General features: G+C 40.1%; 13 protein-coding genes across 20 annotated transcripts in view; 6 read left to right on the top strand and 7 right to left on the bottom strand.

The window, feature by feature from the left end:
* The window catches only part of laptm4b (lysosomal protein transmembrane 4 beta), a 14,515-nt gene extending 13,527 nt beyond the window's left edge, over positions 1-988 (top strand). The window contains exon 7 of the mRNA XM_085261919.1: positions 1-988. This exon is cut by the window's left edge and continues 1,798 nt beyond it. The gene's annotated coding sequence lies outside the window, so the exon portion shown is untranslated.
* Positions 989-4,737: 3,749 nt separating this feature from the next.
* Positions 4,738-7,794, bottom strand: rpl30 (ribosomal protein L30). The gene is made up of 5 exons (XM_085262883.1): positions 7,687-7,794; positions 7,522-7,570; positions 6,919-7,064; positions 5,635-5,765; positions 4,738-4,829 (listed from the first exon to the last, which is right to left on the bottom strand). Exons 2-5 carry the CDS (start codon positions 7,540-7,542, stop codon positions 4,777-4,779), a joined length of 351 nt encoding a protein of 116 aa, XP_085119009.1. The 5' UTR covers positions 7,543-7,570; positions 7,687-7,794; the 3' UTR covers positions 4,738-4,776.
* A 1,187-nt stretch (positions 7,795-8,981) lies between these two features.
* On the top strand, positions 8,982-16,689 carry LOC146549275 (uncharacterized). Of its 2 annotated transcripts, XM_085262296.1 has the most exons (5): positions 8,982-9,117; positions 9,245-9,341; positions 12,045-12,323; positions 15,675-15,728; positions 15,827-16,689. In XM_085262296.1, the coding sequence occupies exons 2-5, from the start codon at positions 9,251-9,253 to the stop codon at positions 15,838-15,840; spliced, it is 438 nt and encodes a 145-aa protein (XP_085118422.1). In that variant the 5' UTR covers positions 8,982-9,117; positions 9,245-9,250; the 3' UTR covers positions 15,841-16,689. The 2 variants fall into 2 exon arrangements, with proteins under 2 accessions (XP_085118422.1, XP_085118423.1); XM_085262297.1 differs by lacking the exon at positions 8,982-9,117 and having other exon boundaries at positions 9,239-9,341.
* A 4,440-nt stretch (positions 16,690-21,129) lies between these two features.
* On the bottom strand, positions 21,130-24,900 carry LOC146549274 (uncharacterized). The gene is made up of 4 exons (XM_085263563.1): positions 23,041-24,900; positions 22,782-22,872; positions 22,061-22,148; positions 21,130-21,382 (listed from the first exon to the last, which is right to left on the bottom strand). The coding sequence occupies exons 1-4, from the start codon at positions 23,042-23,044 to the stop codon at positions 21,233-21,235; spliced, it is 333 nt and encodes a 110-aa protein (XP_085119689.1). The 5' UTR covers positions 23,045-24,900; the 3' UTR covers positions 21,130-21,232.
* A 956-nt stretch (positions 24,901-25,856) lies between these two features.
* On the top strand, positions 25,857-27,899 carry LOC146549273 (uncharacterized). Its single transcript, XM_085263558.1, has one exon. The coding sequence runs from the start codon at positions 26,035-26,037 to the stop codon at positions 27,556-27,558; it is 1,524 nt and encodes a 507-aa protein (XP_085119684.1). The 5' UTR covers positions 25,857-26,034; the 3' UTR covers positions 27,559-27,899.
* Positions 27,900-28,875: 976 nt separating this feature from the next.
* Positions 28,876-31,880, bottom strand: LOC146549272 (2-iminobutanoate/2-iminopropanoate deaminase-like). 2 transcript variants are annotated; one of them, XM_085263561.1, is made up of 6 exons: positions 31,700-31,880; positions 30,857-30,962; positions 30,701-30,755; positions 30,545-30,613; positions 29,783-29,838; positions 28,876-29,281 (listed from the first exon to the last, which is right to left on the bottom strand). In XM_085263561.1, the coding sequence occupies exons 1-6, from the start codon at positions 31,762-31,764 to the stop codon at positions 29,225-29,227; spliced, it is 408 nt and encodes a 135-aa protein (XP_085119687.1). In that variant the 5' UTR covers positions 31,765-31,880; the 3' UTR covers positions 28,876-29,224. The 2 variants fall into 2 exon arrangements, with proteins under 2 accessions (XP_085119687.1, XP_085119686.1); XM_085263560.1 differs by lacking the exon at positions 31,700-31,880 and adding an exon at positions 31,474-31,633.
* A 561-nt stretch (positions 31,881-32,441) lies between these two features.
* Positions 32,442-40,481, bottom strand: stk3 (serine/threonine kinase 3 (STE20 homolog, yeast)). The gene is made up of 11 exons (XM_085263559.1): positions 40,305-40,481; positions 37,890-37,970; positions 37,636-37,764; positions 37,082-37,196; positions 36,599-36,763; positions 36,287-36,454; positions 36,054-36,191; positions 35,600-35,725; positions 35,305-35,506; positions 35,011-35,201; positions 32,442-34,882 (listed from the first exon to the last, which is right to left on the bottom strand). Exons 1-11 carry the CDS (start codon positions 40,325-40,327, stop codon positions 34,724-34,726), a joined length of 1,497 nt encoding a protein of 498 aa, XP_085119685.1. The 5' UTR covers positions 40,328-40,481; the 3' UTR covers positions 32,442-34,723.
* A 211-nt stretch (positions 40,482-40,692) lies between these two features.
* On the top strand, positions 40,693-42,778 carry polr2k (RNA polymerase II, I and III subunit K). The gene is made up of 4 exons (XM_085263564.1): positions 40,693-40,781; positions 40,982-41,050; positions 42,303-42,395; positions 42,578-42,778. Exons 2-4 carry the CDS (start codon positions 40,990-40,992, stop codon positions 42,598-42,600), a joined length of 177 nt encoding a protein of 58 aa, XP_085119690.1. The 5' UTR covers positions 40,693-40,781; positions 40,982-40,989; the 3' UTR covers positions 42,601-42,778.
* Positions 42,779-45,423: 2,645 nt separating this feature from the next.
* Positions 45,424-57,036, top strand: spag1a (sperm associated antigen 1a). 2 transcript variants are annotated; one of them, XM_085261496.1, is made up of 8 exons: positions 45,424-45,837; positions 46,936-47,035; positions 48,119-48,271; positions 48,459-48,616; positions 52,508-52,649; positions 53,435-53,561; positions 53,672-53,809; positions 54,944-57,036. In XM_085261496.1, exons 1-8 carry the CDS (start codon positions 45,483-45,485, stop codon positions 54,947-54,949), a joined length of 1,179 nt encoding a protein of 392 aa, XP_085117622.1. In that variant the 5' UTR covers positions 45,424-45,482; the 3' UTR covers positions 54,950-57,036. The 2 variants fall into 2 exon arrangements, with proteins under 2 accessions (XP_085117622.1, XP_085117620.1); XM_085261494.1 differs by lacking the exon at positions 54,944-57,036 and having other exon boundaries at positions 53,672-54,934.
* A 151-nt stretch (positions 57,037-57,187) lies between these two features.
* Positions 57,188-85,223, bottom strand: rnf19a (ring finger protein 19A, RBR E3 ubiquitin protein ligase). Its single transcript, XM_085261493.1, has 10 exons — positions 85,072-85,223; positions 66,903-67,779; positions 63,420-63,628; positions 63,121-63,265; positions 62,830-62,992; positions 62,423-62,537; positions 62,090-62,248; positions 61,107-61,326; positions 60,361-60,504; positions 57,188-60,236 (listed from the first exon to the last, which is right to left on the bottom strand). The coding sequence occupies exons 2-10, from the start codon at positions 67,508-67,510 to the stop codon at positions 59,450-59,452; spliced, it is 2,550 nt and encodes an 849-aa protein (XP_085117619.1). The 5' UTR covers positions 67,511-67,779; positions 85,072-85,223; the 3' UTR covers positions 57,188-59,449.
* Positions 85,224-88,260: 3,037 nt separating this feature from the next.
* ptpn2b (protein tyrosine phosphatase non-receptor type 2b) lies at positions 88,261-106,345 on the top strand. 2 transcript variants are annotated; one of them, XM_085262162.1, is made up of 10 exons: positions 88,261-88,483; positions 89,016-89,106; positions 89,195-89,295; positions 93,921-94,019; positions 95,803-95,940; positions 96,502-96,711; positions 98,432-98,593; positions 100,108-100,304; positions 100,938-101,033; positions 105,403-106,345. In XM_085262162.1, the coding sequence occupies exons 1-10, from the start codon at positions 88,397-88,399 to the stop codon at positions 105,422-105,424; spliced, it is 1,203 nt and encodes a 400-aa protein (XP_085118288.1). In that variant the 5' UTR covers positions 88,261-88,396; the 3' UTR covers positions 105,425-106,345. The 2 variants fall into 2 exon arrangements, with proteins under 2 accessions (XP_085118288.1, XP_085118287.1); XM_085262161.1 differs by having other exon boundaries at positions 100,108-100,313.
* A 1,977-nt stretch (positions 106,346-108,322) lies between these two features.
* On the bottom strand, positions 108,323-111,193 carry psmg2 (proteasome (prosome, macropain) assembly chaperone 2). Its single transcript, XM_085261960.1, has 7 exons — positions 110,973-111,193; positions 110,006-110,177; positions 109,653-109,711; positions 109,431-109,549; positions 109,170-109,349; positions 108,814-108,934; positions 108,323-108,714 (listed from the first exon to the last, which is right to left on the bottom strand). Exons 1-7 carry the CDS (start codon positions 111,027-111,029, stop codon positions 108,634-108,636), a joined length of 789 nt encoding a protein of 262 aa, XP_085118086.1. The 5' UTR covers positions 111,030-111,193; the 3' UTR covers positions 108,323-108,633.
* Positions 111,194-114,560: 3,367 nt separating this feature from the next.
* LOC146549265 (uncharacterized) lies at positions 114,561-134,243 on the bottom strand. 4 transcript variants are annotated; one of them, XM_085261607.1, is made up of 9 exons: positions 129,957-129,973; positions 128,358-128,578; positions 123,475-123,641; positions 122,723-122,808; positions 117,980-118,358; positions 117,714-117,885; positions 116,588-116,766; positions 116,417-116,513; positions 114,561-115,380 (listed from the first exon to the last, which is right to left on the bottom strand). In XM_085261607.1, exons 5-9 carry the CDS (start codon positions 118,353-118,355, stop codon positions 115,224-115,226), a joined length of 981 nt encoding a protein of 326 aa, XP_085117733.1. In that variant the 5' UTR covers positions 118,356-118,358; positions 122,723-122,808; positions 123,475-123,641; positions 128,358-128,578; positions 129,957-129,973; the 3' UTR covers positions 114,561-115,223. The 4 variants fall into 4 exon arrangements, with proteins under 4 accessions (XP_085117733.1, XP_085117734.1, XP_085117732.1 ...); XM_085261608.1 differs by lacking the exons at positions 122,723-122,808; positions 123,475-123,641; positions 128,358-128,578; positions 129,957-129,973 and adding exons at positions 133,804-133,925; positions 134,057-134,243; XM_085261606.1 differs by lacking the exons at positions 122,723-122,808; positions 128,358-128,578; positions 129,957-129,973 and adding an exon at positions 133,810-133,925.
* Positions 134,244-140,302: the final 6,059 nt, after the last annotated feature.

The following is a 140,302-nucleotide window of genomic DNA, read 5'->3' as shown; positions in this document are numbered from 1 at the left end:
TTAGTATTTGGTTAAATGTCTCTTAGCAAGTGGTACCTCAACTAGACGCTTTTGTTAGACAACAGTAAGCCTCTGGCATAATTCTGGCTGGATATTTGACCACTCTTCTTGGCAGGAAAATTAATTTAAATTGGTTGGTTTCCTGGTATGGAACCGACTTTTAAATGTAGTCCATAGATTTCCAATAGGGTTGGGGTCAGAGCTGTGGGAAGGCCATTCCATAAGCTTAAGGTTGTCCTGCTCTATCCATGTGTGTTTAGGGTCATTGCCCTGTTGGAACAACCCAACTGTGTGACAATTTTAACTTTGTTCTTGTTTCTAATGTCTCTGTAAAGCACTTTGAATCACCTTGTTGTTGAATTGTGCTATACAAATAAACTTGCCTTGCCTTGTGCAAATCTACAATTCTCCTTACAGCTTTACGGAGTTAAGCTGTATAATCATTCTTCCCTGGAAAAACAACAGCTCAAATATATCATTATAAAAGCCAAAACTTAACCTAACATTCATGTTCAAGATGAGTGTGTGTAAACGTCTGACCACAGCTGTATGTGCACCATGAAGTAGTTTTGTTCTATTTGATACTAATACTGTAGTCCACAGTGTAGCCATGTGTCAGCCCCTCTGTCCTCATCCTTGTTTGTGTGAATTATGGCCTCTGCTTCTGCAAATCCAACAAAGCTGAACATGAAATTGCACTTTAAACTCAGTGTGCGCTCACTGAAAACTGCTGTATCTGTGGTTGTTTTTGTGTTTTCCATCTTTGTTGTGTGATCTGTCTGCAAAGTTGCAGAGGTGAACATTTTCATGAGTCTGGAGAATTTCTGCTAAGTTTTGCAGGCTTTAATGCTTGGACAGTGTCTGGACCAGTGGATGGCTGATGGCTCTTTTTTATTAGTCACTATGAGACTGTTCTCCTCTGTTTTCTTGTTGGATCTGCATGAGCTCACGTCTTTAATTCTGAATAATAAAAAAGCTAAAACATCTAGTCCGTGCTGAATTTGAGTCTGTTTTCGAGGGGGAAATTATTTATAGAGGAGCTGTTATGCTTTAACTTAATTTCTTCTTTTTCCAGGAAGTGTTGATTGGTTTTCACCTAAAGTAAAAGCACCACAGAAAGCACTTTTACAACCAAAAATGTATAATAATAGAGATATCAGGCTCTAAATAGTTTAAACAGGGTCCCCAGCCTAAGTCAAATAGTACCCTATGCCATCCTCCAATACCCAGCTTATGCTCACTAACCTCTTGTAGTAAGATGCTCTTCCCTTCAGCAAACAGGCTCTTACTTGTTAGTACGTTATTGTTACTCATCTAGCAGGAAACCCTAGAATGAGAAACATTAGTCCATCTCTAGTTTCAAACCTAATATCTTCATTCTGATAATACATCAGACCAATACCTGTGCAGTTTATCATGTGACCTGATACAATGAGTATCATCATACCTACCGGTACATTCAGCCACGTTGGTGAGAGACAGGGATTGAAATTAAATTAAACATCTTAAGATTCTCCTTACTTTCATATTTTCTGTCAGACATACATTTGTAGAAGCTTTTTTCACAGTTGTGCATAATGAGCTCACCCTGTTTGAAAATAATCTCTGCATTGGGTTTTAAACTGTTTCTCTCTCCTCTTGGCTCTGATTGATGTCAGTGGCCATCTGTTTACAGAGAGCAGCCAATCAGAATAAAGTTGGCTTTAATGGGAGGAGCCGAATGGAAGGAGCTCAAACTAGTTTTATATACTGTGATGAATGGGAGCCCAGTGTAACGGGCTTCTTTTTTTTTTTTTTTTTGTGAGGTGGGAGTCCATTTAACATGCTGATACAGAAAATTATCAAACCGGTGCTTTTCCTAAGGCATTTTTTTTGGGAATCACTGCAGCAAGTAATAAACTGAATCATATATCCCAGCTGATTTCTAGCCTCGTGTTTCTATTATTGGATTCCAAAAATAAAAACATGGAGCTGAAACTGAACATAGCCAGCTAATTTAAAGAAATACTGTTATCTAAATAAAGTGTGGAATATGTCTTTTTATGTCTGTGTCTGAGCTTTTTTCAAACTTAGCCAGCATTTTTTCTCCTCATACTTCAGCAGCAGCTCTAAACCTTTAAGCAGCCTTGTTTTGAGACTACTGGGGGGAAAAAGGTCCTCAGAGCAACTGTGTACAAACAAGCTGGCAGATGAGAGCGGATTTAAAATGCTTCATAATGGTGGCCGGCATTACCTTGGGTCTGACGGTGCGATCCCAGACAGACAAGCTCACCTACTTTCTGCCACTGGGACGCTGACAGAAAATAAACTGGGTCACATTCTGTCCCTCTTCTTGCTGAACTGCTTGTCCAGGGCAGGGCTGCAGCACTGACATCTGATTCAAAAGGACTCTTTGAAAAGGGACACAATAGCCAGAAAGGGTTTTTTTTTTTTTTGTGTGTGTGGGGGTTTTTTGTTGTTTTTTTAAAAAATATTTTTCTTCAACATCTGGCAGAAGGATTTGTACAGAATGACTATCCTGAAATTCTTCACCAAAATGTTTTTCAGGATTATTTTAACCAGATAAAACAAGTAAAGATAGATTTACTGAATTAGATACAAAAGAGAGACCTAAAATAGCTCTGTATGTGCAACCAGACAATGAGGGAAGTGTAATGGACAAAGATCCCAGTAATGAATGAACTAACCTTATGAATAAAATAAAGTTCACTATCAGTAACATCATAGCACCCACCCAGCTGAATAGAAACTCTGTCATGCTAGCTAGTACACAGTATGAGTTATTGTAACTAACTGTAAAAAGTTGGCACAATGAAAATAAACTACACCTAAACTTAGACTGCAGGTTATAACTTCTCACCTGAAGTTCAGTTCACCTGACACTCGGACCGGCGGCTGCCTCGGGTCTCTCCTCCTCCTGCCTCCCCTTTCCCTCATCTACCCGCTGGCATCTGTGGAAGCTCCACCATAGCCACCACCAAACAACGGAGTTATTTTTACACATCTGCCAGCATCTGGCCAATCCACCACCTTTCACTGTTTATACCCCCGCCCCCCCAAAAAAAACAAAACCCCAAAACAAGCAAACAACAAAAAAAAGACCATTGGCCATTAAAAATGAAAAATCGCCAGTCCAGCCATGCTGCTTTGTGAACGAGTCCACTAAGATTACAGGTCACAGATTGATCTCCACAACTGTAAAGGTTTTGTCTCCATTAGATGTAGGGATTGATAACAAACCGCGTGCCATTAGAGCCCTCTTGCTCGCTGATGCTCACCATTCAGAGTGCTAGAGGTCAAAACCAGACCTGTGAATTGAATTCTGATTTTAATGGGGAGCCTTGATCAGCAGAGGTGTGATGTCTCAGTCCTCAGTGAAACCCATGGATGTCTCACTTTGAAAGGCATCTTTACTAGTCTGCTGCATTCAAGGCTCGAACCAGAGCCAGTTTTTATTAAGCCCTGGCTGCTGGGGATGTAAGATATGTGTGGGGGTTACCAGCATTTTTAAAATTATTATGATCAATGCTAAACACATATGGTGATGTTAAAGTTTAAAATCACTAAGTTGGTCCATGCACATTTCCATTGTTTTAAGAAAGATTTGGATACTTTGTTAAAATCTCATTTTTAATGTGCCGTTTTCTAAAAATAGGTCTATGGGAGATAAACCCAGTGTGCTCAGAGCCTTAAGATCACATCACATGGTCATCCTCAGATTGTTTTCTCTGCTCCTCAGGCAAACTTTTCTTTATTCTGTCATATGTAAGGCCCCCTGTCTATCTGCCATTGCTCTGAATTGTTCATGTTTCCCTGAGTGGTTCTCTCTCAGATGAAATCCTGAGAGCAGGCTTCTCCTTTTTAATACAACTGATGCAACTGCTACAATTTAGGGCACCAAAAAAATAAAAAAGGCCCGAGTCAGCCTCAGTCTGACGTGCATCAGCAGTTAAACATGAAAGGATTAATCAGCTTTATCCACCCACGCTACCAAACTGCCCTTCAGCAAGGCATCCGCTACAGCAGAGGATTTTTGTGGCCACGCCGTGACCTCTGTAGAAGTAAAAAGCTACACAGAAACTCCACAGCCTCATGGATTGGTTAACACCAGTTATGCGTTTCAGTGACTGCCGGGAGCCCTGCTACATGTGAACTCACAGCATACAAGACTTGTCCAACACACTGACGTTACACAAGCGCTGAGAAATGATGCTGCTCATCACCTACACTTGTTCATGCCGGTTAAAATCTCCAGATGAGTTACATAAAAGATTACATCGACAATATTAATCTGAGGCTTTTAAAGAGTGACTGACAACCAGGAGGCTAAATTTATTAAGTCTGCATTTAGAGAAGGGGTTTATTTTAAAAATCAAGTCAGCTATGTTTACAAGAGACCTGCACCACTTTGTTTTTGGTTCTAGCATTGAAGATCCAGAGGACATCAACTTTATGTGTAACAAATGTAGCCAACACCTTTTAAAGCTTTTAATGCCTGTGACTGAAGTGTCCTTACTCAAATACAGTCACAGTGCAGCACACAGTCATCCCGAAGCTTTATGTAAGTGACGGGGAAACAAAATAAAATGGCATAATTTTGACTGTGTGATAAATGGTCAGATCCTGGTGGTTTATGAGGTGACAATCCTATGAAGAAAGACCTCTTTAAACAGCTTCCTGTAACTGTCTACACAGGAGAGAAAAGGTTACAGCAATCAGAAATGAAAAGACAGCAGCTTCTTTCTGTTAACACCAACTTTATTTATAACAACAGATCTACTGAGCAGGCTGCTGCTGTTCCGGCATGCTCCTGATGATGTCAGAATCGCCTGAAGAGGAAAAGAGGAGCAGAGTCAGAGTCACTGCCACATATACAAAGACGCACACTTATACCGCCTGAAGAAATGCTGCATGTCTTTAAATGCCCCACACAAATAAAACAATAATGACATTGTGAGGATAAATGTTGCCACTGGAAGATCTCTATATAAACTGACTGTAAAGTGCTGGCAGTTCAACTAAAAGCTCTGACTAGCATTCATCTAGCAAACCACTAGTCCTGAGTGGGACTAGTGACAGCATCTGCCTCTAACAGGCTCAAGAGAGGAGGGGGGGGGGGGGGGGGGGGGGGGTCAATCTACTCCCCAGGGAAGTCCACCATATCAGTGTCAGATCTGTCACTTTTGAGATATTTACTGTCATTTTAAAGCTTGTTTTGAATGTTATGTTGATTCATGGATTATGGTCATTTGTCCCAGTGGCTTTTCAAACTAAGAACAGGGTGCTAAAACAAAGACCTAAAGACAATCATTCCCTCCTGGCTACTCTCCATATTATGTGTTAAATGCTGTCCCTCTAGTACTTGTTAACTAAGATAGTTACATCTGGAACGTTTAATATCTCCTAGGGAACTAAAATATTGTTTTGGCTGAAATTCTTTTAGATTTATGTTTGTGAACTCGCCGCCCACAAATCAATTTAACTTGCAGGCAGTGATGCACACCAGCTGGTGCCTCAAACATCCCACTGGGCTTTTTTAACACTTTCTCCCACAGCGTATATAACATCTAATTCCTGTGGAGGTTAAGAAGTGGTTCAGTGAAGATAGGTTTCACAACAAAAATGAGTACTCACCAGGGTCGATGATAGCCAGTGTGCACACCCTGTAGTATTTGCCGCAGGCTGTGCCCAACTCGATGTTGTTTCCACTGTAGTGGTGGACACCAGTCTTGGCCAGCATAGCATAGTATTCAATCTCAGATTTCCTGGACAGGTAATAAAGGTAAATGTGAGCCAAACGCACATGTGGTCAAATACTGCAACAAAGGGTAAAGCTGACACAAGACAATTTAAAATATAAAGAAACAAGTGCAGATAAGTACAGCCATAGATCCTTCTAACACTTGATTATACTGACTGTAGAGAAGTTTCTGCACATTGTTTTTTTGAGTTAACCACTTTATAATCAACATTTAGATGAAATTTGTTAAAATTGTAATGAATATCTCAGCATCTTCTACAAATCAATATTGGAGACAATTAGTGTACAATAAATAGCAGAGATCCCAAACTTTTCTGAATTATGACTGGCATCTGCTAGCTGTATCACATGAGTATGATTACATCAAACATGTAGCTGTCCTTACCTACTGAAAATTAAGTTTACACATGTATACTTTTGTGCCTCTGCACTAAAAGACAGCGCAACAAGTACAACCTTCCAACCTGCACAGAAATTACAAGGATGGGACCAACTATCTGATAGACCACCTGCCTCACGCCTGCATCCAAGCAACGTACGTTAAACCAAACACACACAAACGGAAAACGTATCACCACCTTCACAGGAAGATAATAGATATGAAAATCCAAACAACTGGGGTGTATAACTTCTAAATAACCTCTCCATGTGTGACGATGTTTGTGTAAAATTTTGTTCAGAGTGGCAATGGAGGCAGGGTACATACAGACATATATACATACACTATGATCAATGCAGTAAGATTTAGAGAAAGTGTTGATAATTAGTCATTTACTTTGCAGGTACACAGATTCTTACTATTGAAAATTAGTTGAACTATTTATGTTTTTGCTCATTATTACGCCATCTTTGAACATTTAGCCTGAATAATACTGATGTGAAACAACAAACAATAGAAACATTCACTGGTGAATGTCGTCTTATTCACTAGCACATATGTAGCAGCTCAATAAGGTAATACCAATTTATGTTTGCATCAGTGCCCTCCCATTAATTAACCTCACTTCACTTAATTTTTTTTTTTTTAAATAATAAAGAAATAAAGAATTCCTTTTATTGTTAAACTTGTCATAGTTCTTTGTAGCACACTGAATCCCTTTCAATTCCTTAGCTAAAATAGTGTATAGAAAAATATATTTAGGAAAGTCTTAATATACCTGAGAGCTGGGCAGTTGTTGGCCAGGATAACCAACTTGGCTTTTCCCTGACGGATCATCTTCTGGGACTGTTTGTAGCCCAGGACGTATTTTCCGCTTTTCATCACCAGCTGGAGACGGGAGTTGATGGACTCCATAGACTTTTTCTGAACACAGACACACACATATATCAAAATCTGAAGTCGGTGACAGTACAGGAGCTACACACCTCTCACACTCCACTACATATCGAATATAATAAATATGATAACTATAATAGGACACATAAAAAGCGCACACATTTAAACATGTTTTAACTTTATATTAAAGGGGGAAGGGTCCACGTTGCTGTCGTCATTTTCTATTAGATTTTATGAATTAGCATTAGCTCTACTGCCGGTACAGTTAAACATGAACTAAACGGGCGGCCACTAATAAACACTGTCATAACAATCAAGTATTTCATAAGATTTAAAGCAGCAAAAAATCAACACTAAGTGACACTGAGTAGAAATATCAAGTTTTAAGCGGAGTACTACAGCGCTAGCTAGCAGGCCCCGGCAGTTACACGTCTCCACGTGAAGCCTGGCCGTGCAGTAGCGCGTGCACTCCGGCCTCGCTCACCGTCTTCTTTGCGGCCACCATGTTTGCGGTTTAGTCCGGACCGGCCAACCTGCGGGCAGAAGGAGGATAGCAGAGGACTGTCGTTAAAGAGTGGGTCACAGCAAAATGTGAAAATGTGGCGAAAATCATATTTATTTTATAAATAAAACTCGGAGCTCGTCTTACTGTGAGTTAACTCCAATATGGCCTCGGAGAGAAAGGAAGTCCCATGGTGCACTGCGCTCGTATCACTTCGGCGAGCATGCGCAGAACAGGACTGGGCAGGCGGCTAAGGGTCGTTTTCAGATACTTCTGCAGTGAGATATATAGTGGACAAACGCGTCTATTTGAAACATTTTACTTAGCCTTTTACTAAAAAATTAATTAATTAAACAATATGTTATAGCTAAACTTAAGCAAATCTGTGGTGTTTTACATTAAAAAAATGTGTATTATGGTAGTCTTTAGTATGCCTAAATATTAAAAGCAATACATAAATGGATTCATGCAACTAAATGTCATTTGCATAATATAATAAATAATAACTCAGAAGATTAACTATTTTTAATCAGTGTTAAAAAGCGATGTGTTGTTTAAAGATTGTACTTTACCACTTCCGAACGGTTGTGCTTTTATTTTGAAATTCGCTGCAGCGATCTAACTGAGTCCTCTTCACCCAGTGTCCTACTTTTAATGTAATTAGGCTGCTTTAAGTCGATTTTTAGTATCAAATCAATCATCGATTATTAGTTTGGTTTGTTATGAATATTTTCTATACTTCTGACAATCAAATGGTGAATGGAATCTTTTCAACTCCGTAATTTGCCTCGAGTTCATTGAGTTCAGTGCCATCTTCATGTTTAAAAACTAAATGCTGACATTGCTCCCCCAACTCTGGAATAGCTTGCCACACCTCATAAGAACTTCAACAATTTAAAAAATTAAATCGGCTCTTAAGACCAACATATTTTCAGTTGCTTTTGGTCAAGTCTGAGGTCCCGCGTGGATTGGTCACACAAATGTTTTCTATTATTTTGACTGTTTTTATATATATATGTTTTTTGTTATTATTTTTTAATTATCCATTTTATTATGTTGTCTGTTTATGCAAATGTAATTATACAATTAGGCTCTTGAGACCTGAATTACAGATGTGTGCGCCTGTTAAGCATTTTGGGTCAAAGACCGTCTGCTATATAATTAAAATGATCATGACTTAAATTCTAATATTACAGTTAAGCAAGCTAATTAATATAAAAAATGACAAACTCAAGGCTAAATTAAATATTTTGTAAGCTATACCAGCATTAGGGCTATTTACTATTGATGTTTGCTCAGTGGCACGTCGGCAGTAGAGCTATTTGTTGGTGTGGCGAGAGCGTCGCGCTTCACTTTCCCCGCCCCAAGAGGTGGCCTTTGCGCTCTGACTGAATAATGTATTTTCGTCCCTGAGCCAGCCTCAGGGAAACAGCCTAAGTTACAGTACACAACAAAAGCCAACATTTCACCTGCGTGCCCAACTGGAGACCTGCAACCACAACACAACAACCTGAAGTCGTTTACTGCAGGAAATGTGCGTAATTACGCACGGAACTGAAGGAATTTAGCGACCAGACGGTGCGTTTAGGCTGTCCTCCGAGGGTTTCTCATTTTACAGAAGCGATATATATGCACGACGTCATCAGTGCAGGCACAGTCAGTCCTCACCTCTTAACTTTGAGCTCACAGTCCTCTGTGTGCACAGGGCAGGATGGGATGCTCCACCAGTACCCAAACTTCAGCGGTAGATACGACTCGACCAAGCGCTAAGCTCGAGGAGAGCAACGGAGCCAGCACTACAGGTGAGACAAAGAAAGAAAAAAACAAAAAGAACAAAAAACATTTATACTTGTAAAGTATATGATATTAAATAAAGGTAGTGAGATTTCTGAAAACATAAACATCTGTCCAGTCGGGAGATATGTGCCATTCACTGCAAGTATCTTGCAAGTGGACAAATTTGATATTGTTTTATTTTGTCACAGTAAATATGTGAGAGTTTGACTGGAAACAAAGCTCTCATCCAAAAAAAACGACATCATATAGTTAAAAAATAACTTTGCATCTGTTTCTAAACTTAATTTCTATTGAATTCAGATTTGTTATTCAAAAAGGGTTTGATTAACAAATTTATATGGTTATTTTCATTCAGTCAACACAGTAAATAACTTTCTAACATGCTGGTAGGAATGTTGCATCATCCCTTTAATTATACTGAAGTGAGCACTGTTCTGATAAGGACTTGGTCTAAATGCAAATGTACAGCATCTGATGTCTTTATTTTTAATGAGGCAGAGCTCCACTGTGACAGGATGGGAAAGTTTATTGTCATTATTTAACGGTGGTTCCTGGCTCTGTCCTCTCTTCGAGAGAGACGGGGGCACGAAAGCAGATTTAGTGACAGTCTACAGTTTCATTAGGAAATGGAGAAGCCACTCTGGACGCTCCTTTGTTGTAGTAGGTCAGCGATGGCCCCAGCTGTGGTGCGTTTCAAGATTAAAAAAAATATGTTCAATTTTTTTTAAGTGTCATTTTTTACAAAACTTTTGATGCATTTGAATGGTGGAAATGTGAGTGTGCAGTTCTGCAGGCTTAAGCATTGTTTGACATAAGTGAAAGAAAAACTGGTAAAAGATTCACTAAGTGAGACCACCTCTGAGCAAGTGTCTCTTTGCACTCATTACAGGCTGCTTACTGCCCTGAAAGCATAGAGACACATACACAGAAGTCAGTACTTTCATGGACTTAGCTGATAAACCACTGACCCTGTTAAAGTGACAAGGAGAAATTTGCTTAATAAGTATGTGAGTAAATTTCCCAGCAGCATGGAATTAAACAGCTCATTCCTGTTTGTGACTCCCGCCTGTGCTCTGGAAATAGTGTCTTAGAGGTCACATGGAAATCCATCAGGATGTTTTCTTAAGTTTGCATGTGCCTGACTCGTTTCACTGAAAGTCACTTGTCACTCCCAACAGAGGAGGAGGAGGAAAAGTTTGTTGATTTAAAGACAAGTTATTTCAGTGCAGACAGACATGGCAAAAAATGAACAGAGGATCTAGTCTAGAATTAGGCTTGATCAGTTTATCCATCTACATCCAGGATATATTTGTATTGTTACTTGTTACAGTTATTTGATATCTCTCTTGCTGCATTGAGCATGTGTATGACAAAAGAATTTCCCTCGGGATAAATAAAGTTCTTTTTATCTTATCTTATCTTATCTTATCTTATCTTTTACATGCAGTCTATGTGGGCTTTATTGGTCCCCTTAAATCAGCAGCCTTCATTCAACTTTTCCAATTATGACCCAAAATCACAAAGACAGCATGTAGAATAATGTTTTCTGAAGTTTTATGTTGTCGTCACTGCTCCTTCGTGACACCTGTTTCAAGAAGTAATTTGCTTCTTCGCCAAGCTTCGAGGAGCTTTGAGAATATTAAAAGTTGAGAGTTAAGACTTTTGTGATCCATGCAAATACCTGCAATGCAAATTCTTCCGAAAAAAGTCAACAGGGAAGTGATGCACCCTGTCACGCAGCAACCTGTTTATAGAACTGTGCTGTTTGAGTATTTAAGTGTTTATTAACCTCAGTAATAGAAACATTAACTTCCTGTCAGGCTCCTTTTATGTGTGAGCATTGGTTCTTCGTGCTGTGTTTTGTTTTTTTTGCTTTTTATACTTTAGCCCTGTGTTTTAGAAGCAGTGCATGGATTCTCAGCTCTTCCTGCTTCCATGGTTTGCATTCAAACATTCACAGTCAAAAATAAATAGAATTAGTTATCCACTGTTGGATGATGTTAATAGAATATTTGTGGCCTAACATGGGCCGGTCACAGATGAACTCTTCCCTCTGGTTTTGGATAAGTGACCTGTGATGCCATCATGGAGGGAAAACAAGCAAAAAATAAACTGAGGCAAAGGAAACACAATATTGATCCTACCAGAGTATCACTCAGGAATGCTTGTTCTTAGCAGATATGCTTCGTTTTTTAGATCTCTATATTCCACCGTGTCCTCAAATGACTTCTTTTGAATTGGTAAATTAAACTTAACTCAAGGTCCACTGATTTCAACGATCTGTGAGGTGAAACAGAAAGCTTTATAGAAAAATACTATGAGTGTTTAAAATCAATTTCAGCTAAAGGAGCACTGAAAATTATCCGCAGAACCTGATCACCATTGGTAACCAAAAGTGAAAATGACCCTGGTGTCAAACTGTGCTATACGAGGCTGTGGCTCACAGTCACTGCTCGGGACTTTCACTCTTATTGTACATATATGATATAAACAGAGTTTTTTGTCAACATTGTATCATATTTTCACTAATATTGATAATATAAATACCTTATAATATGTCTGGCTTTAAGTGAAAGCCATTATTACTGTGTTTAAACTATATATCTACTGTAATCTATATTGCAGCTGTAATCTATAAAACTAGCTGTTCATATTATCCAAATAAACGGCCTGAATGAATGTTTGCTCATGCTTTTTTCTGCTAACAGGAGCGGCCAATGAAAATGGGAATGTAGCTGAGGACAGTGAAACTATTCCAGACCAGACACCTGCTGAGGGAAGCGATGCCAAGCCTGGAGATGAGCCTGCTGAAGAGCCTGCCGTGACAGCCGCGTCTGCAGACACCACAGCTGCAACTCCACCAGCAGCAGAAGAGTCTCAGGATGCAGCCAGCAGCCCGCCCGCTGAGACTTCAGCAGCAGCAGGAGACAGCACCGCTGAGACAGCAGCAAGCTCCTCAGAGGCTGAAGCTCCTGCCCCAGAGCCAGGTAGGCGGGAGTCACAAACAGGAATGAGGTTAAATACTCACAAAAGGCCTTTTACTACATATATTCTTAGAATCTGTAATGTTTTAATGTTTTATTTTGAATTCTTCTGCACATGACAACACCACTGTATCTTCAGTCTGAGCTTATAAACATGCACATTATAAATGCTCGTTGTAATTCATGCAAAGGTGAACATTTATGGGAATCGCTGCTCACATCCTCGTGAAACGTATCAGGCAGACAAGGACAAGAACCTGTGTGTGCGTGCATAAGTTGGGTTACTTAAAATGACACTTCAGAACATTTGGAGTGGAAGATTTTCTCTCTTGACACCTCTTGAACAAGTTACCACAGTAGTCGCATAATTAATGTGTCCAAACAAGTGATGGATAAAATGTACAACAGTAACCTGAGTGGTGCTATTCCACCTCAACATGGGATGCCGCAGTACAAAGGTACGTAATGTCTCTTCCGCTTTTAGTTCCTCCGCAACTGTAGTAACTACGCAGTATCCAACAACACACTGGCATGACTTTGGCCTCTAATGAACACACCGGGGTGGCCACAAGAATGCGTTTCCAGGTCACACCTATGATCAGTACCTATTAAAGGATCTGTCTGCATATTGCACAAGCTTAACTGATCAGGTTAAATTTTCGTATGAATTCTTTTAATTACACGCTTTTGTGTAGTCGTGGATTAGACTACTTGTTGAAGTTTCACTGACTGAAACACACACAAAGCGTGATGTTGTTGAGGGTTTACCTTGTAAAATGTAACATTTATTAAAACCTGGCAGCTGTCATTAAGGGATTTGACATTTTGATAGAGGATAAAAATAGCTGATAGCTTTTGTTTGGCCAAAAGCATTGAGGATATTTGTGTGATTTAAACTTGGAAATAAAGCATTTGTTGTGTTTGCTTTGCCTCCCAGCCCTCTGCTGTGAGTAGGACTCTAAATTAGAAATTTCTGCTGTAACTTCCAAGACAGCACCTCAGCAGGCTCTTCAGACCTGCATTGTGATAATAGCTCTGCATGCCTGTCCGCCAGCGATCATCTATACATGGAAGTGCTCTGTAGGAAGCTGCATGACAAGAGCAGCATTGCACTCACTGCTATCACAAAGTTACTTAGTGATGCAAATGACGAGCAGGTAGCAAATGATGATGAGGTCAACTTCATTTTCCTCTTTGTCTGATGCAAAGTGTTCATTGCAGTAAAGCGGGCCGAGCAGGGTGGCAGGTTAAACATCAAACACCAAACTTTTTAGAGGTTTTAGCTTCTATGAGACTCGATGCTGCTGTAGTGGGCGAAATTAAGTGAATGTTGCTTATTTATAAAAATGTATTCTTGTGTCTTCAGTCTAAGATCTGTGATGATTCTTGGAGTAATTTTTAGCCACAAAATAGAAGCATGAATGCCCATGTCTCAGAGCAATGCTGAAAAACTGTTTTATGCATGTGCTACTTTCAGACTTGACTATTGGATTTCCTTTTCCTTATCAGGTTTTCCTAAAATTTCCCTGAAAAGCCTCCAGTTGATCCAAAACACTGCAGTGAGAGCGCTAACAGGGACTAGAAAGAGAGAGCATGTTTTTCCCATATTGGCTTTTTTTCACTGGCTCCCTTTTTAATCCAGACTTGAATTTAAAACCTGTCTCCTCACATGCAAAATCATGAATAATCAGGCCCCATCAAATGTTAAAGACCTCACTTTGTTCTCTGCTGGCTTACTTGTGTTTAATAGAGTTTCCTAGAGCTGTCAGGGTTTAGGAGACAGATAGTCGCTCTACTTTTAAAATTAATTTTAAAAATTTCCCTTGTGATAAAGTTTATTCTTAGACTTACATTCATAGTCCTAGACTATAGTGATATTTTTACAATTCAGATTGTCTAAACACTCTGACGGTAACTGGAAAGAGAGACAATATTAGCGTCTCCAGATCCAAAGCACTGATTGCTTAGTCCCCATCATGACTATAGACCTCATACAGCCATATTATCCCAACAGAGCACTTTGCTCTCAGACTGTAGGCTTCCTAGAGTTTCCAAAAGTGGAATAAAAATTGTACAAAAAATATTCATGAAGTAATGCTACCATAAAATCTTCATGGATGTGTCTCACAGATTAACTGTTCATCATTTAATCATTATAGTTAGAAAATCATGATCTTCACCCCCTGCGCCATCCAACTTCACTCACTTTGAGTTCAAATATGGCCACAGCCCTGTGTAGAGATGCTGGATGGAGCATGTGTTTGTGTTGCCAACACTTTGTTGTCACTGTGGTATCATTAAGATGCAATCTGAGTCCACATAGAAACTAGAGCGTTCCAACACATATAGGGCTTCCACCAGCGACGAGCGATGTCGGGACGGCTGAGCCTCCACGCCTCCATTTCACAGCCAGTGGAGAGAGAGGATCGAGTGTCACATAAGCAGAGCTGACAGAGCGGCTCGTCCACCTCTGACGCAGCTACAGGTTGTTTTTAAGGAACGACTTGCTGGAAATCTGCTATTCCTAGTTCTGCAATATAAGTTTTAACACCTTCAGATTAAAGGTGTTTGCATGGAGATTAATTTCCTTTTCTGTTTGGGAGGGAGGCTTTAGTTCAAGTTCATGCAAAATCTGCACTTCAGACTACAACAATACTTTGGGAGTGTGCTGTAACACAGTCAGATGTTTTGTTTGTTTGCATGCAAACATGCTAACACTTCAACTCAGTTCTGGTTATTGTGTTCATTATGCTGCAAGCTGGAAATCTGACAGGATTAGAGTGCTAAAACATTTGAAAGGGGGTGATTTATGTTCACAGTTTTTCTAGCTCTATGTTTATATTTTTAACTCTAAACTACAATAGCTTAGCACGTCTTAGTCTGTCGCAAGGTCAGTTCTTCTTTCCACTGTCCAGTCAAAATATGGGCTTTAAATAAATATATTTTAAAAATGTAATCATAAGGCAACCGAGAATGCTGGCAGCAAGTATCCTAACAGTCCATCGAGCTGTTTCACATTTCTGACTTGGTGAAAGAGACAAAATACCTCAAACCTGGAAAAATACACTCATCTTTGTTCTTCTGCTTGAGCCCACCACACCTGGACAGGTGGCCAGTCTGTCATAGGGCTAATAAACCTCACATAACATAACCTGATACCTTAAACAAACTGATCTAAAATGTGTGTGTGTGGTGCAGTAACACTGGGGACAAGTGTTTTCAGGAGAGTTTGTACCAGCTGTGTGGACAGAGGAGGACAGTAGTGTTTGGTCAGCACCTAAAGGCCAAAATAAGAAGAACACAGCTTAAATATGACGGCTTGTTCGTGTCTTAATTTGCTGTCTTTCTAAACAGAAAAAGGGGATGCCGGAGCGACTGACTCAGAGCCCAAAACAGACGAGACACCTGGTGAGCATCCCGGCAGCTTCCTCTTTATGTCACATGATCCACAAATTGGTATTTGAACTCTTCCAATATGCGTCCTCCTCTCTGCGTTTCTTTTCCAGCTCCCAGTGAGTGACGTGCGACATGACCGACTGCACAGAGGAGTTTATCTGCACGCATGAGTGAAAGTATGTCCGTGTGTGTGTGTGTGTGTATGAGAAAGAAAGACATTGTCTTGTTGCCAAGATCCAGACCCCGTGGAAACCACTTTGAGTCCGGGTGCTCAGTCACCACTGTGCCTTCTTCCTCCTCCTGGATGTCTGCAGTCTCTCCTCTTTGACTGTGAATAGAGTTCAACAGCACTTAGGTTTCTTTATCTGTAACAGGTAGTAAACAGCTGAGAGAAGCTTAGATTACTATTTATTATCTGTAATGAAATAGCACCATAAACTGTATGTCCTTAACTTATTCTTGAAACCTAAGAGTTTGTTTCTGTGAAAACGAAAGCCAAAGTATATTAGATATTAGAAGATATTATATTTCTTTTTTGGGGGGTGAGGGGTAGCTAGCTTTGATTTTATTATCATATTTAAAGTAGGCGTAAATCTAAGAGGGTTTTTTCCTGATGTGTCATGATTTTTAGTATTCCCAAAAATCTGTAATTAGCAATAAGCTGTTGAAAAATTAAAAAGATCTTAAAATAAAACCCAGTACACATATTCTCTGTGTTTTAATTCGATGCAGGATGAAAGCAAACATGTCACACTGTGATACAGCATTTTTTTTTTTTTAATGAGTGAAATTATCAAACCAGAAGCCAAGAGGAGGTTCAGATGATGTTGGGGCTTTTCCATCTGAGTGTCCAGTCCCACTGGATCCCTACTCTTTGTTTAATGAGCAGCCTCTGAGGTGTTAACAACTGAATGTGTGGACATCTATGAATGTCCACACAGTCTCCAACATTTCTGTGGACTTTGTTTACTTATAATTTTGGGTGTAATGAAAAAAACGCGTCAAATTTTTCCAGCAAAATTCCCTCCGCAACGGCGAATTCGTTGTACTGTGTTGTATTTCACACATACTAACCCATCCCTTCTCTGTTATGGTCAGTTCAGCTTCCCATTTCTTTTTAAGGTAAAAGGTTGTATCCTGTCTATCTTCTTCTAATGATCTGTAGAAGATGGAAATTGCTTTGAATTGTTCATAGCAATTGTTTACTAGTTACAACTCAATGTTGCTCTGTTGTAAATTTAAATATTGAAAGACTGAAAAAGACTTTGGTGAAATTCAGCGTGGCTCTTCAGGTGTTCTCTGGAAATACAATCAGGCTTCCACACTGAATCTATAATGACACTTGGTGGCGCTACAGCTTGTTAATGATGCGGCCGGCTAGTCTGGAGTCAGAGAGAGGACCGAGAACAACAATTGCCTCAATTTCCACCAGCCCACCCTGAGGAGAAAAGGAGGAGACGCAGATTGAGGCAAAATATGAAATGATAATATTGTCCAAAGATGAACACACACAGTCATTCAAAATCCCCCGCAAAAGGTTTTTGTACAAATCTCTGTAGTCCTATGAAAAACCAAGTGATCCCCATGACTCTGTAATTGTAGATCCACCTTTAGCAGCAATAACTTGAATTTGGCCTTGTTCTTTTTTCCAGCATTGCTTCAGTTCATTGAAGTTTGCAGGTATTTGTTTATATACAGCTCTCTTAAAGTCAGACTGATAGGCAGCATTATTTGCTTCTATAAGATCATTACAAATGTCCCTGCTTGGCATTTTGATAACACACAGCTGAATGATCCAAACCAGCAAACCGCCAAAACTTCTGCTTTTACAAAGGTGTTCACACTTGCTGATCATCAGATAATCCAGTGCATTTGATGATCAGCACCTGTCTGCTATTTACCCTCTGCATTCTCTGAATTCAGCTTCTCTGAAACTGTGAGGATGTGCTTTTTCCCCGCACAGCTGTTTCCCTGGCGTTTAATGTAAATTTAACCCAAACTGAACAAACAGTGGAAAAACAGGACTGAACATGAGGAAAATACGAGTTTAGCTTATACAATTTGACCGAATCCAAAAACGGCATTTGCAGTACATTTACTCATTTGTCCAAATAGCAGCAGAGTCTCCGCTGTGTGACAGTGTAAGCAAATTAAGTCCGGAAAACATGATTAATAGTTTAATTTGTGGTTTAAAATAAAATGCAAATCCCTCCTTTTTCAACCTTTCTGTTTCCGATCAGCATAAAAATGAAATTCATGACATCATCCATATGTGCACAGTAGCAGTGACTTTAAAGTGGGTGTGTCATAATGTAATACAATGCTAAAGGTGTGTAAAGCTGTGGTTAACACTCACTCTGGGGAGAGCAGCGACTTGGTAGGCAGCTCTGGCAGGAAAGTTACTGCTGAAAACTGGGGAGGGAAAACATTTTCATTAGATTTGCATGCATTTGCAGAACCACGGTGAAGTTATTCACTTCCATCAGTGAACCCATCTATGAATCTCAATTTGAATGGTTCATTTCAGCTTCTAATAATATGAAAGGCTTTATTTATGAGTGGTTAGATTATTTACCCATGTATTATAGATAAGCAATAAAACAACAAGCACAGGTGCTTTGCAGCTGCTGGGAAGAAAGTTCCTTTGGCTGGTGTATAGCAGCAGCTGAGGATGGCTAACACACACACACACACACACACACACACACACACACACACACAACCTGGAAAGGCACATTTTTTTCTTAACTTAAGATTTATTACTCATTATTAAAGCTTAAATGCAATTTACAATAAGCAAAACCAGCATCTACGGCTTAAGACATTTTAAAACAAGGTAATAATGCGCTGCCAGTATTGCAGCTGCATTTAGTGGGGGGTCAGCCATTATTCATTTATACACCAGCTTTCACTTATAGAAGGAGTTATAGTTGTGTGAAGGTTCACTCTGTACACGTGCTCTTAACCGGATGTCCTTTAAACCAGTGTTTATAAAGCCTGACTTTAGAGGATCAAAGTTTTAGTGAAACGTCTCCTCACCAGGGTCAGGGAAAGTAACCTGCCTGTGGTTTAGGTGGCAGTGCGAGAGAGAAAGGTGGGCGTTAACATCCATTGCAGCAATGCCTGCTGGGAGAGGTTCGGTTACACTTGTGTGCCTGCACAGTGGTGTCTATTTACAGCTCTCTGGGTGCCGGAGCTTCCATTACACCTGACTGTTATGATCGGCGAGGAGGATGTCATCAGGAAGAATTACACACTTTTAAAATTTTATTTAAAATATGCACTCACTGGCCACTTTATTAGGCACATCTTTTCAACCGCTTGTTAATGCAAATATCAAAATCAGCCCATCAGCAACTGAACTTAGGGATGTAGACACGATCGAGACGACCTGCTGAAGTTCACACTGAGCTTTCACAAACTGCTTTTCCACCAAGGTATGCTGAAGAGGATCTCTGAACCTGGGCTACAGCAGCAGAAGACCACACTCTGGGTGTCAGTCAGTCAAAAACAGGAAACTAAAGCTAGGACTTGCACCAGCTCACGAACATCCTGCCTTATATGATTAAGGCTTCTGCTGCTAGTGTTGGTGTAATGGTTTGGGGGGAAATGTCTGTGAAGGTTCTCAGTCATCCGGGTCATCGTAGTCAAAGGAGCTTGCAAAGAAAAGCGTCTGGACTTCTTTAAGTTGCTTGAAGACGTTTCACCTCTCATCCAAGAAGCTTCTTCAGTTCGGTTTGGGGGGAATTTTCTTGGCTTGCTTTGGGCCTTTTTAGTGCAAAGTGGCCACAGGATATTGTTTTTTTCCTCCATTAGATCACTGATAGGCTCCAGATAATTTTATTATATGTATTAGGGACAGTAACAGCATATTAGTATTCCTGTAACACACGCCGGGCTTCATAAATAGGAATGTGTAAACACATGTCCACAAATAAAAACAATTTGAGGTGAGTTTCAGTTTATTCCTCTGATCATTTTCACAATAAAAGTCCTCTGAAAGAATCATTCATCATCTGTTTTACTTCCTCATTCCACAAACTCTGGGAGACATTAACTGACTTCCTCAAAGGTCCTTAAGCAGGCCACACACACACAGAGGAGGGAATTCACTTCCTCACTTTTAAGAGCAGCCTCCTTAATCATAGCCTCATTACCATAGTAACGCACCAGGACGCAGAACAACCCACCGATCTATCTAAAACACTCAGCACTCTGTAATTCAGCAGAAAGTCTCACACTGACCTGAAAATGGACCACAATGAGCTCTTATATAATTTAAATAGAATAACTGGCCACTGATTTGAGGAAAGCTCTGACCATCTTGGCTCAAAGCTGCCCCCTTGTGGCTACTTTCATGAAGAAGTGCATGCAGCGCAGTTTTTTAAGGCTTCATTAAGACTCCAAATTAATAAAGAGGCTTTTTTAACTACCACGTGACAGCATGAAATAAAGGGAAATCCTGCCATGTGTGTGAGACCTGTATGCAAGGCCAGCTGTCATAAGAAAGCAGACCACAAATCTACTACACATGTTCATTCATAAATTCCTATAACATCTCTATTTTTCTGGCTTGGATCCTCAACCCGTTGATAGGCAGCTCTGAACACCACATCCAGAACACCTTGGATTTTGTTGAGAAGGTGAGAGATGTCATTATGGAGGCAGATGAAACAATGGTCTTGTACAATGTTACATCTCTCTTCACTTGCATCCCAGTCATGGAGGCGTTGGAGGTAGTTCGTAAGAGATTACAGGATGATTCCAACCTCAACAACAGGAACACTCTCAGCATCGACCAAGTGTGTTTGCTTTTGGAACAATGGGTCAGTTCCACAGGCAGAAACATGGGTGTGCCATGGGTTCCCCAGTTTCACTCATTGTGGCCAATTTGTACATGGAAAAGGTGGAAAAGAGGGCTTTGTTTTCCTACCATGGAAACACCACCAAGTCATTGGTTCAGGTATGTGGATGACACCTGGGTGAAAATCAAATCTCAGGACGTACATCAATTCACGCCATCACATTAACTCAGGAGTCACACAGAAAATGTATGCTTGACGACTCACTGCCAGTCCCTGTAGAACTCCCGGTCTCCAAACTGCAGCAGCTCTGCCACAAAGTTCAGAGAGGAATGTCAAAACCAACAGAAGAATATATTAGATGGATAGAAACCTGGGAGGAGGCAGCCAGGGGGAGGATTAGAAAAGGAGAGAGGAAAAGGTGTCTAGGTTGGTAAGGTTGAACTACTGTTGCTTAACAAATGTAACTCTTGAGACAGTATAAATCTCACTTCAAAAATGTTAAAACAATACAAAAAACAACAGGCAACAACACCAGAATCAAGGGATTAAGTCAAGTATTTAATTTAGAACAAGTCTGACGTATAAATGAAAAAGTCTCTGATGTGCAGTCTTGATACTCACAGCTTTCAGCAGCTGCTCCACCATCCTAGAAAGATCAATTTCCTTTAAGAAGTAACAAATAAAAGGATACCTTTTCTTTATAAGCCAAATCTAAATATGTTTGAAGGCCGCTCCAGTTTCAGGCAAATATTTCTTGACTCTTGCTTTATTCCTGGAGCCACTGTGAGTGATGCAGTTAGTGTCTCTGTGTTTACACACCTGGAACAGTTTCATTGAGTTCTGAACACTTGGGATCCTCCACTGGAAGACACAGACTTAGGTCAATTTTTTTTGCTGAGTATATTTTTCACAATATACTCAAAGAAGTAAAATGTTCTAACTCGGCATATCACAATTTCAGATTTTCACTAAAGAATCTTAGAGAATGACAGATACACAATATTCAACTACAAAAAACAAACTATAAGTCAAATCTAAATATATTTATTGCAGGCAGCATTTTGAGGCTCAAAGGTTTCAGCATGTGGTAATGAAGCAGAATGGCAACGGCTATACGGGGCATATAGGAGACATTGGTGTTAACTGCTGACCCGTTGGACTGTGCCACAATTGCACCTCAAAAAACACAGGCAGAGGAATAAGGACAACAATTTAAATTTCAAGTATCATTTAATTTTAATTTGTTCATTATGGTGTATTAAAATGAATCCACAGTGATATAACTACAGATCCAACTTTGATCCATGATCAATTGAAATAGCTCCAGCTTACAAACACAAGGAGTTGTACATGTTAGTATGCCACCACTAGATGGCAGTACAGTGAGTATTGAGGCAGAAGGAAAGACTAACAAGGACTGTCCAGACCTGTAAGATTTAGCTGAATGAGGGTCTTACTTTCTAAATCTTATGCAGTTTTGGAAGCCACGCTGGTGTACATTTTCATTTCTGCGTGGACATGTACTGAGGTTTAACTCACCAGCATGACAACACACCAGTTGAGGATCCCTATGTAGTTGCTGTAGCCGCTGGCTGAGCTCAAGAGAGACTCCTGTAGATCTTGACATCTGCAGAGAAGCACACAGTCGGAACGTTCACCGATGAATTTTAGAATATAATCAAACGATATCCACTCTTTCCTGTCTCACTCTTTTACAGTATCCTATCTCTGGTTTTGCCTTCTTTCTGTTTCTGGTGTTTATTTTCCTTCTCCTGAGCCTGCAGCCGATCTCTTTCACCTGTTCATTCTTTTTATACATTCAAACACTAATACAGACACAGTCGGGGCTTTAAGTCCATGGTTTAAAACAGATGTGAAAGAAAAATCATGATTATTGCATAAATGTCTTTTTGCCTTTACAGAACATTAACAGAAAAGTTTGTATTTCTTTCTAACTTAAAGTCTTAGAAGACAGGAGCAGCCAGACAATTTTCACACGTTTGTATCTTGTTTAAACACCCTCAAAGTTCAAACCTTCCTAGAAAAATAGGTGCAGTATTATAGAATGAAAACAAAGATCAAACCCTGTTTTCAGGTCCAGAACATGGGAATAGAACAGCTGCGAGATAATTCAACATCAATGGTAGCTTACGGAAGTAGAGGAAGCAAGAAGAATGAATTGAGTAAAGTTTGATTTGTCTGACTGTTTTCTTTCACTTAGTGTGCCTTATAATGGTCCGAAAAATACGGTAACTTCTACCTTCTTTTAGTATGTCCAGAAGTCCAACTTTTTGTGCTATGGTTACCATCTTCCTCTGCCTTTTGGGTTGTTGTGTTTGCTGGGGAGAAAACTTACAAACATACAGTACAGCACTTCAGAGTCACACTGGTAACAATCAAAGATTTATGTAAATTTGACAAGCTGAACGTATTCTGTACTGTATCACAAAATCATGAGGATGTGTGCTAGTCTTCCAGCACCACACAGTATTGAGGAGCAAATATCAGTCAGTGTATACCCATGATAGAGCGCAGTCCTGTCTCAGCCACATTAAACCAGTCAAAATACCAAACGAGGCCAACAGTGGCTCAATAAAGCCATTCTCCACAAGGACTTTCCATGAAGTTCGTCTTGGATCGCCAAGCGAAGAAGAATCAAACCAGCCAAGAGCAGATGAAGTGGATGAAGGTGAAGCAGGGCAGCACGGAGGCGAAAAGAGCGAGGGCAGTGAGGCGAAAAGAGATGAGAACAAGGTTCTCAAAAAGTAGATGACTGATGAGGTTATGTTCTGGTTTTCTTTGTCAGGCAGGAAGGAGCCCAGCGGGCGATGGTAGGTCATCACAGTGAAGGCGATAGCCAAGGCCGAGCCGACGGCTTTTAGAACTGAGGGAGAACGAGAGGCAGAGTTAGAACAAGAAAAGAGAAATGTTGTGAAGTGTGACACTCCACATAAAGCCAAACCAGCAGACTTTTAATGTATCATAACTTTGGCATATTTACAGAAATTTTAGGTTCATGTTGTGAATATATTGACCATTGAAGTACAAAAAACATAAAGAGAAAATGATCTAAATAACCTAGCCTAATGGTTGTGTGATGTATCAGTGAATAAAAATATCAACTGTAAACATAATTAACTGGCACATAGGTGTGGAAACTGACTGAAATTGTCTGTGGAGATTAACAGTAATTTTAAAAAAGAGCTAAATTTGTGCTGGGCTAAGATATTTAGATCATTTTCTCCTTCTTTGTGTTGGTAAAATGATCAGGGGAGCTACTGGAATTTTGCTTGACCACGTTTTTAAGAGAAGCTATAGTTACCTGTTCTTTCATAATATAGTCTGTTTCAGTTTAAGCGTTGTTTTCAATAAATTGTATGCTCAAAAAAAGCTTTATCTCAATCCCATTGCTTCTTGTTGCATGTTGAAGCTCTACTTGGAATCTTGTTAAGATAAAACCATGTTAAATATATATTGCTTTGCCAAGTGATCTTAAACGTTTGATAGGGGCTGTACACTGGCATTCAATTCTCTGTATAGAGAACACCGGTTAGCTAATGGTGTCGTCCAGTAGCCTAGCACTAGCAAAAAAACAGGAAGCCAAAAGATAAATTCATGTATGAAATCCAAATAAAATATGTATAATGCTTACCGTCTATTAAAAAAATGTAATATAAGATTAGAATAGTGTTTATTTGTCTGCTTATTTATAAGGAACTCCATTAGCTTCCACAACAGTGGTTGCTAGTCTTCCTGGGGACTAAACCATCAAATACAATCAATTAAAATATTACACAATAAAGTGGATGCAAAATATCCACAATTTGGCTCTTACATCCACAGTGAGAGTTTACAGTTTTTTAAAATAGAAGCATATAAATATCAATAACACTGAGGCAAAACACACCAATAATGTTGTTTAGATATTCTACTTTCCATGTTCCAGATCCCCAGAATTGATATTTTCACCGAATGGTCTTTTCTGTCTGCCAGTGTGTCATGCAGATTTCAAGATTAATAAGCTCTGACACTCAACCTGACAAAGTGTGAATTTGCCAAGGCCACTGTAACATACTTGAGCAGGGAAGTGGGACGTGGTCAGGTGCGGCCCCTTAGCGCCAAAGTGGTGGCGATTAATGAATATCCCACACCTAAATAAAGGACTTGAACTGTGCAGATTCCTGGTAGGTTATTACAGGAACTTCTGCAAAAACTTCTCCTCCATAGTCCAGCCATTAACTGATCTACTTAGTCCAAAAGTGGATTTTATATGAAAGTGCAAAATTCCTCCTCTGCCACACTCCTGGCTGTAATCTAAAGCACAGCGTTAACATAACTTTATGGCAGTTCAGGTACTACCATAAACAAGGTATAGCGTCACATCAGCAGTGACAACATCAGTGACATCGCTTCACGTCCTTTATAAGATTTTTTTTCCTGATGTGTCATGATTTTTAGTATTCCCCAAAATCCGTAATTAGTAATAAGCTGTTGAAAAATAAAAAGATCACCTTAAAAAAAACCTAGTACACATATTCTCTGTGTTTTAATTTGATGCAGGATGAAAGCAAACATGTCACACTGATGTGTTACAGCATTTTTCTTTTTTTAAATGAGTGAAGTTATCAAACCAGAAGCCAAGAGGCTTGATGTTGTGTCCACTCCTACTGGATCCCTACTGTCTGTTTAACGAGCAGGCTGTGAAGTGTTAACAACTCAATGTTGCTCTTTTTTTTTGGCACCTGTTAGATGTTTAGTAATGATGCTGGATTCGTGATTCCTTGCAAGCTTTGTTTACTATGTAACTGAGAGACATTAGATGCAAGCAGCTTGACTCCCGGGGGCGGGTCTAGCGTTAGACGTTTTCTCACTGGCTGCGTGCGCAGAGTATTACTTTGAACAGGAATAGGAAACAAGCATTAATGAACAATACTAATCAGATGTTCTACAGCACCTGAAACATTTGAACAAGCTAAACAAACACTGGATGACTGAATAAAATTAGCACTAAATCTGGTACTTGAACACAGTGAAATCTCTTCATTTCTAACATATTTATGGCTGTGATGAACACGCAGCGCTCTGAAAATGGGCTTAGGTTAAATTTAGAAGAGGGATGAATTAAAATTTAAAAAAAAAAACAAAAACATATTTCAAATTAATGTATGAATTTAACTGACAAATTCTGAGAGCCTGTGGGCGGGACCTATTTTCAATGGGCGGGACCTATTTTCAAACATCAAAGCAAAGAGAATCAGGCCATGACATCACAGTCACCAAAATTCTATAAATAGGGGTGAAACAGCACACTGGTCAAGCACGTTTCTTACTTACAGTCACGAGCGATTCACCAGACGAACTTTTGTTCTGCTACAGCCAACTTCAAACCCTGATTGACATCTGAATATCGAATTCACATCTGAATATCGAATTCACATCTGAATATCGAATTCACATTTGAATATCTTATTTAGTGTAACACGCTAAATTTGTTTCAAAGTTAAATATCAAAAATGAGCAATCAGGAAGGAAAACCAGAATTTGTCTTCACTCTGCCAAAGAGTGCACTCGACAACCTCATGCGGGTTAGGAAAGCCTTGCAAAACTCTCTGACTGAAAACAAACTTTTAAAAGAGGGTGAAAGTAGAGCCAGACAGCAAATCAAACAGATGATGACTCAAATTTCAAACATGCGCACCAAGCTGGAGCTGTATGAGAACCAAGCTGCAGGAGTCACTGACGAATCAGTGTCGCGCAAACCGCAGGTGAGCAGCGCCACCAAAGAAAAAGAGCAACAGACGTGTTCAGATCAGGAAAAGGTCAGCAACCTTGACCTTGAGATGAACCGTCTGAAAGAGCAGCTTCAGCAGAGGGACAACGAAATCCTGATGCTGAAACAGGAGAAGGACACTCTGTCTGCCAAGTTCACGCAGCTCCAGAAACATGAAAGAAATCTGAAAGAAACTATGCGGAATGCTCTGTGGAAAGAACAAACACTGAGAGAGAATCTGGAGCAGGAGAAAAAAGTCCTGGAGGAACAAATTAAGAAACTCCTGGAAGAACAGAAAGTGGTGAATGACACAAAAGAAGAAGTCAAAGAGGCCATCACAAAATGTCAGGATGCAGAGAAAGAACAGAAAGAACTGGAGGAGGACAAGAAAGCTCTGCAGCCACAGAGTGAGGACTCCAGCGAGATTAAAGAAAGTCAGGCAGAGACAAACATACCAGAAATGCAGACAAAACTGGACACGCAGAGAATAGAATTAGTAGAGTCTCAGACTGAAACACAGGAGACGGCAACCCCACAGTCGTCCTCATCTGATTGTCTGAGTGGGGAAAAGTTGTGTGTCAACAAAGTGATTGAGTTGGTGGTTTCACAGGCCATAGAACAAGTCTCCACTAAATACAAGCTCTTCACAGAGCGCCTCACTGCTGACTGCATCAGCGATCGCCTGATGGAAAAAATTTGGCCTGAAATTGAGCTGAAACATTTGGATCTATCCCCCAAATGTCTGAAAAACATAGACAAGGCCATTCTCAAGGATCTTTGCAAAACACACAACTGCAAGGAAAAATATCTGATTTTTAATCTGAGGGAACAGCTTGATAGTATTACTGTCCCAACCTTCACCAAACACCTGTTGGCATTACCAACAAGAGTACTTAGTGTCTCTAAAAACAGGGAAGAGTACCAGGAGGCTGTGAAAAATGTCACCAAAGATCTGGTAATGCACGCTATGAAGGGAGAAAATGAGGCAGCTACATGGAATGCAGGAACATCAGAGTTTATTGTACAGAGGCTTTCCCACAAGATCTGGAACAAAATTTTGTCCAAAAGCTACAAAATGTCCATGGAAAACATTGAACAACTCGGCCTGAAAGTATCCAATGATCTCCGTGAAAAGTGGCCTTCTCCAATACTGTTAATGAGGTCAAGCAACCCAGTGGTTGACGAAGCGGTCGTCAGCATATTCAAAAAACATGCCAAGCTGAGGAGCCAAAATGTCATCTTGAGGGTTTTCTCATGTGCACGTTAAAACTGAACTGAAACGTGCACGTGATTATGTTACAAAACTCTTAAACTGGCGTCAAATATTCTTTTAATTCAGCAACCTAAATTACATTTTAAAACCCCAACTTCCTTCCCTCATCACTAACTGGCCGAGGCAGATGGCCACCCCCATCTCAGAGCCTGGTTCTGCCGGAGGTTTCTCTCTTTTAAAAGTGAGTTTTTCCTTCCCACTGTCGCCAATGTGCTTGCTCTAGGGGGTTAGTTTTTGTGCATTATTGTAGGGTCTTCACCTTACAATAAAAAGCACCATGAGGGAAGTGTTGTTGGGGCTTGGCGCTGTTTCTTATCTCAAAATGTCCAATTACAACAGGACATTTTACGTTAAGAAACAGCGTCAAACCACAAATTAAAATAAAAAAATAAAATAAAAAAAAACAACTGTGACTTTGTGCTTTGTTTCATTTGCTGTAAATTTGCTAAGAATGTAATATAAGATTAGAATAGTGTTTATCTGTCTGCTTATTTATAAGGAACTCCATTAGCTTCCACAACAGTGGTTGCTAGTCTTCCTGGGGCCTAAGCCATCAAATACAATCAATTAAAATATTACACAATAAAGTGGATGCAAAATATCCACAATTTGGCTCTTATATCCACAGTGAGAGTTTACAGTTTTTAAAATAGAAGCATATAAATATCAATAACACTGAGGCAAAACACACCAATAATGTTGTTTAGATATTCTACTTTCCATGTTCCAGATCCCCAGAATTGATATTTTCACCGAATGGTCTTTTCTGTCTGCCAGTGTGTCATGCAGATTTCAAGATTAATAAGCTCTGACACTCAACCTGACAAAGTGTGAATTTGCCAAGGCCACTGTAACATACTTGAGCAGGGAAGTGGGACGTGGTCAGGTGCGGCCCCTTAGCGCCAAAGTGGTGGCGATTAATGAATATCCCACACCTAAATAAAGGACTTGAACTGTGCAGATTCCTGGTAGGTTATTACAGGAACTTCTGCAAAAACTTCTCCTCCATAGTCCAGCCATTAACTGATCTACTTAGTCCAAAAGTGGATTGTATATGAAAGTGCAAAATTCCTCCTCTGCCACACTCCTGGCTGTAATCTAAAGCACAGCGTTAACATAACTTTATGGCAGTTCAGGTACTACCATAAACAAGGTATAGCGTCACATCAGCAGTGACAACATCAGTGACATCGCTTCACGTCCTTTATAAGATTTTTTTTCCTGATGTGTCATGATTTTTAGTATTCCCCAAAATCCGTAATTAGTAATAAGCTGTTGAAAAATAAAAAGATCACCTTAAAAAAAACCTAGTACACATATTCTCTGTGTTTTAATTTGATGCAGGATGAAAGCAAACATGTCACACTGATGTGTTACAGCATTTTTCTTTTTTTAAATGAGTGAAGTTATCAAACCAGAAGCCAAGAGGCTTGATGTTGTGTCCACTCCTACTGGATCCCTACTGTCTGTTTAACGAGCAGGCTGTGAAGTGTTAACAACTCAATGTTGCTCTGAATTTAAATCTTGAAAGACTGAAAAAGACTTTGGTGAAATTCGTGGCTCTTCAGGTGTTCTCTGGAAATACAATCAAGCTTCCACAGTGAATCTATAATGATAATAATTGGTGGCGCTACAGCTTGTTAGTAATGCAGCCGGGTAGTCAGGAGTCGGAGAGAGGACCGAGAACAGCGATCGCCTCAATTTCCACCAGCCCACCCTGAGGAGAAAAGGAGGAGACGCAGGTTGAAGAAATGACTGCAGAGGCGAAATATTAAATTATAATAGTGTCCAAAAATGAACACACGCACACAGTCATTCAAAAACCCCTGCAAAAAGCTTTTATACACATCTCTGCAGTCCCATGAAAAACCAAGTGATCCCCATAATTCTGTAGCTTGTAGATCCAACTTTAGCAGCAATAACTTGAATTTGGCCAAAAGCAGCATTTACACTACATTTACTCATTTGTCCAAATATCAGCAGAGTCTCCGCTGTGTGACAGTGTAAGCAAATTAAGTCCGGAAAACATGATTAATAGTTTAATTTGTGGTTTAAAATAAAATGCAAATCCCTCCTTTTTCAACCTTTCTGTTTCCAGTCAGCATAAAAATGAAATTCATGACATCATCCATATGTGCACAGTAGCAGTGACTTTAAAGTGGGTGTGACATAATGTAATACAATGCTAAAGGTGTGTAAAGCTGTGGTTAACACTCACTCTGGGGAGAGCAGCGACTTGGTAGGCAGCTCTGGCAGGAAAGTTACTGCTGAAAACTGGGGAGGGAAAACATTTTCATTAGATTTGCATGCATTTGCAGAACCACGGTGAAGTTATTCACTTCCATCAGTGAACCCAACTATGAATCTCAATTTGAATGGTTCATTTCAGCTTCTAATAATATGAAAGGCTTTATTTATGAGTGGTTAGATTATTTACATAGATAAGCAATAAAACAACAAGCACAGGTGCTTTGCAGCTGCTGGGTAGAAAGTTCCTTTGTCTGGTGTATAGCAGCGGCTGAGGATGGTAACACACACAGACAACCTGGAAAGGCACATTTTTGCCTTAACTTAAGTTTTAAACCAATTTTTATAAACCAGTAATGGCTGAGTTTAAAGGATCAAAACAGAGTTTTAATGAAACATCTTCCTTCCTTCCTTTCACCACGGTCAGGGAAAGTAACCTGCCTGTGGTTTCGGTGGCAGTGCGAGGGAGAAAGATGGGAGTAAATGCCTAGTGCAGCACTGCCTGCTGGGAAAGGTTGGGTTACAGTTGTGTGCCTGCACTGTGGTGTCTATTTACAACTCTCTGGGTGCTGGAGCTTCCATTACACCTGACTGTTATGATCAGCGAGGAGGATGTGAGCAGCAGAGAAAAAGCTAAGTGAGCGCATCGGTCAGGTGACTCCTAAACTTGTCACACTGTCATTTTCCCTGCTAGTGTGGTCAAAATGAAAGGAACAATATAGTGCTGGCTTACATGTCTTGTAGACCTCATTGACGTTGTTGAAGTCATTTATATCTGCGAGTAACACAGTAGTCTTCACCACTGAAATGAAAGGGTTTATGTGCTCTGAAAGCTCGTGTTTAAATTTCAGAACATGTGAAACATACGAGGAGAAGCTCAGTTTCTCACCGTTGCTGTAGTCGCAGCCGGCAGCTTTAAGGATCTCCCCAATATTGATGAGTGCCTGAAGGACACGATGGGAAAGATTTGTTCGTATTTTAGGAATCTGTTGTGGATGCAACTTCTGCTGTAGCTGATCTAAACACTGGCAGAAGTGAGTTTCACCTGTTTGGCCTGAGCCTGCACTCCTCCATCTACCAGCTTCCCGGAGGCGACGTCCATCCCCAGCTGACCGGAGATGTACATGGTTCTGTCCACGATCACCGCCTGGCTGAGGACGACACACACACACGTTTCTTTCTCAGGATGATGTTTCAGCAGGAGAAAGTGAAACAAAAGGCCAACAGTTCCAAGAAAATATTTCCTCACACCATTGCACCACCAGGCTGAATCACCGATACAAGGCACTTCCACTTTCCACACTTTCATGTTGTTTTTGCCGAATTTTTTTTCTTTCTTTATTCAAATCAGGCAACAAAGTATATATCTCATTTACATTGACATAGTTTTTTTTTTCTTTTTTCCCCTTTTCCCCTCCCCTCCCCTCTTTTCCCCCTTCCCTTTTGCCGAATTTTGATCGAATGTTAAAGCATAAATCAAGACCAGGATACATTTTTCCAATCTTCTGTCCGGTTTGGTGAGCCTGTGTAAACTAGAGCCTCAGTTTCCTGTTGCTGGTTGACAGGAGTGACATCCACCAAATAAATGATAAACCACGTGAACTTCGATCGAGTTATGATGGATTTAGAACAAGTCCCAGCACTTTCTTCGAGACACCTTACCTGTATATTCCCTGCCTCACAGGAGCTTTTGGTGTGTAGATGATTTGGCGACGAATTGAAGCCATTATAAGCCAGCTGCTTGTCGACCTTACTCGGTTTCCTGCTATGCTGGGGCCCCTTTGCCCCACTGAGAAACTTTTAACTTTGGTTCTCTCTGTGAGTTCACTGAACTGTAAGACCAGGCCCTGATCAAACATCGGACTGTCCTTGTGCTCCCACGTCTCACCTGTATGGGCCGATGGCAGCCGGGGCCGACGCAGTGTTAACAATCCTTCTGTTGAGCGCAGACATGCTTCCCAGATTTCTTCAACTTGCTGCCAACCTTTCCGAAGAGCTGTGATTAATGCAACTGTGCAAGAAAAGCTGCAGAAAAAGAAGGAACACTGTTTCCGTAAAGTCTACCGTACCGCACTGAATAGAGGAGCAGCAGGCGCGCTTATAGCTATAAAAAGGCGTTAAATATAAAATGAAATGCGCCCTTGGCAGAAGAGTTACGGTGAAGGGCGTCAAAGCTGCCTTTATGAAGGCAAAGATCAGCGGTACTGCCCGAAGTTTTGATATCGATCCGAAACCAAGTAAATACAGGGTCGATAACGAGAGCCAGTGGGTCATGATTTATGCAATTAATCAGATTTAATTCACCACTAAATCACAGCGATTTTTATTTTCCACATTAGTTAACACAAAACATACTATTCAGCTTTTCATGGGAATTTTTTTCATATTTTTTGGCATCCAGGAATGTAAATGTACCTGTCTCTCTGTGCTAGAGGCTAAGAATAAAGCAGATGTGACAGTCAACACAAAAACTTTCATGCACTTTTCATAGTGTGTGTTTGTTGTATTTTTTTTTTCAATTCCAAAAAAAGTAACACAAGTCTACATAATGAAATCAGAGTATCTAATCATGTCATGTTGGTATTAATCCATCCACATCTAAAGATTAGACCAAAGCCAGCTCTGGTTAACTATAAGTGACTTTTATTACTTTTTCAACATTTTTGAAACTTTATTAAAGTATTACAAACAGAACATAATAAATTAAATGCTTACATTCCACTCTACACCCTTCAATCTTTACATAAACCGAATAAGTGAAGTAAATGAAGACAAAAATCATAATGATATAGCAAAAGGTGGCTTTAGGTAACTGTACATATTACAGCCAGTTCTAAAGAAACAAAACAAAATCATAAAAAACCCCAAAACAAACTATTGGACTCTTCAGTGTTCAATAGTTTTTAATTAAAGCAAAATTAAAGGAAGCCCACATTTTCTTCTTAAACATTACTCTTTCCTTATACAACAGCATTCTACTACAGAGCAAAATTAAGTATAAACATGCATAGTCCAACCACATTTACATGACCAAGGGCCAAAATATTAACAGCCAAATCAGCCACAATATTTAAACCAGTGTCACGAAAAGAAAAGAAAGCAGAGCGGTTAATAAATAAAGTGAATGCTTGTGTGAACTGCAGGCTTAATTCATGAAGGGTTTCCATCTGCTTCACCTACAAAACACATTCATATGTAACAGCAACCAGCAGATTCACTGCACGTTTTTAACATTAAGACAGGATGAATTCATTCATTCACAGGGTCATTATTAGCGCTTAAAAAGTAACACATACTTTAGCAGAAGAGCTGAATTAGAGCCAGAAGCCAGATACATAGACAAAAACAAAAAATGTAGTAACCATTCAACAAGCTTAATGATTTTTGGGAGTAAAAACCTACAAATTCTTTCCTTCTTTTCATTTTTTGATTAAATTCCTTTGAATTTGGTTATTAAAGTGGTCCAACAAGCATATGCAGCGTGTGGGAAATTTTACAGCTGACTTCATTTATGATAAGAAAGGAAAACATTCCTCACTTATTAAAAATACAGGGGAAAAAGCCTTCATGTTCACATAAAAGAAGCCAAAGCTTGTGTCCCAAAACCCACAAAGCACATTTTTTGTCTTTTTCTCCCCTTCAAATATCAGGAAACAGAAAGCACTCTCACTGATAGCTGAAAAAAGCTGCAGGGTAAAAAAAAGAAAAAAAAGAAAAAGAAAACTTGAACCAATGGAGGAAAAATTATCATCTAAAAATAAAAAGAACAAGTAGAAATCACGTGTGTGGCTGATGTAGCGGCTCTGGTTTTAAGTACAACCGTTACGTCTTTCGAGTCTTTTTTTCTCAACCTGATGTGTTTTTCCTAAATTGGAAAACAGCAATTAAACCATTTATGCAATAATTCAGGGTCTGGCCTCGTCACTCAGCTCTCTTAATGCTGCCTCAAGTCAATCAGTCAAAGTGGAACAATCAAAAGAAATCAAAGTTATCTAAACGTAAACATTTAAAGAATGCTGTGCAGTGTTTAGGAATGACTTTCACCTTTTCCCCCTATTTGGAAATTACGTTTGTTTAACGTTTCAGGGTGTTGAGGATGAAGAGCAGTGAGGGAGTGTCGTGTGTGTTTACGAGGCACTAAAAGATGCTTCAGATCTGCCACTATAGACTGTGCACTGGGTGTATAAGGAAACCCAGAACGTCATACCTGAAAAACACCTAATTTAAATAAAAGATAATGCAGACTAAAGAGAAGCTGGTCCACAAAATAGCTGAAAACATGCGCAATCTGTTCTTTGACATTCACTGGATTTTTCTAAGCTTTCAATAGTCTCTCGTCCAACTCTTCTCCAGCTGAGGAAACAAACGTGACCATCCAAAGACTCGGTCGTTTTACTACATTGCTTATGTTGAAAAATCAGGTTTCAAATATTTTAAGGCAACTTCATCATCAACATCACCTCGATTGTCTTTGGTCATGGATGAACCTCCACAGCTTTTGTCGCAGGTATTTCCAAACTAGGCTCTATGTTTTATTTACAGTGAAGGTAAAAAGTCTCGGGGAGGTGGGGGGTGGGGGTAATGCCATTGACCTCGCTCGCTGCTCCTGCTGAAGAAAAGGCTTTTTGCTGATTAAAGAGGAAATTCTTTGTGTGACTCTCAGATGTGTTACAGCCACAGCTTGGTTCTCCTTTTTCTTTTTTTGGAAGGGTGTGGATTCCCAGAACCAAACAGACATCATCCAGTAAAGGAAGCATCTTACTTCACTTAGAGGTCAGCTAACAGGCGGCCAGAACAGCAGAGGGCATCCAATGAGATTGTTTTGGTTCCCCCGAAATCACTGGACAGAATTTGTTGTTTACCGTGGCTTAGGGAAATCCAGATTAGAGGAGGACAGGGTCAGAAGGGGCATTTAGAAGTTCTGTTGTCGTCTCTTCTTGGCATCCATTGCATCCAGGATGGGCTGCCTTTTGGCAGTGTAGCGCTGCCTGAGCTCCTCAATCTCCCGCTCCATCATGGGATCCAAGGCAGTCAGGCGTAACTGCAGCTCCTCAAAGTCCAGGTTCTTCAACTGAGAGGCAACACAGACAAACAACAGACGGAAAAAATGAGTCACAACACTCAGAGCTGCTTCTGTTTTGCTGCTGTAAACATTTCCACAATGAATAACACTACAACAGAGTCACGGATGACACTCACAAAGTCAAAGTCTCCGTCCTGAGGCACCTTCCAGTTGTCAGGGAAGACGTTTTTGGACTGGATATGGTAGCCTTGCTGCTCCTGTGCCTGGTTGTGGTTGTAGCTCTCCTGCTGCTGGGCCGCCTTGTTGTCCTGCTTGTCGAAGTAATCCATGAAGGAAGGACGAATCGGCTGCTGGGGGGTGGCATGTCCTGTGGAGGAGGAAATGGGTTAAACTCGAAGGTAACAAAATAAACTTTCTGGACAGAATATTTTGGAGACAGTCTCATTCAGGCAGACATCATATCCGCTCACTTCTCATCGATCCCTGGTCTTCCTCCTCGTCTTCATCGTCACTGTTGATGACCATAGTGCCAAGGTCTGACTCAAGCATAGTGCTGCCGTGCTCAATCATTGTCTGCGCCCCGTCACTCATAGTGCTGGTGGCGCGCATGGTTCCAGCGCCCTCTGAGCCCGACTTAACCATAGTGTGAGAATCCACCTCAGTCTCTTCCTCCTGGATGGAATAAAGAACAGAGTTAAGACATGCAGCATTACATCTGAGGTTTCTTCACCCCAGACCTTTCTGTGAATAAATCACCACACGCACCGAGTTGTCATCCTCCTCTTCCAGCTCTCTCTGCTGCTCCTGCTGCCTCTTGGCTTTCATCTCCATGGCTTCAGTTATCAGGTCTCTCAGGATCGTAACTGGCTTGGCCTGGCTGATGAATGGATGCTGGAGATTCACAAGACCAAAAAGATAAAAGTTATATGAACTATATTTTACATGCAAATGTATTTCCATACGAGTATATCCACCCAGCATCATGTGTTACACCCTCTGATGTTTCTATGTGCCTGAGGCGGCATTAAATTTTCCATATTTACAAATCTCCAGGGTATCTGGGGAAGACTATTTGCTCTCTATTTTATACGTTTGCTTTCATCTTGTATCAGTTATTTGAACAGGGAAGGACACTAAGAGCAACTTAGTGTCCTTCCCTGTTCAAATAACATAATAATAGTAGTAATCCATGTATGTGGTGGCGAGGTCATCTTCTTACCTGTAGCAGCTGTGTGGCCGTCGCTCTCTGCTCCGGGTTCTTCACTAAACACTTCTTGACAAAGTCTGTAAACTCGTCTGACCAGAGCTCCGGCTTCCTGAATGTTGGAGGAGGGTTGGTCGGGATCATAAAGATTGCCTGCAGAAACACGATAACAGGATTAGGGTGGATTAAAAAAGAGGATAAAAGTTTTTCACAACACATTTAAAACAAGAACAAATGTTTCCACTCACTCTCATTGGATGAATGTCTGCATAAGGAGGTTTACCCTCTGCCATCTCTATGGATGTGATGCCCAGGGACCAGATGTCAGCTACACAGTTGTAGCCGATCTCCTGAATTACCTCGGGTGCCATCCAGAATGGAGTACCGATCACAGTGTTTCTCTTTGCCATGGTGTCCTACAGAGTGGGAATATATATTACCCCCAGACTTTTAGAGCATGACAGGACCAAGCGAGAACTCCTCAGAAGCAAATTACAAACAGTATCATGCTGGCAAACATTACTTCATCTTATCACTACTGACATATGCTGCAATTTTACCGTCAGCTGTCCAGCAACTCCAAAGTCTGCCAGTTTGGCGTGTCCCTCTGTGTTAAGAAGGATGTTTCCTGCTTTGATGTCCCGATGGATCTTCCTCATGAAGTGAAGATACTCGAGTCCCTTCAGCGTCGACTTAAGGATGGTTGCAATTTCATCTTCTGTCAGCTGAGAGATTGAAGATTAAAAACCAAACATGAACAAACAGACCATTAACTGCTGCACTTGTCTGTAGTTTCTTTTTTTAATCATTAGTTCGCTGAGTTCAGTTAAAGACAAGGTCAACCTGGAGATCTTTTCACTTTTAAGTCGTAATAAATACTGCACTTTGAATTGAAACTTTATCAAAAAATATTTTCTTCCTGACACAAAAACTAGTGAATTAAAGCCACCATTGTAGTCGTTACTGACAACAGGTCAAAGGCACTTTTAAATAAAGTTTTAGCGCAGTTGCACACGTCGCTGCGGCTCAGCGTAGACACCCACCGTCTTGTTGCGCAGTCTGATGATGTCAGAGACAGAGCCAGCGCCGCAGTACTCCATCACAATCCACAGGTCTGTGTTCTTGAAGTAGCTGCCATAGTATTTCACCACATAGGGGCTGGGGAGGAAACGCAACATGGAGTGGTTATCAAAGGAGAAGATATAGAGCAGAAGTGAGAAAAAAAATCTCATGGATCCAGACACGAGAGAGCTACATGGGCTATGATGATGATGTCATACTTCCTCCTTTATTATCTCTGTAAAATGTCTTTTGAGGCTTTTCCTGGCTCAGAATGGACCTTTGAGAGAAGGCTGGCTAAGTGCAACTGGTCTGCGTACAGTTAACACTAACAGGCTCTTATCTAATTAAACAGAACAACTGTGCAATTCCCTGTTATTTAGGGCAGATGATAAGCAAAAATGTATTCTGAGTCTGCAAATAAACAATGATTTTCTCTCAAACCACTTTACTGGATGCCACATTTTTTATATTGAGGAAAAACCTTGCTTTCAAGGGCAAAAATGGGCGTATGGTATGAGACATACTGCTGTCCCACCTGTCACACTGCTGCATGATGGAGATCTCTTTGATGATTTCCTGCAGATCTGACTCCACAGGCACCTGCTTGATTGCCACCACCTGGCCGGACTCCTTATGAATGGCTTTAAACACGCTGCCATAGGAACTAAAAACACACACAAAGCTTAAAGTCACATGTATGGCTGCAGTACTTTATTACAACTGACAGCGCTTAAAAAACGATTTATTATGCAATGGTCAGCTGTAAAAATGGAAGTTAAGACTTCTTACCCTTCACCGAGTTTCTCGAGAACATCAAACACTTCCTCTGGCTGTTTCGTCAAACTATCTTCACTCAGCTTTTTCAGCTTACTGTAAAAAGGGAATAAGACAGCAATATAAAAGTGAAAGCAATGATAAGTGGAAAAGGCAAATCTAAACATTACAAAACAGGAGACACGGCATCGTTTCAGCATCTGTAAATAAATGAACGGCTGTGGGTGATTTTTAGTCTGGACATAAATGTCAAACACACTGAGACTGCAACCTGTTATTATTTCTGTTTGCTGTCATTTAAAGATATTTTTAGGCTTGTGTATCGGTGCTTTCAAACACCAGAATATGAGGTAATACTTCTTCACAGATAAAAAAAAAAAAAAAATCAGCACCGCAGCCAAACAGGAATAAGTCATTATTAGTTAAGTTCAAAGTGATCGACAAAAAAAGTTATTGTGAAAGTGAAAACACAACCCAGCATGCACTGTTCACTATTTTCTGACTTGATCAAAAATATTATCACGTGCAATACGAGACTAAAGGAGGTTGTTTCCCCCTGAGCAACGCAAGCTTCAATAAGGTTCCTCAGTCTGGCTCTAGTGAATAAATCAAACACAATGAATCAATGATTCAGTCATTTAAAAATGATCCTACATGAGCTCTGACTAAGACAACAAACAGATTGTGTGTGTTTTTCCTTTAAAAGGGTATTTCTATACTACCCCTTAGAAAAGTTTGCACTATATGAAGCTGGAAAGGCCCTCACATCCTGCTGTTCCTGTTAATTTCCACTAAGCAGAACAGAAACGTTCAAGTATGGTGTCCTCAAAGTCTTTCAGAGAAGCTTTTTACTGAAGGTGAGAGGAGCTGAAAACATTGCCGTTTTTTCTTGAATCCAAAATAAAAAAAACTTATTCAGTCTGAATTTCACATAGTGTTTTATAACTATTTCAATACCTATTATTATATTTATTATAATAATTATTAATATTATCATCATCATCACTTATTTTGCTCAAATATTTATTTTTGTAGACTCATTCTTTAATTTCATTGTACATTTATGAATGTTATAGTAAACTTTTAAGCACTATTTACTTTATATTTGTATTGTCTTTATATTACGCACACTTAATTTTATTTTTGTCAATGATTTCCAAAGCAGTTCTAATTTCTTTTGATTTTGTTATCATTCATTTAAAAATTTTTACTATTCTATTATAATCATGTTATTTAAGATAAAATGTTTTTATTGCTAGTTAGTATCTCTGATTATGTTAACTACACACACATAGCTTAAATAGGAAATCTTTCCTACCAAACTCTGTCAACCTAAATGTTTAATAATATTACTTTATTATTATTATTGTTATTATTCATCCTTTATAGTGTTGTAACAAAAGGGTTGCTCATGGAATGGAATAAATAAATATTTCTCATCTGCACATCTGAACATGTGTGATCTCATAATTTAAAAATAGTACAGCAATCATACAAAGACTTCAGATCTGTCGCCTTGTGGTTAAAAAGCTATTCAGTAAAATTAACTTGCATTGTCTTTTTTTGAGCCTGTGAACTCATGAACCACCACAGAACAGAAACCAACTAAGTAATCAGTAACGTGTAATACTGGTTTGTCTTCAGGAATCGTGCCAAAAAAATACCGTGTTCGACATTTAAACAGTTCTAAATGATGGCCTGTGATCTATCAAGCATATATCTCTTATAAAGGATTTCAAGTCACTCTGAGCAAGCAGTAGAAGCTGCAATCAGTATTTGGCAAAGTGGCTTTTATATATCTTTTATTTATTTGGATAAAATTTTTTACTGACATTCAAAATGTATTTTTTTTTAATAGAGATCACGCAAAGAGGCAAGCCAAAACATGGAGGACCTTTAACTTTTACAAGGACATTTTACGTGTCCAAGAAAGTCAATAACAATAACGCAGACTCATAAAGAGAGATCACGTCTTTACTATATATATATGTCTAACCCCTTCATAAAGCCTAATAACTAAAGCCTGTTTACAAATACAGGCAACAATATTAGACATAAAAAGACACAGTAATTCAATTTTTGCAGGACACTCGGGAAGCTAGAGACTGATTCAGTGCGATCATTCATGCGATTGAATGATATTTCAAGTGCAAATCTAACCACTGAACAAAACACTCTTACAGAGACTTGGGAACATAAAACGACCACATCATTAGCCAAATCTATTAGACACTCAATTGAGGGCTCAGGAAAGAGCGCCTCTGTGTGAGGAACGGTCTGTACATTCGTGAACAGAACTGAAAGTTTGAGAGAAGACTGGCAACGATAAGTTAGCTTAGCATCAGCTAGCTCGGCGACATCCACCGAGCGTTAGCTGTTCGGCTAGCTCGTTAATAATAGCATTTTTAGCGTAGTCAAATTAACACAAACCTTTTGGGCGCAGACGTCTCCATGATGTACGACTTCAAAACTAAAAAGAAAACACACTAATAGGGACTCGTGGCACTTTTGGGACCAGCAGTCAGGACGAGAACATTGTCGACTGAATCGTTGTTGTCAAAAACTAAAGCAGCGCCAGCTGAGGGATCGTCAGATGACGGTGTTACGGCCTCAACGCAGCGCCCCCTGCTGGAGCGGAGTACAAACAAAACGGCTTAAAATACTCTCCTTAGAAACATTGAATAATTTGTATCAATTAAACAACTGAAACTTGTGAATAAAATGTTACTGATAATAGAGCTGTTCACAAAAATACAATTGCTTTCTCTGGTCTCTTTCAAAGACATCGTCCGACCAATCACAAGCGACTTTGCTGTGAGGTGCACGACTGTTCTACGCATGTGCAGGCAGGAGCCTTGTGGAGTATGAAAAGAGAGGTAAACAGCTAACAGCTAACGTGTTTAAACGGTGAGAAACCTTGTTATTATCTTTCCATCCTGTGTACTCCGTATCTGTTAGGTTTATGCAGCGTTTTTAGATACTTTAAAGATATTTGTTGTTTGCTCTAAATACCGGTTGGGTTGTTTTAGTCTGTTTCGGGCAGTACCATGCTGTTTCTGGTAGCATGTTGTTAACAGTTATCTCTCTGTCTCTATTTTTTTGTTAAGAATCAGAAATGGATACGCAGAAAGATCTACAGCCGCCCAAGCAGCAGCCTATGATCTACATATGTGGAGGTATGTTACAACGTTTACTTTAGTAATACCACCGCTGGTAATGCAAACAGTACGATTTTACCTGCTCTAATGCAAACCTTTCATCACTGCCATCACGGCTGCTTCTCCTCTGGATGTTTTTCTTACATTACACCGCATAGACCTTACATATTGTTCATAATGTGTTCCTTCATAGTAACAATTCTCTCATAATAAGTTGACAAATAATAAATTACAGCTCAATTTAGAGTGTATAACTAGCCTCTCCGACATTAATAAATTAAGGATTAATCCGTAGTTAATGCTTCAGAGATCGCTAAGAGTGTATTTTTCCAGGTATTACAACACTAGTTTTTAGAGAAAACCGTCTAGCACACTATATCATGTCCTGTTTTACCTAATACATGAAAATTCGCATAACTACCGTCTGTAATTATAAATATGAGTTCAGTATTGGTACTAATTAACACTTGGAGCCCAAAACTTGCCTATTGTAAACCGGTCTGTGCATTCAAAGCTGTGATACCTGGCATGTGTGGAATTTCCGTTCACTGAAATTACATCTCAGGTGCCTTTATAGCCTCATGACCCCTACTCCTTTTCTAATCTCTGTTTTAATCATAGTTAGCTTGGGATAAGTTGATTGTATTGTTCTGTATGTATGTATGATGATTTTCTTTTTCTTTTTTTTACCTTGTGGGTATTTGTGCTTCCAGGTGCAAAATACAAGTACTAACTGAGAGTTACATGATGTTCTTGTGTTTGAATAGTGTCTTTACTACTTAATCCACTGTGGTGGAGACATCTGGAGGACATAACATACACATTAGGCTCACTAGATGTTTACAGTGGGAAATATTAAACCTCCTTTACAGTCTGATACAATGTTACTATTTTGGAACCAATAAAAATTTATTTCACCATGATTACGTAATGTTGGTCATCTTGCATCTGGAAAAAGAACCACCCTGATTTTAGTTCTAATAAGTTTTTTGGCAAGGTGTAAAAACTCAGTAACAATCTGAATGAACTGAAATGAATACATCTTACACATTATGGACTAAATGTTGGGCCACACCTCTTTGAATTCAGAGGCGTGCGCTAAGTGAATAAAAGTTACCAACACTCTGCTGACTCAGTAGCTGCATAGGTCCAAACTTTCTCTGTCATTAACATCAGCAGAAAAACTATGTGAGGGGGTGTTGCCCGCTGCTCTGCTCTGCTCAAACTGAACTTGACCACATAACACCATGTTTTCTCTCGTCACTTGCAGAATGTCACACCGAGAACGAAATCAAAGCCCGCGATCCGATCAGATGCAGAGAGTGTGGCTACAGGATCATGTACAAGAAGAGAACAAAGAGATGTATCCTTTTGACTTTGTGTGCATGAAGACAACTTGTGAAAACATTAAAAATGACCAGTTGACTTGTTTATTTCAGATGTGAGTCTTTTTGCTAAAGAGTGTTCAGATATTTTGATTTTGATTGATATTTTATGAATTGGTTGCTACGTTTGCTGTGGATTTCCTTGACTCTCTGATTTCAGTGGTTGTATTCGATGCCCGATGAAGAAGAGGAGAGGAGCAGTTTTGACTCTGTTTACTGTTTGTAGTGTGGGATCATGTAAATAAATAGACCTGGCTTCAGATTTGTGAACTACTCATTTTATTCTCGGTCTAAACAATACATTTGCTTGTCAAAAATGTATGAAAGTTTGTTTTGGTTTATTAAATAATAACTATTTTAACTGGTCAAGACTGTTTTTTCCCAGTTTTTCTAACTGATGAACTGATTTAATTACCGGTAGTAGCATCTCCATGACGACAGGAAAATTTGTGTTTCAGCTCTTGTAGACTTTTCTATATTCATGTAGTCACGTGTAATTGGTCTGTTGCTATGAGATGTTTGCAGCTTTTCGACCCCTGAAATGGACTCTGCCTTTCAGAATAACAAAATGCAGCAGGGGGAAGTAACCTGATTTTGTGTAATGCAAACTGTTTTTTTGGCCTTTTTCATAGTAATAAAGATTAAATGAGACTGCGATGTTTTCTTCCCCTCACCCCCAAAGGTTTTTTTTTTATTGACTTTGACTGTAGGATGGTTATTGGTACCAGACAGGCTGATCTACCAGGATTTTCCCACAGCCATCTCCCAAAGAGAAAAAATATCCAGTGAGTGGCAGTTCTCTAGGTGAAATTGCATCATTGACGCCAGAGAGGATTGGACAGAGTTTTGAGACGATTAAAAAAACAAAAGAAAGAAAAAAGCAACAGTAACTCAAATGACAACTGCTTACAAGCGACTTATTCGGAAGAGCATATCTGAATGCACAACGTAAAACCCTGAAGGAGACCGGCTACAGCTACAGAAGACCGCATTGGGTCCCTCAGTTTCCTGTCCACAAAGAACAGGAAACATACTGGCTCACCAAAATTGCACAATAGAAGAAGAATTAAAGAGTTAAGGTAACTGATTGCAAAAGGGGGACCAACCTGTCACGATCCTGGGTCTTATGACCCAGTGTTTTGAGTTTTAGTTCATTTTGATGTTTATAGTATGTTTAAGCTCATTAGGTCTCCTATGTTCATTTGCTTATTAATTCCCCCTCGTGTTTCCAACCCATGTTAAGTCTCCCCTGCTCTTCATGTGTTTCATGTCTGTGTCTTACGTTGTCAAGTTCTGGTTGTCATGTCTGCGTCTCATTATGTTTCCTATTTTATTTTGAAGAGATCTTGTGTTTTTATATTATGGTTTATGTTTTGAGTCCTTTGTTGTACTGTTTCTTGTTTCCATAGGTCTGTTATGGTTATCATAGGTTTAGTTCTTTGGCTTTGTCATATGGCTTCCCTGTGTTCCATGTTATGTCCACTGTGATGTTTTGTACCATGTTTCAGGTTCCTATGTTCTGTCTCCCCAGTTGCTGTTAAGTTTGCATGTTTAGAATTCAGTCAGTGTGTTTCCTGTTTTACTTTGAAGGTCCATGTCTCATGTGAGTATTTCTAGTTTTGCTTCCCTTGTCTCGTCCAGCCTGATTACTCCCAGCTGTGCTCTCCTTCTGTCTCATTCCCTCGTTATCCCTCTGTGTATTTAAGCCCTGTGTTTCTCTTTGTCAGTGTCGTAGTCTCCCTCATGCTGTGTGTGATTCTCCCCGAGTCTCCTGGTATACTTTATGATTAGCTTTCCCAGTTTAGTTTTGTATTGCCTGTGTTCTATTTTTCCAGCAATTAAAGCTGTGCTTTTGAGTTCAAGTTCTGTCCCCGTGAGTTTGCGTTTGGGTCCTCTCCTGCCTGCCACACAGCCGAAACATGACACAACCCAGTACAAGCAAGGTGTACTTAAGTGTCCATTGAGTGTATTTTTGATCTAAAGCAGCACTATGATAGCTTTAACTTCTTTAAATTACACTGTTTCCCCAAGTTTAGCTTTTAAGTTGATTTCAATCTAAATCTGTTTTTTTTTGTTCATTTAGTCCCTTAATATCTGCATGGCAACTTTTTAGTTTGGCTTACCACAAAGATTTCAAACTGTTGCGCTCTCTCTACTCAAAGGTGCAAAAAGGTGCATATTACACAAATAAGACACAACAAATAATAGATAATAACAAAAAACTAAAATGATGTGTTTCATTAAGATGAGATACCAAATCAAATAGCAAACAAAGCCTTCACTGGGATCATTACTTGCACTTGGGTTTAGCAGCTATTTCATTTCAAACTTCCATCTTTAAAAGATTCTAATAAAACATTTGTGTGAACCTGTGATTTGATGTAATTACATGCCAAAATGTTGACCAATAGAAAATAAGCCTGATTTAATTTCCCGGTGCTGGACAGAGAGCTGCTTCCAGCTAAGATGCTGCTGAGAGAGTTATGAACAACGTGTTCTCATCAACAAAGTAATTACTTTGCTGAACTACCCTTTAGGTGACAAACAGGACTGGATTCAATGATTGTTTTCATTACTGGACTGGGTTTTCCATCAACAAAATGTAATTTTACATGATTAATATTCTGTTTGTTTGCTGTTGATCAGATTTGCAGCTCACTCCAATTATCCTAAGAGTAATTAAACATTTATATCTTTCCACTGTGTCAAAATGTTGCCTGTCAGTTACTTCTTCTCCAGTAATACAGCGTAAATCATGTATAATCGAAATTATAATGGGTTTTTTTTCTTACAATTTGATGAATTAAAGCATCAAAGTGTCTCGCATGTGTGTGTCTGGTCCAGGTTTCCTCTGCTCTGAAGTCTAAACTGAGGCTCTCCCTTCAGAGCTGTCCTACTGCAGCACTGCATCGCTGTGGCACTCCCCCCTCCCCCTCGCTGACATCACATCTGACGCCTCATGTCGGGGGTGTGTCCAGCAGAAATCCCCATCCAGGCTCAGATGTAGCTGCGGCTCTGAGAGAGGTAGAGGCAGAGTTTGAGCACACTGCAGAGGGATTGCAGCTATGGGGAACGCGCAGGAGAAACCTCCGGGCGGCGGAGGAGGGGCAGCGAGCGCGGATCAGGCCACAGCAGGGAGTGGGACACGAAGCGGGGGTGGAAGCAGCGGGGGAAAGCCTCACATGGCTCCACAGAAGGGGGCGGTCAATGGCACTCAGAGAGAAAACAGCCCTGCTGGTGGGCAAGAGAAGAAGGAGGACAGCCCTGCAGTGGACACAAGTTACCTGGATGCTCCCGCCGGGGCCCTACCTCCTCACCTGGCCCGGCTCAAGAATGAAGGGAACCATCTCTTCAAACACGGACAGTTTGGAGACGCCTTGGAGAAGTACACCCAGGCCATTGAGGGATGTGCTGAAGCAGGTGGGGGGTGACATGAGCGGTTTCTTTTCTCTTACACAGCATGTGATCCTGGGATAAACAAATCTGATTATAGCCACGATACTATAGCATAGTTAGAGGAGCTTTATCTAACTGCTAATTTCTTGATTCATTGATTAAACCATGTATAGTTTTAGAAAATAACAGTAATTTTGCTACCAGAAAGTTATTTCTTGTTTATTTTCATCCTTGGATTCCTTGGAGTAGCTTTTCCACCTCTGTGACTCAGTGTAGAGTCGCCAAAAACAGCAGATGGGTGTCACAGAGCCTGAGAGACACCCTCTCGTAGCATCTGTGACTTAGCCCTGGTAAGGGTATCACAAACAAGTTGACTCAGTGTCACCTGGTTCCACAATCCAACGTATCCCGTGTCAGTTTTGAATGCATTATACCACTGTTTTTCCAGTCAGCCTGCAGGATGACTTCAGGTCACTTCACTTTTTAGCATGAAGCAGAGACACAAGGCGTCTCTGCACCGGTGATTTGTGATTGCAGTGGAGTGTTGGCACAAGACAAGTTGCTGTCGATGGAAGTCGTGTGCTGATGCATGGGGCTTTTACGTGAGGCTCAATGCCACGCTGCACAGAGAGCACTCAGCTGACTTTTACTCTTGTAGCTGGCAAGTGTGAAGGCTTTTTCTGCACTTGCACTGTAGCCAGATTCCAAACGTTTAGACTTGATTAATCATAGACTTCAATCAGAAAGCTGGTGAGAACAGTGTATGATAATGATGATGCGCTGTGGGTTGTGGAAGCTGTACATAAGACTGATGCTCTCCCAGCGGTTATGAAACTGCACTAGAGTGGAAAGGACAGTGGAGAAAATGACTCTACCGAGGGATCTCTTAACACAGCCTTTTATCTGTCTGCCTTTCACCCCTTCAGCGTTTCTGGACACTTGCAATTGAACTGCTTCACTTCTCTTGATTTCGCTTCTCTCTCGAGCACTTTAGGCCACAAAGTCTAAAGAACTGCTGGTAATATGGATGTGTAGCATGGCCTTACACCTGCTTTTCAGATCACAAGATGACGTAAATGAATCTGGTCTTTCAGAAATGTGATTATGGTTGTCCCCTTGCAGGCATTGATAGTCCAGAGGACCTGTGTATTCTCTACTCCAACAGAGCAGCCTGTTACCTGAAGGAGGGAAACAGCACAGACTGCATACAGGACTGCAACAAGTACGTGACTAGTGTCGGTTTTATTACTGGTTATAACTTCCAGGTTTGAGAGATGAATCCACAGATCTGACATCACACCCCAAAACACTGTCAGATCACAGACTGTATTTAAAAGATGGCCAGAACCAGAACCGTTCTGGTGTCATGGTCGTAACCATCTTGTGGAGTGCTAAGTTTATGTGTGATTTTATTTGAGAGATAGCTGGTTTGAAAAGGCTCTGAATGCCACAAACAATTGTTGCCACTTTAATTTTCCCAAAGTGGCAACAATTACAGCCTGATTGGAACATCTACTCTTACCAGTACCAGCTTATAAAGAGAGAAACGCATAGATAGAGATTGGGCTAAAGAGATCAGCCAAGAAAACTTATGAATAACTTATTAAAGGGGGACTTTTTGTGCTTTTTTGTCTTATACTCACTATTTTAACAGAGTCAAAAGTGGGAGACACAGCAGGAACAAATCAGGGATAATGAGACAAGAGAATATGAATTAGATACAAAGCACAAAAGACAAAAGACCACCAAAACGAAGCAGGAAATAAGATACTGACAAAGGCTCGAACATGTGAAGTTAACAGTGAAAGATAAGAGACAGAGACAAGACTGGAGGGACACAGTGGGATTAACAAAAGGGAACCAATAAACCTTAAGTCATCTACAAGCAAGCAAAGAACTATAGGGACAAATAAAAAAGCTCATATTAAATAAACCATTAACAGAAGACCGTGAAGAATACTGAACTAGAACAAAATCATTTCTCAAAACTAGAGGAAGTCATGAACCTGCAAAACTCAAAAGCTGACATTACCCAGTTGGGGACACGTGGGCTGTGTTTTATTTAAATTCAATATTATTTACATGAAAACTGAATGACAAGCTGCTTTTCCACACCCTGATTGTAACTGTTTTCTCTGTAACTGTGGAACACAGCATGTAGATCATCCACAGTGATGCAGTTTTGGATCCAGCAGCTTCCTGCTTTTTGTTTCTTTGCTCTAAAGGCTACGACAGCCTGTCGGTCAAATATTCATTCACATGTTCAGATCCCTCGGTCTCCGCCTCTCCTCTCTGATCCTCTTAGGGCTTTGGAGCTGCAGCCCTATTCCTTGAAGCCTCTGTTGCGTCGAGCCATGGCCTATGAGTCACTGGAGCGCTACAGAAAGGCCTACGTGGATTATAAGACCGTCCTGCAGTTAGACACAGGGATACAGGCGGCTCACGACAGCATCCACAGGTCAGCTGAACACAAAAATCCAAACACGGGAAACTTCAGCCGCTTCATGTGCTGGTGCATGTTTAGTCAGATTTTACGTAACACCAAGTCGTCTCAGTCATTTCAGTTTCCCTTTGGGTCCCTGCGCGAGTCTTGCTAATGCGAAACACTTTGCGATACTAGTTTCAGTCTCTTTGTTCTCTGACAGGCTCACAAAGATGCTGATTGAGCAGGATGGGCCCGAGTGGAGACAGAAGCTTCCAGAGATTCCCGTCGTCCCCCTGTCTGTGCAGTTGCAACACCGAGAGAAACCAATCAGCATCGAGCAGGCCCAGGCCAGGGCCGCCAGAGCAGCCCAGGAGGAAGGTGAGGAACAACCATTCCTGTGGGTTTAAGTGGTTAAATGTGATGAGCACATCTGATGCAAACAAAGAAGCCTTTTAAAGAAATCCAGATTTTCTTGACTAAAGACAGTTCTTTGGGTGATTTCATTCACGTAGCATTTTTAAAAGAAACAGTAAATAATTGAACAATAAAGCAGCAGCAGAAGTCAGTGAGCAGAATCAGCGTGCAAATGCTGAGTAGTGGTGAAGGTGCTCCAGCTGAGAGACTCTGTGTGTGTGTGTGTGTGTTTGTCTGGGTGTACTATCAATAATGCAAAGTAAAGACGATCCACACAGACTATAGTGCTGCTGTAATGGAACAATCCAGGTCAAGTTTCCTCTGCGCTCGAACTGCTCACAAGAACCAGGAGACTCCAAATGTGCCATAAATGCAAATATATGTAAATAGTTTTGGAGCAGTATAAGGCTGTAAAACTCACAACAACACTAACAGATAAATCTGTTTACTTGTACTTGTCTAATGAAAAACTCCAAACACATGATCTAACACATACAAAGCTGAATGAATATGAAGCCAGAAACAGAAGGAGACAGGAAGTGATCGAAGTTGTAAGTGTTAAAAGCAACATGTGTGCTGCTTAAATTTGTCACAGCAAATACGCAGCACTGTTAATCACTACCTCCTACAGTAATGCATTTTGTTCCATCATACTGAGGAGGAATGACGCCATGCCAACAATAAGAAATGTAAGACAGCATCTTAAGTTATTATAAACTGTGGTAAAATAAAGTTGTGGCCAGAAGTTCACATCTGCTCATTATGAGCAAGAATGTGGTGGTAACTTTGAGGTTTTAATGAGTTCATTGAACGTTTCTTTTTCCAGGGTGGAATGATTGTACTGCACATATCATAATGTCTTTAAAAGATAAGGATTGGGTGATTGGATTGGTTTGAATTTATTTTGAATTTTCTCTGATCCAAACAAGGTCAGCAGTATATATACATACAGCCCCATTAATATGTGGTTACATGTCCTTTAGCAAGTTGCACCTTGACAAGATGTCTTTGGTAGCCATCAGCAAGCTTCTGGAATAATTCTGGGTAGATATTTGAGTGATTGTAATGGCAGAAAACTTAATTTAAATTAGTTGGTTTTCTGGCTCAGAACCAGCTTTGACGTGTATTACACAAAGTTTCAGCGGGGTTGAAGTTTAATGTTAGCCTGCTTTATCCATTCATAATGGGAACGGGATCATTGTCCTGTTGGAACATGCAAATGTGTTCAGGTTTCAAACATCCAACTGTTGTGGTGAAGTTGAAGAATTTGGAGGTAGTCCTCCTTCTTCATTTTTCCATCCAACAATACCATTGGCAGCAAAACAGCCTCATAGCATGATGCTACCACCACCATGCTTGACAGCTAGTGCAGTCTTCTTAGGCTTGAAAGCCTCACCTTTACTCCTCCAAACATACTTCTTACCATTGAGGCCAAATAGTTTAATATTTGTCTCATCTGACCATTAAACTTTTCTCCAGAAGGAGTTTGCAAATTTGAAGGTGTCGATTTTGGAGCAGAGGCTTCTTTTGTGATCAGCACCATCTCAGTGTGTGGTGTAAAACTGACTTCACTGGACAGTGATGCTGGTGTCCCAGTAGCTTCCAGTTCATGGCTTGAGCCTTGTTGGTTCCTGAACATTCAAATCAATTTCCTCTCATATGAGGGTGACAGTTTGGGTCTTCTTCCGGACATTAGCAAAGTTGTGACACATCTGAATAACTTGTACTTATGTAAAATTGGACTGATGATCTTAGAATCTGCAGTTGTTTGTGTACATCTACAATTCTCTAATACAACAAGTCAATCTGAGTGTCTCAAATGTTCAATTCATTCATTCATAAACTCACGTTTGTGTTGTTTCTGTCTTCATGTTGATTTCCCCAAAACAGGAAATAAAACCGCAAACACGCAACACAAAACAACACCAAACTGTGCTCCTTAATAAAAGAGTTAAAATGAATTAAAATTCTGACAATTATAATTTTATCCGTTAAAACAATTAGACTTAATGAAGCCTCGAGTTCATTAATATGTTAATATGCCTTTAATTGCAACAACACAAGTTAAATGAGCATTGCATTTATTAGTTGAGCTAGCGTTAGTGGCGATGATTAAAGCTATTGCTCTCTCGGCATTTGCAAACACAGCTGTGTTATCCGCCAGAGGAAATTACATATCTATTGATGCTTGGATTGAAAAGAATTAAACACAACCTCTACAGCAAGCTAGCATCAAAATAACCCTGTAATCAAAGATTGCACAAGCTTGTGTTATTATTCTCCCACAGCCCCGAAACCTCCTAACCTGCCACTACGCTTCAGCGCCGGTGCCAGCGCGTCTGTTTTGACTGTGTTATTGGTAATGTTATTAGATTGTATCTGTTAAATTATCTCCTTACAGCTTGACTCCCAGCTTGTATCAGCTTCAGAGGTGATTGATCTCAAATACTCATGCTCCACATATCAATTTAGTTTCCCAGCAACAGAGCACTGAGTGGTTTGTGGTATCGACGGACGTCTCAGCTAAAGGAAAAAAATAAGCTTTCAGCACCGAGCTGCTTCAGAAAGCATGCAGGCCTTTTCACTTTGTGCTTTGGTTCAATTGTAAATGGATGAAAGTAGAATTTTCTTGGTAGAGAAAAATGAAAAAGAGTTTCAAAAGCTGGTTCAGGCTTTTTAATTCAGTAGTTTTATAGTGCTTTGGGCCTGAATGCTTTCTAAAGTAACTCTGTCTGAACACTTTATTAGTTATACTTTGTTATTACTGGGTTGGACCTCCTGAACTGTTGATATAAGGTGGGATTGATTCAATGCTTTCATGTATTTTTGCCAAATTCTGACCCTGACATGTGAATGTTGCAGCAATAATCATTACTCATCAGACCAGACAGCATTTCTCCAGTCTGTCGTCCAATTTAGGTGAGCCAGTATGAACTGTAGCTTCAGTTTCCTGTTTTTAGCTGACAGGAGGTGTGCTCTTCTGTTTCTGAGGCCCGTCTGCTTCAGGTTCCTCATTTGTTGTGCATTTAGAGATGCTCGTCTGCATGACTTGGTTGAGACAAGTGGTTATCTGAGTTACTGTTCCCTTCCTTTCAGCCTGAAGCATTCTCCTCTGACTTCTGACATCAACAGGCATTTTCTCCAGAGAACTTTGGCTCAGTAGATGTTTTCTCTGTTTTCTTTGACCATTGTCCAAAAACTCTAGAGATGTTTGTGGGGGGAAATCCCAGCTGGCCAACAGTTTCAGAAATACTCAGACAGAAAATCACTCACATCACCTTTGTTTTCTGTATCGAATCTTAATTTGAATTTCAGCAGGCCGTCTTGACCACATCTAAATACCTAAATGCACTGAGTTGCTGCCATGTGATTGGCTGATTAGATAATTTTGTTAAAGAGAAGTTGAACAGGTGTACCTAATCCAGAGGCTAGTGAGTGTATATTACTTTTAATGCCTGCTGAGCTCGTTTTTTCAAGAGTTGGCATTAGTAGCTGTGTCATTTGATTAATGTTATCTTTTTGTGTACCTGTGAGTCTGTGTTTATGTTTAAGTACCGCTGCGTGTGTCTTTTCCACAACTCATTAGCCGCATTGGCTTTTTCAGCACAGCCGATCGCTAACTAAGGAGGAGTTGACTCATCTCCGCTGGTCCACAGAGACTGCTGCCGACAGGCTGGATTTATTAAGGCCTGAAACGGTGTGAAGAAATTGTAGAAGAGGCTTGTTGAAAGACAAACCATTCAGTACAGTCTGCCCCAGATCTGTCTAACCAATCAATAACTTGCACTGAAGAAAATGAACTCTTTATGAAGTTATCTTTTTCAGTTGGAAAAAAAAACATTTTTCTGCCAACAGCCAGAAGAAAAGAAGCCCACTTCACTTTGCTTAAACAGGAAGGCAACAGTCTGGTCAAGAAAGGCCACTTCCAGGAGGCCCTGGAGAAGTACAGTGAATGTCTCGCCATAAAACCTGACGAATGTGCGCTCCACACAAACAGGTATAAAAAAACAACCCAAACAGACGCTAGAATTGACTGGTCTTTGCAACAAGAGCGCCTGAATTACTTTACAAAAGAAACACTGTTTGAAAGGTGGGTAGTTTGATCGCCACCCCCCAAAAAATAACAGAATAGCTGCCTACATCAAGTAAGAAGCTTCAGCTCAAATATTGTGTAAAAATCCGCTGAAATAATGCCAGTTTCTCTACTCTTGCAGCAAAGGCTTAAATGAGAGTCGTTCTTCACCTTCACATTCCCCCAGTTGCTCGTCAGTGTCACAAGTTTTCAATGAAATTGCATGTTTTGATCTTACTTTGTCAGCACAGAAAAATGGCCTCTCGCGGTAGGGAGCGATGCAGAGCTCAGAGCTAATTCTCCATTTACAGGTAGACAGGGGGAACAGTAGAGGGCACCATATGACCACCTGGCATGTCAAATCTGATGCACTGCCAGTTGTTGCTCTGGATAAAGCCCCATGAAGGTGTATCGGTATATTTGAAAGGAATTTCAGATGAAATATTGTGTTGCAAACATGAAAGCCTAAACTGCTGGACACATGTGGATTCCCTGTAAATATTACATCCTGCAAAAATCTCTATATTAACAAGATATTGTGCGAAATGTTGGGGAAAATGCATCTGTCCCTACTCTTCTACAGTGCATATTTTGAAGATTTTTCATTTGTATTTGAAACAGTGTGGAGTAATCTAACCATGCGTAGCCTGATCCTCATACTGATCATCACTGACAGAGACCGTCTGACAAATCCTTTACTTCTCCTCCAGAGCCATCTGTCTCCTGAAACTGAATCGGTTCGAAGAGGCCCGGCAGGACTGCGATTCGGCGCTGCAGCTGGAGCCGAACAACAAGAAAGCCTTCTACAGACGAGCCCTGGCTTTTAAAGGTTTACAGGTGCCGGCACGCCCCCTCATAAACCTCTTCCTTGTCATTTTAAGATAATGCGTTGGATTTTTCTTCCCCCTCCCATTCCTGATTTCTCTGTATGAATGACTATCCTCTAGGACTACCTTTCAGCTAGCAGTGACCTCCAGGAAGTCCTCCGACTGGACCCAAACGTCCGGGAGGCGGAGCAGGAGCTCGAGGTGGTGACGGGCTTGCTGAGACAGAGCCTGATGGACAACACCGTGCACACACCAAGGGTAAAACAAGTTCATCATGTCGCCTTAAGCCCCTCAATTACTAGATTTAATTTTCATTGTAGTTGTCATTATGCAACACAAGGTTATAAAACTATACTGGAAGTTCAGTCCCTTTATGCAAGGAGGAGAGGTAGTGAAGGTGGGTGAGATTAAATACCTGGGGTGAACTGTCCAAAGCAAGGCTGCAGGCAGAGTGGAGCGGGTGGAGATGAGTGTCAGAGGGTGGTGTTTTGGGAGATTTAACCTTTTTAACTTGCTTTCTTATGCTTCTTTTCCTTTAAAGGTGATAGCGGCACATTTGCCTCTTTCATTTTACTTGTTAATAAAAACCTTTGCTTTATTCGTTTGCCTACTTGTCTCAGTTTTTCAATCTGGAAATGCTTCGTTATTTTCCTCACATCCCTCGGACTGTTAGGGAACGTGACAAGGAGCAACAGCAAAAGGGAGGTTTAGATGATTTGGAGACAGTGGCAATGGCAGGAAGTGGAGCTCAAGGTGATGATAAGCTATTCATTGCGAGTGACCACAATGAACAGGATTAGAAAGAGTAGAGTGCATCAGAGGGACAGCTCAGGCTGAGCGGGTTGGAGACAAAGTTTGAATGGTGAGGCTGAGATGTTTTGGACATCTCCAGAGGAGGGATAGTGGATATATTGGATAAAAGATGTTGAATATGGAGCTTTCAGGCAGGATGAAAAGAGAAAGACCACAAAGGAGGTTCAAGGATGTAGCGAAGCAGGACGTCCAGAGGGCTGGTAGGACAGAGGAGGATGCTAGAGACAGGGTGAGATGGAGGCAGGTGATCTGCTGTGGTGAACCCTGAAGGAAACAAACTAAAGAAGAAGAAGAGTGTGGAGGATTAATTTGACGGTTTTGAAACCTGAAGAAAGAAACTGTTCTGCTGGTACGGCAGCTGATACTTGGTAAACAAGTATGGGATGCTTTAATCACTGTAGTTGACAAGCCTCCAGGTCTGGATCCAGACATATCCCATATGTGTTTGTAACGTCTCCAATTAGTTAGGAACATGGCTTTACCACTTTATTATCTCCAGATAAGGCTTCAAGTATGTTACAAACTATTAAGACAAACAAAACCTCATAGAAAAGGCTAACCTTTGATGATTTCCTGCAGGTTTGATGTCTCCTGCTGGTTCACATGTGGAGACAGGTGTGGACACTTACCATACTGCTGCAGGACTTTTAAAGCAATCGGCTACAGCAAATAAGCAGCGTAGAAATGCAAATGACTATTTTTGAACTCCTGGGACGAGAACCGTGGACGACCAGCTTTTCAGCTCTGCTTCATCTGCAATGTGTGCGAACCACACGTAACTCCTGAGTACACAAGCTTACATAACGGTAAGCTTTATTTAAAGATGCTAATGTCAAGGTACTTGTGACCCGCTCGCACTATAAATCATTCACGTTATGATGTAATGTCCAGTTTCATGTAACAGGCTCCAGAGCACTCTTACTTGTTAAAGAGTGTTGAGAGAGGGGAAAGAGAGTGCGTATCAAGCGTGCCTTACTGAGATTTTTACCACAGTTAGGATGAAATGCGCCAAGATTAAATGTTTAATTTTGATTGCGTTTTTTTTAATCTGCTTTGAAAGGAATGGATCAGTGCAGTGCAGGCAGTGTGTGTTTGTGTGTTGCACAGCAAGATATGAAAGCTTCAGCTATTTTATTCCAAAGCGTTTGTTATTGTTTACATGTAGTGTGATAAGAGCTGCTATTAATTTAAATAAGAAGCCAACAACATCACATAAACTATCATCACTATTAGTGTTGGGAAGTGCCCTAAAAGGCACTAACGTGAATTTAAGCTTCACCGGTTAGATTAGCTAAAAAAAAAGTCTGAGGTCAGCACTTTAGAGTGGACCCATGATGCTTTTCTTTATTTCATGCCTGATAAATGCTGCTGGAATTTCATATTACCACTGTTTCAAAAAATTACATCATCTTTTATAAAGTAATCATTGTGTTGTGTTTAACACTAGCGCTGAGCTGATGTCAGCTCGGAATACCCTTCCTTATATGGTCAATCAGCTCTAGCTATGTCTGAATAAGGAGGCGGAGCTAACAAGCACTGGGTTCTGTTTAGAAGCAAGTCGAAGGGCAGCCAATCAGAATTTGGGCTTATAGTGAGGGGGAGGGGGGGCCTTAAAGAAACAGAAACTAAAAAGACTTGTTTCAGACAGACGATAAAAGACCAATAAGATACATAACGGTCACTTAACTGCAAATCAAATAATGTTGAATAAAAATTTTGAGTGAGTGGGACATGAACTAAAAGTCCCTTTTAAGCGACTTTTAGTTCACGTACCTCTCTGGGTTTAAATATCGCCCTGCTTAGGTTAGTGTTACAGTTTACAGAACAATGCACTGTACTGTAGCTCAGTAATTAATGTAATTAATGACTGTTTTGTTTTTGTGTAGGTATATAGTAGTTAAATTAAAGCTAATGTCCGCATGTCTGTGCCCTTATTGCTGCAACAAGACCCCCGATAAGGCTCTGATTAGACACCCAGATATATTTATCAAAAACTGTCATATTACAAGAAAATTATTTATTACAGTGATACAAATGTACTTTATTTAAGTAAAAACATCAATAACTCGTTTGTTTGAGTTGGGAGCCTAGCCTATAAGAGAAAGCAGCAATGCTTGCAAATTGAAAGCTTGTTTCCACCAATTTTTTGGGGGGGGGGGCGAGAAGCTCTGAATAAAAAAAAAAAAAAAAAAAACTTCATATATCTCAATTATTTACCTGTTATCTCACCCCCCCCCCCCTCCCCTCCCCAGTTTCAAGTAATTAATTGAGTTAATAGGACTTAAACGAAAATTTTGACTAATGTACCGTAAATTTTCTTTGGCAGAAAAGGCTTCCATGGAAAGTCATTTTTCAGCTTCCACCCTCAGGCTTGTCATTCTCCCACATTTCAGCCTGCGTTTGTGTGCAGGCTGAAATGTACTTTTACACACGTTTGAAAAGGACAAATTAGATGCTTACCAAGCTTTGCAAACATAATTTATCACCTCTGTCAACTCTCCACAGGAGCAGAAGCTTTTGAAATCACCCACATCCGCTATGTATTTCTTTAAAATGTAGCAAACTGTGCCACAGTTTATTTTGCAAGTATAAAAATATTAGGTTAGTTTTTTCCAGTCTTGTTTTCCTTTGTGTTGTAAAAATAAAAGGCTTATCTTAAAAAAAAAAAAAAATCTTGATGTAAAGCTTCATTCATGAATGTAAAAGCATGTACTGTATGTAAATAGACTGAATGCAAATGTAAATAAACTGCTACAAGAATGCATTAATGTGCCTGTGTTTTTTCAAATTGAAACACGAATAAATGAACACAAAACGATCACAGCAAGCTTGATTGTGAAGTTTATTAAACGATATGCATTTGCATGCACATTATAAAGCAAATAATTAGGTAATACATACTTTTTAAAATATCATAAGCTTATCTGACCCAATTAGAAAACACACCTGCCACTCGTCTCCAAATAATAAAACCTCGGAGGATCTATTTGACTCTGAAGTTGTATCATTTTCAGCAGCAGGTAGGTTACAAAACGGAGGGAATAACCTGCAGCTAGAGGCTTGTGAGGTTTACCAAAACATTTTATTTATTTATTTATTTTTAGCAGATAGCCAGCTCACCACGAGCTGCCTGACATCACAGAGGAGCAATCTGTGGTCGGGCTGAAAATGTGCTCCAGCTGCTGAAAGCTACCGTAGCCTGTAGTGTCACTGTGCTCACGATACTCATGATGCCGACTGCTTTGGATTAAAGGGATCTTATTGCCAACTTGTGCATGACATAAACTTTAAAAACTTTGGCTACTTCAGGGGAATATTAAAAACAAATAATCCTAACAACGATTTAAATTCAGATAAACATTTTGGTTGTGAGTACTGGGTTTAATCCAATATTTTATTGCTCTGATTTTCAATTTCTACGCACTAAAGTAGATTGCTTAAAAAATTATTCTGTCACTGTTGACGTGTCCACTGCAGCGGCCTGAGAGCGGCTCTTTGGTAGTTAACACCAGCTACTGCGACAGTCCGCATTAGCATTCTGGGAATGGTGTTTATCAAGTTTTGGTGCATTTTATGTGGCAAATATAATAACTATCAAATTGTTTTTACATTTATCATTTGATGAAACACACAGAGAACAAAAACAAAACACAATAAAACCCCTCCCCCTCCCCCGAAAGGCACTGTAGGTTCAATAATTATAAAATTATCTGCATTAATCATTTGCAAGGTCTTCAGAAACATCACAAGAACATGTTGTAGTTAAAATACACCCAAAGCTCTGAATAAAAAATAGCTTTTTGATTTATATGAGGGGAAAACAATTTAACATTACTACTGTACATTCGCTACTGAATACTGATTAAGATTTATGTGCTCGGATAAACTTCTGACTGCAACTTGCTGCGGTGTGCCTGACACGCTTGTTCTTACTGCGTGGGTACTTCTAGTAGTTCTAGTTTTAAAACAAGTCTGAAATGCTTGTTGAAATGTTGGGATCTGCTTTGTTTTGTTTACAAGGAACAGCTTAAAAATCCCTTTTCTTAAATACGCCGCACGATTCAATTCAAAGCTTGCAGTGAAGGTTTTTATATCTGCACAGGTGCAACCAAAACAACAACAAATAAAAAGGAGAGCTCAAGGGATGAGTATTTGAGTATTTCTGATATCACAGTTCCCACCCGCTTATAATAAACAGTTGGACCCAACACAGGGCTTCAACATTAAAACCAACTTTCCCAAAATGGAAAATAAAATAAGCAAACACATGACAGGAATCACGTTTTAAACAAAAAGCAAAGATAATATTTTTCTTATATATGATTGCAGACCATAAAATCTGCGGGTGAATAGCTGGTCCCTCTAAAGTGTAAATGCTTGGCAGACGCCTCCACGCTCCTCTCCGACTCCTCTCCGGCGTTTCTCGCTGCCATTTAAAGAATTCACAGAAAGAGCTGGTGGTGGACCACAGCGGGGACACATCCCTCTGGTTTTTGCTCGTTTTTTTTTTTTCTTTTTTGCTAATGTGCTCAAGGAGAAGTTGGTGTGGATTTTTTTTCTTTATAGCAGCTCAGTTTTGTCAAGACATTTTATTTGCTCTTATCCGGCTTTTTCAGTTCTGCTTCTTTTCTTATTTGGGGAGGGAAAGGGTCAAATCTGGTTTGTGGGATTTGGAAAACCCACCAGGACTGAAAAGAGTTTGCAGATCATCATGAAAGCTGGACCTTCTGCACCACCTGATAACTTGCTTTACACACCTGTCCCCGTACATGCAACTCTACTTACTATAGGCCTTGAAGCACTGCTGGGTGCTTTAACATCTCGCTTAGATGTCACACATCTGGTCATGTTCTTGTTGCTCCTGAAATCCATCCCTCTCTCTCCATCTCTGACTTAAACCTCAACCCTGACATTCAGATATTTCTAAAAATATATATATATAATTAATTTATAGCCTTAATCTTGATCACCAGCTTCCCAAGATGCATGGAGGGTAGGGACGGTGCCTGCGTTTAACAGTGGCACTGGGTGATAAGGCTAACTGAGCTTGCTGTGTTTGTGCAGTATCATGCCTGAAGAGCTCCTTTAGATGTCCGTTTGTATACAGCGTTTTCTCGTTTGGTTTACAGGCTGCACAGCGCTGCAAATGGTCTCCTTCAAGCGCTCATCCTTCTCTGGCTCTGTGTCACCAACACTCTCCTCGCTGATGTACAGAAACGTCCCGCTACTTCCCTCTTTTGGCGAAGCAGGTGGAGATGAAGACAGCAGGCGGCAGGTGAAGGCTGAGTGGCTAATCTGAGGCGGGAAGTGCTCCAGGCGGTCGTGTTCCACCTCTGGCATGGGCGTGATGGTGACGTCACTGAAGGCGCTGATGGGATTATGAGGGTGGGCGTCCATCGGGGGAGAGCAGGGTGCAGGAGCCGGTCTCGAGGTCTCGGGGTCTGAGCAGCTGAGCTCAGATGAGAAGTGGCTACAGTGCGACTCAGCCACAGAAGGAAGGCTGCCGCTCAGGGACGGAGAATCGAACTCTGAGGAATTAGTGCTGCGCTGCTCCAGAAGCTGAGTGTCCATGTCTGTTTGGATCTCGTTAACTTTTGCCTCTCCTTTGCTGATGCTGCTGGCTTTTTTCCAACGCTTGCCCTTGCTCGTTTTGACCCCAGAGGTGGAGGCATCCTTTGACCACGGCGGGCAGGGGCAGGAGTGGTTGGCTTGCTGAGCACAGCGACAGGTGGAGGGACACGAGCACGTAGCTCCTTTCAGGCCAGCAGAGCTGCTACTACAGCTGGCTTCATCCAGGCTGCTGCTGGCGCTTCCGTGTCTCACCTTCTCCTGCTTAGACTCCACGTCTGCCTGCACCTCCAGACTGTTGTCTCTGCAAAATCAAATCACCTACATTTAACTTATTGGATCATAGGGCAGCTGCCTACAAGTCTAACAAATCTAGGTCACCAAATTCCTACTAGAACAAGGAGGATGTGTATAATCTGAGTGCTGACCTTTCCAGAGACATGTAGGCGTTGAGGATGGACCCCGCCATGGCTTTTGTGCTTGCGTTGTCGCTCATTGTCCCCAGACTGACTGTGGCAGACTCCCCACTAAGGCTGCAGCGTTCCTTCTGGACGTCGGCCTGGACTTCCATCCTGGAAAAGTAAAAGCAGTCAAAACAACTAGAAAGTCCAGTTGACAAGTGAACAACAAGCCCATCGATGTAGTTTCAGTCCTAAAACATTTAACACTGATAAAATGGTCTAAGGAGCTTGGAAAGCTCTAAGCTACACAGACACTGATAACATTGTGCGACTGCACCATTTGCCACTCACATAGAAGTGCAAAATTTCTACGATGAAGAGAAAATAATACAAAGAAAAAGAAAAAAAAAGACTAACATGCTTTTTTCTTTTAAGTGATGAAAGTAAAGAATGACGTCTCATAGCTTTTATTTTGAGTGCACTGCTGAGTTAAAGAAAGGAGTTAAGGAAATTTAGGAAGTTAAGGGTTAATTTTAATTCATCTGTCTGTTTTCTTAACCCCTTATATTCAATTTAGGGTCACGAGAAGGGGAGCTGAACCCTATCACAGCTTTCATCAGCTGTCAGCGAGAAGTGGAGTCCATTAACAGGGCCAACAGACACCCATTCACAAGTACGACCAATTTAGAATAGCTATTGGATTTTCCCTCAGACAGTGTTCTGTTTGGGCTCATCTGGGCGTGCTTATCACACAATCAGTCCAGTCCATTTACCGGTTGTAGCAGCTGCCCGAGAGGCTTCCGGTGATGCTGGTCCCAGCGAGGGCTGTGGTGCTGGCATTGTCACTCATGTTATCCCGCTGGGTGGAACTTACGCCGCAGCGCTCCATGTTGCTTCCGCTCACACTGAGGCTCAGGCCCGTCAGACCACCAACACTCGCACCATCGCCGAGGCTGGCGTTGTTGAGGCGAGTCTCCGCTACTGAGGTTGTGTCTGACCAGAGAAAAGGGGGACACAGTGTGAGCTTTTATTAGGCTACAGAATAGTTTGATGGACAAAACTAAAGCAACAATGTGGCTTTCTGATATAGTATTATTGTATCCTGTGACTATAAATGCCCAAAGAAGTGAAACTAATACAAATGGAGCATGGTCAGTAACGTCAAAGTGGACACACATAAGTAATAAACTCAGGAGTGAACTTGGTATGACTTTACCATGCATCCTGGAACAACACATCATTAAATTCTCATTGGAATCAAAAGGACATCATCACGTCTCACACCTTATGTTTCTGAAAAGGTCAAAGTCTTCGCTGTCATCTGTACTAATAATTATGACTTTCATTGATGACAGAAGCTGCGAGAAAACAACACGTCTCGCCGTCACGCAGAGCCCCGAGTTCATCACAATTGCTGATATCGTGCCAGTCATTTCACACAGTCACACGCCCTGAATACTTTTCTGCATCTTCCATCAACAGCCCTTTGAGTAATGAATGTCATGCGCATAAAAACAAAGGCATGGCCAGATGTAAGAGTAATGACTGGTATGCATTCCTAACCGTGAGAACAAACTCATACAGTAATCTTTTCTATCAACCCTGTTAAATATTTAACCTGAAAATTGACCTAAGCTAAATGCAGAGCACCATGGTGCTTAAAACAACATTTTTAATTATTCATTAACGGATCATTATTGTCTGAACTGTGACTTTAAGTTCTTCCCATAGCCTGTGTACAGTATAAGACTCTCACCTGTGGCTGCAGCACCGTTGCCTATGTTGTCATTTTCATCGTCAAACTCAATTCGCACTCCTTTCCCATTGCCGGCAGAGACTCCACAACCTCCGCTCCGGCACAGGGAGATCGGGACAACACCGTAGACGTACGCAAGCATGATGGGAACGCCAATTCCTAAATAACACAACATGAACAAAAATTATTATGACTGACACTTAGGTAAGGTAAGCAGATTAACTAAGAAAATACTGGTGGGCGAAACATGTTTAAACTCAGTGTGTTGGTACAAGCAAGGCACAATATGAAGGCACAGATGGTGAAACAAAACAAAAAGACATTTTTCCTCACCAACAGTGACCGCGGCAACCACAGGAGACACGATCACAGACAACGTCACGCCGCCAGCTATCACCAGGTTCCTCTTGTGTTTGGAGATGTCTTTGCCTTCATAGCGAGTATGAATCTGATGGGAATAATTGTTCAGTATGATTTAACTTCACACGCTTTGCAGTAAAGCCACAAATGATGAACACACACCTCCTTTTGTCCCCACATCTCAAGGCTGACATTTGACAAACTTGTTACATGCAAGATACTGTACTAGGAACACAAAACTGGTACAAAAAAAACAAAAAACAAAACAAAAAAAACAGGCATAACACAACCTCTCTGTACTAATCTGCAAGATCTTCACTACTTCTCACTTCTCTGAATACACACATTTTGTACCCCTGTTGCCTGCTGGGAGCTCTCACCTTTCTGCCCACATAGACAGGGATGCCAATGATCATTGCAGGGATGGCGATGCCAGCAATAAGGGCGATACCCACAGGAGCACCCACCAATGTGCCAAGCTGCCACAGGATCTTCTTCTTTCTGCTCCACGGCTTCTTCCCCCAGAAGGTGCAGCCCGATGGACTGGGAGGAGACAAGAGAGATAAAATAGTTTCACAGGGCTAAGACAAAAAGAGAGCTGTAAATATTAAGCTGTAAATATTAAAGGAAACCTAAAAAATAAGAAAAGCATAGGGCGGAGGAAGTCTTACCTTAAATAGTGCAGATCAGAGATCTCCTTCATGCAAAGCCAACAGAACTCACAGCCGCAGACGGCGCAGGTCATGTGATTGCAGCTTCCATCGTTCATCTTGATGATGTAGGCTGCACAGCGAGGGCATGGTTTGATGTCATCACCTGGTGCAGAATAAAACAGACTGAATATTGTGCTTAAAATGATAAAGCTTCTGTGCACTGTGAATTTATCACAAGTGTCCTTTAATGTGTAATGCCAAAGAACAGGTCAGGTTAATCTGAGAGCTTTGTATGGTAGCACCTATCTGTGGGCTACCTGCAGCGCCGCTCTCCTGGCTGTAGCTGAGTGAGGATGACCTGAAACTCCTCAGCCGGAAGTGTTGGGCCCTTTGCTGCCGTGCGGTGTCGCACGTCTGGTTGGGATGCCACAGCTGTTTGCAGTGGTAGCAGAACTCTGTCCCGCAGCCCTCACGCCCGCAGGTGATCTTTGGGCAGCTGGCACATCCAAATGCAATGACTGCATAACTAAAAAGAGAAATGATGGTAAATAAAATTTGGTGAGACAGAATGGACTTGCCGCTACAGGTATAATCAAATCTGGAGGATGGCATATCACCATAGCAACCTACATCAGTCATCACAGTGGCTTATTAGAGGGCTTTTTTTGTGGCAGGAATGTTTCTTTTTATAAATGAGCACATAAAACTTGACAAAGTGACACCATAAAAGCCCGTTGCTGCAGCAGTCATTTATATCCCATCACAACTGCTGCTTTAAATAACCTGCTTTTATATCAGTGACAAGAATATTATGAATGGTAGTGACTGTTTCCCCCGAGCTTGCTGACTCAAAGCCCCCCTCGTGTCCCTCCAGGGGTGAGACATGGGGGATGGTTTCTGTGTTAGATACCGCAGCAGATATGACAGCTTCATTTAAACTCAGAGGCATTCAGGATCCTGCATGATGGTTATCACGGGGACGTGAGGAAAAGCAAAAACAGTGCGACAGCAAGCAGCTTGTAAGGAACTCTTAGTTGCTCCACTCAAACCCTGATCATCTTCCACATTTCTAAATGTGATTGTGTGAGGAGAACATGGAGGACGAGCCTCTTGCTCAGTTTAGGATGAATTCCCAAGAAAAAAAGACAAAAAAAAACAAACTCAAATTAAACAGACGCTGCAGCACCGTCTGACGTACACAGCTGTGAGTCAAGATCTTTGTTAACATGAGATGAGCATTTAATCTAATATAGCCGTTAACATCAGCTGACAGCAAGGGAGCAACAGCAACTGCAGCTGGAAACTTAAAGAGGCACGCTATTTGGTGGGAATCAATGGGATTTATAAGTTAGCGAATGAAGCAAAATGATAAGTTTGGAAGACAAGTTAGTCATACTAAACCCTTAAGGCTAACCTTACAAAAGGTAGATTAGAGTTATCTTAAATGCAAAGTTATATAATTACATCTAACATTTCTTCAAGGTCAGTGGAGGAAGGAGGAAGTTAAAAAAGAAATACAAAAAAATAGAAGCAGTAGAGTAAATATATAAAACTATTCATCACATGTCAAGTTTCTGATGAAAGAAATGAAAGTGAATGTAAGCATTAACAGATAAACTCTGTTATCCTCTTATTGACACATTTGATAAGCAGCAGTAGAGGCTGAATGTGAACATGTACTTAAACAAAACAGCCAGTCTGCACAGTTTCTAGACAGTCTACACTAACACCTTGGTGAGGTGAACCGATGGCACGTTGTAAAAAGTGGTAAAATATTGCCAAATGGCCTTTTGGTATTATCCCCATCTTGTTTTCCTCACATACATTTTACTGTCAGACCATAATTCAACCAGTTTTAACTGGTAGTGTAACACCTACAGTGATATACTTGGGCTCAACTTTTAAAAGAAACCCCAAGCTTGCCCAAAATAGAAAAACTGTTTCGGTTATGCTTGCATGTAACTAAATAGGACACCATCCGAAACTGAGCAAAACTTCACTGCATAAAGATGATTCAGCTGTTTATTTAAGGAATAATGAGGACTCAAATTTGACAAACTTCACAGTTGAGCTGACCAACAGAGCCCAGTAATTTGCACAATTATACAACAATAAAGACTGAGAGCATTAACCAGCGAGGAGAGTGGCAGCAAGCCAGAGTCGAGCTGTTTGTAGCTGAGTTGCAACAAACTCATGAAAGAGCCATTATTCCAGCAGACAAGGGTCAGCACTGTTGATGCAAGACGATCATGAGAGTGAGTGAAGGGTGAAACCATTTCTGAAGCAGACAACAACAGAGCTGAACTGATCATGGCTGACTGGAGCAAAAATATAAAAAAACAAAGCAAAAAACAACAAAATAGTGCAGCCAGCACCTGGAGCAAAACCAAATGCACACTGATGTAAGGGTACATTAGCAGTACACGTATGCTGTGTGCATGGAGGCAGTCACGGCCTAATGGTGCAATGAGAAGCAAGAGACGTATGGAGGTCAGTTCAGGACCCTGTGAGCAAACTATTGAGTCCCTCCCGGCTCGAAACATACAAGACCCTGAACTGACCTTAACCCAGTACTGCCTCTGACATATAAGAGAGAGAGAGAAAAAGAAAGATTTCCAACTGCAAGAAACAGCAGTTTATTAACATTTTTAGGAGGTTTGCAGAGCTCGTTTTTACCCCAAACCAGCAACTTGCAATACTTGCAAATTTTTTCCAACTTTAATAATTGAAATAGGGTTTTTGTTTTGTCTTTTTTCATTCAGCTTATAACTTATTTTAGGTTAAATAACTTTTCGCCTTATTTTAAGATTATTATCACTGAAGGGTGTGTTATGCTTTCCTTTATTTTCTGTCACATGATGCTGAATGTTTATACTAAAACACTGCCATAATTTCAGATAATCTGGTCCGCGTATATAAAAACCTTTATACTACTCAAAATGCTTGTTGTGTGGTGGGTCTTCTAGTCTGATGTCAGCTGATCATGAATTTCCTTATATGGTCATTTAAGGCACAGCTACACTGATGGGAGGCGGTGCTTAGAAGCACAAGGTTACAAGCTAGCCAAGTACAGCCAATCAGGAGAAAGAAGGACTTAATTGTACAGAAGCTAAAACGGCGTGTTATTGGCCAGTAGAGGACATACAGTGCACAGGCCAGTGAAGAACAAGTAAAATACACCTGATCCAACCATAAATTAGTTCATGTATTGTTCAGACTGTTATACATGCTCCTTCATTTGTGGCTATATACTGAATATTTGCTCATTTACAACCTATTTGCAGTCTGAACACAGCGGGCATCATCATAAACTGACTGCTCGCTGCTTTTGACTGACAGAATAAATGCGGCTATTATTGCTACGAGTTATTTTTAGCCGAGACATCAATGCAGAAGCTGGAGTAAACTTCACAGGGTCAGATTACAGTCTTGAAATTTCCTTGATCTTCTGCCTTAGTGTGTTATTTTAGGAGTTGGGCACTGGTTTAATCAAAGTTACAGAAGATCAGGCACATCTCAGGTAATTAAAACTAAGATTTTGGCCCATATGAATTTGCAGGTTTTTCAGGATAATATCACAGGCTTAAAATTTTGGAAGCTGTCTGAAATTTACACGTGCCTTGTTGTAATTAGTGCTGCAAATCTCAACTTTCCTTCCTACTCTTCAGTTACATTTGAATGTAAATCTAAAAGCCTTCATTTCCCAAGTTTTTGCCTTGTGTATTATGTTTGAACTACACCAACTAGTCCTGTGTGTTATTCACTCAGGGGCCATCTAATCCCTCAGCTGTGGTTCTTACCCGCAGTCAGGGGCTGGGCACCAGCGGCAGTCAGGTTCAGCCACCAGCCACCTCCTCAGCATGAACTCCTCGTACTTGTCCATGAGGGCTCGGTCTCCCAGGATCATCCTGATGTCGTGGGGGTTGAAGCGCTCAGCACACTCGGGGCAGCTGATGTTGACTCGTGACTCTGAGATCTCGATGCGCAGATACTGTCGCAAGCAGTCTGCGCAGGAGCGGTGGTGGCAGGTCATGATGTCTGGGAAGTGATCGCGTGCGTGGCGCAGTAGGCACAAAGGGCACTCCAGCAGCTCTGACGAAGACCCTGGCACTGAAGAAGTTGACGCTACATCTAATGGAGAGTTGGTTGCAGTTTTATCCTGCAAAGTCTCTACCTGTGCAGTTTCGAGGCTGACGACACCATCCACCCCAACTTCAGCTTGCAGAGCCTTCGCCTTGCGCTTGGGGTCACGTTCGGGCCGGCGTCGGCGCCCAAAGATTGCATGGAGAGAAAGACGGCGCTTCTTGGGAGTCTTTCTAACTGTGGGGAGGCTAACAGAGGAGCCAGCAGAGTGAAGATCTCGCTCTGAGCCTGTGCTGCCATGATGCTGCTGGTGCAGGCTGCTCATCACGCCAAACTGGGCGCCACTGGTGCTGTGACCAGCAATTACCACATTGGGATCGGGGATTAGAGATGGTACGGAGAAGGAAGACGGAAAGAGGGACTAGGGTTTAAGGAAGATGCTCAGGAAATAGACTGCTATCTAGGACATGGTGGCAGGAACCTGATTTAGGAGGTGTGCAGGTGTGTGAGATGATCTGCCCTTGTTTTAAGTCACACCAGTTTAAGGGGTTCCTTTATGGCCAAGATGAACAAGTTCAGATGTAGGCCACAAACCTGAGGAAAAAAGAGAGAGAGGAAAATATCAGGTGCTGTGCTGAAGTCAAATGCATTAATTTTTAATTATCTGCTGCAAAAACAGAACCACTTGGCTGCAAAACGAGGCAACACTATTTCAAGATGCAAAACAACCATCCAACTAAAGAGAATCTTAAAAGCAAGACAGCCATCCGTGAGGCTGTTCACTGGCCTCTGTGTTAAAGCGTAACCACTTCTTTGACGTTTAAGAGTTTTCTGGCAGACTGCAGGCATTTTCTCAGGCGTGTCTTCTGTGCCTCTGAGTGTGTGCATGCTATTATTCTCACATAGCTGCATGCTTTCCCTCGAGTGTGTATTAGTCAAGTGTAGGCAAAACAAGACAAATCCTGCGTTTCCACCATAGATCTCAAAAGCAGCCACAGCTGTGCCTGTAGTTCTCTGCAGCCTCACCTAGCCTTAAGTACTTTCACTGCTTGTTTGCACAACTTAAGCATAAGCTCTTCACCTGTAAAAGCAGCGTGAAAACACACTTGTGGTGGATGTGAAGGGTTTAAGGGTCAAAATAACAGGCATAACAGAGGCGAGTCTTAAATTTCATTGACTAATCCAATCTAGCAAATGAGATCAAAAATGCTTCATGAAGTTCTTTTAATCCTAACCACCTTCCACCTGACCTGGCCTATTTTTATCCAATCCATCCAACACAAAATTTACCATGATTGTTTTGCTTTCAGCAAAATATGCATGCTCTTCTAAACACAATTTTGTTTCCACACCTTTATCTTCTCGCAGTATTTAAAAAAAAAATACATGAATAAATAAATAAATAAATAAATAAACAGAATTACAGAAATCAACGCTTTCCAAGTTTGCCCTCACTTGACATGTCCTATATAACTGTGCTCATGTTTGTATAACTGTGCTCATGTTTGTATCATGAATTGCAAAGTATTTTAAAAACCCTAAAGCAATATAAAGGACAAAAGGGATTTCTACTGGCTGCTGCAGGCTGCAAACTTGTGTTTGCCATTAGGGACTAATTTCAGGAAAATTCCAGCGGGAGCCAAAAGGTGACTAATTAACAAGCCTGTTGCAAATCTAAACTGGGACAAAGCAACCATATGCACTCTCGTAACCTACAAACCTCAGTCTGACTGGCTGCTGTTTTTCCACCTTTAAGTACCATGGCATGTAGGCCGAAGTCAGCATCAACTACTTTAATGTTGGGGAAGGCTAAAAAGAAAAAAGTCTTTAGTTGCAGAGCCTGAAACCAGATTCAGTTCGGCACCTAATAATAATATACACTCAACTAAATTAATGTAACATTTTAACACTTTCAGTGAATCTGGTTAGTGGTTTGATCACGAGCTTGAAGCATTTTAAAAAGGCCATTAAAAGATTATAAATGCAATAAAATTCAGAAATGCGGTCTTTCAGGTGCTCACACTCAGCTCTGACTGACAACACCCAATAAAATCTGCAAACATCCAAAAAAAAAAAAAAAAAAAAAAAGATGCTTGGATCAAATGACTCTTGATCCCAAACTGCCATTTTTATCTCCCAGTTTAGCAGCAGGCAGGTTCAAAAAGAAAAACAAAAAACAAAAAAACAACTCAAATGCATCCCAGTAGCCTTTTGATGCTGACTGAAACTAAATTCGGCTGACTTTTTGCACATCTACAAGCTCTAAATACAGCCAGTAGTCTGCAGACAGTGTCACGGCATAAGAGTCCCATCTCTTCAGAGACAAATATCCTGAAACGCACGTATGAACATGACAGATGTATGCAATACACTGGCAAACGCACATCTGACAACACATAATGTATTAAACCAGATGCAGGACTGTATCTTTATTACTGTTGGGACAAAACTGATAAGTACCTACCATTAGCATATGCCCTCATACCTAATGGCTACAATGCAAATGTTATTATAATATAAAAGACTTTAATTATGGTTAATAGCTGCCAGTTTTATTTACACAGCCCTTCACCTGCAGTTAGATGCTCCTTGCACATTCCCAGTTGTGTCATTAACATAATGAATAATGTAAATAAGGATAACCCTTAGTGCATAAACGTTCATATATATTAATGATAAGCTGCTCCTTCTCACACACACAGCAAGGGGGAAGTTACTTTGATGTTTCCGTTGTTGGGAAGCTTTTACTGCATTACTGTAATATAAAGTGTTGCCATCAACTCAATGAATAGTATTTTATTTCACTTATCTCTTGGCAGCTCTACATATGTGTGTGTGCGTGTGTGTGTGTGCGTGTGTGTGTGTGCATGCGTGTGTGTGCATGCGTGTGTGTTGAAGAGGAGAAACTATGACCGTAAATGACAGCAGTATGCCGCAGTCTAAAGACATAAAAATCTAACAGATAAACACCAATAAATATTTAACTGTTCATTGTTTTTATCTGAAGTCTGTTGCCATTTGTTAGTTTAATAAGTAGAGTTATATATGTTTATCTGATGTACAAGTTTATTACACCAATCAAGAGACTGGCTGGCAACCCTTTGGCAACCTCCGGTCATTAGGGAAAAATGTGTAGTGGTTGCTGGAGCTTGCTGGGTGAAATTGGCTGCAAAGAGGGTGCTGCCTCTGGTTATTGCTTTGGTTGCTCGCACATTGCTGTGGTCACCTGCAGTTTGCATGAAAGATGTCAACTTATCTGCAGACACCCACAAGCTAAACAAGGTGTGGTAGTGAGACAAAACGTTTACTTTCAAAGTAAAAGTTGTGCCCTCCCACTGAAACCAACATGTATCAAAAACAGTGCAACTTTTACTTTAAGTTTAACTGTAGCCTTTACTGGTTTGCAATGCACTCTTCAGAGTTTCACTATTGCTTGGTGAATATTTCCCAGATGGGACTGCTCTCCAGGCCTACATAAATGGGGCTTTAGTAACTTAGTATTTACTTACTAATAATTACTAACTTTTGACTCATGACTGGTGGTTGCCAACTGGTCTCTAGACCTGTGTGACTGAAGCCTTCAGTTTACGTGCACATCAGCTGTACTGATGTGTGAAATCCCCCACAAACGATAGTTTTCTCAGCACTAAAATCCACACAACAATATTTGTGTAATGGTGGGCTCAATCTTTTCACTGAAATCCATGTGGAATCATCAAGATTTGGTATAAAATAACCGGTCTCAACAAATTCATCACTGGAGCCTTTAGAAATAGAAATGTTGAATTGGTCCAGCCTTAAATGTTAACAACTGTTGTCATCATATGACACAAAATATAGAAGTATTTCTTTCTGTTTTAACCACTTGGTTGAGGTCAATAATTAAACTTTATATTTGTTAAGTACAGCACTTCAGGTTGCTAGGAAGAAATTACAACAAACAGACAGTGTGCAGAAGACTAGACGTTTCCAGCAGACATTTTTTCTTGACCTTACCTCATAAGTATTTTTAATGTTACGCTAAGCTGTGCATTTAACTGTCACATAAAGATAAAGGAGAAAAAGCGTGCCAACCATAATTGCATCTCATTAGGCTGTAGCATTGCAGCCAAAGAATGAAAGTTGTAAAGAAGAATACACCTTAACTGGTGACTCCATTTTTTTTTTTTTACTTTCTTTAAATAAGAGATTCTGCATTTGAAATTTAAACTATGAAAAGCTGCTGTGTGCAAGGTGACACATGCACAGTGTGTCACTGACTAACAAAAGCAGTAAATCTTCCATATATAGGGCTTTGGAGCGTGATGTCACGGGGGTGGGCGTGGAAAGGATTTTGGCCCGATCCGCCATTTTGGGGGTCTAGCGCAAGTGAAAAGGGAGCGAAGGCACACACAACAGCCATGGTTCGTATTTGCTGTGTGGTCGGCTGCAATGTTCGATCGCACGACCAGCAAGAAAATAAGCTTGAAAAGGGTTTATCTTTTCATTCTTTCCCAACCTGGAAGCAACATGAGGCAGCTCGTGTATCGATGTTAGCAAACGAAGGCGTCCAGCCTGGATAGCAGCTGTGAGACGAGCTCCAGTTCTCTTCCATCTCCAAATATCTGTTGGTGCTCCAGACAGTTTCATTCCGGTAAGTTCTAAATATGTTCATATCACTCTTTATAGCCTATTAGTTTCATTTTCAATGCACTCTGAGCTCATAGCAAATTAGAACAAACATCCTACTGAGTGATTTTGCAGAACTACCGTCTATTTATAGAGTTGCTAATTATTTGGCATTATTGCAGCAAACCAGCCTATGAAATGGATGAAACATCGTGACTGGGTCTCAGCGCTACACGAGGGACCTGCTTCAAACAAACCACCATGCCAATCAGATTACTTCTTCCATGTGAGGGTGAAGAGGTGACCCTCCTGGATAAGATGGTGAAGGTTTGCTGCGTTTGGTGAACAGTGTGATAATAAAACCAGGGAAGAATGAAACCTGCTCCTGTTAAATGTTCTTAAGTCTTGTGCTGTTATTTTTTCAAAAGATACAGTAAATAAAGTAATGTTAGTAGTGGGTGATATCATGTAAACACTCATGATTTTGTGTAAACATTTTGTCATTTGTAAACTATAAATGACATGGATTCTACACTGTTACTGATGTGATGCTCTATAAGGTGGTTTTAATAAAATAAAATAAAAAGAGGCAAAAATTAGTTTGTTTCTTTATTCAACTTTTGAACAGTGGGACTCAGTCAGTACATATTCAGTAAATGCAAATTATTTACACGGCAGTGCACTACAGGCATACATCTAGACTCCTCCACAGTAGCAGGTGGGATTTTCCTTTTTTGAGGACGGCTTCTTTTACCTGTCACTACGGATGGTCTGTTTATGTTTTGATCAAGAGCCTTTTTTTGGGCAGCTGAAGAGGAGAAGTCTATCTTATGGCCAACCTCTGGCTGTATCTTGGTCACATTACCCAGCAAAACCCAGTAAGCAGGTTAATCTGTAACAGTCCTTGTGCCACGATCAAGACTGTTGCTTCTACTTTAAACAGAAGAGCAGCGACATGGCTGCAGTTCTCTGCGACTCCGGCCATACAGCTGCAGTGGGCGACTTCAACCTTCCCTGTGATGCTCACAGTGACCCATGGCTGCAATGCTGGTTCATTCAGTCTTTGAGAGTGCAGCACCTGAAACACACACAGACAAAGTTCATTTAAAGACAAGAACTATGAGCCATGGCCGACATAAATGTGTTTTATCTACTTTATCATAAATGTAACAAAGTGTTTAGAAAGTTAGCACATACATGTGATTTTTCATTTCTTTATGTGTCCATCGCTGCATGTTAGTGTAAATCTGTCTGTTCTCTGTCAGAAACCTGCCTGCAGAGAATGAACCTAAAGTATGTAATGCAAGGATGTCATCACTTTAGAGATGGGGAAAGCATAAAGTGACAATTATGAATCACTTAATATGATAAGGAGATTCTGCAGGTCATTAATCAATGTATAAAACTAAAATAAAATGTATTTTTAGTGACACAGGATACAAACATGGAAGCAAGATGTATAATTAGGATTATTTATAATAAATATGAATAAATTAGTGCAATTTCTTTAACCATAAAGAATAACTAAATCCTTCAGGACAATGTCACATCAATGCACTGAACTCACTGTTATCCCTCTAACAGCCTCCACATGTTCTCACTGTAATTTCCCCTCATGAATGAATTTATGCTGCACTAATGTGAATGTTTGCAGGGAAATCAAACGCATTTCACACGCAGTACTCGAGCTGACTTACCTTTGTTTGAATGACGACTTGTACGCGCTGACTCCACAGACAAGGTACGAAAATATGTCAGGCTACGTCAGTAGCGCTAGGTGTTCGGGGTTTCTACTCCACGGCTGTATTTCATACGGGTCCACATTTCCAATGCACGCTATTTTCTGCAAGTACCGCTGCTTCGCCTCTGGACGCAATCGGTCTCTATACAGTTCACTCTCTTTTGAGCTGCTTTTAAGCATCTTTCTTGTAGTCGTCGTTCCAACACAGTGTGTTTTTTTGATTCGTAGACCCCGAAAATGGCGCTGCGCTCCCACAATGCATTGCGGCGTGACGTCAACTCCAAAGCCCTATTAGACTAGGGACCCTGAAGGCAAGTTATCATACAGCAGGCGAACCGCAACATGGGAAGCACAAGTGTAGGTGATGCCTGAATCCTGCAGTCCTACATTATAACACAATGTAATGACACACCAGGCGAAGTAACCAAGACATGGAGCAAGAGGAAATTTTTACCAAGACAGAAGAGCAATTTCAAGCAAACCACAAGTCAACGTGAAATTACACCCTCAGGCATAATTAAACTGGAAAATCCTTCCTCTTCTATGTGCCAAGCCTGAGCGGGACTTTCCATGTGACTTAGGTCAGTATGCACGATTGTGCGAGCACACGCACATGCATGTATTCAGGTTTTGTGGCTCAGGGGCAATCACATGCAAGCGAGGCTTACACACTGGGATGGTGTCCCAGTTCTTGAGACAACCTCAGGGTAAAAATCCTATTGAGATAGAATAAATGCTTTCAGTCTTCAGTCAACTCTTAAAGGAAATCGCCAAGTTCGCATCAGCTCATGCAGTGTTATGACTACCATCGTGAGATGATTTAATCCCATGGTTTTCAAATGAAGATGCAGGTCAGTGTAAGGCCACATAGTTGCCTTTCATTTGGAGCCACACTATAATTTGTGTGTCAAAATGAAGAAGGGGAAATAGCAGTAAAAAGTGTCACTTGGCGTTACCGCGGTAATGGTTTTAACACGTAAAGCTCTTGAGACCAGAGCAATAACATGTTGGCTGCTGAGCTGCAATAAAGGAAATAAATCCAGGTTTCTCTTGCCTGTAATTTTGCAAAGAGACAATTAGGTGCACAGCCAAACTGCAATGGAACATTTTACGCTGTTGCCCTGTGAGTGCATGCTGGCACATCAAGCCTCAATTTCATAAATACTTTTGGTCATTTTTGAACTATTGATAAGTTATAAACAGAACCCCTGGCCCTCGCCCAAACAAACATCCTTTTCCAACCATTTCCAGTACCATCATTACAAAGTGTTTCTTCCACTTCCAAAGGTAAACAAGTCCATCAGCTTAAAAAAAAAGCATCTAACAGTCAACATGTCGCTGATGATGATTCCATTCATTTAATACCATGTGCTGACCCGAAAAATCACCCTGATCTATTCAGCGGTAAGGTCACACCAGTGGAACGCTTCATCCCCTCGAATCCAATCAAAATGTCACCACTGGTTTTACAGACATGTGGACAAGCTCTAATCTAATGTACATATTAACTGATATTAAATGTTTTCCATATGATATAATATTTTTATTCCAAAAGTAGCTCTTAAACTCAGATAAAGTGAAAACAACAGGACACATATCAACCTCACCAGAGACCCAATGATACAATATTATCACATTTAACACACAGCAGAATATGAATTTTAGACTGAATTTTGATATTAGCATTGGAATAATATTTTCATGTATTGCAAGTTATCACCTTTTATCAACTTCAATTCATGTCCTTGGAGTTAAAGTTTGTCATTATCTGTGTTATGTAATAAGAAAGTCCAGCGTCTCTTGTGTCTCTTTCTTCAGTAGCTCTTATTGCTGTAATATTGCTTTGTGAAAAAGACAGAATGACAAACGGCTTCACTAATAACAGTCATAAGCATTGCCTGCGCCTGACAAACCGAAGTGTTTGTATTACAGTCTGGACTACTGTAGTACTGCAGGTATTTTGAATGTGACACACTTGACTTATAGATTTTGGGTCATAAGCTGCTTATACAGACTTGGACTGCACTGATTCAATATTTGAATCCAATATCAGACTCACGAAACTAGATCAGATATCAGTGACAATGAAACAATCCACAGGACAACCCTTTCTAGGTAGTTAGTACGACACTTTCTCTGCATTTCAGTATAAGCCTTGCTCAGAACCCATATGGAAAAGATATATATAAATCTTATAAAGTTTGTATCTGTCTTGTATGAAATTTGTATGAAAAGCATACAAGAGTGAAAACAGATATAAGATCCCTTGAAAAATTATATAATGAAACTTGTATGTTTTGTATACTTACTAAAAAAATATATGAAAGTAATGAGAAAGTGCCACTTTCATGAGTAATCACATATAAGTTTTTACTATTTCTTTTCCATATGGGAAGTTTTTACTGCACTTACAGTAACATAACTTATTGCTGTCAACTTGATTTATTTATTATTCCACTTGGTCACATGAGTGCCGCTCAACAAGCTGTATACTACATACAAGAAGAGCCATAATGCTTTATTTATGACACCATGATCTGTTTGTGTAGATAACAAAAGAAAAGGGAAAAAAAAACCCATGAGATGTGGACTGGTACATATATAGCACGGTTCTACTCAATTTGGGCACTCAAAGAGCTTTCTGCTACAAGCCTCATTCACCAAATCTCACACACATTCATACTATACTAGGGCTGCTCAATTAATCGAATTTTAATCACGATTACGATCTGGGCTTTCAACGATCATTAAAAATGACTGAGCCGATTATTAGCCCCTCCCTCATTTATCCGCGACACCTTAAAGGCCGGTCCGTGAAAATATTGTCGGGCATAAACCGGTCCGTGGCGCAAAAAAGGTTGGAGACCGCTGATTAAGAGGACCCGAGGGAAGCTCGGAAAGCTAAGCAGAAGTTATTTGGAGAGGAGAGTGACTGCCGTTGGTTGAAAAGAGAGGTAAAAAAAAAAAAAAAAAAAAACTTCAGTGGTGTTGCACACTATTTTATATTATTTTTTAAAGTCATTGTTAACCCTTTAAATCCGGTCAGAGCAGCACGCTCCGTTTTGTGTAACTACTTTTAAATCCCTGTAGAATCTGAACCACGTAAGCTAGCGCAATAATTTGTTTTGCATATGAAACCGGGGGAGTTGTACTTACAACTTATGCCATCAGCTTGTCCTCGGTCACGGTTTCCTTCCACATATAGCTTTGCAAAAATTGCATAAAAAGCGCTTGCAGGAACAAAAACATAATATTCCAGAAACACGCTTTGCCGATCCGATCAGCTGTTCATAACACTTCCCACAGTGAAACAGATGTCAGCGCGAACTGTCTCATGTCCGCCATTTCCTGGCCGAAACCGGAAGTGACGTCATTTTCGCGGAAATTTAGTTTTTTACTTGTAGACCTTAAAAACCTCTACTGGTCATGTTTGACTTTTCTGAATAGTTTCTGGGATGCTTAGAACTCGAATTGCACTGCTGGAAATAGTTTATTTTGATGCACCTGCTGTTTTCTTTGCAAATTTGCATCATAGGATTGTTTTTTTTGTTTTACCTGCAGTGTATATAAAAATTGGTGTATCTCCAAAATAAAACTATGAAGACACTCAAAATAAATTTCCTGTTGTTGTAAACTATTTTTTGCAACTTTTTTGTATTTAAAGTTTTGAGGGATAAACCTCTTAAATTTCTCCAAGTAGAAATATATGTAAAAAAACAAAACAAAAACGATTTTCAATTTTTTTGTAGTTTATTGCACTTTTTTGCAATTAATGTAGTTACTATGGACTTAATGCATACATATTATTAAAATATGGGCTATAACAGTTATTTAGCAACTTGAAATGCTCCCACAAATGGCACTACAACATGTAAAAAAATAATATAAGCTCTGGCGGACTTGGTTCTATAGTAGGTCTTAAAGGGTTAAATAAATATCGTCAAATAATCGCGATCTCAATTTCAGTGAAAATAATCGTGATTATCATTTTTGCCATAATCGAGCAGCCCTATACTATACTACACTATACTCTACTGTATCTAAGCACTTATACCCAACATTCGGATACACTCACACACCAACATTTTGCTCAAGGGTAAATGGGCAGGATGTGCCAGGGATCGATGCACCGATCTTCCAATTGGTAGAGGACGCGCTCTACGACCTGCGTAACAGCCCCCACCTCAAAGATTTAAAAATAAATAAATACATACAGCATGAAAAGCGCAGACAGTGGACAATGCTGATGGACCAACAACTGGACAAGCGACAGACCGGTTGTACCACATAGTTTTGACACACTGCAGGTGAATGGGCAGTTCAAAGCTGCCCACAAACTGCCTGCTCACTGCCATCGTTGAACCATAATTACCCCAAACGAGGTGCACTCAGACTCAGAGAGGAATTTTGTCACTTATTTTACTAATAAATAACAATTTAGCTAATATTTGGGGCACATAAATCTGTAATGTTTGCTGATGGACAGCACACTAGACACTCTAATAGAAATACTGTGTTGATTAAACTGGCATTTATATATCTGTTTCACTGAGTGCCTAGCTGAATTCTCTCACCTCCCAACCCAGAGTCACACACCCTTCATAATGAACCAGAAAACATTTGTTTTGTGCCTTGGGAATCTAGGCTAACATAATTACGGTCCTGTACTTTAAACAGCTAAGCTGTCAACCCAGATGTGGCATTTCCTGTATCATGAATTGGCCAGTTTTTGTTTTTATAATCTACTTTTTCTATTTTTGAACCGAACCCAGTCCGTCACATTTCGGCTCTCATCATCTGACGCCCGTCTCATGTTGATTTAAAATAGTTTGCACTTGACTATGGGTGCTTTTTTGGTAATGTGATAGCATTATGAGGAAAACCTTTGGCGGTGAGTTTGGTGAGTCTATATTTAGGTAAAGATGATGCAAGCTCCCTGGGATATTGATAAAAATACTTTTACCATCCCAGACTGGAAATAAGTGGCTCTGAATGTTCCTCAGAAAAGTGTTTATCACGTACGCCAACTTCTGGTTACATTCCAGCTTGAGGACAGATTTCCTGATCATGACAATGCATTCAAAGTTCATGGCGTGGGGCCAGGGGACAGCCCAGAGACTAGATGACAAACGCTATAGAAAATCTATTTTTTGTTTTACATAGCTGTGTTTACATATCACACCAAGAAGAAATAATTTAACTTTTGTACAGCTGTCACTGCTTCTATCCACGGGATCAGACGCATGGAAGCAAATTCAAACTGGTTATTGTTCAATTTCCCCGCACTCATAAGGTGTAGGCCAACTTTCTCTCAGCTGGACATCGAAATAAACCTGAAGGGTAATGACTCTATTGAGCCCATTATTTGCCAGACAAATATAATAATAATAATGTCTGACATTAAACAGAGAGTGGGGACAGGCTGTACATGAGCGAATGCCTCTGATGCTGCACTATTTACTAAACAGAGTCACAGGCAACAGGGCGAGGTACTTTTCCACTGTATCTGCTACACAGTGATGAGACAACAGCTTCTTTTGAAGTGCAATGATTGCGTAGCAAAACTCTATCATGTCATTATGACATTCATCTTCATGTATCACCATGGAGACAGCAGGGAAATATGACTTTCTACCACCTAGGACAGGAAGTGCTGATATCATTTTCCTATTTCACAAAGGGATATCTATTCATCTCTGTGAGCTTCAAACAAAGATAAACGAGAAAAATGAACCATTTAAATTTCACAAGTCAAGACACAAAACAAAAGACATAACTATTTGCAAAGCTACATTATAAACAAACTTTTCTTTAAGCTCTACATGCCAACACATTGTAATATAAACACAGTAAATAATAAGGCTGTGTTATAAAGAATGGACATTAGACACTCTGAGTGAGCTCTGCTTCATCCAACCATAAACGGGAAATAATGAACCCAACCACGGAGCTGTTGTGCATCGAGCTTTGCGTCAGCACGGTTAATGCCATATACCGACTGAAATCTTAAGCATTTCCAAACAGAGCTGAGAGCAAATTTCTCTCTGCAGCACAGCAGGGTTGTGAACTCTGCCATCATAACCACAGGGTTGTTGAAGAACTTTCCAGGCCTAAACTCCCCTCTGATCAGGCTTATGGTTAATTTACAGTGCTATGGTTGTGTCTCTTTGTGGAGGTATTGGTCTACAGTGGGCCTCTGGAGAGGGGTTTTCACCCTTAGCAAGCATGCCCTCGTCCAGTCCTCCATTAAGCATCAGGGAAATATGTATTTTAAAGACGTTAAAAGGTTTGTGTTAAAAGCCTGAACGAACAGAACCAAATAAAGTTTTAAAAGTAATAAAATAAAGAAATAACCAAGTAAATCTTGTAACCTAACAACATTTACTTTAGTTGGATGTTGACAATGCCCATCTTTGGCTTTATGCCGCTGCTTTTCATTTCACACAAACAAAACTGAAATTATGCCTGCCAGAGCCTGCCATGTAGCCAACGCCGCTGTCAGCATTTATACTTATGCATGGTTTGCCCGCACTGCCGCCAAAACACTGGTTAGCAGTGGGATATCTCTACTCGAGGTGATCCTTTCTCTTCCAGTCAATTAGAAAAATGGCAGAAGAAGAAACAATGCAATCAATCAAAAGGATATAAATACCATCACGAATGCCAAGTTGCTTGGTGATTTCTATCCAGATGCTCTGAAAATTCAAGTGTTAACTTCCAATAACGTTTGTGAAATTTGTGGTTACTTTCACAACTGACTGGCTATGGCAATGCACGTCTGTGTCACTGGATGCTGTGTACACTTCAGTTTCCAACATGACATATACTCCAAAGTAGGGCTGCCACGATTAGTCAACTAGTTCCGATTACGTCGACTATTAAAATCGTCGACGACTAATTTAATAGTCGACGCGTCGTTTGAAGCTTTGTAAGATCCCAAAAGACGCAGGAATCAGTAGTAGAATTTAAGAGTGTAATAACGGACTGAAACAGAAGATGGCAGCACTGCATGTACAAGGATGCAAGCTGCCATTAAACCCCGAAGAAGAAGAAGCTGTGTCCCAGAATTCATAGCGCGGCCCAACGCATTTGTCAACAATGGTGGCAGCTAGTTAGTTTTAATATTACTCTTATTATTCTTTCTGGGTCACAAAATAAACATTTAACATGTTTTCAGGCGAGAATGTAGCTGTGTAAACCTCAAATATCTGCTCAGTTTATCAGGACACCACATATTTTCAAAAGCGCTCCGACGTTTTCTGAGACGTCTGTTACCCACCAGCTCGATAGCTAGCCGGGGTTCAAGGCTCACTCGAGCCTGTGAGAACACCGGACTCCCGGCAAATCGTTTTCAAACCCACCGCCGTCTTTCGCTACTCAGGTTAAACATTTAATATAAGTCACTTAGATAACTTAAAAATGTTATTGTTTGGCTTTTTTTTTTATATATTTTATTTGTTCCTGAGTAAATCGGTTTGGCTGAGAAATAAAGTTATAGTTTTTACACAGCTGAATAAACGTCAAGCAGACAACTGATTATCAGAAGTATGAGATACTCGAGAGTATACTCCGGTGTCCTGTTATATTTTAGATAGCAAGGAGCAGACGGCTGAGTTTATTAAACTCCACCGAAACAATCTGGAGATGTCATTAAAATTTAATAAACTATCATCTTGTCTTTATTTTTAGTTAGCGCATACCTTAAACACTTCAAGCTGTAAGCTAATGATAGTTATATAAGAGCAGATGCATGCTGGTGCAATAAACTGTATGTTTTACGTCCAATGGATGCATGATCTGATTATTCGACTAATCGTAGAAATAATCGGTGACTAGTCGACTGTCAAAATAATCGTTTGTGGCAGCCCTACTCCAAAGTAACCACATTATCAGATAGATACAGACACATATGAGCTACGACAGACGCGAAATGTTCAGCGAGCAGATTTTTCAAGAGATCACTGTAACAAACGTGATACTTGCATTCAGTTTTAGTCTCCAGTTAACAAAGAAACCAATTCGCGTTTTGTACCTCACTCCTTAGCTGGTGTTTGAGGGCTAGTGGACATTTGATGCTCTGACTGCCTAAGTAACTCTCTAATCTATCAGCCTGTCACATGTCAATCAATTATATCCATACCATCTCTTAGTTTGGACGGGGACACACCACCTTTACGTGGCCAGCTGTTATTTCACTGGTTGTCACCTGAAATCGCTGAATATCATTATCCGCGTCATTTCTGGTTGCTGCTAGTCACATCCTGTGTCGCCGCCCCTTTAATTCTCAAATATGAAACCGCAGTTAAATATCACCCAGGTCTTTATTTTAGAAAGTACCTAAAATATTTTACAGTGCTCAAAACTGACACAGTGGTGTTTGACTTATGCAAATATTTAACAAGAAAACAGCTGTTATACTTAGCAACCAGAGAGGAAAAAGAAATACAAACTTTAAAATAAACCTACTTCAAATGAATGGCAGTGTTCTTCTATAGTTGAGTCACACTCTCTTAGGAAATACAGCATATTTACTAGATGCAAGTCATGTTCTTCCCTTTCTTTGCTGATGCATTACCATCATTACGGGTCAGTGGATTTGTATAAAGCCATTGGCAGGACATGTATTGTGCCACAATGTGACCATGATTGGAAGCAGAAAGGAAACTTTTCAAGGGAAAAATAATAACTATATAAATAAGAGAAAAAAAAAACCTCCTTGTGCTGAATTCACTAGACCGGTGATGCTTTCCTAAAGTGTTTGGCATACGTAGGTCGATATTTAGGATTCCAATTTTTGGTCCACTGTTAGTTACTAATTTATAGTTCAATAATGACTTGTTGTCTGAAATCGAGTTATTCATTCAGTCTTAACTGTCCTGCTCTTCTTCCTCCAAGAATACCACAGAAGCTCATGTACCCTCTAAATCATCTGAGTTAACAGCAAAGTTGGTGATGAAGACATAATGCCAGCCTGATGTAAACATTACAAAGCCAAAGTCTTACAGCAAGTGAAAGGGCAAACACAGATGTCATGAATGATGTCAAGAGATTCCCAGGAACGAAAGTCATATTTTTTGGGGGCCAACACTCATTACTTTAGGGCAGAACAGGAGACATTAGGGGAATCCACTCCTTCAGTTCTCCACATTGTGCATCTCATCATCAATACATAACATAACAGTCCCTCCACTGTCCGCTAAAGACTTTTCACTATAAACAGCAGGAAGCAGATTGGTGAATTTATGGGGGACGGGGGACAGCACTAGCTATTTCTGTTCTACAATGAAGGAGGAAAGAAACCCCCATAAACAACGACTCACAATTCACCAGCAGAGATGAGGCTCACTGTGCAATATATGCCATGGACACACTGATTTCACAGCCTCTAAATTTATTTGGCTGAAATTCTACTGCCAAAGTCTACTAAAGCTACAGTAGAAGGGATATAACAGAACTAAGCTGAAGATTAAAATATGTCCTGCTTTAAGACCAGGATGAGTTTTATGCACATTTACTACGATATTCTTCAGAAGTCTATTTTATGTTATCTGGATTCCTGGTTACATAATCATAAACACAAAGATAAAGCTGTAATATAACCTATTACTGTTCCCACATAACAAAAGACTCACATTTTAATCATTTGTCACAAGCAGAAAACCCTAAAAACCCTATTAACCCTATTTGACAGTAAAAAAAAAAAAAGATGTTTAAATATTCTCTGTCAGTTCCCAGCACATACTTATTTGCTAGTTCATTCAACAAGCCACAGAAAAAGTCAACATACGTGTATCATTCTAATAAGATAAGAGGGAATACTGCAATAGAGCAAATGTTGCTTCAGCTCAAGGGTCTTCTGTGGCTCGGCCACAGGTTACTAATAAAATAAAATAAAACCAAGAAGCTTTGAAGGAGTTTCATTTCAGCAGATTTGACAATTTGAGACTAGTCATCAGCTGAAACCAGTTCTTGTTTTCTGTCCCCAAACTTGGTTAGCTGCAAATAAAAGTTAAATGTATTATATCATAAAAGTACAAGAAGAACATTTTAACCTACTTTTTAGAAACCACCAATACACCTGTCAAGGGTTTTACCTAGCTAAGAATGTACTTTTTATTAAAGGCAAGGCAGGCGAGGACACAATGAGTCGGTGTTACCTTACCTGACAGAAACCTAAGGTGTTCTGATCATGTAATAAGGAAAAATGCAAATCATGCTTGAGTAAATAAAGTTCTCTGATGAATTTCCACGAGGGGCTGACCTCTATTAGTCATCTCTTTATTTATTTATACATTTTTTAAAAACAGATTTTCTCATCCGAAAATAGCAGGTGCATAAGATATGTGTAATATTTCTTTTAAAACAAATTCCTAGTTTCAAGAGATGTAAACAATAACATATATTTATGTGTAACATGGCAGTAGTACTACAGCAACAAAAAAGCTGACTAACCAAGTCACTTGTGCCGCTGAAAGAATAGTAAAGTTTGAGTTTCTACATTAAAACACCGAACTGACCAAGTTTTCCTAAAGCTACAGCACAAATGGTTTGGTTCTGTGTACAAATCCCAAATCTGGAATTAATTCTGTTCAAGTGAAATGCTACAGGGGATCAAGAGCAAGCAAAAGCACCGTGACTCACTGACGGAAAGCCCCAGTGAAGATGCCCTGAATTTATTTAACATGCATGCTTTAAAAGTCAGCACAGCCATCGAGGAAGGACTGAGCAACTGATATGCTACTACTAATTAAAACAGTGATACAAAGCGACAGCAGTAAACAATGTACAGAAGTATCTGTATTGAGATCATAATGTAATAGTTAAATTGATTTTACATGCAGGTTACTTAGTGTAAAATCATTAACCTTCCCCCACAACCCCCAAAACAGAGAAGTAAACCGTCTTCACTTATAGATATATATACATACATACACACATACATACATGTATACTATATATGTATACATATATATTAGCCTAAATGTCTAACAAAACACAAAAGCAGAAGAACTTTGGCTAAAGTTGCATATTTTCCGAAAGTTCAACTGTGGCCACGGCTTTTAGAGCCCTAAACTAAAAGCTGGAAAGACCCAGCTCTGTCAACTTATTTTAAAAGTAGTAAAAACGTTCATGCATGAGATACCTTACTCGTCGTGTGGAGCTCAGCGCAGAAACGATCTAATATTGTTTACAATTTCCACTTGGCTAACCAGGGTTAGCCTGCTAGCTACGGGTGGCTAGTGACTTAACTTTAATCGCCCAAAGAGTTGCTGAGCAGCTGAGCCGAAGCCAAATGCTCACTCACTAACAAATACTTCAAGTGGGTGGTTTATATAAGCACCCCTTCGCGCTCGTAAACCTTTATTTGGTGTCGGATAAAGGTTTCTGTCGACCACCACTTTAACAAGGAAATTTTACAAGCTAACAAAGCTAAAAAAAAAGAAAAAAAAATTGCTAGCATCCCAGCAGCCTCGAAGAGAAGGAAGTTCTGATCTTACAAAAGCTCAGCTGGTTCGAGCTACGAGGTGAAAACTTACCGTCGTACAACCTCCCCCTGATTTTCCTTTACTTCACAGCTGAAGTGTACACCGTTGTCTCCATTTCGCAGGAAGCAGTACCTGAAAATGTGTAGCAGCAGAAAAAACCTGGCAGGACAGCCGAGGTACATTCCCCGAGTCTGATTACCGCGGTCAAGTTAAACACCAAAATAAAACAACATTCAAACTTCCGATATGTAATATGATAATTTCACAATAAATGCTTTTCACGATAAAGGCTTTTCTAATAAGCGGTGGAAGAACCGATGTAAAGCAATATATATATATATATATATATATATATATATATATATATATATATATATATACATATATATATATATATATATATATATATATATATATATATATATATATATATATATATATATATATATACATACACACATGCAGCTGCTCCTCTGCACATGTCCAAACTATCTCAGTCTACCGTAAGTGTCTACACCTGTCTCTATATGTGATCCAGCAGGGGATATCAAACCTACAGGGAATGATCAAACGTTAGCCTTTTCTTTGGGGTTTTGTTTGTCTCAATAATTCACTACCTTTACTCCTTGCAGCTTCACTGTCTCACTCTCATTCACACACATAAATGGAAGTGAGAACACTTACATCCTCGTTCAAATCTTTAGCAATTCAGTTTCTTCTTGTTTTCTAAAGTCTACAATTTCTAATAGCTTTTTAATAGGTTGCAGCAGAGTAGGACAAACTGCATTCTGCATTATGTTCGACACACAATACAAAAAAATGCATGACATAAACATTTGTGGCACTATATGTCATACAAAATTATTGATGATTATCTTTCAAATGAAAGTGTTATTTAATTTGGATGAATATTGTATTTGTTTGTTTGGGGTTGTTTTGTTTGTTTGTTTTTGCAGTGTCTGTCTACCATTTAATGTGTGTATCTTATCTCTCCCAAATTGTCTAAAGTTTCTTTAATTTGTAAAACTTACAAATGGCAGAAGATGACACTTTTATCTTCTCAGATGCTTTTTAAATAAGCTGCCATCTAAAAATAAAGAATTTTGTTTAAAAAGGCTAAACATATTAAGAATTTGGATTAATTTGTGCTAAAATGTTATTTTCTGATAAGCTCTTATGAGTAAAATAACATATTATTTGCAAATCCAAATAAAATCACCTGGACAATTTTACCACCTTTAACATTTTACTCTTACTTTTTTACCTACTTTTACTTTTCCCGGACGAAGCTTTTATTTGTGAAATAACTCACTGAGTTAGAAAACTTCTTCCTTGTTGCAGCTGATGACTTGACACGTTGACCATGCCTGTGTTTACGTAGCAGAGGAAACACTGTCCCCCTGCGGACATTGCTGAGTAGTTTTGTAACACACCCACAACTCCAGCATTCAACTTCTTTTTATGAGTCATCCTAATCGAAAAATAACACTGACTGTATTTTTGCCATGACCACTAACAAGTCTTAACCCAAATATTTAGTGGTCGACTACACGGAGAACACTTTTATGTGTCTGGTCTCAACACCAGGACTTTCCTTTACATCTGCTGTACTGTGGGGAAAAAAGAAAGAAAGAAGGGAACGTCACTGTAATAGTAGTTTTTTAAAAATGTTGTCTTAAGAACAACTTTCTTCTTCTCAAAGCAAGCTGATATTTGTTAGTTGTTGATAAGTAACATGTCTTAACATGACCATGACTGCCCAACTTTAAAAAGTTCACTAAAGTTTGTGACGGTGTGCAGACGGTGTACATCACAGTAACTATATAAATTGAAATTCTGTGGTCCTCTATCTGATCCTTCATTCCCTCAGAAACAAACAAACAAAAAGCCAGTTGAACCATTAGCTTTGACAAACCTGCTACAGGTGAAAAGGGAAATGTGAACCTCTGTAACATTAGAAATGCTTCATTTGACCCCTTTGCTTACTTTGACTAACAAGAGTCAGGTTACCCAAGTGTACTTTGTCCTCCTGGGAGTTTTGTTTTATTTAACAGAAACTTGTAATTGTTGTGTTGTTTTTGTTTTCTGTCATTGGTGTAATATATGAAGAAAAATAACTCTGCTGTAATAACTCATTGCTAAAACGCCATTCATTAGTACTCCTTTTGCCTTCAAAATTACCTTCATTTTCTTTGGCCTAGATCCAACAAGGTGCTGAAAACATTCCTCAGAGTGTTTGATCCATATTGACAAAATATTATATTATTAATTCTCCCATTCCAACACTTCCCAAAGGTGCTCTATTGGATTGGGATCTGGTGACTGTGGAGGCCATTTGAGTACAGTGAACTCACTGTGATGTTCAACAAACCAGTTTGAGCTTTGTGACATGGTATGCTATCATGTTGGAAGCAGCAATCAAATGATGGGTACCCTGTGCTCAGATAGGCTGTGGTCTTTAAGCAGTACTTAGTTAGTAGTAAAGGGTCCATAGTGTGCAAAACAATATCCCCACCCCATTACACTATGACCAGTTATAGTCTAAATGCACTAAGTTGCTGCCATGTAATTGTATTATTAGATATTTTCTTTAATTAGCAGTTCAGCCGACATATTTGCTTAAATGAAAATGACTTTATGCTGAAACTTTAAAAATGTATTGCTTTCTAAAAGTGTGAACACTGTTATTTTCCAATTACATAATGTAATAACAATGTATCTATGTCAAAGATACATTTGCTTTTTGAATCATTGTTAAAATGTTTTAGTTTTAAATACTTTAATAAATACCCCCCCCCCCCCTTCCCGGCCCCCCAAGCAATCTTTATTTGCCTGCCAGGCTTTTAATTTATTTGATAGAGGTAATAAAACGGATTATTTGCCATCAGAGCAATAGATACTGAATGAAGCTTTAGTGGCATAGAGATATTCTAATAATTTACAAAATACTAATGTAAAACACACACACACCAACACACACACACGTACACACAACAGACAACTTATAAAAGGGAGCATGGTTAAAAAAAAAAAGCTTAAAAAATGCGCACCAGTGCATTTTTAATATGAAATTAGATAGAACTCCGTGGATGTATACTGTAAACTAGTCCTTCAGACAAAGTTTTCTTGGAGTTTGACATCTTGTTTGTTCGCTAAACATCTTTGATGCATTTGATTCGTTAACCGCTGGAGGGACCTCTGTGGCGCATGCGCACCTTTCTCACTTTTGGATGACAACTGCGGCAGAGAGATAACGGACAAACACTCAGCGAGAGCTCCGCGGCGAGGGCAAGGGTTCACTGTTCGGGTAAAGGTTTCTCTGTCCTAAATAAAGTAATGAGGTAGAAAGTCAAAAAGTTAACCAACCCAACCGGCTATGGAACAGATTGGCACGGCTACGGTGAAGATGGACCAGAAGTTTGAGGAGATAGATTCAGAGGGCCGGTGGCAGAAACTCTACTCAGTAAGTCTGTTAGCATAGCAACCGCAAAGCTAACGCGGATTGTGAGTACTTAAAGCGCGCATTTATTGGAGTAAAACTAACAGTCCGGAATGCATTTACTATAAAGTTATAACCGTCTTTCCTAAATAATTTCCTTTGTAGCTCATTTTCATGATTTGCGTTATTTTTAGAAGTCGCTGACATACTTTACTTTTAATGTTACCGAAAGCTTAGTCAATGTCATAAGCCCGTGCATATGGTTGAAGCGATTAGCTACATTACATAGCTACGGACTTGTTTACACTGTTAAATCCGCTCTCCCCCCCGGGAAGATCCTGCTCTTAGTTCATATGTAATGACTGCCGAAAGTTACCGCGTGTGTTTACGAGTAAACCAACTGGTTTTCTGATTGCTCTCATGTGATAATATATGCCTAGTGAAAATGCTCAGAGAGGGGCGGAACTGAAAATGTAACCGCTTGAATTTGGTACACGTAGTGATTTGTTTCATTACTTTTTCTTTTGTGTCGCTAAACCTTACTCCCGCTGTCCAGGAAATCAGGAACCAGTCCCACGAGTGTTCCTACAAAGTGGCAAAGTATCCGGAGAATCGCAACAGAAACAGATATCGGGATGTCAGTCCATGTAGGTAAACATTTGTATAAAGGCCAGACTGTTTACCTGTCAATTCACAGCCCATGCCAAAATAACATTTCCCTTATCCCACTTGCAGTCGATCACAGTCGGGTGAAGCTGAAGAACACAGAGAATGACTACATCAATGCAAGTCTGGTAGTGAATGAGGAAGCCCAGAGGAGTTACATCCTGACTCAGGCAAGTCCAAGGAGTTCTACACCATGGTTAACCCTCTGAGGTCTAAGTCATTATATGTGCTATCTCCTAACCCTAATCCTGCCCCACAAATGGTGCTTGGAATTGTATCAAACTAAAGCAAATACCTGAATCCCAAATATCTGTTGAGATGTTCAAAATATAACGCTGAATGTGATTCAGAACACGTTTTGCTTTTGTATGTACTATTTTACGTAGTTTAACAGTATCATTAGCGCATCATAAAGTGTTTAATAAGCTTCCACAACATGGGTCCACAAGATAGACAACATAATCATGGTTATTTTGTTGGCTTCAATCTGTTTTTGTGCAGTAGGACTTAGATGCCTCAAACTAAAACATACTTTACTGCTCTGTCATGTTTTTAGTTTGAAGTCTGCGCTTTTGACACAAGTTGAAACCTTAGACTCGGTGAGGATAAGGTTAAGATGCTAGGTCATCTTAAATCGGTCATGTAGTTTGGACACCAGAGTGTTAAGGATCTTGCTTTTAGGTCCATGTAGTCCATTATTTATTAACACTGACTGATTATTTAGGCCCTAAAATATCTCTCTATATACACTTTTAGTTCTGTAATATTTATATGAATGTGGCTTTTCCCCCCAGTTCTTATCAAACTGTGTACATGTGGCTAGTTTGCATAATAGTTTCTGCATATGCCCTTCTTCTCCTCATAATTATTTATTATGTTAACCTGTGTACAATTACCACCCGGTTTGTTATTTAACCTCAGCCTCCAATTTCTAAAAATCCACAAAACCCAAACTAAAAGAGCTCAAAATAAATAAAGCAGGTTGGATGTTTCATTTGCTGTTAGACAGAGTTATTTGCATGTGGAAATAGACATAACACGGCACAGCAAATCCCTGAGCTGAGTAACTCAATCTGTTATCACAAGAAAACGAACTTCCAGGTGAGAATTTGACTAAGGGCGACCTGTTTAGAGATATCGACTCACACTTTTACCCCCATTCTCACATCAAAGAAGAAGCAAAGAGTTAAAGTCTGCATTAAAGTGGGAACATTAGGATTTTTTTTGTAATATTCAGGTTACTGGCTTGACTTGGCAGACGTGAATAGACCTGTTTGTAAGAGGTTATTAATGAGACTTACCTCTGAATGTAACCTAACCCTGTTTGACAAACAGAAACTGAAGTGGTCCTTCTTGCTTCCAGCGCCTCCTGAGACCAAAGCTCTTGTTCAGAATACAATTTTAATTTCTCCTAGTTATTTTGGATTAATTGGACCTGACAGTATAAAAACGAAGCATCACCAAACAAAGTTGTTTTTTCTTCTTATGGGGACACTTGGTTTGTTTTACACCATAAGACAATACAGTTACCAGTGTTTGACCCTTTAATCCCCAATTACTGTGGCTGTAAAACTACAAAATAATTCTGATCTTTGAGCTGGCATTTGAATTTTCTCTCTATCCCAAAATGTTTGATGAGTTATGGTAATGTGAAGCACACATGGTAAAACCTAGGCAGAGCTGATTTCCCTGTCTGTATTCAGACTACAGTACCTTGTAGATACTACTGTGTTGCCATGATACATCAAATATTGCCATAAAGTTGGTTTTCTCTATCTTCCGGATCAGTTTGAATTTTGTCTGTAGGACAAACAGTGACAGAATTACAGTCAGTTAAAGAGTGGCTGTGAAATGGACTGGCCACTGAGCCGATGGTATATAAAGGGTGAACTTTATTGAGCAGAGTGAAGTATAAGGTGCATTATAGCTAAAAAAGTAAACCCCCCCATATGAGGAAAGCTGGTCATAGGAAGTTCCATAATGATCCATATGTGCTTATTCAAATCCTTTACACACATGGCACACCTGTGGCGGCTTCATTTATTATTTTAGCTCAGTTGTTCCTGATATGGAGATTAGCAGTCAGAAGTAGACAGTTAATCAAAATCCACATTGTTGTTACTGAGGCAGCTGAGCTATCATATGTCTGGTTGCACAGGTTCTGAGGTCCATTACACAGATTTAAAAATACTTCTTAGTAATTCTGTTCCTTTTACTAATTCAGACATGTTTTTGTTGTTAGTTTTATTGTTTAGTTTAATTTGCTTTGCTCATCCAGCCAAAGGACCGTGTCTAATGCCACAGCAAGTTCTTGTGAACTGTGGCCGTCTCTAACACAGTTCACAAGAACCACTATTCCTCTGAGTTTTTGTCATATTTTAGTGAAATAAAATATGCGCGTGGTGATTATCTAATAGCTCTTCACTTAAACTGTGCTGAAAGTCAAGGTCACATTTTTTTGTGAGTTGTAAAGGATTGTGACGGATGAGCTACTGTGTCATTGACGTTATGGCCAATTTAAATTCAACGTCATGAAAGTCCAGTAGTGCTTATTGTATCAATATTGTGCTAATAGATGTTTACCAACACTGTCATGACCTCTCTCATCCTTTATATTTAAATTCAGGACTTTGTATTAGCATGGCAGTTTGTATAAGATATTAATATAACACTAAGATATGGTATATATTAATTATACTCGGTGTGGTCAGTATATCTTCTGTGGTTGTGTGTTTGCTAGTAACTCAAAGAACAAGATATGGCAAAAGACATCCTGAAAACTGTGGAAATATATTTAGTTACATCATAAGCTGTGGATATTACACATGAACTGAAGCTTTCGTGTTTAAAAACAATCGCTGAAATACAGAGATGCTTTTGGAAGCAGCACGTCTCATCCAGCTTGCAGGCTGGCTGCCAGGGTTGCTGCTTGTCGGATAATGATGTCTAAATCTCTCTACCACCGGTTGTAATTGCAGTTTTGTTGAAAATATTTCCTTATATCACTAACTCTGTCAGTGATTTTTTTTTAGCCTTTACTAATTAAATCAGAATGACTGCAACAACATATTATATAATGACATTAAGATAAAAGTCATTTGAAACCTAAGAAATACCACAAGTTTGTGAAGCGAGAGAAGAGAGGTAGGCTAGAAGCTGTGAAACACTCACGTTAACAGAGTTTTATTTATCAGAAGGAACACTGATCTTTTATTGCTTCTTGAAAAGAATTAAAGGGTGTTTTCACATAATTAGCCTTTGAAATTCTTTTTATTGCTACGTTATCTGGCGTGACTAATAGTTGTTGACATTTTGAGGACACAGTTATTACAAATATCAGCTGAAATTCTCTCTTTAAGAGTCAGGAATTCATGCCACAAGAGTTGTGGTGATCATGTGACGGGTTTCAGTTGGTGCAAAACGTTGTATGAAACCAAAACCTTTACCATTGGTTCTTAACCAGACGTGCATTCTTCCTACACAGATTTGAATATTTTCAAGTCTTCAGGAAATGAAAGGACAAATGACTTCAACGGTCATCACCACAGTTAAACAGCCCGGGCTGATAAGACTCTTTATTTATGATTCTGCTCACCATGCACTGACTGCTACCTCGCTAATTTAAAGCTACTGAGCGTTTTCACGATTAAACACGACAACCCTGTATCGCGTGTTTCTCACTTCAGTAACAGATTGTAAAGAGTTGGGCCGGAGGATATTTTTGAGATGTTGACTAACAACATTTTTTAGTCTAGTCTTACACACTTGAGTTCTGTCAGTCATCCATAACATCCAGTGGGTTATTTTTTTTCACACTTTTTGTTTTCTTGTATTGCTTCTTTGGAGATGAGTCATCTGTGGTTTGTTAAAATGTTACAGCATCCCACTAGTCTGATCAGAGTCAGCTGAAAGTAGTTACACAAAGCAATCATTACACATTTAAAACTATAACCAAAATTGCAGCAGTTACTTTCCACATCAATAAATGTGATGATGATTTTTTTTTAAAACTTTTAATCCTTTAATTTTCTTTCTTTTTAATCCCGTATGTTATGTTTTCTTGGCTGTGATGATGGGCTTCTCTGTGGCTGACGACTGAAGACCGCGTAAAATGTTCCTCAGCATAACTCCAGAGAAATGGCTCGTGAGGTCAAGTTAATTCCTGTAGCACATTTAAAAACAAAGTGCTGTAAAATTATCAACAGAGTTTGAAAAAAAGGCATCATAAATTGAAACTCATTATGATTGAAATGCTGAAGAATAAAAAAGAGTTTTCAAAGAGTTTTGAATGTGTCTAATGTTGGAGAGGTCCTGATGTGAAGGAGCAGGGTTTTTTTAATATCAAAGAAATGAGCCGGTCATCTTAATGTTTAAGCACTTGTATTTTTTATTTCTGTTTAGCAGGAATGCAGCAGAGACTACTGACTACTGTACCTCTGTCTTATGTATTCTGAACATAAAGGCAGACTTTTAAGAGACTCATGAAAGACCTTTGACATTTTGATGGTTTTCAGCCCACCAATAATTTACTCAGCTCAGCCACATGGTAACCTTTAGCAGTTTTGATCTTTAACTCTTGCTGTCATGCGGCAAATCTCTGCGGCATGCTGACCATAAGATTAGAGACCAACCTCTGTGTGTTGCATGGCTAATATATTGAGTGGATCTGATGTTATTGTTCAAAGCATAGACATCACATGAATTTGTTTTGTGGACCTCCCACTCTTCCAGCTGTGTAACTGATTGAAGCGTTTGTTTGTTTTTCTGTTTATTTATTTATTTATTTTGTCCACAGGGCCCCCTCAGGAACACCTGTGGTCACTTTTGGCTCATGATCTGGGAGCAAAAGACCAAAGCAGTCATCATGCTCAACAGAGTCATAGAGAAAGGCTCGGTGAGTGTAGAGTACAGCAGATACAGATTACACTCTCTGGTATGACTTCTGTTATTCGACTGTGTGCACCCACACACAGAAATTTGCAGAAATATCAAATAGACCACAGAAAAACTTGTCAAGAGATCGACTGTTTTATCTTCAGCCACACACACACACACACGCACACTTACTTGCTTGCTGGTAGTGTGAAATAATTTAAGCACTTTTTAGTGCTCATATTAAACTTTTTAAATGGTCAGATGTCAAGTAACACACCACATTTACATCCACGATGAAATATCCAATAATCATGACTGCATCCATGGATCCAATGACGTTTTCCTAAGAACTTCACAGCGAGGTCTCACAGTGTTTCGGTTTGATGTGTATTTGCAAAGGGTTCAATTTTCCCTCGTCTCATCACAACAGTAGAGAAATTCCCACATCCAAGTCTTGACTTGACTTCAGTTGTTAATTACTTTTAAGCTGGCCCAGGCCCACACTCTCTGGTAAATATTTTCATTCAAATCCTTCACTAAGCTTTAAGTAATCCTGTTAATAAACAGGGAAACAAACAAATGGACAGACCTAAGCATCACGTGACCTCCTTGGCAACAAAAAGCCAACATTTGGTAAAAAGAGGCAGTCGGTGATGGCGATGGATAATCTCAACCCCCCAACTGAGGCCTCACAGACAGCTGTTTACTCAACAGGGTCGGTTCCTTACACATCTTAGTATCGTCCTTTTCTGTAGCGATTTTAAATCTGGCTGAAAATGCAATCTTTTGTTTTTATTTTCCAAACCAGCATTCCTGAGATGTCACAATGTGATATTAAGCCCCTTTTTTTCATAATCACAACATTATCTGATAACAGCTCTACTGTGTTTTTTTTGCCTATACTGGCATGAAACCTGAAGGAATTTGTTTTTCTTACAACACTGGCCGACAGACCTCGCAAGGATGGCTTAAGTTGTCTTTTTCGACACGCTTGTGTTACTCTGCACACACTGAAACAATAACCTGGCATCCTTATATTTACACACTGCAAAAGCCATTTTGGAAAAGCTCCATTTGAGTGGGAGAAATGTGTTTTTGTGTTTTTGTTTGTTTGTTTTTTGTCTGGATGCAGAGCTGCAACATGAAACGTGAAAAAATGTGGGTTTATAAATTTTAGAGGCTTAATCTGTATGTACTCTCGCCCTCCTCCTGTCAGCAGGATTACTGGAATTCAGTGTTTTGACAGTGTGTTCACACACAGATGTATTGAGTGGATCTGGGATGCAGCCAAACCTCTCAACTCCTCTAACTCCAGTGATCCTGCAATGTTCAGATTAAACACGCACACTAAAAGTCTGTCGTGCAGAGCAGCTGTGACCTCTCTGTTTCTCCGTAAAGCAGCTGAAGTGGATCCTGCTGGGTCATGAGAATCACTCTGTGCCGGTTTTCTTTGAAATGAAAGATACAGAGCACCTAATCAACAGATATTTTTAAACTCACAAGGATCTTCTCTGTAGATTGGCAAAGTTGAGTGATAAACTTAGACTTGCTGAATTGGAATTGAACAAGGCTTTACATTTGGCAGGGACTAACTGACATAAACGTCTACAGGAAGGAAGTACACAAATACTTTTTTTTACGCAGAGTTATACATGTTTTGTGTCATGTGACGTTAGCGTCAGTGTCACCGGGTAGAATTAAGAAGATATTTGACTGCAATGTGTGTAAAGTTATTATTCAGCGTCCCTGAATAGCCGCTTCTACTTCTCCTTTTAATGTGTGTGTTTCCTCTCATGTGATAGGAAAAGTGTGCCCAGTACTGGCCCACAGCAGAGGAAAGGGAGATGGCCTTCAGAGACACACGCTTCTTGGTCACACTGCTGTCAGAAGACACCAAGTCTTACTACACCACCAGAAGGCTGGAGCTGCAGAACATTCAAGTAGGCCACAGCATTACTCAGTGTGGGGAATTACCAGCAAAAGGTGGCGAAGGAGAAGTAAAATTTAGAGGTTTCACACCAAAGATTTGCCCTTATTCACTAATGACACATATTATTATTATGTTTTGTTTTTTTATCAGATTTTTACAAAGCTTTTCTCCCACGCAAACAAAGCGCCAAAACTCCTTTTGGCGCTCATTTTAAATATGATGAAACAAGTAGCTGGAGGATTACAGAAACTCAAAATTAAATGATTTGATTTTACGCTGTACTTTGTGCATTTGCCATTTGTTTAAAACGTATCAGACTGCTCTCTTTCTTAATGGAAATTTACAGCCAAGTTTATTTTGCTGGATTGGTGTTTTTTCAGGAGCAGGTTTATTCAACAAAAAGAAACTGAAAGTGTTGTTGCTGACTTGTTTGCCAAGTCCAGTTCTTAAACTGAAGTAACCTCCAGTTACCCCAGTCAGCACTGATAAAGACAACTGAAAGTGTAAATACACATAGAGCAAAGTTTTAGAGTTTAACTGCTAGTGAGCCCTGCTTTATCTCCTTTCACAGACAGGGGAGAAAAGGGAGCTCTACCACTTTCATTACACAACGTGGCCCGATTTTGGTGTCCCCGAGTCCCCGGCTTCCTTCCTAAACTTCCTCTTTAAGGTGCGGGAATCTGGAGCACTGGGCACAGATCAAGGACCAGCTGTGGTGCACTGTAGCGCTGGAATCGGACGCTCAGGGACGTTTTCACTAGTTGACACATGCCTGGTCCTGGTAAGTCCTGGGTCTTTGTTCTACGCAAGCTCCGACTGAATGCGTTTCATGTATTTTTGCTACCTCCACCAAGGAGATTATTTTTGTAGTAGTGTTTGCGTGTGTGTCATTCTGCCTGTAAGCACAATAGCTTGAAAAGCTTTGAATGAATTTTGATAAAACTTTGTAGGGGTGTAGAGTGGGGTCATGTTAATGGTCCATTAAAATTTGGCTTACATCCACCAATGTCTTCAGGGTCAACATATTGATTTAATGGTCGAAAATTACTAAAAAAGCTTTATAACTTAGAAGCTACAAGTCTTAGAAGCTTGCAGTGTATTGTCAACATATAGAAAGTATGGTATATAGAAAGATTTATCATATCATGCCACATTTGACCTCTGATCTTTCCTTCACAGTCAACAGATTGAGCTAAAGGTCAAAGAGATAATAATGCTATATAGAGATATTTTAAAATGTGTTTCTTACTGCCATTGTTTGTATTGACAACATAGAGGCAGTGCTATATGGGGATTCTAAGTATATGGTTACTTTGGACCTCTGTCCTCTTCTTCAAGGTGAAATAAGGTCAAACCGCCATAAAAGATCTTTTGTGTTTAAAACTCTCCTTAAATTCTGCTGCCTTTGTTTGTATTGGCAACATTTAAGAAATGAAACTGATACATGGGGATTTTAAAAATCACTTTATAGTTTGGATCGAAGTTTAATTGTGTCAGGTTTGACTTTTGACCTCACTTTTACATTTCACATATGCCTTTCCTTCGAGTTGACCTCAGAATCTGTTATTTTCAATGTACTACACATTTTCTTATTTACGTTGAAAAAGGACAAAGAAAACAAAAACAAAATATATATACACAAAATACAATACTGTTCTCTTAAATGTAAATACTGCCCAGAGGGTGCGCTGCCCTGGGCGAGGTTTGCCCTCTTTGACCTGTGCTTATTTTAAAGATTAACACACAAGTTATTATTTGACATTTGTATGTGCACTTTATGTTAAGAAATGGCATGAGCTCAGTAACTTTCGTAATGAATCTATTGGCGCTTGAATATGAAAATAATTGTGTTTGAATGTCTGACTGACGCACCTTAAGCACATAGATATAAGAGAAAAAATGCCGAAAAAATAAAAGTGAAGTACATTTACGTTTATCCCACACTCCAAATACAACACAGTTTTGCATTTTGAGAAAACGCAGTGTAAGGGTACAAAAATATTTTTAAAACTTCTACACTGAAATTATGGCTGTCTTTGCTTGCCCTTCCTCCTAAAAGAGCACAGTAAGGTGTAGCTTTAGAGGCAGGTTTTGATAGTTTATATAACATCCTGGAAATAAAGCCTGTCGGGAAATGTCAGAAAGCTCCTTTTTCCTCTAAACCAGCTGGCAAGCTGTCACTGTGTTTGTGTTTCATTGACAGAATCTGGCAGGCTTCCAGAGTGATAATGTTGTACTGTAGTTAACCATTCACTGTCCTTATTTTATGTGAGAGTTTACTCACTATAGCCTTCCAAAACAGACAGTGCTTTGAATAAATACAGGATTAACTTAAAAATACAGACTCAAACATTCAGGTTATTTACAAGTTTATGCTGTAGATGAAAAAATAATGGAGATTAAATTGATTTGGATTTCCCTTTGAAAACATGGGTTAACATAAAGAGATTTGGGATTTCCTTCTGGTTAATGGAAATGTGTATTATTGCTGTATCTTCTAGATGGACAAGAGGAAAGACCCCTCATCAGTAGACATCAAAAGCATCCTGCTGAACATGAGGAAATACCGAATGGGCCTGATTCAGACTCCTGATCAGCTGCGATTCTCATACATGGCTGTCCTTGAAGGGGCAAAGTTTATCATGGGAGACTCATCTGTACAGGTAGCTGTTCCAGACAGGAATAAAAAAATAAAAAACAATTAGGTGACTTTCTTTCTCAATCCGTTGTTCGTGTGTAAAATTGGAGGCCTGTGTGTAGTCCCACTTTTTTAGCAGGAGTTATTTTTTTCTGAAAAAGATTTAGAATCAGCAGACTGCGAAATATTTTCATATTTTACTGGGGGCTTACTTTGTGAATTAGTCAAAGAGAGATGGTGGAATATTTGGGGATTGGAAAGCCAGGCTGACAACTTGAGATCTGAAGGCTCAAACAAAGTATTATAATAAGCCCAGTGTGAATTACAATGCAAGAAAATGATAACTAAAACATTGGTATTCTGTTCTTCCATTTAAACTCAGACTGTGTGTTGAGTCTGAGCTTTTCTAGGACACATAGATAAACACAAGTATAGCAGTAAATATAAATCAAACGCATGGTATCTGTTTACTTTATATGGAAGGAATATTATTTATCTACAAAATCCCCAAGTTGTAAATCAAGGGAACTATATTTGTCAGTAAGGGAGCCACATTATGGCCACACTGATTTGGTTGGTGTGCATCACTATGATCCTGCTGGGTGCAATGTGTTCCCAAGAAAATTATTGCTTTTTGCTTCCTGCGCACTTGTTGAAGTAGTAAACATAAATTTTTTGTTGCGCAAAAGGGCGAGTGTGCAATTGTAAAGCGCAAACTGCGTCCAGGATGGAAACAATTGTATTATACTGCTAATACAATATATGCTAATACAATACAACTTTGACTCTTTGCAAACATCTGCACAGACAGCATGCAAATGCTAAGCTAGGCAAGACTCAGAGTGATGTTAAAGCTGAGTGCATGCAGTCCTCAGCCCAGCACCCAGAGCCTGATCTTCAACACGTAACAAAGGAAGTGTTGAGCAGTCAGACTATACCCTCCATTACTCCCTGTTGATGTTTCTACAGTAGAATCACCATGGCGATTGCCATGTAACGTGTAGTGTAACTAATTACTCCCTCGAGGGAGTAGTTAACTAACAATAAATGTGTAATACATTACCCCAACACTGCTACAAACTGAATACAAAGTCAACTTTTAGTCTTTACTTACAAAATAACTGTTTCCGTCTTTGCTCTCTGTCTTCAGCAATTATTGTGGAGATGAAGACAAGAGCAGACAAGGACACAGCAGTAATGTATTCAGAGCTAATAGGTTCAGAAGACTGCGATACACACTACCAAATTCTTCTTAAAATTTAGGTTTTGTTTTCTTTTGAGAGTCCTAAAAGGTAGACAGATTTTACATTGTATTGTCTTTGAATCCTTATCCTTGAAAAATGCTATCTGAGACAGTCCTTTACATGCAGCACCAGGCGCTCTGCGTTGTATTTACGTATTTAACCTCATAAACCTAACCTGCTCTATATACTTTTGTTGCACAATGTCATTTTACAGAGTGGAAACACACAGAATGTTTTGTCACTGGAAAAAAGTACTGCTGTTCCCATCCTGTTTGCTGTCAATCTTTCCGTGTAGAATCAGTGGCGGGAATTATCCAAGGAAGATCAGGAGCCGCTATCAGAGTCTCCCCCTGCACCTCAGCCACAGGCCAGGTGTCCGACGGAGCGGCACAATGGCAGCCAGCAGGAGGACGGAGGGGACTACAGACAGGACGGCAAAGCGCCTGCACAGTCTCCCTGCAAGGAGCAGGAGCTCGATGGCAGCACAGCACAGTCAGTACAGTGAGTCTGATAAACAAAAAGCGTGTGTAGATTATCAGCCAATAATCAGCTGATTGACCTATTACTGGTTCAACTTCTAACAAAGTATGAATGTCAGAGTGAGGATAGATGTAAAGTGAATCCGATGAAACCCATAAAAAATAGAAGAAAAAATTAAACTGGGATTAAAAAACCAAACAAAACAATGAAATTAACTGAAATGACACTTTGTACTTAAATTTTAAATGGCAAACTTAGAGGAAACATCTTTAGTTTTAGACTTTTTCAGTTTGGTCACATTTGTCAGCACAGCCGATTGTCATTATAAAGTGTGTTTTAAAACTGGTCTGACTTCTTTATTCTATCCCAGGCAATTACTTCCCACATTATAATAACTGAAAATACTGAAACTTACACTGATTCTAATGAGAACCAAACTGAAATGAGAAAATCCACTCTGGAAACAAATCTGAGAAAAACTAGAATCTATAAAACCAGGAGTAAAAACTGATGACAAAATGTTAAACTATACCGTCTCTGTTTGGTGTCATTTGGACTTGGCTACAGGCTACATGTGTAAAAAAAAATTAAAAAATACCGTTGTTACTAAACAACTGTTTACCTGCGTTCCTCCTTTCTACGCAGAAAACGACGCAGGGAAGACAGCATCTCCAAATCGAGCACAGCCAAGACACCCCAAAGCAAGTCCAGGACAAATGACTCTGAGAGGAAGAGAAAAAGGTGATTAAAGTTTTGGTTTAAACCACTTTTTACTCTCTTTTTTGTTTTTTATAGTCAAATCATCAAGTTGGTGTTCTCTGGGATGATTTTTCATGCACCATGTCAGTACCTGCTGAAATTTGGACTGCCAAGCGTTACATATGTGTGTAAAAAATAATCAACGTGGGCAAATTTAGGTAGTCCATTGGGGTTAATTACCCCAATGGAAGTCAGGTACACCACTGTGTTGTATTTAATAAATGGCTTTAGCAGTAAGCGAGGTGTTAAAATGCATAAATTGAGGCATCGAATGATTTTGCACTCTCTTAGGTCTTTATTTTCTTGTAGACAGCGGAGAAGAATTTTTATTTGACCACTGTTACGATGTCAAATACAAGAGGATACAAGTCATTTTTCAGCTACACTTTAATTTACTTTAAGGGATACACAGGCTTTCCCAGTGTGTGACTTAAACCTCTAATAGCAGAAGTTACCCCAAGTCGGTCTTGAAACTTCATTTTTTTTAGCTTTTATAATTTTCTGTTTCTGTTTCTCATAATTCTTATGCATCGACTCCTCTAGCCTAGCCAGCTGACACACAGCTTACGTTCTCATGAAGGCACAGGTTGACACCTTATTTCTGATGACAGTGCACCTCAAGAGAAAAAAAAAAACTGCTTCTCACTGAATCACTTCTGAGAAGGCAGCCTTTGTTGTGTGACATGTCAGCGTTGTTCCAGTAATACAGGCAAAACGGCGCCATTTCTGTGAAGATCTTACACTGTTGTTGTGGTTCTCCTGGACAGTTTGGGCTGCATTTGCTGCACATGACAAGAGCTCGGCTGTCCGGCGGGGGGCGGTGTATCTTTACCCCCCTCTGAGGCAGCAACGACAACCACGGAGAGCGCGTTTAACGGACGAAATTTACCCGCAGCTTTAAAAAAAAAAACAAAAGAAAGAACACCCACTCTTGTACATGGAGGTCTGTGTGTTTGCGTGTGTGCAGGTGTGTGTATGTAAGTGTGTATTGCTGTGTTTTCTCTTGGGGTTTTGTTCTTCCTTTGATGATTTGCTTGGCTCTTGTGGTTTTGGAGTTGTTAATTTTGGCTGCACTCTAGCATGCTGCGCGAGTGTGAGTACATTTGTGGTTGTTGGTTTTCAAAACTCTGAAATGTCAGGTTCGGTTGGAACAATGCAAAATGCTAATTATTATTATGCATCATATATTTGAATTTGCCGTCAGCGTTTTATCTCTGCAGTAAACCCTGTCAAGAAAGTGGGCGTACGAAAGATTAATCAACAACCTCTGCTTTGAAAATAAAAGTCATGCAAGGAAGGAGGCCTGGAAAGAGAAGGCAGAAGCATAGATTGTCCCTTGGCAGTTATAGAAAAATACATCAGTGATTGGACCTTTGATGAAGCCCTCCATCCTGCCGTTCTGACAAATGAGGAGTGGGTCTGACTGAAAACCCAGCTGAGTCTACTGATGGTCAAACGCCCACAGCTTCAGTTTTAAAATCTTGATACCTGTGCTCCAGCGGAAATCCACTCGGTGTTTTGTCAGTCGATGTATTTCTGAAATATTCGGTTGTTGTAAGCAGCTGAAAGTGCGCCTCTATGGATCAAACGCCACATCAAGATGCAGTCAGCGCTAACTTTTGAAAAATCAGCAGTCTTAGCTGCTCACAGCAGTTTGCTTTCTGTTTTCACAAAGCTCATTTTAAGCTATTTGCTGGCTAACACACAAAATAAGCAGCACTGCCAAAGTAGCAGTGAAACACCAGAAAAGCTTTTTTTTTTAAAAAGGCTCTGGTTCCAGATGTGAATTTCCCCATTCATTTTCTCTATTTACTTTTCCTAAAATCCTCATACTGAGAGTTTTAGGCCTTGATCAAAGCCAAACAACCCATGAGGTAAAGCATGACCATAAAAATCTTTGTTTGGGATCACAAAATTAAAGGAAAACAAAAGAAAAAAGGTGCATTACTGGGTACACAATTAATGGTGAAGAAATTACTCGTCCCAATAGTGCAAAACCTAATCAAACTGAATTCTTTTCATTTCTGTATTGCTGTAAAATAATAGTGTTGTGTGTGTGTGTGTGTGTGTGTGTGTGTGTGTGTGTGTGTGTGTGTGTGTGTGTGTGTGTGTGTGTATATATATATGTCTGTGTGTGTGTGTGTGTGTGTGTGTGTGTGTGTGTGTGTGTGTGTGTGTGTGTGTGTGTTTGTGTTTAGTAAAGGATAGTGTAGTTGTGTGTATGGTACAGTTCTTTGTTCCCGATTGCAGTGACAGCTCTTGCAGTTTCTGAACTTTCTTCCCACTAAGCAATCTGCAGATTTAAACATTGCCACGGTAACACCAGCCTCCACCAATCACAGACGTTGCCGATTCAATTTAAGATTGTGGGTAGGCTAGTTTTGTTTTTTTGGTTTTATGGCCCATAATCAAAAATCCTCCTGGAGAACATGAATGGGATTTTTACTTCTGGAACCTCACCTGTGTCATTGTAACATTTGTGAGAGGAAGCAGCCAGAAGTGCATCTCAAACACACAAATCAAAGAGTTCAAAGATATATTGATGTATTTTCAGGATGATAATTAAAAAACAGTCTAAAGAGTACACAGCTGATTGCAGCTGCCTGTGGCTCTGCTAAGGCGTACCCTGATTTGTGATCCTTTTTCTTCTAACTTAATGCAGACAGTAAAATATATTAAAATAATCTTGTTGAATTCGGAAAGCCTCCCTAAACAGTTGCCCCCCACATAGAAAGAATGCAGGTTTAAAGAACATCTGCTTTGGCTTAACTTTTTAAAATAATGAGTGGATATGTCTGGATTTGCTGCATGTTTTTTCTATCTTGAGGACTTTATTGTGTCTGTTTTCCTAGTGGATTTGTGTATTGTGAAGTGCATCAATTGTGTTTTGGACTTTATAAAGTTTGAATATTAAATCAGCAGCTTTTCTTACTTAAACAGGCTGGAAGATCAAAAACACTTCCTGTTGCTCAACTAACAACTAATTTTTAGATCGTTTTCTTTTCTTTTCTTTTTTCTTTGCTTGTGTGTCTGGAAATAGTTGAAGTGCCTGTAAGTTACGTAAAGCGCTTCAGTGTTTACTTCTATCCAACCAACAGTCCCAGACCTCAAAACGGAAGAGGCTGAAACTACACACATGTAGTTTGATGTGTTATTAAAGCAGTCAGAGTTAATGTAAGTGTAATTTCAGGCCCGACTCCAGCTCTACAGCAGTCATCTACGTTCTTCATTTTAGCACTGATCATTAGATCTAATGGAGAGGGCAACTTTTGCTTTACTTTACAAAAATATTGAACATTTCTCTGAGATGTGGGGAAAAGCTTGGCTGTATCCGTAACATACCATTGTTGGTTGTGATTACACTACGTCTTTACCCTTGCACGTTGGAACTGGAGGAGCTGGTTTGGTAGCTCACTTTGACTCTATGACTACATACTACAGTTGTGTGCAGGGCTTTTCCTGCCTAGAGGAATTTCTGGCACCCTCCAGAAAGTGCAATAAAAATCACTGCCATTGTTTGTTGAAATAGAATTTACTCGAGCATGATAGACTTGAATTAACAGACTCCTTACCTTTACTGTACTCTGGGTGCGGCTGGGTACTACACTGTAGCATTTCTGTATACCTGAACTTCAGTAGTGTGTTGGTAACGTTCCCCACAGAAGCACAGATTCATACAGTACCACAGCCAAGTGTACGCATCATCAGCAGCACAGGGCAAACCACACCAGCAGTCGAAACACGAGCAACTTCAGCAGCTGGATACTGTTGGAGGTTGGCCTTTTAAAACAAACACTGGGCACTGAAATATCATATTGGTATCTAAAAGCTAGTCCTAAAAGCAAAGAACGAAACAGGGATGTCTTTGGACGCTTTAAAATAACGAAACATTTTCGTGTTTCAGCTGAAAGCTTCTGAACCACTCGGGGGTTTTCCTGGCTCTCATCGAGCCTTTGGAGGGTACATAAATATGATTGGTTGAGACAAAGACCTCAAGTTACAAAAGGTTACTATGGTATTGCTGGCCATAAACAAATAAACAGTTGTGGTGATCTTTTTCTTTTGGGGGGGATTTTTGTATGCAGGAAACCCCCTGTGAGTGTGACGAGTTTTATTAAGCATAACAGCTGCTTTTGCTGCTCTGATAGTTGGTCTGATGTTGATGTGATCAAAGTGATCTTTAGATTCCTGCTTTCTGCGGTTTCATCACGGCAGCTCGGCCAAGCCTAAGATACTAACGGGATTTTTCGTAGCACGGCTTCCTTTGATCACTCTTAAGCTTCACTGACCGACAGAAAAAAGTTTTTTTGAGTTTGACAGGAACTTATTTTTCTTTATTTTCTTTTCACAGGGCGAAAACCAGCGACTACTAACCACCTCCACCTGTAGCCACAACTCTGGCAGCAAAGCCAACATCGGCAGGGAACTCCAGCTCTCTCCCAATCTTCCTCACCTCCATGTCCTCAGCTAGCGCTCCTTTTCCTTTTCATTGCTTGTGTGTCTTTTTTTTTCCTTGCATACCGGCCTATCATCATTAGTTAGAGCCAACATTTCTGTTTCTTCTACCATCAGGAACACATCACGTCCACCTCCGGCTCACCTTTCCGATCTCTCATCCTCATTGTTTACAGTGGACACTTTGACATTCGTTTAAAGACAAGCACACCAGCGCTTTACCCCTCTGGCCACACCTCAACCTTAAACTGTCAATGCTGCTTCCGGAGTCAAAAGATTTTTTTCTTTCTCTCGCTCTCTTTTTTGGCATTAATAATATTATTTTGCAGCTTTCTCATTCTTTTACGCTCATTTACATTCATGAAATTCAGACTGAAAATAGGGGCTATGCATTGCCAATTTGTAATGCTGTTTATATGTGTATTTTTGGAAAAGGGTAAAAAACATTTTTTCAGAGGCAAAAGTAAAAAATGTTCTATTTTTTATAATAAATTACTTGAAGTTTTTCAGGTGATGTGGGGCCGGCTGAATGAAACACACTGTCTCGCTCCCATGTGAGAAATTCAGTGACATGTAATGTTTCCATGATGTACATAGTGTTCTTCTTTTTTTTTTAAGAGAGATGTGTACAAAATGACATATTTTTGCTTGTAAAGGAAACCCTGAATACCAAAAGAAGAAGAAAAAAGGACGAAAGCTTATGTTACACACCTGGATAAAGTAGAAAGCTGATTTAAAGCTGACTTGTTCTCCTTTTGAAACAAATTGTCTTAAGTTTGTTTTTGTTTTTTAGAGTGTAATCTGTAATTAAAACTGGTATCATCTAGTTTACATACAAACTGTTCTTCTGTGGTTATTTATCTACAAACCTGTTGGTTTGGTGCTATATTAATGAAATATAACAATAATAATAATAATATTAAAACAATAATATATGTCTTCTTTTGGATGAAAAGAAGTTGGATAAATTGGAAGAATTAGTATTTGGTTAGCTAAAATTATCAGTTGTAAGCTAAACGAAGATTACAAAGACACATAACCATCCATAAAATTATATTTAGTCATTTTTTAAATGTAATTTTATGATGATTTGGTGTTCAAGATGTAAAACTAAACATTTTTAGTAGCAGGAGGATAGATTTTTGTCAGTTTTTCCTTTAGTTTTCATACTAAGCTAAACTAGCAGTATGTAGGTTGTTGCCCACAGTGGTTGTAAATGCTGAGACCCAGTAAATATAGTAAGAGCTATACAACAGAAAAAACCCAGTTTAAAATAGTTGTGTTTGTCCATGAACAATTTATTGTGTTCAAATTTTATTCTATGTTGTATTTTGTTGGTTTACTTCCGTGGCATCTTATAATCTTCTATCTAATTTCAGGATGTGAGAGAATCCTAAAATTTAGGATAAGAAATATTATCAGTATTAAAATATTTGAATTAAAAACCTGAATTAAAACTATATAGAAAACAAAATGCAGCTTCTTGCTTAAGAAATGGGACGACTAATAAAAACAAGACTTGGAAGTGGGCGTGGTCAGCACCAGAAGCAGTCTGAACTGCTGATGACAGGACAGTTTTGACTGTCTCATTGTTGCAGCAGATTCATCAGACCAGGAAATATACTTCCAAATTTATTCTATTGTTTAGTTTTGAAGCCTCAGTTTCCTGTTCTTGGCTGACTGGAGTGGCACCCAGCGTGGTTTGCACTTCTGCATATCTCATTTGTAACCAGTAATTCTGAGTTACTACTGATTTCCTGTCAGCTCAAAGCAGTCCTCTGCTTCTCCTCTGACACCAACAAGGTATCCAGAAAATCACTGGATATTTTATCCTTTTCAGACCATTCTCTGGAAACTCTGGAGATGGCTATGTGGGAAACTCCCAGCAGATCAGCAGTTTGTGAAATACTCTGACCAGCACGTCAAACAACCACACCACATTCACCAGTGGCTTAAATGATTTTTCTTCCTCATTCTGAGGCTTGTTTTGAACTTTAGCATGTCATCTCAAGCATGTCTACATGCTTAAATGCACTGAGTTGCTGCCGTGTGATTGATTGATTCGATTATTAGAGCAATTGAAAAGGTATAACTACAGAAACAGGTGAGTATCTTTTGTACCCTAACAAAAAAATAACCAAAACAATATTATTTTTTCCTCTTCTTCAATGTGGTCAATTATGCCTATCAAATAAACATTAAGTGGCTTGTGTGTACATATTTAATAACTTATTTATGCCTAAATGGCACTTAGTAGAGTGCTTTTATTACAAAAAATGCTTTGAACTCCTTAAATCTGCCCCTGATGAATACCCCCATATTAATTTAAAAAGATATAATTAAAAGTAATAACTTGAAAAATCATTAGCAGTAAAAACTGAACTGAAATGAGCAAACAAAAGTGTGAAAATGAAACTGAAAACAAATCCAAGATACAAAACTATACTAGGAATCCTCAACTGCTTATACACCATTTTATTTAATGTCCTCAGTTCAAATTTACTTGTTTCTTTCAAATTATTCAGATCCAGGACTTTATTTTATTGCTCTCCCTTAAAAAAATCTCTGCTGTCAGCAGGACATTCCTTTCCCACAAGTGGTCTACACACAGAAAATGATTCAGACTGAAAGGAAAACCGCAAAATGGCTTGAATCGGAGCGTTGTGCTGTTGTTACCATTATAGGTTGTAGAAAAGAATCAAATTACAGAGAGGTGGGACTGCCAGGAATACAGCATGGAGCCTGGCCAACCACTTTCAGTTAAGTGGGTGGAGGCTTAATCCAGTGATCCACAATCAAGATGAATTCACACCACATTCCTGTAGCAACGTTTTATTAGAAAAACATTTTTTTAAACCAGGAAATAGCAGTCCAGAAGTGAATGTTTGGGTCACATCCTGTATTTGTACATTTTATTTTGTTATGTTTGAGTTATTTAAGATACATTTCCAAGACGGAGGAGATTTATGTGGGCAATTTCCATCTTTCTATATGTCAGCGCTGCCATCAGTCACCGGGTTTGACCCCAGTCGAGAGTTTGCTGAGGTCTGAAAACGACAATATGTGGAGCAAACGTCTTGCATTAAACACAAATTATAGAGGGTAAAAAACTAAAACACTATACATATCAGAACAGTGCAGGCGGGATGCCGTTTCCAAACAGGAGACTCCAGGAAGTCGGGATCTTCCATTTGTTGGGCTGTTTGCTCTGAAAGGAGAATTGGAGAGCAATGATTCTCCTCACAGTGACATTACCACTCCTCTGAAACTTTAGGTTGCTTTAATGCTGCGCCGTGGTGTCACTTACATTATCGTCCAGCAGATGGAGCCAGTCGTTGAGGTGGTTCGCCAGAGCGAAGGCATCGGGGATGTTGTCACCTTCTGAACAGAAGAGCAGCAGCACAGCCAGCGGGAGGTCCTCTTTGCAACTGTGCAGCACACGTGATCACACAAACACAAATAATATTAACAAGGAAGTCTTACTGAGGCGTTTCAACATACTGAAAAAGTGTCTGAACACACCTTTATTGTGATTTATATTGGAATAATTATTAAACTGTAACAGTGACCCATGCTCTTACACACAAAAATAAAAATCATTTTAAAACCAGCTCCCTGTGTTTTTGATGATCTTTTGTCTACCTGCAGGTCTCCTGTCTCTACCTGTCTGTGTAAAGTCCTTTGGTGATGCCTCCTCCGGGGATGCAGAGTCGTGGTTCCGTGTTTCTGTCTGTGAGTCCGGGGAAGGCCGGGACTCGCTCCATTTCCCTCCAGCCCAGCTCCTTCAAAGCGTCCGCGCTCCCTTTCAGCAGGGACGGCGTGACCAGGTACCTCAAAGGAGTGCTAGCAGAGACACGTGTTTGTTGAGCAGACATGATTGAAAAATGCAAAAGTGAAGAAATAAGGCGATGGCGTCGTACTTACCCCTGCAGCTGCTGGTCATCTCTCTGGTAGGCGTGGCTGCTGGAGAGGACGACAGTCCTGGAGAAGCCGCTGGATTTGATCCAGGACACGAGCAGCTGACGAAACTTTTTGGTCTTTGACTGCAGTTTAAACAAAGGTAGAACAAAAGAAAACAACAATAGGCATACAGTATGAAAGGAACTCAGAGAATGAACTGACGTCATACTGATGACTGATTGTTACCTGAAGAATTGGTGCTCTGATCTGAAGGACCGCCAGCTTCAGTTCTGCTGCTGCGTAAACTGTGGATTACAGAGGGTTACTTTTCTTTTGACTTCACAGCAGCTGCAGACAAAACTGCTGATCACCTGACTGATGGTTGACAACAACAGGACTAATGTCAACTAATAAGACAGTGCTGATTAAAAACAACCAGAAGATCACAGTTGGGATAGCGGACATCCCAGCGCACAGCAGTAAAGAGACAGTAGACTTGAAGGGAACATTTCTGAGTCGTTTTGTTTTTGTTTTTAATTTCTGATCAGAAATGTCGACATCTCTGTGTTAGACAGGCACCAGCAGTGACCCAACTGTACCTTCAGCAGGAGTGTGCAGCTCCTCGCCATCTTCTTTGCTGCTGGCATACGGGTTGTTCCCGGCCATCGGGATGAGACAGTCAGTGTGTATGTGGCCCACCCTACTCATGTTCAGAGTGGACACGATGAGATCCACGGCCAGCTGACCCACGTTACCTACAGCCACCGCAGGCTGGAGGAGGAAAGAGGGAGAGAAGTAACAAAAGTAAAGAGAAGGCGAGAATCGTTTTAATCACTTTTTCCTTTTCCTGAGCACATTTTAGTTGTGCAAAACATCTGATAAAGAAAAACATGCGTTAGAGAGGTCCAGTTTTTACTAGGCCTCTAAGTTTTTTTCAAGTTTTAGGACAGTTGCATTTTTTTTGGTAGTTTTATTGCACTGTGCAAGTTTAAAGTCACCCCTTATTTCTTTATATTTTGCAATAACAATGGAAAACAGGTGCAACAAATTGTTCAAACATACATGGAAATACAGCAGGCAAAAACAAATTTGTACTATTATTCTTTAACATTTTCCATAGATGTAACTAAAACAATGGGAATAAACGTTGCCATGCATTATCGTGACAGGGTGCGCGTAGTGTCATGTGTCATTCATTCATCCCTTGAGTTAGGTGTCTTTTATGAGCTTGAATGATTCACAGGTAAATATTTAGTGGCTTGACACACAAAAAGACTGCTCTGAAAATACAAAGAAATAAGGGCTGGCTCAAGACTGTGCCTCTGCGTCCCTCCACAGTGGACAATAAGGCTGTAACCGTGGCGCAAACACCCAGCTTGAATCCAAGGGGTTTAACAGGACTTTTGCATTACACGTGTAGGAATTAAAGGTATTTTTATACACAGCCAGTTTCTTGGATGAAAATCACAGAAGTGAAGCTTTTGTTTTTCCCTGGTGATTACACGAGTCTCATATGAAAGCATGAAGCAGGAACTGATGGGAGGATTATTTTCGTCCGTCACTCACCATGACGAGGGTAAAATCTCTGAAGGAGGGTGCTGAGCTCTGCGAGGAGATAAACATGGTGCTGTTCAGCCAGCAGGCACACACGACCCTACAAGCCTTCAGATAAACAAACTAAATTAAAAGTTAGACGTCTAAATTACAATCCCAAGGCAACTTTCGCTTCTATTTTCATTCCTCGCGTTGTGGACCTGCTCGGCTCTGTGTCGACTGTTGATGACGGTTTCAGTACCACGCGGGGATGCCCAAGTTAAATGTTACAGTGAAGCTTTGTTTGTTTTTTAATAGTTTTAAGTAGACTTCTTTAACAAGCATCCACAGATTTGTTTAAAGCTCCAAGTGTTTTTTTTACTTACTGTCATTTAAAGTGGTGTTTTATGTGTTTCTATTACGATCAGGCATGTTAACGGTCAGACTGTAGCTCTGCAAAGATTTACTGCGCGTTAGAGATCCTCAACTCTGTTGCCTCAACTGTGCTGTGTTCATTTATCTATCGATACATACATCCATAGATCCATCCATCCACCCATCCGTCCGTCCCTCCTTCTGTCCTTATATGTACTATTGTATGTGTGGTAAAAACATACATAATTTATTTACACTCGGCAGAATTGCACATATAAATATATATACATGCTTCACAGAAGCATCAGGAGTCAGCTGATGTTCATTCACGCTTCCTTTCATTTTTATTCTATTTTTATTTCTCTTTAAATGAAGGATGCCTTCAAGGATGTGGTAAAGGGATAATATATTCCTCTCCAGCTTGTTGTGCTTAAAGTAAGATTAAAGGTGGTGTAGAAGATGAAAATTGCATAACAATCAGACATGTAAGTTACTAAAGAGAAACAGCTTTAATTAGTCAGTTTGCAACAGGTCAGTAACATGGTTGGGCATAAAAAGAGCACCTTAGAGTGGCCGAGTGTCTCAGAAGTAAAGATAGCCAGAGGGTCAACAATCAAGTTTACAAATTCTGGAACAATTTTAGAATAATGTTCCTGAATGTAAACTTTATGAAGATTCTGAGAATCTGTAGGAATCTCTGGGCGCAACAGACAAGGCTGAAAAATCGATACAGGATGTCCGTCATCTATGGGCAAGGCGTTAAAAGCAGGCCTGATTCTATCATGGATATCCCTACATCTGTCACAGGGTGGAAGTAATTTTAATCTTTTATTCTGTGAGTTTCACGGTGTCTGCATGCTTTTATTTTGAAAGTGAACTACTTCCAGCCCACATCTCCCCAATTAAAATAATGTCTTCGCTGGGCTAAATCTAATTTAAACTGAACTGAGGCAAAGTGAAAAACTGTTCTATGGTCAGACGAGACAAGATTTGAAATCTTTAAAGTCAGATGTGGTAAACAAATTATGAAACCAACTGAAGAAGATTTCAATGTAAGGGTCTTCAAGCAGCTTTTTAAACTTTTTTAATGTGTCTGAAACAAGCAGAGCATCATTTAAAACACAACTTAATGATTCTGTTTACACTGTATGCAAGAAGCCATTAACCCTGAGTACCCCACATGTAAGAGTTCATCATTATTATTATGTGATGTACTGCTCTGGCTGCAGAGCGTGGGTGTCTTCAGAGACATATTACCTGGGTAAAGGTTCAGGATGAGTCACATCTAAAGCTGCAGCTCGAATTTCTCCAGACTGCAGAGCTTTGACTAAAGCATCCTGATCAACAACCAGACCTGAAACATGAAAAGTCACAAAATCAGGCTGAAAGCACAGAGACTGGTGAGGACTCGCATCTCTGCTGACGTTGACCAGGGTTGCAGTGGGTTTCATGAGGGACAGCTCCCTGTGGCTGATCAGGCCTTTGGTTTCAGGGGAAAGGTTGACAACGAGCACAACAAAGTCGGCCTCCCTCAGCAGGTCATCCATGTTCTCACAGTAACTCGCCCCCCACTGACTGCTCATCTTCAATTCTCCTGAACAATACACACACACAAAATAATCACAAATGTACAATAAACACTGTATTAACGTCAGATTTAAAATTGGGATATTTAATATATATTTAAACAGCATCAAGTCAGTTAAATTTCTGGTATATTGATCAGTTGAGTAGCAGAGGGAGTTTAATCAGTATCAAATGCTTTGGTGATGATAAAAATTAACACCAGGTGCACTAAAGTGGCAACAATGAGACAAACCTTAAAGCAGGAATTGGTTTTACAGGCGGAGGCTAGTGACATTTTTCTCTCTTCTTCTTTTCAAACTGTTTTGTCCCTAGTTTTGCATTTGGCTAGGCTCAGTGTCACTACTGGTATCATGATGCCTGGACCCTACAAAGGCTGCACTAGTAGTTGCCAGAAGATTTGCTTCCAGCACAGTCTCAAGAGCATGAAGGAGCTTCCAGGAGACAGGCAGTTACTGTAGGAGAGCTGGAAAGTCCTTAATTCATCAGCAGGACTGGTATTGGCCTCTTAGTGCAAGGAGGAGCCTGATAAGCATTGCCTGAGCTATAAAATAACCTCCAGCAGGCCACTGGAGAGAATGTCTCTGACTAAACAATCAGAAACAGACTTCATTAGGGGGTTCTGAGGGCCCGACATCCTGGCCCTGTGCTCACTGGAGCCTGGTTAACATATTCAATAGAATACCAGAATTGGCAGGTCCAGGGTGGGCGCCCTGTGCTTCACACTGAGATCTGATTTAATTTTGTGTTAAAGTGTTCCTTTAATTCTTTTGAATAGTGTGTATTCATTTCACTATAGCAGGATATTTTCGATCAGTTATTACAGAATTTTCTGTCGCATAAACTCATAAACTGTCCAAACTGTGCTTACCTTCTGTTTCTGTTGTGATACAGGATCTTCATATCAAACCCTTTGCTTCTCCGAGCAATTCTGTATCCGATGTGTCCCATTCCTATGATCCCCAGAGTCGACCCGGTGACTTCGACTCCCATCGGGTTTTGTGGTATACTGCTAGTATTGGGGTCAACAGCTATTTGGTGACCTATGAGAAACATTTTTCTGCTTGTAATAAAGTTGCTTTTCTGCAACCTTATTACATTATTACCACTAGCGGCCCAGCAAATTTTAGGGTTGCAGTTATGCTGCAGTAGGTCTAAACTGCTGGGGGATTCCCATTATGCACTGAGTTTTTCTTCTTCAGTCAACTTTTTCACTCGTATTCTGTTTATACACCTCTCTACATTAAATTATTTAATTATTATTAATCTCTGGCTCTCGTCCACAGCGTGTCTTTATTCGGTCTTCCTCCCTTAATCCCAACCAGTTGCGGATTAAGGGTGCCGCCCCTCCCCGAGCCTGGTTATTCTTCTTGTTGAAAAGGAGTTCTTCCTTCCCACTGTCACCAAAGCACTTGCACATATGGGGGCCATATGCTTGTTGGGGTTTTCTCTGTTTTCTTTCTTTTTTTCATTGTAGGGTCTTTACCTTACAATATAAAGCACCTTGAGGCAACGGTTGTTGTGATTTGGCGCTATATAATTTTAACATTAAGTTATAAAAATTGAATTGAATTAAAAAGTAGGCAACACAATGGCCTCAGTAAAAGAAAGAAATGAGTTCCAATAGTGACCAGTAGAAAACCACCACATTCACACGGAAAATAGGGTACACAAGATTTATTTTTCTTTCAAAGCTGGAGATGTAATTCTGGCCAGCAGTCCAGGGCATAAGTGCACCATGGTCAGAGTTATCAGCCTGGTTCCAAACAGGAAAAGATGGTCACTCATAAGGACAAGCAGTCACATATCAGCCTTGCAACTTCCCCAAAAAGACTTTCCACCCACCTAAAAGGCCTTGTGTTAGTAGGAAGTGAGTAATAATAATGAGTAAGAATTATAATAATAATTACACATATTTTCCACTGAAATGACATCAACATACTTTAAAAACATGTGACATGTAAAAATAAGAAGTTTTTTTTTTTAAACTCGATTAATAAACTAAGAGTGGTTGCATTCAAGCTGCAACTTTTCTTTCGTTCTTTGACTTTTATTGCAAGTTTTTTGCTAACGTGAACATGAAACAGTTTTTCCTCAAACGAATTAAAGTTTCAACAGTCAGTCAGAGATTCAACACAGTTTATCCTATAGCAGGAATATTGTCCTATTCTTCACAAAAACCTACGTTTTTACAGTTTGTTGCCCAACAAGTGTCCACAATAAAACCAAAGAGCCAAAAATAAATCTCTAACTAACACCAGCTCACCTTCTTTTATAGGAGGGACAGAAAAAAATAGAAAAAATTCTTGGCAATATTAATTAAAATCATTTCAACTTGACTTCATTGGGAACAGGTAGGCCATTCACAGCTGCTACGGCATTATCCACCATGCACTGAACCGTCCGTTTTAATGTAGCATAGGTGTAGGTGCCAACGTGGGGTGTGATGAGTACATTAGGCAGGCTGAGGAGAGGGTGATCCCTGCACAGAACACAGCAAGAAAAGCATCAGGAGACAGCTGATGTTCATTCATGCTTCCTTTAACTTTCATCCCATTTTGTGTGACTGCATGCACAGGCTGGTAAAGGGGGGATATTTTCCTCTCCAAACAAAATGAACACATCAGAGAGAGCGAGGAAAAACGGCTCAGACTGAAACACCACAGAAGACAACAAAAGTGCATGATGACAGAATCATTTCCATTGTTAATACCTAACCAAATCACAAACACTCTCAGGGAGGTAGGTGTAATATTGTCACAATCTACAATGAAAAAAATACTCTCATGAATTTCTCAAGGCAAAAAAATGGAATACTATTCAATGGCCAAGTCAGTCACATAATCTCAACCCAATAAAAGATCCTTTTCAGATAGTGAAGACAAAACTGAAAGAAGAGAGACCCACAAACCAGCTGAAAAAGAAGGCAGATGCAGTAAAGCTCTGGCAGAGTAGAAAACACAGCATCTGGTGACACTCATTGGTTCTAGACTTCAGTAAGTCATTGACAGCAGAGGATTTTTAAACAACTGTTGAAACCCGTCCTTATATTTAGCTTTTGTTTTTAGTTTTTCCAATTAATTTTGAGTGTCTAAAAAATGTGTAAATGTATATATAAACATGTCTGTAATTCCTAAAGAGTTAATCTATTACTTCTGTTGAACCCCTTGAATTAAAGCTGAAAGTCTGCGTCTTAATCAGACTGTTTGATTTAAAATCCACTGGGTGGTGAACAGAGGGAAAATTACAAAGATTTTGTCTTTGTCTGACAAATAATGGACTTAACTGTACATCTTGAAAAAATATTAAATGTAAGATTCTTCAAGCGTCACACTGAAACCAGCACTGCATGGCTTAAAACACAACTTAAAGGCCCTGTTTTGTTCTAATAAGAGTCTGTTTACACTGTATGCAAGAAGCCATTAACCTTGAGTGCCTCACATGTAAGAGTTCATCATTATTATTATGTGATGTACTGCTCTGGCTGCAGAGCGTGGGTGTCTTCAGAGACATATTACCTGGGTAAAGGTTCAGGATGAGTCACATCTAAAGCTGCTGCTCGAATTTCTCCAGACTGCAGAGCTTTGACTAAAGCATCCTGATCAACAACCAGACCTGAAACATGAAAAGTCACAAAATCAGGCTGAAACTCAGAGACTGGTGAAGACTCGCAGTCACAGTATCCTCACCTCTGCTGACGTTGACCAGGGTTGCAGTGGGTTTCATGAGGGACAGCTCCCTGTGGCTGATCAGGCCTTTGGTTTCAGGGGAAAGGTTGACAACGAGCACAACAAAGTCGGCCTCCCTCAGCAGGTCATCCATGTTCTCACAGTAACTCGCCCCCACTGACTGCTCATCTTCAACTCTCCTGAACAGCACAAAAAAAAAAAGCAATCACAAATGTACAGTTAATGCTGCCACATTTATTAATGTCAGATTTCTTTAAAAGCTGGGATTCAAAAACACTATAGTGCCAAAAGCATTTGCTCACAAAACACACGATGACCTCAAATGAATGTCGTGTTTTTAATTCCGCTCCGGACTCGTGAATCTCAACCCAGCAGCAGCGGTAACGTTTGCACGTCCTCTCCCGTTAATGCGGCAGGTGAATAATCAACTAACAGTGCATATTATGTTAGCGCGATCTGCCTTATCTGCCATTACTGCCATTACTGTGCGTTTAGGTGACCATGATGAGAGAGACAGACAGAGTCTGGCTGGCTCAGATGCTGGCAGTTCTCGCTGCAGTCTACCGGTAGCATCTCCTTTCGGGCCAGGATAGACGAAAGTTCAGTAAGTGAATGTGTTTAATTGTAGGCAGGGACATTACTGGATATTCTTGTGTAATTGCTACAGAATAATTTATTTTATACTTTGTTATTGCTACAGAAGAATATTTATTTTATTATTTTACGTTTACAATTTTTTTTCCTGGGGACCCTGTGACACCCCATTGAAGAGCCATAGGCTGGATCTCTTAAGATCTCACTGTTGGGTTTGTAAGGCCATGTTACTCCTAAATTTCTATCTTGTTCAAAGAGAAGATATAAAACAAAGTTCTAAGCTAATCGACCTCAGTGTTCTCCTTTTTTAAAAAGAATTGATAAGAGAATTGATAAAGAATCGAATCATTAAACAGAATCGAAAACGGAATCGGAATCGTGAAAATCTTATCAATACCCATCCCTATTTACAACGCTACATCTGAGTTTTGCATTGGGTGAGTGAATACTTCTGGCAGTAGTGAAGTACTGTGTATCTATTCAGGTCACTTTAGCAGGATTTTTTTGATCTGTTCGATGAATTGGTGCTTACCTTCTGTGTCTGTTGTGATACAGGATCTTCATATCAAACCCTTTGCTTCTCTGAGCAATTTTGTATCCGATGTGTCCCATTCCGATGATCCCCAGAGTCGACCCGGTGACTTCGACTCCCACCAGGCTTTGTGGTATACTGGTAGTCTTGGGGTCAACAGCTATTTGGTGACCTATGAGAAACATTGCCATATTTCCAGTTTAAATATCTTTGGGTTTTACTCAAACTGCTCCACCCTGGGATCAGATTTCAACCTTTGACCTCACCTTCAACTATCTTTCTTGCGGATGCCAGCAGCAGACCCATAGCCATATCTGCAGTGGCGACACTCACCACGCCGGGCGTGTTGGCCACCTTCACCCCGAGACTGGTAATGTACGGCACATCCAGGTGGTCGATGCCCACTCCTCCATTGGCGACCACTTTTAGTGATGGAAGCGAGCTGAGCAGCGACGGCTCGGCTGCAGGGAAGGTGTTCCACATCAGTATGACCTGGATCTTTGGGCCGTGCTGCTGGGGGTTTTGTAGAAAGTCTCTGAGGCAGATTATGTTGAAGTGTTGTTTTATTATGTCAGTGACCTCTTCGATGAAACCCTGCTCGCCCACCTCTGAGATCAGAGCCCACGGTTTGTCCTCTGCCATCGTCTGATTGGATAAAGCACAGGATTCGTAAAGGAGAGGGTAAACAGAAAAGAAAGGCACTGGGACCAGTTCCCACCTGTTTCCAAACTTTACACTACGATCTGGATTATTGCCTAGCATTGACATTAGTTAAAATCCAGTTTTATCTTTTTTATTATCCCCAAATGTATCATCCAGATGACTAGAACCACTGACAGGTAAATTGAATGACATTGGTAACCAATGCTACGGTGGTACCTGTCAAACGTTGACGTGTATTTAGTATTAAGTACATAAGAATTGCTTTTTCTAGTCCATTTCCTGAACATTGTAGTTTCACTACGGCAGACCCACGTCATTGACAGCTGCCGTGACACCATTACGTAGCCAAGCTCGTAGTGCATTTTGCTTGGGAAGGTTTCTAATGAATCGCTGCATTCTTAAAGATTTTGAATGGAGTCAGGTGACCAAACAGAAAAAAAAACCTTTTCAAATGGAGTTTAAAAAAATGGATGTACATGGTTGTATTTTCTGTGATAGTGAGTTGGCAAATCTTTTATTTTAGTGTATTACAATGCAGTACTTATGGTTGCAGGCCAGGGGACTCATCCTGCCCCAGGATGTGAAACAACTGTGAAAATAATCAAGACTGGAATCTGTTCAATGAATACTACCAATTTGCTTTTGTTGGGGGAAAACTCTGTAAAAGACCCAGGAGAAATAAAGACACAATGAGACAAGATCACTTTTTATGCTTTAACGTGCACACGGGTAAGCTGTTCAGAACAACTCACAACGTGTACAGAGGCTGGGCACTTTTTATAGGAAAGACAGTGAGAACAGGATAAGAAAATACAAAACAGATAAAATAAACAACTCCATATGTGGCGCTAGTCTCGTCAGCAGAGAGCTGGGAGAAAGCTGTGAGAGATAAAACAATCTAAAACAATATGTCCCAAAACAGTATGTCTTTGCTGAGAAAGTCTAAAAAGATAATTCTAAACTAATCTAACCATAGACAAAAGGGCATGCTTGCACATTTAAAAGAAGGTAAAGAAACATAGAATCATTTTTCCTGTAACATTCCCTCCTGTTTTAACTTATTTTAAATGTATACAACAATTGTCTGTGAAGGTTATTTATTAAGTATCTTAAGCAATTTTTTAATTTTCAAAATGTCAGCATAGCAGAAATGGAAATCATTTGGTCTAAAGAATAAAACAAAATAAAATAATAAAAAGAACAAAGAAAATCATAGTAAATGAAAATCATAGTAAATGAAAATCATAGTAAATGAAATAACAAGTGGAATAAACAAGAAAAAATAATAAAACTAAACTACAAAAAATAAAGGATAAAAACCTTATATTGTACCTGCATAAACTACTAATGTGTTAATCAGTGCGTGATCACTTGACAAGTCATTTTTAATCACCACGTCATTCATTAGCAGTTATTACAAGTTCTCCTCTAACAGAATTGCAACAGGATGCTGTTCTTCTTGAGGCACGGCAACATAAGCAGTCATTGTAGTTGTTATCATCTTTGAAATCATTACTCTTAGACATGGCGGTGTAGCTGCTCCAGATGTGTGGTCAGTGACATATTTCTGCAGAATGGTCAAATTCTGCAAAGCTTCATAAATGTCTCCGCTTACAAACTCCTCCTTGTGATGCTGTTAGCAGGTCTAGAGTCAGTCTGTTCTGCAGCACCATCGTTCTGATGGCCTTCTGTTCTCCTGCTAAAGCCGGTCCCAGGGTCTTTGTCAAAGTTGATGCGTCGTAGCAGAGCATATCGGTTGATTTCCACGTGATCCCGCACCTCGGCAGCTCCAATGCCGGGGATCAAGCTCTGTAAGAATTTCACTCCTCCTCAGATGCGAAACTCTGGTTCCTTTACTGCTTGGTGCCGTCCGTGCACATCCTGTCTGGTACTGAGTCTTTGTTTGTAGTGGCATCCGGTAGATAGGTGAGTAGGCAGCTCCCCCACTGCCCGCGATCCATTGTTCATCACACATACTGGCAGTTGCGCTGCGTTCAGCTTGTTCAGTAGAATTACATCAGGCAGTGGGTCTGAGACTTGGGGCCAGGTCAGTAGGTAGGTCTGTCCGGAACAGTTCACATTTGTGGGTGATGATGACCTCCAGGTTGCTTTTGCTGGGATGCTGTAGTTGGCCTTGGACCAAAGAGTACCGTAGCCTGGATGTGTTGCCAGGCCCAACAGACACCAACTGCGATCTTCAGGTATGCTGTACGGCCACAGGCCAGACGTCTGCGAGGATAGGGGCATATGGGTACATGCATAGCAGTCAGTTTTATTATTCCAGTGAGCTGTAGTGTTCATAAACTGCCACCAAAAGTTAGTGGCGTAGCCATGGGGAAACTTGGTGTACTGTCCTTTGTCATACAGTGTCTGCCTTTTCTTCATATTGCGTGACTTGTTGTCCCTCACGGAAGCAAAGATGAGGAGCCCGGCCATGGTCAGGGCCACTGCAGTTATTAAGAGCCACCACCTCATGACGACGGGACACACCCTCCTGTCGCGAGTAGACCCCCCGGCCAGGAAAGCTGACCCCTCCACCGGGCGAGATCACAACAAGTGGGCAAGCCTGCTGTCAGCTGCAGTGGCGTGTCTAGAAAATTTTTGTTGGGGGGGCCAGGTAGGGGCACAGATTTGGAGAAGGGTGGCAGATTTAATTGGCAGATAATGTTTAAAAAAAAATTCTACCAACCCTTAACCATAATTCAATAATCCTATAAACCTAATAACCAAATGCACTTTTAACTCTTATTAGAATGAGATTTTAACCACTACGGTGCAAAGTTTTTAGATACTGCGTTGATAAAGTACAAGAGATACAATCAGTGCTTTGTCAGTGTTTACTCAGCATTCAAGGACATCAATATTTGCATAGTATTTTTACTGACATATAGTGCACATATGTTTTGGGCAAAAACATTTTTGAAAATTAAAATACGAACATTTGTAACAAACAATTGACAAATTAGCCAGTTCCAATGCAAAACTTTATCTGCCTGTTAAAAAAAGAAGATAATCTTCTCACAAACTGGTGTTTGATTTTGAAACAGGAAAAAAGTGGAGAAACAAATGAAAAGACTAATATTTGAATAAAACCTGAAAGCAAGTAAATACTTTCTATGCTGCCTTATGATAAACTTTGGTAATATTGATAAAGAACAACACTGGCTGATGATGAAATACAGTCAGCTGGCATGGTGACACTGCCAGTATTAACCTGCAGGGCTGGACTGGGACAGAAAAATTGGGCATTTTCACTACAGGCCGACCCACCAGGTAGTAAAGCCATAAAGACTTTGACTGAAAACAAACGCTGTTGTGACAGTGATGTACAGTCTTGTTGGTATATGTATGATTTCTATACATTTTACGTCAGATAAAAACTTTGGTTGTAAGATTTAGATAATTATTTAATAAAAACTAGGTATTTTAAATGAGAATAAGAAAGAAAAGTATTTCTTTGTGCCCCCCTTTCCCTGTTAATGCCCTACCTGGCCCCCTGGCAAAACTTTGCTAGACCCGCCCCTGCACAGTTACCAGCTGTCAGCTACATAAAAAAGGATCCTGGTGTTATTTGTCTCTCAGAAACAGTTCATAACTTCAACTCATTCATGTCACCTAAAAGGTAAACCTGTTTCTCCATCACCTGTTCAGCTCTGATGATTCAGTAAGGACATCTCCTGGTTTCATCTTCATGTTTCCCTCTCACCACATATCTAAACAGACATCATGACCAGCAGCTTTACAGCTGTGGCTCCAGCAAACATCAGCTGATACTAGAAATTAATATTAAATACATTCTAACAACAGCTGATCAAGCTTAAACGTGCTGCTGTTGTTTAGCGCAATATCCGCTGGTTTCCTCTTTCTGGCGCAAGGTGGGCGATAAACAAACAAGAGAGAAAAGCCGATCAGCTGATCATTGATCAGTTTCATGATTGAAGTAGCAACAGGAGAGGGAGGGGGAGAGAATGAGAGAAGAAGAGGCAGCTGTGCAGCATAAAGACAGAATAAATCCAGCTTTGTGTCTTTTTTCCATTCTAGCTAAAGTCCGGGACAAACTGCGTCTCTTCTCAGCTCAATACGAAACGCGTAATATTTTCTCTGAATGAGGGACCATTCCATTTTTTTAAGGAGCCGTTGGCAACTCTACTAACCTTATGAATAAAATAAAGTTCACTATCAGTAACATCATAGCACCACCCAGCTGTATAAAAACTCCGTCAAACTGGCTAGAACGCAGTATGAGTTATTGCAACTGACAGTAAAAAGTCAGCAACATGAAAATAAACTCCACCTAAACTTGGTTTATATCTGACCCAGATAGACTGCAGGTCATAACTTCTTACCTGAAGTTCAGTTCACCTGACACTCGGACTGGCGGCTGCTTCGGGTCTCTCCTCCTGCCTCCCCTTCCCTCGTCCACCTGTTGCCTCTGTGGAAGCCCCGTCATAGCCACCACCAAACAACGGAGTTATTTCTACACATCGACCTGCATCTGGCCAATCCACCACCTCTCATTGTTCATGCCATTACAAAAAAAATAAAAAATAAGTCAAATAAGCCCGATGGCCAGTCCAGCTATGTTAACCTGCAACCAAATCTGCAGCTCCATACAGCAATGTTACGACTTAGATTATATCTTATAACTCATAACTCTTATGTTAGCTCCCCTCAGTAGCATACTGTCTGAAATATTCCACGGCTGCAATAATTCTTTAAGTGTTATTTTTTTCCTTGGTATTCTAATTTCACCGAAGTTTACTAAACTCAGCAAACTTAATATTACTTACCGGGACATTTATTCTGTCCTCATTTTCTTTCACCGAAAAATTGTTTCCTGCAGTGCCGTCTTTCGCGCTTGGCTCTCCTACCTTTGCTAACGTGATGCGCATAGCGCAGAAGCGATGCTGCATTCACTTACACTCGGATATCTGAGCGTCACCGTGAAAACATAATCGGATATTTGATTGAATTTTATCGTTTTGCCTTTGGGGTGGCACCTGGGGTGGCCAGTCTGGTTTGGGGGGTGGCCTGTGCCCCCCCAGGCCACCCCGCTGGACACGCCATTGGTCAGCTGTGTTTAGATGGCTTCACTTACTCGTCTGCAGTGACTCTGATGGATCCAGGATGGTCGTTCCGCAATTTTGCAAGCGGTCGGTGTAGTGAGGAGGACTTGGTATGGCCCCTCCCACCTGGGTGTGCTCCAGTTTTTCCTTTGGAGCACCTTGATCAGAACCCAGTCACCGGGCTTTAGTCTGCAAGACACTGGAGAAACATCATCAGGTTGTTGATTATGTACAATGATCTCTTTGTTTTCCAATAGCTTAGACATCCATTCTGCTAATGTGTTTTCTCTGATTGCTTTGTCTATTGGTTGACTGGTGATCGGCAGTGGGAACGGCCTGCCATGAATGATTTCAAATGGAGTTAGTTTATGGGAGCCTTGCGTTAAGCGCATCCACATTTTCACTAAACCCAAACATTCAGGCCACGGCCTTCCTGTTTCTGCCATGCATTTCCTGAGCCTTTGTTTTATAGTGCCGTTAGTTCTCTCTACAAGGCCTGCGCTCTGAGGGTGATAAGCACAGTGGTGTTTTATGCTGAAACCGAGTGCTTCAGAGACCTTAGTGATGACATCATTTACAAAATGAGTGCCGTTGTCTGATCGTATCAAAGCTGGGATGCCATATGTGGGTATGAAGTGATTGCACAGGCACTTTGTTACTGAAATTGCATCTGCCTTTTTCACTGGATAGATTTCCGGCCATTTTGAGAACACGTCTATAACCACTAGGGCGTATTTTGACCCTTGACATTCGCTTAGTTCAATAAAATCCATATGAATTGTGTGAAAAGGATAAGGTGGAGTGGGAAAACGGCCTCTTTTTGGTCGCAGATTTCCCTGAGCATTATATTTTTGACACGTCATGCACGTTCTGACAAATTGTTTTGCTGAAGTTTCAAAATTTACAGTGTAGAAATGAGAGTTGACAATACAGGTCATTCCCCCCGATGACAAATGCGTATAGCCATGAGTCACTAATGCCGCCATCTTGTGGAGAGATTTTGGCAGCACTGGCTTGCCATAACACATCATTAAGTCGTTTGTCAGAACTGCACCGTGTTTTAGCCATTTTGCCTGCTCTGCTGTGCTTGCTGCTTTATGTTCATTTTTCAACACATCCAGTGGAATCTGATGTGTGTTTACTGCCATCAATGTGATGTTTGTCTTTTGTGCCGCCTGTTTTGCTGCTCTGTCAGCAAAGTTATTGCCTGTAGCAATGAAAGAGGCGTTGTAAGAGGTTGGCATGCTGAACTGGTTTTCCGGTTGGTGTAATCATTCCTCTGGTTTTCCAGATTTTTTGCAAAATGATGCACAGCAGAGAAAACATACTGGCTGTCTATATAAATGGTTATTTGTTTATCTTTGTGTATTTCACATGCGCAAATCACAGCTGACAGCTCAGCGCTCTGTGCAGAATATGAAGAAGAAAGTGGTTTTGCTTCTATTATTTTACTATCTGTGGTTACTGCGTAACCTACACAATTTCGGCCTGTGCTGTAAGGTCAAATGCTGTTCTCCTAGCTTCCACACTTGCTGATCATAAGGTGGATCTGGGCCTGGAGTTTGTTTAAATCTCAGAATGTTGTGATACTCGGTCGGTTTCTGGAAAGTGGATGTGGCGGGTGTCATTTAGCATGCACTCAGGTGTAATACCAGAAAAGAATGGCATGACTGCTATCTTAAGTTTTGTCAGAGCGTCTCTACCTAGCAAATTTACTGGACACGACGGGTCATATATGCATTTAATAAAGCACCTGCGGCCACTTGCTGTATGTACTAGTTCTAAAGGGGCAGTTAATTGTTGTACAGTTGTGTGGCCTGAAGCTGACTTTACAACTAATTTGTCCTTTGAAAACTGTCAGTTTAAGTGGCTGCCTCAAAACTGTTTTGCATTATTTCTCTGTGGCCTACTCCTACAATCTCGTGTGAAGTGACCTTCCTCTCCACGGTTCTAGCAGGCGTTGTCTCTATGTTATCTGCTGTTTCTGCGTGGCTGTCTGCAGCCTTGGTGTTTGTGACTTTGCTCGCCTCTCTGTTCCTGATAGCCACCTGCGAATTAGTGTTTTAGTCTGTTGTCAACACGTCAGCCTTATTTCTAAGTTACAGAATGCTTCTTCTCCTTTTTTTTTTTTGGTTTGGGAGAATAGATGCAACTCTACATTTTCACTTAAGGCATTTTTAGATAATTTCTAGTTCTTCAAACAATTCATGGATCTCACACATTTCAAACTTTCAAGTTAGGGTTGTTTCCCATTTATACAAATATATATATATTTAACTTTGCATTGCTCACAGCTCATAGCTCACAGCTCTAAACCTAGGCATTTTTCAATCATATGCCTAATCACTATGTGTCACTGTGATTCTCAAGTATTGTCACAAGTTCGTTTAAATTCGTTTCCAAAACCAACAAAATAATCAAACAAAAACAAAAAACATAAACGTGTCAGGACACAAAAGAAAAAAGAAAAATGCTGCCACCCGAACAAGGCAGAAGTCTGCATATGTTGGCTTGTAATAGCATGCAGCTTGTAACATGGTAGACTAATGTGCCTGTGTTAATTCAGCTCCATATTATTGTGTGAAGTTGCACTGGGTTGGGAGTGGTTTTGTGTGTGTCACATTTTTGGTGAGCCAATGGCTGGAATGGGGTTGGACTAATTAGAGGCAGGTGTACTTGATTGCACTGATACACTGGTCTACTTATAGCCCACACTACAAACACTGCTGTGTTGTTTTGTCTCTCTGTGCAGGTATGTAATGTGATGAAATCAGATATGATTGGGATGGATGGGTTTTGCCCTATGAATTTTATATTAAGTGTGTCGTTTTGTCTCTCTGTGCAGGCCAGGGCCTATTATATGCCACAGCCTAAAGGCAGCAGAGTTGCAGAGGCTTGAGTGACCACTGACTATATGCTTGCAGGGTGGTGGGTCTCCAAGGACAACTTCTAACCCTGTTAAAGGCAACATGTGGAGTGCAACTTGGCTGTGTGGCATAGCTGGCTCTGGCCTTGGGACTGTGTGTTTTTATACAATTCTTAAGTGGGACACTGGACTGTTTTATCTTTTATCTCTTGATATATTTTTTGTCAATAAATTATCTTTTAGAATTTTATTGACTGACATCTTTTTGCCCATGACTGAAACGGTTGGTCAGACCTAGAGTCTTTCTTTGGGTGTGTTACAGCAGCTTCTGCTCTAAAAGAAACAAATAAATATTGGTTGCTTATTGGTTGTTATTATAGGTGTGCTCTATATCTCAGCAATGTGTCATTCTAGGATGATAGGTTTCAAGCTGGTCAAGTGCCTCTATGCACTTCATTAGTTTAGTTATTCTCTGTATTGTCTTCATCTCACATGTCATTACACTGAGTTTTAGCAAACCTTAAGCTTGATGCAGACTACTGCTTAACAATTATCCACCTCACATCATAACCGATTAAGGTGCCTCTTCATATTAATATTATGTCATTGTTAATATTATCCTCTTTGTCTTATATAACAGCAATAGCATATTATAATATTTTATCAGTGTGTACCACTATACTACTCCTGAGCCAATTTGATAGTTAGGATCATCTTATTCAGCAAACAGATAATTTAGAATTCATCCAATCTGCGGTCACATTTGTTCTCTCTGTTGCATGGCGGACCAGGCAGTTCTATTATAATATATTATTTATATTTTATTTTGTATCCATCAAGGGCTTCAGATGACCTGCAGAATCATCCTTTTCCCAGGGTGGAGACAGTTACCTTTTCACACACTGTCCTTGGCTGAACAATGACACAGCCTTAATATACCTTATTTATTTTATTAAAATATTTTCGTGTGAATTATTTGCTTTATATTCATTTTATACATGCTGGGCATGGTCATCATGCCAACTGTGTTTCATTGTTAATATCACTTTACAGGTTGTTATCCTTGCTATTATTAATTTCAAATACTCTAAAGATAATTTCTACTGTAACTTTCCCTTTGTTCATCTTTATTTCGTACTTTTTATATGTATATCTACTCAGTGGGGTCTGTTTTCAACCCTTTTAAACTACTACAAAACTACTGTGATCTCTAGTTTTCACTTAATAAGGGATTATTATGTTCTTCCTGATATGGGTGTTGCTGCACATGCGGCTGCAGGAGTGAGTGATGGTTTACTAAAAGGATTGTGGGAACTGCACAGTGTCTCGTCTTCTGGTTTTACTAAACTGGCAGTTGAGTTCTGTTCTTCTGACTGTTTATATTTTGTTTTCTTAAATCTCTCAGTTTACAGACACTGTTTTTGTCCGGCGTCTGGACTTTTCTTTTCTCACCACTGCTCGTCAGCAGGAGTGAGTTTTAATTTCACTTGCTTGATTACCCATCTTATTTATGTATTTACTTATTTTTGTTTAAGTAATATATACACAATACAGCTGCTATCACCTTCGCTGGTATTAGAGACGAGAGTGGTTGCTCACACGCCCTTCTACTTTCGGACTATTTCCAAAAGCGGTGTGAACTTTACGAGACGGAACTCGACCGTTCTCTCAACTCACCAGCACGTCAGTGAATAGCAGTAAAAGAAAAACACAGTAGGAGCAGCTCAGTCTCTTATTGGACCGTGAAAATTCAGCTTGCTCCATTAATTAAAACAATACACACACACACACACACTCACAGCTTCGACGCGCGCGCGACCAGAACCCTTATGATAAGGGGAGCTCCCAGAGCTACTTACTCCCTAGACCCAGTCTAGACCCAGCTGGGGGAGCTACCCAGAGCTCCAAAGCTACCAGTCGACGAGCTCCCAGAGCTACCAGTCGACGAGCTCCCAGAGCTACCAGTCGACGAGCTACTTCCGCTATTTTAAATTCCCTGAATTCAAAATGCGCTTTTACGCAAGATTGTGTCAGTGTGTCTGTATCTACCTGGTCAGTGTCGCCGGGTCTGGTCCACCTCGATCGGGTCCCACCACCGTGGGTCGCTTTCTAAGACGTTGGCCAAGACCCGAATTTAAACGCTCTTGGACTTTTATCACACACCTGGTGTGTGAGCTGTCGACAGACGAACAACGTGGACTGGTCACGGAGATGGGACACGATGGAGGCGCTCCGGCTGTCGAAGGACCAAGAAATGTTGGGGGAAAACTCTGTAAAAGACCCAGGAGAAATAAAGACACAATGAGACAAAGTTACTTTTTATGCTTTAACGTGCACACGGGTAAGCTGTTCAGAACAACTCACAACGTGTACAGAGGCTGGGCACTTTTTATAGGAAAGACAGTGAGAACAGGATAAGAAAATACAAAACAGATAAAATAAACAACTCCATATGTGGCGCTAGTCTCGTCAGCAGAGAGCTGGGAGAAAGCTGTGAGAGATAAAACAATCTAAAACAATATGTCCCAAAACAGTATGTCTTTGCTGAGAAAGTCTAAAAAGATAATTCTAAACTAATCTAACCATAGACAAAAGGGCATGCTTGCACATTTAAAAGAAGGTAAAGAAACATAGAATCATTTTTCCTGTAACAGCTTTTAACTGAAATATTTGTATTCACAAATGCAGAATTTTCAAGGCTAACCCTGACTTGACTGGAAGAATGATCTAAATCTGTTTAGTAAGTTTCCGAAGGTATTTAAAAATGGATCAGCCCTTAAATTATTCTCATTACTTAATCATTTTAAGTTAATCTTACTGAGTGACCCAGAATTATGAAGAACAATTACCAATTAACAAAAAAGTTTCAACTAATTCCTCTTGTGGGACACCCACACTGTATGTGTGCAGAGCTTCAGCTCCATGCACTCAATGACTCTGGAGAAATTAAAGGACATAATAGTTGACATGAAATTCTCAGTTGATTACTCTACCTGTGTGCCAACATTCACAAAGACGCCGCAAGATTCCAGAGAAATTAAAGGAAATTTCTTCTCAACTGCAAGAAGATTTGACTGAATTTCCAATAGAAGTAAATCAAATGAAAAATTAAAAAACATATTCTCTTCATATCCTCATTTTCATTTCTTCATTTACACACACACACACACACACACACACCTTTACTGTGTCTTCAAAGGCACACTATAATAAACGTAATTCTGATGTGTCAATCCTTTTTTTTTAGTCTGTTGAACAAAAATAAGCAACGAAGGAGAAGCGCTACCATAAAACTTAGTGCAGGAGCGCAAGAAAATTTAAGCCGCAGATAAGCGGCGGTTAGCTTCACGGAGACCATTTTAAGGTCGTTAGGATTCTCAGCTCTCTTTTCCCTACTCCCTTATGTACCATCCTACTCTCTTTCCTTGACCTCGATGACATTTCGAAGTCAAAGAAAAGTTGTTAAGAAAAGGCGACAAGGTGTACTTTTGGAAGGTATAGCCCTAATGTTTTCTTAAAATCACCACGTTTTTCATTAGCTCAGTGTTTTAGGTTAAATGCTCTGTGAGACTGTCGGTCACAGCCCACCCCTGGACCAGGCTCAGCAGCACGACCCACAAAACCTGTTTATGTTGTAAATTCACTCACAGTTGTTGAGCTCTTTCCCGGGTGCTCCTCAGAGAGGAAGAACTCTTTAAGGAACGCGCAGGATTTCAAAATAAGGGCTCTTAAAAGCAGTATGACTTGAAACGACAGATGTCTCCTTAACATGGATTTCTTATTCAAACATTTAAACTTAGATCATATTATTACATAACTGGACGTCTTTATTTACTAAAAATGACAGCTCACTTATTGTTTTTAATCTTTTATATATATATATATATATATATATATATATATACAGTGGGGCAAAAAAGTATTTAGTCAGCCACCGATTGTGCAAGTTCCCCCACTTAAAATGATGACAGAGGTCAGTAATTTGCACCAGAGGTACACGTCAACTGTGAGAGACAGAATGTGAAAAAAAAATCCATGAATCCACATGGTAGGATTTGTAAAGAATTTATTCGTAAATCAGGGTGGCAAATAAGTATTTGGTCACCTCAAACATGGAAAATCTCTGGCTCTCACAGACCTTTAATGTCTTCTGTAAGACGCTTTTCTGTCCCCCACTCGTTACCTGTATGAATGGCACCTGTTTGAACTCATCATCTGTATAAAAGACACCTGTCCACAGCCTCAAACAGTCAGACTCCAAACTCCGCCATGGCCAAGACCAAAGAGCTCTCGAAGGACACCAGGAAAAGTATTGTAAACCTGCACCAGACTGGGAAGAGTGAATCTACAATAGGCAAGCAGCTTGGTGTGAAGAAATCAACTGTGGGAGCAATCATCAGAAAATGGAAGACATACAAGACCACTGATAATCTCCCACGATCTGGGGCTCCACGCAAGATCTCATCCGGTGGGGTCAAAATGATCATGAGAACGGTGAGCAAAGATCCCAGAACCACACAGGGGGACCTGGTGAATGACCTGCAGAGAGCTGGGACCAAAGTAACAAAGGTCACCATCAGTAACACACTACAACGGCAGGGAATCAAATCCTGCAGTGCCAGACGTGTTCCGCTGCTGAAGCCAGTGCATGTCCAGGCCCATCTGAAGTTTGCCAGAGAGCACATGGATGATAGAGCAGAGGATTGGGAGAATGTCATGTGGTCAGATGAAACCAAAGTAGAACTTTTTGGTATAAACTCAACTCGTCGTGTTTGGAGGACGAAGAATACTGAGTTGCATCCCAAGAACACCATACCTACTGTGAAGCATGGGGGTGGAAACATCATGCTATGGGGCTGTTTTTCTGCCAAGGGGACAGGACGACTGATCCGTGTTAAGGACAGAATGAATGGGGCCATGTATCGTGAGATTTTGAGCCAAAACCTCCTTCCATCAGTGAGAACTTTGAAGATGAAACGAGGCTGGGTCTTCCAACATGACAATGATCCAAAACACACCGCCCGGGCAACAAAGGAGTGGCTCCGTAAGAAGCATTTGAAAGTCCTGGAGTGGCCTAGCCAGTCTCCAGACCTCAACCCCATAGAAAATCTGTGGCGGGAGTTGAAAGTCCGTGTTGCTCGGCGACAGCCCCAAAACATCACTGCTCTCGAGAAGATCTGCATGGAGGAATGGGCCAAAATACCAGCTACTGTGTGTGCAAACCTGGTAAAGACCTATAGTAAACGTTTGACCTCTGTTATTGCCAACAAAGGTTATGTTACAAAGTATTGAGTTGTATTTTTGTTATTGACCAAATACTTATTTTCCACCCTGATTTACGAATAAATTCTTTACAAATCCTACCATGTGAATTCATGGATTTTTTTTTCCACATTCTGTCTCTCACAGTTGAAGTGTACCTCTGGTGCAAATTATTGACCTCTGTCATCATTTTAAGTGGGGGAACTTGCACAATCGGTGGCTGACTAAATACTTTTTTGCCCCACTGTGTGTGTATGTATATATATATATGTGTGTGTATATATATATATATATATATATATATATATATATATATATATATATATATATATATATATACACACACACACACACATTTCAAAGCTTTAAGCATTATTAATACCTCAGGCTCTTCATGCAAACAGAGTCAGAGAGAGTTATTTCGATCACGTTTGTTCATAATGTGATTGTTTACTTATTACCGTAACAACGATAATAATCAAGTAACAATTAAAAATTAGTAACGAGGCAATCCTTTATATCTTAACCCTTATGTGTAACCAAATTCAACAGGTGTAGACTTATTAAACAACGCGTGCGGACATATATGACAGTTATAGACAGATATACTTGACAAAAGGAGCTTTAACAACAACAACAACAGCAATAAAAGCAGCTAGCATTCAATATTATTATCTTATTTTTTTTATTCATCATTTCATAAGAAGCTTTTAGTTAAGGTCACTGCCCCACTTGAGTGGCTCCAAACTGTGGTGGTTTTACACACTTGCCTAACAAGTGAAAGACGCCCAGAGACACAAATCCCTTTGGGGTTGTGTCAGGAGCATTCCACATAAAAATAAAGAAAGAAATTAAGAAATCATCCTTAAGGTGTGTGGAGAGGAGCAACAAAGTAGTGAAAAGAAATAGGTTTGCATAAAAATTAAGAATTGTTGAACAGAGGAAAATAGATACTCCTGCTGAAAAATAGTATTATCACTGTTTAAGGAAGTTAATTTGAAAGATCATATTTGTTAAGCAAAAATACAGAGAGACTGAAAGAGTCTGGGGCAAAACTGACTAGAAGAGAATAATAAAATAGGAATAAATGGGGATAGTAGATCCCTTACTGGATTATCAGCCTAATAAAAGATTAAAAGCTAAATAAGTTGAAAATGGAGCTGATTGAATTGAATACAAGTGCAAAAAGGATGAATTGGATCTGGAGCATAAAATAAACTAGATCATAATTATAATATATACAAATTAATAATAGCAATAATAATTTAAACTAATATTAATACTATTAATAATAACAGAGCTGGGATGAAAACCAGATAAATAAATCACACAAACACATAATAAATGAAATAGGGAGGTTTGTGTGGTGTTTGGCAAATATAGAAGGTAGTGGTGATGATCTAAGAACATCTGGTGTGGAGGGTGTGACAGAAAAATAAATAAATAAGAGCATATTTTGGTTAGAAAGAAGATACGAGAATCAAGATGCCATCAACAAATAGATCTAAGTGAAATGCAGGAGTGTAGAGGATAATAATAATGGCTCAGAGATTGCATGTCAAATGTACAGTGAGGTTTAGTTATCACTTAGCTTTGCTATGTGTTGTCTTGCTGTTCATATGACTCGGTTTAATAAACCCTGTTTCAAGAATTCTGCTCTTTTCCAGAGGATCTTTGATTTTAATTGGATCTAAAAACTTGGTTACCTTGTTGTCTTCAAAATTTCTGACCCAACATCATTCGTTTCTATCATTTTCCACGCTGCACACACACAATCTGATACTAAATGATACAGGTCACAGGATCTTGTAACAGCCACTATGGTGTGGTGTCCCTTTAAGACACCCAAGTCGAGGGTTGGTGTCATCAGTGTGTGCCACTGGTCTCTCTGCTCTCTCTCTCTGTGATGGTGTGGACATGTGCTTGCACGCTAGTACATGAGGAGGGACGGATTTTATGTTTTACCTCTCCAGACACCTTTGTTTGCAACGTTATGGGTTGTACGAACACTGTGCGCTATGTTTGTTAAGCTGCAGCCGTTCAACCGGGCTTATATGGTTGATGAAGAGAAGGTATATTAAAGAACACACTGTGGAATCCCCAACGCCAGCGTGAGTGTGTATTCTTTTGGCTACCCTGCTAGGTGTTTTGCCGCCTCCTCTCAACCACTAAACGCAACCCGACGTTACAATCTCCTGAATGTCTTCACTGTAAATGAGAAGCTGGACAATACCATTACTTTCTTTAGCTGGCACACAGGTTTGTGCGGGATCGTCGCCTTAAGAACCCAAGAGGCAAGTGCTGGAGCCCACAGGTTCCTTACACGCCGGGTATAGCACAGACTGCTCATTCTGGCTGAAAAGTTAGTGATATTATGCATATTAATTACGAGCTCAGTAACAAAGAGCCCGTAGGCTGACAAAATTATTCCAAACATTCCTGTGTGCTTGGAGAGCAAGTGTTTTTAAAATAAGTAAGAGAGCTACCTTTCAGCTGAAACCTGGGTGGTTTGTCTCTGCTGCGTCCTCAAACTGGCATGAAGAGCGAGCTGGTGGGAAAAGAGCTTGTTCTAGAGAAATATTAAACACATAAGACCTTACGAGGATTATTTCTTTGACAGCACATTGTGACATGTACTCCCTCCAGCACGGAGAAGAGAGAACGGGAAGAAACCACTGTTCCCAGCGACTGGGCAGGTGGCTGTTTCCTGGATGCTGATTGGTGCACCAGCCTTAGAGAACGATCAAAGGTCAGTCGCCACTGTCCATAAAGAGACAGTCCATGAAACTCAAAGGAAGTTTAGAGTACATTTGGTTTATAAGTAATCTGGAAACCATTTAATGACAAGGGCAGAGTAAAAAGAAAAAGCGTCATTAGCACAAAATCAAATAACAAATTTTTACATTATGAACAGTGTTTAACCCCCTAAATATTATGCATTGTACACATGCAATTCATCCTAATTAGCATAACTGGAGGCTATAAAAGCTTTATTTTTTTCACCAAACAACCCACATATGCTCAACCATAAGAATATAAGCCAGTGCATCCAGTTATCCCAAATTTCTAAAAGAGTTCAGATGGGTCACGTTCACATCAGTCATGATGAAAGTCCTGAAAAACTGGTGAAGTCAGAAAATTTAAGGAAAACTGAGGCTGTGGGAGATGAAGAAGATGTTACAGTAACTCAGACATTTTTTTCTGCTTATCCATTTCAGGGTCACAGAAAAGGCTGGAATCTACCCCAGCTGTAGGAGGGGAGGCAGGTTACACTTATAACAGGTCACCAGTCTGCCTCGGGGCTAACACAACTGCTCCTCGACTGGCTCCTCGACTGGCCCCACAGCAGCTTGTGCTCCCACCCTTACATCATTTACCCTGAAAACACATATGTGTCAGAGCCGGATGGAAACAGGAGCATTTTTAAACATGCAAGACTGGGACCAGTCGCAGTTCTCGATGATTTTGTTGAACGGTGAGATGAGCCCAAACTTCAATTAAACAGTCTGACACAATGGTCACTGCTTTCAGAAAATGCACTCATACACAAGAAGTCACGTACTTTAAGGGACGGAAGGCAGAATTTTTTGAGTCTAATAAATATCTTAAAAGATTTACTGATTGAAAGCTGAACTTTGAAACAAACTATGAAGCTGCCAGCAGAGGAAGAGAAACTGTCCTCTTTGTGCTGACTAAGAGCTCTTAACGACGAAAAGCTTCTTACAGCACTGAACTCCTCTCTGAGCCTCAAATACTTGGATTTCCACAAGGACACAGATTACTTTGAGCATGCAACCACTAGGTGGCAATCAGACATTAATCTGTGACTCTGGCGTGGAGTGGAGACCTGCTTGAGACTCTGCAACAAATTAAAGCTATGAATCTTCAGGCAGCAGCCATGCTCTATCACGCAGTTTGCTGAATATATATGTAACATTATATATATATATATATACATTTTTAAAGATTTTATTACATTTTTAAAATCTCTTGTAAACAACTGTTTTTTAGGGAGATAGAAGATATGCTCACTTAGCAGTTTAGCCTCTTAAATTTAAAATAATGACAAAGTACATGAGCGGAGAAAGACTCTTGTTCTAAGTCTGCATGTCAGTAAGTATAATTAGAGAAAGGTACACAGACAGTGTGAAATACTTACTTTCTTACTAAAGAAAGTAAGAAAGTAATGCATGTATTTTGGTTTGAAGTGTTGTGAAATGTTGTGTCATCACATGATTTCACATTACATCATTTAAAACTATTGATACTTTTTAAATAATATAAAATGATCATTTTCAAATTAATGCAGGGTTTGTAGCAAAATGTAAGAATGTAGTGTCTTGTTTTGGTTTGATATTTTTTTATGTGTATATGTGTGCGTGCGTGTGTGTGTGTACACTTGCATATGGTCTGGTTATGAATCAGTGAACAATGATTTGTAAATTATTAAATAGTATTGAGCAGTGTAGGATCACATAAGTGTAAACATCACCCTACTCTTTTTCAGGCATGTAAATTGTGTTGTATAAAAAAACTCAACGTTGTATTTCTTTTGCTTTGTTTATTTTCTGTTTTCATATTTACATGTCAGAAATAAAACATTTAATCAGTCAATCAGTCAAGTATCACGCTTGTCATAAATACACAGTGATAACACCCCTAGTTTGGACGGTAAAATATTTGCAAAGCTTGCATACAAAGCTTGTCTAACCACCTGTCATACATGCATTGTAAGCAAACACAAGTTTGCCAGGAATACTGCTCTGCAGCTGTAGTTCTTTGAGATAAGGTAGAAATGCTAAAATTGAGGAGGGATATTTTAGGGCCACTTTTCTTGTTTGATCAAACACATTTTGTAGTGTTGCTGCAGAGCTTTACATATCACCCTCACCTGATGAACCTGAGGTGTTTGCTTTGATGTAATTGCCTCTGTGTGTGTGTGTGTGTGTGTGTGTGTTATGCATCAAAGCATCAGGGAAGGTCATGTGTGCAAGGCGACTGCAGATCAGCAGCTTTCCTGCTTTTTACTGTTGCATAATCTCAGGCTCTCCTCTTCTTCTCCCTCTGTCCTTTCACTCCTCCTCCACACCTGTGTCTGTCTTTTTCTTTTCTCTTTCTCCTCTTCACCGGCTCCTCCCATCCAGCTCGACCTCACCCTTAAGCGTGTACGGAGCTGCAAGCTTCTCTCTTTCTGTGGCCAAGAGTCATTTAGGCTTTCATTAAGCCAGTTCAGATCTCCAGCCAAGCTCCACTTCCATCTGCTGCCACATCTGACAGCAGGTGGCCTTTTAGCAAAGTGCTGACTCACATGGTAAACGCAGCGATTACATCTCCGCCTCATTGCACAGCACTTTCAGTGCTCTTCGTCTCTGATCACGTGATTCGTGTCAGATGAGAAGGTCAAAGGAGAGTTTGGATTTTTGGGGAAATACCAGTTCTTCCAAATAAACACGTCACAATTCATTATGACAGAGTTTGTGGCGTTGCATGTTCGAGTCTCATGTCTAAAGAAAGGTGACAGGTGTTACAGCTGGCCTTAGGTGTCACACTTCACATGACACAGCAAAGAGAGAACAGAGAAAGGAAAAGTCCTTAACTACACTGCCTGTAATAGATCGCTGACATGAGGCCCATCCTTACTCTGCTTATCGGCAGCACACAGCTCTGAAGTCGTGCCTTTTTTTCTCTGTATGAGCAGATAAAAATAAAACAAAAAGCCATGGAGAGGACACAGGACTTTTATATTTATTCAGTGCTGTCTTATCTACTTCAACATTTTTTATTTTTGTTTTTCATGTATATTTGAAATGTGGAGGAAAACACAAAAATGTGCTTCATTTAGATGATTTTTTTTCCCTTGCATGAATGTACCCACGAGGGCAATTAGTGGACTTTGATATTACCATGTGAAACATAGTCAAGAACTAAAGCGAAACATAAAGCTCCGGCAGTAAAAAGTTCACATTTGCACAGTTTCTTCTAGATTGTAAGGTGCAAAGGTTTGTGTTCATTTAAATATAAAAAGAAATGCAATAAAAACTCATATTTACTCTTAGATTTAAAAGCTTTTACCATTTATTCAAGTTCTGTCAAATAAATGTTCCCAAAGTTACACATCTCAAAGGTGCTCTACTGGATTTAGATTGTTGTTGAACATTGTAATGTTCAAGAAACCAGTTTGAGATGATCTGAGCTTTGCAGCAGCCATCAGATGATGCAAGCAACATTTTTTTCTAATCTTCTGTTATCAAATTTCAATCAGCCTGTGTGAACTGCAGCCTCAGTCTCCTGCACTTAGCTGACAGGAGCGGAGGTTGGTGTGGTCTTCTGCTGCTTCAAAGTTCGGAGATGCTCTTCTGTATATGTTGGTTTTAACAAGTAGCGATGCTCAGTTAGAATTTCAGCTGCGTGCCTGAATGCAGTGAATTGTGCTAACAAGGAAAATGAACAGGTGTACCTAAGGAAGTGGACAATGAGTGCATATTGGCCCTGTTACCTCACGGCACAAACCTTCTTTACTCCCTGCATGTGCCTGGTGGCTGTAGGTGCAGACATGAGCTTCAGTGAAAAATCTGAGTGGTTGGTGAGGCCAGAAAAGCAAACCCATTTCCAGGTGTAATGAGTACCGCATACCTGACCTTTATTTAAAGGTCAGTTTTTCTTCACTTACATTAATGATCAAAATCCTGGAGACTTATCTCTACAACGTACAAACTGCAACAATGCAAACAAGTACATCATATCGACTGTACTTTTAAAGGTACAAAAAGATACTCCACATTGTTTCACTACTATTATTTGAACAAACAAAAGTATCTGATTATTTGGCTGTTCAATTCTAAAAAATGAACAATAACTGAGTAAATAAATAAATGAAAACAGATGGAAGATCTCACGGCTAATTAGGGTAATAGTGACATGAACAAACGAGGGAGGCAGAGACTGACAGCTGAGAAGAAAGGATAGGTTTGGCTTCATCGCTCTGTGAATAACTACACGGGGGACAAAAGTTAGTTGTGCGTGCATCAAAATGAAACTTTTTATTGGTTAAACAACAGGACAGTTTTTCTTAAGAAGTGCTCCTGAATCCCTACTGAGATTTCCATCACAGGAACATGTTTGTTTTTAGTACCATTGGTATTGGTTTCGGGCCTTTTCTCTTTCTTGCAAAGATTTCTCTGTATTCTCTAAATCTTGGTAATCTTATGATGACAAATATTAGGTTGGTGAAGTGTTTGCATACACAGCGGCAAATCCCTCCTGATAGACTTCTAATATTGCACTTTATCTTTTGTCCCCAAAATTATGTTGTTGGCATTAAATTCAGAAATCCATCCACAAATAACCGATGTGCTGACTTTGTGCCTAAAATAATTTACAAATCACAGCATTCTGTTTGCATAAACTGTATATTTTACACAAGATCCAGACAAGTCTGTCGTTGCTAGAGGACATCTGCAATCCATTTCTCTCAGTAAAAAGTTGGACTATTTCATATATATAAAACACCTGTCTTCAATGACTCAGGCCACTCTGTGAAGCTGGGCTATTCTTTCAGAGGACATCCCCTCCTGCAGGTGCTGATGTCGTGCAGAAGCAGAAACCACACACATACATGCAAAGCTGACACCTGAGTCGCTGTGAAGAAGCCTGGCACGCAACGCGCATCGTGTTCTGGTTGAGAATAAATTCACCTGCTGGGTAATCCAGTCAGCCTGAGCATTAGCCTGCCGTGCATGACGTACAGCGCAGCACAGTGAAGTCGCAGGTCAACTCAGTGAAGCTGCTTTTGTGTTCTCATTGCTTCTCTCTGAACTAGCATTTGTCTGCAAATACAAAGACACATAAATAATACTTGGAAATCAGACATGTCTATACAGCATCAGTTTGTTAATAACTTTTCGGACCAGTGCCGGGAGAAATTTTTGAAAATAAGAATATAAACTCACTGAGCAGCAAAGACATCATGATGCAATCCTCCATGAGAATCTGAGTGCAAGTTTTTTGAATGTGCAACTTTTCCTTAATAAGATAACAATCCTCAGCCTAGGGACGACTGCCAAACAGCTTAGCTCACCTCCAAACTTTGGCCACACTCCTCAGCAGGTTCAGCAGCTCAAGGCTGGCTCTGTCTGATTAGGTAACAGATAATCATTAAGAAGAGGTTGTTGGGCCTCTGCTGTGCTGCTCAGTGGCTTCTCCATCCAGAACCGCCTACTTAGCCTCATCCGTAAAGCCGCTGTTACCTAATGATGGAGCCCGTGTAGAGCCATGGGCTGACTGATTTAGAAAGACTCTTTGCTGTTTGAGCTGGGGCACACCAGGCTTCACTAGTGTGCGTGTGTGTGTGTGTGTGTGTGTGTGTGTGTGTGTGTGCAGCTCTTCAATGGACAGCCAGTCAGATCAATGTTATGCAAACCTATTAGTCAGAGGTTGCAGTGTTGGCTTCACACAATACTCAGGGACTCTAGCCCCAGGTCAAACACGCTGATGAGCTCTCACCTCAGTTAAGAGTAACAATCGGTTAAAGGCAGCAACAGAGAACTGCAGCTTTATATCATCAAACAGTGCTAGAAAGACATTAATGTCACTGCATTAACTGCATTTTGTCCTTAAACAAGCATTCGTGTTTAAATTTGTACCATTTTCAAACTTGAAAATTGATGCATTGAGATTTTAGCAGCTTTTCCATCTGTCTGTATGTTTGCATATACGGTTAAAACCCAAACTTT

Source organism: Mchenga conophoros, linkage group LG22 (genome assembly GCF_057382185.1).
Source record: "Mchenga conophoros isolate Kocher_MC1m ecotype Shallow Benthic linkage group LG22, M_conophoros_male_GT1.1, whole genome shotgun sequence".
Taxonomy (NCBI): Eukaryota; Metazoa; Chordata; class Actinopteri; order Cichliformes; family Cichlidae; genus Mchenga; species Mchenga conophoros.
The sequence above is the reverse complement of the archived record's forward strand: the minus strand, read 5'-3'. Positions and strand labels throughout refer to the sequence as shown.

Excerpts from the sequence above, each read along its gene's own strand:
- psmg2 (XM_085261960.1), bottom strand. The coding sequence starts at position 111,029 with ATGTTTATCTCCTCGCAGAGCTCAGCACCCTCCTTCAGAGATTTTACC. Across the intron at positions 109,712-110,005 it reads GCTGCACACTCCTGCTGAAG|TTTACGCAGCAGCAGAACTG; the intron begins GTACAGTTGGGT and ends TGTAATCCACAG. Across the intron at positions 108,935-109,169 it reads AAAGGACTTTACACAGACAG|TTGCAAAGAGGACCTCCCGC; the intron begins GTAGAGACAGGA and ends TGTGCTGCACAG.
- stk3 (XM_085263559.1), bottom strand. The coding sequence starts at position 40,327 with ATGGAGACGTCTGCGCCCAAAAG. Across the intron at positions 36,764-37,081 it reads TCAGACTGCGCAACAAGACG|CTGACAGAAGATGAAATTGC; the intron begins GTGGGTGTCTAC and ends TCAATCTCTCAG. Across the intron at positions 35,507-35,599 it reads AAGAGGAGGATGACAACTCG|GAGGAAGAGACTGAGGTGGA; the intron begins GTGCGTGTGGTG and ends TATTCCATCCAG.
- rpl30 (XM_085262883.1), bottom strand. The coding sequence starts at position 7,542 with ATGGTGGCCGCAAAGAAGACG. Across the intron at positions 7,065-7,521 it reads TGGTGGCCGCAAAGAAGACG|AAAAAGTCTATGGAGTCCAT; the intron begins GTGAGCGAGGCC and ends GTCTGTGTTCAG. Across the intron at positions 5,766-6,918 it reads AACAACTGCCCAGCTCTCAG|GAAATCTGAGATTGAATACT; the intron begins GTATATTAAGAC and ends TTACCTGTCCAG.
- LOC146549272 (XM_085263561.1), bottom strand. The coding sequence starts at position 31,764 with ATGTCTGCGCTCAACAGAAGGATTGTTAACACTGCGTCGGCCCCGGCT. Across the intron at positions 29,839-30,544 it reads CAATGAGGTCTACAAGACAT|TTTTCAGCAGTAACTTTCCT; the intron begins GTAAGCCAGCAC and ends TTCCCTCCCCAG. Across the intron at positions 29,282-29,782 it reads AAGTCGCTGCTCTCCCCAGA|GGTGGGCTGGTGGAAATTGA; the intron begins GTGAGTGTTAAC and ends TTTTCTCCTCAG.
- LOC146549273 (XM_085263558.1), top strand. The coding sequence starts at position 26,035 with ATGAGCAATCAGGAAGGAAAACCAGAATTTGTCTTCACTCTGCCAAAG.
- LOC146549274 (XM_085263563.1), bottom strand. Across the intron at positions 22,149-22,781 it reads TCTGGACATACTAAAAGAAG|ATGTCAAGATCTACAGGAGT; the intron begins GTAGAAGTTACC and ends GCTTCTCTGCAG. Across the intron at positions 21,383-22,060 it reads ACTGGTGTGTTGTCATGCTG|TGGAGGATCCCAAGTGTTCA; the intron begins GTGAGTTAAACC and ends TGTGTCTTCCAG.
- spag1a (XM_085261494.1), top strand. The coding sequence starts at position 45,483 with ATGGGGAACGCGCAGGAGAAACCTCCGGGCGGCGGAGGAGGGGCAGCG. Across the intron at positions 47,036-48,118 it reads TGCATACAGGACTGCAACAA|GGCTTTGGAGCTGCAGCCCT; the intron begins GTACGTGACTAG and ends TGATCCTCTTAG. Across the intron at positions 52,650-53,434 it reads TGTGCGCTCCACACAAACAG|AGCCATCTGTCTCCTGAAAC; the intron begins GTATAAAAAAAC and ends CTTCTCCTCCAG.
- rnf19a (XM_085261493.1), bottom strand. The coding sequence starts at position 67,510 with ATGAGCAGCCTGCACCAGCAGCATCATGGCAGCACAGGCTCAGAGCGA. Across the intron at positions 61,327-62,089 it reads CAACGGTGCTGCAGCCACAG|ACACAACCTCAGTAGCGGAG; the intron begins GTGAGAGTCTTA and ends TTCTCTGGTCAG. Across the intron at positions 60,505-61,106 it reads TCGGGCAGCTGCTACAACCG|GATGGAAGTCCAGGCCGACG; the intron begins GTAAATGGACTG and ends TTACTTTTCCAG.
- LOC146549265 (XM_085261605.1), bottom strand. The coding sequence starts at position 124,686 with ATGCCAACCTCTTACAACGCCTCTTTCATTGCTACAGGCAATAACTTT. Across the intron at positions 117,886-117,979 it reads CGCAAGAAAGATAGTTGAAG|GTCACCAAATAGCTGTTGAC; the intron begins GTGAGGTCAAAG and ends TGTTTCTCATAG. Across the intron at positions 116,514-116,587 it reads CCTGGTCAACGTCAGCAGAG|GTCTGGTTGTTGATCAGGAT; the intron begins GTGAGGATACTG and ends TTCATGTTTCAG.
- ptpn2b (XM_085262161.1), top strand. The coding sequence starts at position 88,397 with ATGGAACAGATTGGCACGGCTACGGTGAAGATGGACCAGAAGTTTGAG. Across the intron at positions 95,941-96,501 it reads TGGAGCTGCAGAACATTCAA|ACAGGGGAGAAAAGGGAGCT; the intron begins GTAGGCCACAGC and ends CTCCTTTCACAG. Across the intron at positions 98,594-100,107 it reads TGGGAGACTCATCTGTACAG|AATCAGTGGCGGGAATTATC; the intron begins GTAGCTGTTCCA and ends CTTTCCGTGTAG.
- LOC146549275 (XM_085262296.1), top strand. The coding sequence starts at position 9,251 with ATGGGATGCTCCACCAGTACCCAAACTTCAGCGGTAGATACGACTCGA. Across the intron at positions 9,342-12,044 it reads CAACGGAGCCAGCACTACAG|GAGCGGCCAATGAAAATGGG; the intron begins GTGAGACAAAGA and ends TTCTGCTAACAG. Across the intron at positions 12,324-15,674 it reads AGCTCCTGCCCCAGAGCCAG|AAAAAGGGGATGCCGGAGCG; the intron begins GTAGGCGGGAGT and ends CTTTCTAAACAG.
- polr2k (XM_085263564.1), top strand. The coding sequence starts at position 40,990 with ATGGATACGCAGAAAGATCTACAGCCGCCCAAGCAGCAGCCTATGATC. Across the intron at positions 41,051-42,302 it reads TATGATCTACATATGTGGAG|AATGTCACACCGAGAACGAA; the intron begins GTATGTTACAAC and ends CGTCACTTGCAG. Across the intron at positions 42,396-42,577 it reads CAAGAAGAGAACAAAGAGAT|TGGTTGTATTCGATGCCCGA; the intron begins GTATCCTTTTGA and ends CTCTGATTTCAG.